Source organism: Rana temporaria, chromosome 8, assembly GCF_905171775.1.
Source record: "Rana temporaria chromosome 8, aRanTem1.1, whole genome shotgun sequence".
Classification (NCBI taxonomy): domain Eukaryota; kingdom Metazoa; phylum Chordata; class Amphibia; order Anura; family Ranidae; genus Rana; species Rana temporaria.
Window position 1 is genome coordinate 47,665,179 of NC_053496.1, and position 144,179 is coordinate 47,809,357.

General features: G+C 43.7%; 1 protein-coding gene across 2 annotated transcripts; it reads left to right on the forward strand.

Moving 5' to 3' along the window:
• The first annotated feature begins 785 nt into the window (after nt 1-785).
• Nucleotides 786-105,279, forward strand: LOC120946904 (transient receptor potential cation channel subfamily V member 5-like). Of its 2 annotated transcripts, none has more exons than XM_040361727.1 (16): nt 786-1,076; nt 62,299-62,648; nt 66,074-66,171; nt 69,369-69,491; nt 74,515-74,652; nt 76,308-76,406; nt 77,990-78,162; nt 85,297-85,443; nt 89,420-89,632; nt 93,472-93,558; nt 94,886-94,962; nt 96,232-96,397; nt 98,618-98,684; nt 99,877-100,145; nt 101,764-101,870; nt 104,386-105,279. In XM_040361727.1, exons 2-16 carry the CDS (start codon nt 62,581-62,583, stop codon nt 105,044-105,046), a joined length of 2,493 nt encoding a protein of 830 aa, XP_040217661.1. In that variant the 5' UTR covers nt 786-1,076; nt 62,299-62,580; the 3' UTR covers nt 105,047-105,279. The 2 variants fall into 2 exon arrangements, with proteins under 2 accessions (XP_040217661.1, XP_040217660.1); XM_040361726.1 differs by lacking the exon at nt 786-1,076 and adding an exon at nt 55,569-55,808.
• The last annotated feature ends 38,900 nt before the right edge of the window (nt 105,280-144,179 follow it).

Below are 144,179 nucleotides of genomic sequence, written 5' to 3' on the forward strand. Positions count from 1 at the left end.
CGCATTCGGATTCGGCCACTAGCGGTGCGGTATTAACCCCTGCTAGTGGCCGATAAAGGGTTAATACCGAGGCGCATTGCGGGCGGTATTAACCCTTTATCGGCCACTAGCAGGGGTTAATACCGCACCGCTAGCGGCCGAATCCGGCGGTATAGCGCCGCCATTTTTAGCGGCGCTATACCGCCACCGCGGCTCCCACCCCAGTGTGAAAGGGGCCTTACACTGAATATCACACCATGAGATAAAAAACTGCATTGTTTAATGAGATACAAACCTTACATTTTGATGAAATAACTCATGCTTTATTTTAGTAGCATTCTTTTTTTGTAACTTCCAAATTTTTGGGGGGGAAAAAACGCTATGAGCTTTTTTTTTATCTCAGATTTAAAAAAAATACCTCTTTGTGAATTGAGCCTGTAGTCATTCTGGAATTAGAGGACATGCCAAAGATCAAGGACCTGGTTCATTTCTGAAGAAGTTGCCTTAAGCCTAGGTTCACACTGCTGCGAATTCAAAATCGCGGTAAAATGCGCGATTTTACCGCGATTTCGCGGCCGCGATTTTGCCGCGATTTGCCGCGATTTCGGCCGCAATTTAATGTAAATCGCGGCCCGAAATCGCAAAAAGTAGTACAGGAACTACTTTTTGAAATCGCAGATGCGGCGTCGCACTGATTAGGACAGTGCCGTTGCCGACAATTGCCGCCGATTTGAGATGCGATTTGACATGTCAAATCGCATCTCAAATCGTTCCAAATCGTACCCAGTGTGAACCAGGGCTGAATCCTGATTTTCTTTAAATGCTATGAAGCTTTTACATAAAGATATTGGGGTTGATTTACTAGAACTGCAGAGTTGCAAAATCTGGTACAGCTGTGCATGGTAGCCAATCAGCTTCTAACTTCAGCTTGTTCAATTAAGCTTTAACAAAATTATGGAAGCCGATTGGTTTCAAATTAACCCCACTGTCTTCAGTCTATGTGTAGCAAGACTTTCATATGATGACCTTCAGCAGCAATTAATCATGTTTTATATTGAGCATTTACCAAAGGTGATGAAACTGAGCCAATTATAAAGGTATGAAATTGGGCTGTGAAACTCCTCACTGCACAAAATGGTATCCTTCATTTTATTGATTACATAAAAGGAGGATGGTGTTTGTTATGGGGTCTTTATGCAGCTCTTGGAAATATATTTATATAATATATTTCCATTTTAAAATGTGCTTTATGCAGGTTATAAGTATAGCTTTTTATGGTTTTAGGCTCATTTTCAATAAACTATTTTTATATGTAACCTGATGAGTGTTTTAAGAATCCTAAGTGCCATCTGCTGACTTTTAAATCCCATGAGGGTACACTCACTGGGCCACTTTATTGGGTACACCTGGCTGGTAACGGGTTGGACCCCTTTTTGCCTTCAGAACTGCCTTCATTCTTCATGGAATAGATTCAACGTGGTGTTGGAAACATTCCTCAGAGATTTTGGTCCATATTGACATGGTAGTATCACGCAGTTGCTGCAGATTTGTTCCACCACATCTCAAGGGCACTCTATTGGATGAGATCTGGTGACTGTGGAGGCCATTGGAGTCATGTGACCTCATTGTCATGTTCAAGAAACCAGTGGTGAGATGATTGGAGCTTTGTGACATGGTGCATTATCCTGCTGGAAGGAGCCATGAGAAGATGGGTACATTGTAGTCATAAAGGGATGGACATGGTCAGCAACAATACTCAGGTAGGCCGTGGCTTTTAACAAAGCTCAGTAGGTGCTAAGAGGGCCAAAGTGTGCCAAGAAAATATCCCCCATACCAGCAGCGACTGGCACTCAAAATATTTGGGGGGGCGCAAACAAATGGAAAAAATTTAATTGCAGCCTCACTGTGCCCAATGAATTGCCGCCACTGTGCCCATCAAACGCAGCCACTGTGCCATAAAATTGTCGCCACTGTGCCATGCCATCAAATGCAGCCACTGTGGCCATCAATTGTCACCACTGTGCCATGCCAAACGCAGCCACTGTGCCCATCAATTGTCGCCACTGTGCCATGCCAAATGCAGCCACTGTGACCACCAGTTTGCCCCTAAAATGCCGCCAGATTGCCACCCCCGCCTGACACTTGCCTTTCTCGATCAGCCATCCTCGGATCCTCCTCCACGATCCCTCGATGTAGTCCTGCCCTCGATGTCGCTTCAGCCAATCAGGTTACCAGTAACCAGATCCGGTGAACTATTTGGAAGCCGATTACAGCCCTCAGGCTGTAATCGGAAAGCCTATGAGAGCCACAGCCAACCAACTTCTGTTATTCAGATGGCCGGCGCTCGCCAGGGGGCCGGCCATCTGAATAGTGGGCGGCGACAATACATAGATTCATGCAATGCATGAATCTATGTATTGTTTTTCAGTGGCAGTGCAGGAGCGAGAGGGGGGCGGCACTCCTGTGCCCTCTATGGACACACCACCACTGCCCCACACCATTACACCACCATCAGCCTGAACCATTGATACAAGGCAGGATGGATCCATGCTTTCATGTTGTTTAAGCCAAATTCTGACCCTTAACATCTGATTGTCACAGCTGAAATCGAGGCTCATCAGACCAGGCAATGTTTTTCCAATCTTCTATTGGCCAATTTTGGTGAGCCTGTGCAAATTGTAGCCTCAGTTTCCTGTTCTTAGCTGACAGGAGGGGTAACAGGTGTGGTCTTCTGTAGCCCATCTGCTTCAAGGTTTGATGTGTTGTGCATTCAGAAATGGTATTCTGCATACCTTGGTTGTAACGAGTGGTTATTTAATTTACTGTTGCCTTTCTATAATCTCGAACCAGTCTGCACCAAAAACCATGCCACGTTCAAAGTCGCTTAAATCCAGTGGCGGGCCGTCCATTGGGGCACCTGGGCGCCGCCCCCTCTCTCCATGCCACCCCCTATATGCAATGGATAGATTCATGCACAGCATGAATCTATCTGCAGCCACCCCTATTCATGTGTCTGGCCTCTTTCAGGGCATCGGGCGAATGAATAACAGCAGCCAGGTTTTTTTTGTTTTTTTTTTAAGCACCTGATTAGAGCCAAAGGCTCTATTTTGAAGCCTATTAGAATAGGCTTCAAAATAGGGTGAGCTTGGGTCGCAGAGAATGCACTCCGATTCCTCCCAGGTATGTTACAACAGCGAATGAATATTCAATATTGAAACACTGATCCTCAATCTGGCCAATCGGAAGTGGGTTTAAGACCCGTTTTCCAATTGGCTGAAAAGAGAAGATTCCCAATTGGCCACAGAGGAGGAGGGAGGAAACGGAGGCCGCCACGAGGACCTGTGGAGAGCAAGAGAATGGGAGGCCGCTGCCGAGCAGATGAAGCCACTGGTGATGGGGTAAGTGCGACCGACCTGGGGGTTGGCATAATATTTGTTACCCATCCAAAAAAAATTCTGATGCTTGGTTTAAACTTCAGCAAGTTGTCTTCACCACGTCTAGATGCCCAAATGCATTTTTTCTGCCATGTGATTGGCTGATTAGAAATGTGCGTTACCAAGCAATTGAACAGGTGTACCTAATAAAGTGGCCGGTGAGTGTATATATGCAATGGGGTTGAGGTGGAGGTATTCATGAATGTAAAAACGTAACAAATATCATTTTTTGGAGTAACATGAAAGACCCACAAAACAAGTTATTTATTTATCTATACAGTGCATTCTGCAAAAAGTAACATGACATTGGTTTTAACCAATTCTCAAAAATGGTGGGCTATACATACGCCTCTAAGCAATTCAATGCACTGCAGTATACATCAGTGCACATCAATGCAACATCAAATAAATAGCAGAAAACACACTTTGTGTATCTTCTAAAAAATGCTAGTTGACTGGTTGTCATGCTGACCTTCCTTAGCTTAAAGGGGTTGTAATGGTTTGTTTTATGAGTTTGATGTCAGATGTGACCAAAACATGTCATTCCAGTCCCTGCTCCTGGAATGTTCATAAATCATGGACATATATTGGTTGAAGTTTAACTTTATCTTAAGTACAGTTGTCCTTAAAGGGGTTGTAAAGGTACATTTTTTTTATTTTTTTTCCCTAAATAGCCTCCTTTACCTTAGTGCAGTCCTCCTTCACTTACCTCATCCTTCCATTTTGCTTTTAAATGTCCTTATTTCTTCTGAGAAATCCTCACTTCCTGTTCTTCTGTCTGTAACTCCACACAGTAATGTGAGGCTTTCTACCTGGTGTGGAGTGCCGTGCTCGCCCCCTCCCTTGGACTACAGGAGAGTCAGGACCATCTCTACGTTGCAGATAGAGAAAGGAGTTGTGTGTTAGTGGGCGTCCTGACTCTCCTGTAGTCCAAGGGAGGGGGGGAGCACGACACTCAATACCAGGGAGAAAGCCTTGAATTACTGTGTGGAGCTACAGACAGAAGAACAGGAAGTGAGGATTTCTCAGACAAAATAAGGACATTTAAAAGCAAAATCAAAGGATGAGGTAAGTGAAGGAGGACTGCACTAAGGTAAAGGAAGCTATTTAGGGAAAAAAAATTGTACCTTTACAACCCCTTTAATTTAACCCCCCCCCCCCCATGCAGCCCACCAGTATAACACGTACCTTCCTCCCCATTCCTACATTCTTCACTGTACAGTCCTGCCTGGTGCTCCAAAGCCTTTGCAAGGAAAATCCAAAGAAAGGCAGGAATGGGCACTGGATATGGATCTTTTAGCTTAGTAGAAACAGGGTAACTTTGATGGAGCCAAATGGCCAATGGCTTTGGGCTTGGTAGCTCTCGCCAAAGCGGGGGTCTCCCACGGACAGGGGTCACCCAAACTGAAAAGTTTACATGTAGGTGAACCAGAAGGAGTTCTAAACAAATCTTATGTAGCGCTACCCCCTCAGGAGCCGCTGGTTAGATTTGGGATCGGCATAATTATGTTACCTCTGTGATGTGTCTAGGGATGATGATGATGGTGAGGAGCAATACCAGAATGTCCAGATAGCAGGGTGACATTTTCTGTGCTTTATTACTGGTCCAACATGACCAACAGTCAAACTGAGGTAGATAGAAGTAGGTTGGTGAAATGGAGAACTTGCAGATTCAGGCCTATGGATAAACAGAAGCAATGATGCTTCCAATAGCAACTCTTACTCCGTTGCCATTTCAGCCGAAGTGGGTAAAGTGCCCCTAGACAGGTCCCTCTTACAGGCCTGGCAGCCAGAGCGTCACTTAGAACTTCTGGGAAGGAACAAGTCTCTGCCACCGACTTGGCTCTGTTAGAATTAGGATTAGTGATGAGACTTCTGCCACAGACCTAATACCCGAGAACATAGATGATAGAGCGGATCCTCCCAGTCATTACTTTGCCTGAATCTCCCTCAGGTAGACTTCGTATCTTTGGGGTCACGACTCACGACTGACAGTTTGCAGCATACAACCTGTCAGTGTCCGGTCACCCAGATCCCCGATGCTTCGTCTAAGCCCTGTTGGATCACCTGCCTCCGGGTTCACCTCAGACCGACTCCCCACCGAACAGCACAACTCGCTTGGTATCTTCTTAATAAGAGGTAGGGAACCCAGTAGGTCACTGGGGCCCCTTTTCAGTATCAGTTGCTCTGGGCCATGAGGGCCCAGAGTCAGGAACTCCGCGTAGCACGTGCGCCCCGGCCTGGTAGGCCATATCGCCGGGGCCCGTGATGTGCGCACACCCTGAAGGTGGGTGCCGCACCTGGAACCAGGAACGGGTGAAGACCCCACAAAATGGTGTCTGCCACAGAAATACCCTCCCCCCAGCATGCCCCGCGAGGGAAAAACTCCTCCTCATCCGCCTGGACACCTCTGGTGCCACCTGCTATCCAAAGATGGAGAAACATCCTTGGAACACATAATGACACCACAGGACAGCCGAGGGCTGGCAGCAGCCCAATTTACCAGATCAATATGAATGAGAGCAAGTAACTCTCTCATTCCCCAACTAAATTTGACATAGCACCTGTACTGAAAAGTACACAGGCGTTACACTTAAAAGGCCACAAGGACCTCTGACCGATGCTGGCGATGCAACCAGGCTAGGGGCACACTGTTCCATATATATTGGACCTGCCCCCTGATTGTCCCGTTCTGGACTCAGACACAAGAGCTCCTGTCCCACCTCCTGGAGGCGCCCATACCCCTCTCCCCTCTGGGCCTCTCCCAACCTCACATAGCTAAACCCTACAAGAAGCTGCTTAGACACATTCTCACAGCTGCGAGGTGCTTGATAGCACTCCAGTGGAAGAAACCGCTGCCCCCATCCCAAGAGGCCCTCTATGCTAGGGTCAAGGATGTAGAACTTATGGAAAAGATGACAGCTAGGATCCGGGACAGGTTGGATGATCACGACCTTGTTCTTTGAGAGGTGGCATGTTAAGGAGGACCCGCCGTGAGCCGACGACCAGGTCACCGAGGTACATCACCATCCCGCTCTTCTAGTCTGCCTCCCCCCCCCCCCCCCCCCTCTTTCCTTTTTTTTTTTTTTTCTTTTTCCCTTTCCTTTCTCTTTTTTCTCTTTTCTCTTTTCCCTCTCTTCCCTCCCTCCTCCTCCTTTTCTTCTTTCCTTCTTCTTTGATTTCCAGTTGTTCTAAAGGTTACTGAACGTACGAATAATTATGAATCCACTGTGTAAGCACTTCAAGCTGGAATTTTGTACCTCTTTTTTCTTTTTGTGTGTCTCTACACTTGAAATGTAGCTATATTTTGTACTGACCTTTTACGAAAATAAAAAAAATTGTTATTTGAAAAAAATAAAAGGCCACAAGGATTTTAATGATTCTGTAGTAGACAAAAGGAAAAACAGAAGGAAGCTATCGCGTTTTGGCAGTGTCCTTGATTGTGATAAAATTAAATACTTTTATATCACTACAATGAATCTATATAGGAAATAATCATTTATCAGACATTGAGAGAGGGTTACCTTGTCATTTAAACCTGCTGCAACTGGCAAGTGGACCTTTTGATTCTTGCTGGTCTATTCCAGTAATTTTAGGTTTACTTAGCCTTCAGGCTACCTTGTTAACTAGTTTAACCTGACAGATATTGGGCAATCCTTCGTTTTTTTTTTTTTTCTGTGAGTAAAAGTTTTGCAAAAAAAAAGTTGGTTTCATGTAACTAAATTTAAAGACTGCTGGATTCAAAAACTCTTATGCCCCATACACAAGATCGGAAATTCCGACAGCAAAAGTCCGATGTAAGCTTTTGAACGAAAATTCAGACCGTGTGTATGCTCCATTGGACTTTTGCTGTCGGAATTTCCGCCAACAAAAGATTGAGAGCTGGTTCTCAAATTTTCTGATGGAAAAAATTTCTATTGGAAAATCCGATCGTCTGTAGCAATTCCAACACACAAAATTCCGACGCATGCTCGGAAGTATTGAACTTAATTTTCTCAGCTTGTCGTAGTGTTGTATGTCACCGCGTTCAGAGAACTTTTGTGTGACCGTATGCAAGCCAAGCTTGAGAGGAATTCCGCCGGACAATCTGATCGTGTGTACGTGGCATTAGTCTTAGAAATCCATAAAACAGTAAAGGCGTAAAATGCATCTAAATCCTAATTCTCCTTTCTACCCCTACAGTGTCTTGAAAAAGTATTCATACTCCTTGAAATTTTCCACATTTGTCATGTTACAACCAAAAACGTAAATTGAATTTATTGGAATTTTATGTGATAGACCAACACAAAGTGGCACATAATTGTGAAGTGAAAGGAAAATGATAAATGGTTTTCGTTTTTTTTTACAAATAAATATCTGAAAAATGTGGCATGCATTTGTATTCAGTAGGGTTGCACCGATACTAGTATTGGTGCCGATACTGAGTATTTGCACAAGTATCGGTACTCGTGCAATCGATACTTTCACACTCGATTTTTTGAGCTGTCAGTAGGTCTTCCCTGTTGATAGCTGAAGCATTAAAGAAGTCCGGAAATTGGAACTGTCAAAAAAAAAGCAACTGGCAATGTTTATTAACAACATTGCTAAGCTGAAAACACAAAAATAAAAATAAACTGTTTCTTTTTGTATCTTTCTGTTTCTTCATCTGCAGATCAAAAGGGATGAACAAATGTTCCTCTGTTTAACCCCTTAATTTACTCTAATCAGCCTTAATTAACTTCCTATTCTTCTCCATTTAATTATTATTTTCCTGTCTTTTTTTTCTCGTTTGTTTTATAAACAATAAACATAAAAAAAACTTTGCTTTGTTAGTTAATATTTTTACACATATATTAACATATATTTACACATTTCAGCCTGAAAAAGCGTGAAAAAAGAAAAATGTATTTAATTTGTAAATAACTTTTCAATGCTTTGTACCATTGCTGACAGCTTAATTGAAAACAAAACAGTTGTATTAGGTATCGATAATTGGTATCAGCAAGTACTAAAAAAGTATCGGTACTCGTAAAAAACAAATGGTATCAGTGCATCCCTAGTATTCAACCCCATTTACTCTGATACCCCTGAGGCCTCGTACACACCACCGGATCTATCCGCTGGGATTTATCCACAGATCAGTTCCAGCGGATAGAAACCTGGAGGTGTGTACGGCCCAGCGGATATTTATCCGCGGATATTTTTCCGGCCGATGGATTTCCAGCGTATAAAAATTTCTTAGCATGCTAAGAAATCTATCCGCTGGAATCCTGTCCAGCGGATTGATCCGGTGGTCTGTACAGACTCACCGGATCAATCTGTCCGATCCCCTCCCTCGCATGCGTCGTAATGATTTGACGCATGCGTGGAAGTCTTTACCTTCCAGCGTCGCGCACGTCGCCGCATCATCATCGCGGCGACGGCGTGACACGTCACCGCGGATGGATTCCGCACGGATTTCGATCTGATGGTTAGTACAACCATCAGATCAAAATCTGCCAGAGGATTTATCCGCTAGAACGGTCCGGCAGACCGTTTCCAGCGGATAATCCTCTCGTGTGTACGGGGCCTAACTAAAATCTAATGGAACCAATTGTCTTCAGAAGTCACCTAATTAGTAAATAGAGTCCACCTGTGTGTAATTTAATCTCAGTATAAATACAGCTGTTCTGTGAAGCCCCTTAGAGGTTTGTTAGAAAACCTTAGTGAACAAACCGCATTATGAAGGCCAAGGAACACACCAGACAGGACCGGGATAAAGTTGTGGAAAAGATTAAAGCAGGGTCAGGTTATAAAAAAAAAAAAAAAAATATCCTAAGCTTTGAACATCTCACAGAGCACTGTTCAATCATCTGAAAATGGAAGGAGTATGGCACAACTGCAAACTTACCGAGACATGGCCGTCCACCTTAACTGACAGGATGGGCAAGGAGAGCACTATTCAGAGAAGCCGCCAAGAGGTCCATGGTAACTCTGGAGGAGCTGCAGAGATCCACAGCTCAGGTGGGAGAATCTTTCCTCAAGACAGCTATTAGTTGTGCTCTCCACAAATCTGTCCTTTATGGAAGAGTGGCAAGAAGAAAGCCATTTTTGAAAGAAAGCCATAAGAAGTCCTGTTTGCAGGTTGTGAGAAGCCATGTGGGGGACACAGAAAACATGTGGAAGAAGGTACTCTGGTCAGATGAGACCAAAATTGAACTTTATGGCCTAAAAGCAAAATGCTATGTGTGGCGGAAAACTATCGGCAAAACTGCCGCTCCAGGTGAGTGCACTCAGCAATCAGTGTCCTCTCAGAAGCGTGGGTGCAGGCAATGCACGAAGCGAAGACTGGAGAAAAAGACTGGACAGCCACACTTCCACGAATTTCTTAAAACGTTGCTTTTAATAGTAAAAAATGGAAACAGCACTACAAGTCACAGCAGGCAGTGGGGTGGATAGCTGACGAGTTTCGCGCTGGGGTATCGGTGCTTAGTCATACCTCATATGACTAATCGCTGATACCCCAGCGCGAAACGCGTCAGATATCCACCCCACTGCCTGCTGTGACTTGTAGTGCTGTTTCCATTTTTTACTATTCTAAGCAACATTTTAAGAAATTCGTGGAAGTGCGGCTGTCCAGTCTTTTTCTCCAGTCTTCTAATCAGACTATCCCCATCGTGAAACATGGTGGTTGCAGCATCATGATGTGGGGATTCATTTCTTCAGCAGGGACAGGGAATCTGGTCAGAGTTGATGGTAAAATGTATGGAGCCAACTATAGGGCATTCTTAGAAGAAAACCTGTTAGAGTCTTCAAAAGACTTGAGACTTCATGTCCAGCAGGACAATGACCCCAAACATACAGCCAGAGCTACAATGGAATGGTTTAGATCAAAGCATATTTGTGTGTTAGAATGGCCCAGTCAAAGACCAGACCCAAACAGGGGCGGACTGATCATTCGGGCACTCGGGCACTGCCCGAGGGCCCCATGCCACTAGGGGGCCCCATCAGGGTTGCCAGCCTCAGTAAAACCAGGGACAGTATTTCAAAAATCTGTGTTTTTTACATCTGTCACTGAAATGTCCGTTACCAACATCCTTTTGGTCTAAAAATCCCAAGATTATAGCTGCCCCGCCTCTCCAGTACCTTTTCTGTGTGTGTGTATATATACTGTGTGTGCATACTGTATGTGTGTATACTGTGTGGCCCCATAATCTCCTATTGCCTGGGGGCCCCATAATCTCCTATTGCCCGGAGGCCGCATAATCTCCTATTGCCCGGGGGGCCCCATGAGTTGTCAGTCCGCCCCTGGACCTAAATCCAATTGAGAATCTGTCGCAAGACTTGAAAATTGCTGTTCACAGACACTCTCCATCCAATCTGACAGAGCTTGAGCTATTTTGCCAAGAAGAATGGGCAAAAATATCACTCTCCAGATGTGCAAATGCACGCCACACTTTTCACATATTTATTTGTAAAAAAAAAATTAAACTGTTTATCATTTTTCTTCCACTTAACAATAATGTGCCACTTTGTGTTGGTCTAGCACATAAAATCTATTTACGTTTTTGGTTGTAACATGACAACATTTGGAAAATTTCAAGGGGTCTGAAAACTCTTTCAAGGCACTGTATTTAACTTGACATATGATGCCCAATGACCACATCAGAAATGATGGCCCGACTAGGTAAAACTCTAATACCCTTGATCAGTTTGTCAGCAAGTGGGTCACGATATGCGGAGCGGGTGGATGACAGGTCTGTGTGCGCTCTGCATATGCAGAGAGGACACGGGCACAGCCCACTCTACCCTATGGGCCCTCCGATCCACCCAGTTGGAAGGGAGTGAAGCCCCTTCTGTGTGTTTTTTTTTTTTTTTTTCGGTTCGCATCAAAAGGTGAATGGAGGGTCCGACTGGGTCGTACCAATTGTGTGAAAAGGGCTGCACCTGTGGCTTTCCTGCAGGTTAGCTGCACTTTGCCATAGACTTCTATTATATCCTGCTGGTGTAGTGCACTTTCAAAAAGTGCATCAAACCTGCCGGTAATAACAGAAGTCTATGGCTCAGGTAATCTGCATAGAATGCATTAAGGTGAAAGCACTTTTACCTTTATAACCCCTTCAAAGGCTCAGAAACCCTTTGCAGGTGTTATGACTTAGTTAGCTGATTAGAGTGGGACACTTTGAGCCTAGAATATTGCACCTTTTCACAATATTCTAATTTTCTGAGATTGTGGATTTGGGGTTATGAGCTGTAAGCCATAATCATCACAATTATGAAAAATCACGGCTTGAACTCTCTTGCTTTGCATGTAATGAGTCTATTGCATATATTAGTTTCACTTTTTAAGTTGCATTAGTGAAATAAATGAACTTTTGCACGATATTCAAATTTTTTGAGTTTCACCTGTCCCTACACAGGGCTGGTGCTAGTTTATTTTGTGCCCTAGAAAAGATCAGCTACTTGCACCCCCCTTCAAAAAAATAAATAAAATACACACTGAATTCCCTTCTCCTCCTCCTATCTTCTTCAGGCCTACCAATCGCACAGCCTGGACGCCCTATGGTGATGGTCATGTCAGGTGACCCCCCCCCCCTTATGGTGCTGGTCATGTCAGATGAGCCTCCATTGTGATGGCATCAGGTGCAGGATTTAGAAGTAATTCTTGGTGTGACCTGGCGGTTGCAGTGGCTGGCAGCAAGGACAGAAGAGCTCCAATTTGCTGACCTGACATTGTCAGCTCTGGCCGCTCACATACAGCCTTCTGATTTCATGTGCCTATAGAGGAGGGGGGAACAAGTCCTCCTTGACTGGCATAAAGCCTCCACACTGCCTGGCATCCCGGCTCCATGACTGGAAGAGAAGGCCAGGCCTGTCAACCCCTGAAATTGGCTAAAACCCTCCCTTGGCGCAACTGGTATAGTGGGTATTGTGGACCCCAATAACTTGTTGGAGGGTACAATATCCTGTCACACCACAGTAAATTATGTAAATGAATAGTTACCTTGAGTGGTATGGATCCCGTAGGATGACAGAGAAACTAATATGACTCTTTACTTCATACCTCCCAACTTTTCAACTTCAGAATGAGGGACAAATGAGCATACCCCCCAAACGAAGTTGTTGGGGGGGGGGGGTCCGCAGATCAAAGTTGTTGAGCGGGGGGCGCGGATCAAAGTTGTTGAGCGGGGGGGAATTCCGTAGATCAAAGTTGTTGAGCGGGGGAGGGGTTTGTTGCCAATCGCGGGACATACCGTGAATCGCGGTAATCGCGCGGGGGGGTACAGCGCGAAATCGCTGGAAAATTGCACTGCTCGCGGAATCGCGGGACATTCCCGCGAAATCCGGGACGGTTGAGAGGTATGCTTTACTTGGTAGGATAAAGCAAAAAAAACAAAGGTAAAACAGTAAAAGACTGCTTGCAGAGCCCTGCAAGAGTCAGAAACAGAAATGACAAATTAATACATGTTAAATTATAATGGCTATGCAGACCTGCACACAGCAAGGGGATTTCCTCAAAAAGGCATCCACATTGAAGCACCTCCTTGCCAAGCCTCACCCAGTTCTCACTTTTAACAATACTCACAGTGTAATAGAACCGATTACTCGATCAATGAGTATGGAAATGGATATCCACAGTCTGCAACAACTACATAGGCAGTCTTTAAATAGTATACCTAACTAACGTGGTTTGGTTGATCAGACCAAATCTCAGTTCAAATTATCCCAAAAGTCTGGGGTAAATTGTAATCCAACAGGGTAACAAATAAAACTGGTGGGAAAGTCCCAAATAGACAAACTACAAGGGCTAATGTGAACGATCCACCCTTCAATAACACAGTCAATAGGTCCTGGGCAGGTGCCAGTTTCACCCAACCAGTTCAGGCCTTGTCCTTCCGAAACACTCCGTCCGCGATCTCCGATCACAGTCTTTCAAGATGACAGCCTCCGGTTCTCAGACAGGTCACAGGGGTACTGGAAGCCCATCCGATCACTCCATCAGCGGTTCTCTCTCCTCCTCAATGGCGCTCTGCCCGGGCGTAGATAGGCCGCAATTCGAGCCTAGACTTCCGGGAAGACACCTCACACAGGTGTCCTCCTGAGTTGAAGAGGCAGTCCAGAGAGAGCGCGCCAAACATGTTCTCTCCCTTAAATTACCTCTCCCAGCAGGCTGTGCAGGGAGCAAAGCATTCTGGGATTGTACAGTTGCTCTCTGGGTAACGTAGTCTATAACAAGCAAGGGCAAATGGAGTCTCTTTTCTCCCTGTACTCAATTTCCCAGCATTCTCTGCGGTACCAGGACAAAAAGTAAGCAGCAGGTGGTTATAACACAATTCGGCCACAGGAGGGAGCTGAGATCCTTCTTGATCAAAAGATGGTAGTCTTTTATATCACATAAAAGGGTGATATCCCGTTACATTATATATATATATATATATATATATATATATATATATATATATATATATATATATATATATATAATGTATGTAGCGCCCCCCTACTTTTGGTACGGGCGCTACACTAAAATTAGTGGGGAATGAGAGGCTTAATCACTCCCATTCACGAATTATGGAATTTAGGCTGCCAATTCCAGAATGGTCCTGTAGGTCAGTCTGCGCGCAGGGGGTGCGTTGACACCCCTGGGCGGCAGTTGGCGCTAGAGGGGTTCTGGGGAATCCACCTTTTTTTTTTTCAGCAGCCAATCTGGAGGATTTTTCCCTCGTTGGGCATGCTGGGAAGGGAAATATATCTGTCGAGGACGTTTTTGGCGGGTCGTTCTTGCGGGGCCCGCGTTCCAGGTGCGGTACCCACCTTCAGGGTGCGCGCATCCATGGGCCCTGCCACCGCGTCCTGCCATGCCGAGGTCAAGCACCATGCACCTTAATTAAAGAGGGACCCCAGCGTCTTGCTGGGTTCCAAACTGTTGCTGGAGGGATCCCAAGCTAGGAGCTGTGCGGTGGGAATTGGCTCGGGAGAACCTAGAACCAGAGGTTGTCCAGAGGGCCTAGACGAACCACCGGGGATCCGGTCACCGCACCGTATGACAGGTATGCTCAGACTGTCAGTGGGTGACATTGATTGAACTAACTGGGAGGATCTACTCAACCTGACTTTTCTAAATCCTAAATTGTCCAGCCTGTGGCAGAGGCCTGCATCCTCCCAGTGACCTTTTTGCAAGTGGCGCTCCGGTTGCCAGGCCTGAGATAACTGCCTGTTCGGGGGCACTTTACCCACCCTGATCGGGTGGCGATGAATTGTTTTGCATCATTGCTGAGAGCAGGCTTGCTCTCTCCTAACATCCAGAGGCCTGATACTAAAGTTCCTCTACTCTCATCAGCTTTTTTTCCTGTCATGTGCCTTTTGATGTTGGCCAGTTTGGAATAAAGCTTTGAAACTGAATTTGTGTCTGGACATTGGCTTTTCTCCCACACTCACAGAAGTCACCACTAGACCAAGTCAAGAAGGTAACTTAGAAAGCTGTATGTATGTGTATATATATATATATATATATATATATATATATATATATATATATATATATATATATATATATATATATACTGGACTGGGACAAAAATTTGGCCCTGGACTTCATCCAGACTGGCCCACTTTGACAGGTCTCTCCCCTGGCTGCCGGACAACTCCCGCACCCCCCCCCCCCCCGCCCGGCCACCCAAGCCCCCTCTCCCCCTTCACTAGCCGTTCTACTTTATTAGAGTAGAATGGCTGGTACTGGTACTCTTATAGGCAGTACCAGTGGGGAAGCTAGACATTATTTCACCCGGGGCAAAGAATCAGTTCGGTGCCCCCCCTTATTGGACAGGATTAGGCAAAAGTGAGAAACTTCCAGGCCATAGCTGTTGAGTCAGCTGTCTGTCCCCTCCCCCATGCTCCTCTGTCGTCATCCCTGTTCCTCTGGTCCTCCCCCTGCTTCTTTGTTCCCCCCAGGTGAGCGCTGCGGGAAGGGAGAGACAGAGGAGCAGAGGGGGGCAGCGGTCCGCTGTCACTGATGCCGGCCCACTGAGCCATCGGCCACCGGGAAACTCCCTGTAGTCCCAATGGCCAGTCCATCCCTGTGTGTGTGTGTGTGTGTGTATATATATATATATATATATATATATATATATATATATATATATATTTTACGAAGGGCAAATCCACTTTGTACTACAAGTTCAAACTACAAGTACAAAGTGCTCTTGAAACTGAAAGTACACTTGGAAGTGCAGTCGCTGTAGAGCTGTGGGGGACATGCAAAGAAAATAAAAAACAGCATTTTAGCTTGCACATGATTGGATGATAAAATCAGCAGAGCTTCCCCTCATTTCAGATCTACCCCTCAGATTTACAGCGACTGTACTTCCAGGTGCAATTTCAAGTGCACTTTGAACTGGTAGTTTACACTTGTAATGAAAAGTGGATTTACCTTTCGAAAATAACCCCCCCCAGTATATGTGTATACATTCTGTTATGTATTTCTTTTCTTTTCTGGCATTTAGCTTTAATATTAGATATTTATAATGCTGAATAAAGGTAAAATGGGGTAAAAGGAAAACGGTTATATAAAAGTTCACACAGTTTATGATAACAAGGCGTCAGTGCTAACAAAATGTGAATGACAACCAGCAAGACGAGATAAAATGCTTGATCATTGTTTTGGCATCAGATCAGCATAAACAACTTAATATCTCACCCACGCTTATTGTCAACTGAATACCTGACCCATCTGGTTCAGAAAAGAGCAGCTGATCTATTTGCGTGCTTAACACACAGCCTCTGGCCACATTCACTATATGAAAGCGTGAAATGTTTATATTAAGTTGTTCTTAAGAGAAGTTGTGTTTCAGAGGAAACTATTTGGTAGATTCATTTGTTGTCGGAACATTTCCTGAACAACGTGTCCATGGTTTCAGGGCATGGCTGTATACACAGGGCCCTACACCCTCCAAAAGGTGTCTGGTACAACTACATGCCACGTCCATAAACCATAAATGAGACCTAAAAAAGAATTCTAAATACACTATTCTACAATTATACTAAATACAAATTCTAATACAGTGCAAAAATAAAGTGCAAACACTGCTCACAATAGATACCAATCTATAACATATACAGTAAATTACATGGTGTAAATGTATAATAAAACAAGTCCATCGAAATTTAAAAAATATGAAAATTTGAAAAAAGAATATGTATTATAAGTGATAATCATTTAAGTTCATCAATGCAGAAAAATGGTGACACTCCGTGATATCTCAGTATGTTGATCCTCCACCAGTTGTACTAAACAAACTCACAAACTCACAAACTCACCAGATAGAATGGCTGGTAAGATTATAAACCAGCAGCTGTGCCTTTACGCAATAAATGCTTTAATCCAAAAAGCTGTTTAAACTGCACGCTGTCCTCTCCAGATCTTGTGCCACGACCCACATATGTATACAATGGAAGAAGGAGGCTCCAATAGCGTGATTTAAAGTTTTTCTTAAAAAAAAAAAAAAAAAAGGATTTATTAAAACATTAAAAAAATTCATTCACATTTCATAAGTGTCAGACTAGGGATTGAATGCATCTGTGTATTTCAAATAATCTCCGGCTGCTATGTTCTAACGTGAGCCGCGAGTACGATCGTGGATAGCGTGTTGACGTCAGAGGCCTTTCCCCCCCATCTACACGTTTCGTCTGATGTCTCCGCTCCATTTTATGTATGGGTGAGCCGTCCTTAAATTTATCGCCAACCTGCACAACATATTTAATATTATCAATCTTTAAAAAACTGCAGTGTTAACCAAAACAATGTATCATAACACAAATATCACACTCTAAGAGTCGGTTCACACTAGGGTGACACGACTTCCAGCGCGACTTTCAGAGGCGACTCCGACACGACTTGAACATGAACCACAGGGCGATCTGGGGCGATTTACAACACAACTTGAAGTCGTCTCCAGGACAGGAGACTTTCCAGTGGCCAATAAAACAACAATCAGCTCTGGGAGAGGGAGGGGGGCAGGAGAGGTTTGCCTGAGAAATGTATGTTATCTTCCTGGAAAGTCGCTTCAGTTTAGACAGAGATCAGACTTGGAGGCGACTTCCATTGAAATCAATGGGTACAAATCGCCTACAAGTCGGATTGAAGTAGTACAGGAACCTTTTCTGAAGACGGATCGCCTTGAGTCGTGTGTATTAACACCGCTCCCATTCACTTCCATTGTTTTTCTCTACAGCGCGAATTGGGACGACTTGAGGCGACATGAAGTCGGATCGCAAGTCGCCCCAGTGTGAACCGACTCTTACTGCAACAACATATGAAGCTAAATTCACCTAGTGTTATACAAGCCAATTATGCAACTGATAATGTCTCTTAAATGGTCATGCGTATTACTAAAGGGTAACTCTAGACTTCCATTAAAAGTCACAAAATATGTCAACCTATTGCTGCAAACTCAATTAATATAAATAACTCTACCCTCATGAAGTGAACCTATGTTGTATAATTAAGCAATACTCAACCACTGAAAATACATGGTAGTAAAGTATTTAGGATTCTTTTTGGGTCTCATTTATGATTATCTTCTTCGCTATAGGGATAGACACTTATTTAGAGGGGTGACTTAGGTTTTTTGGATCAGCACTGCTTTCCTTTTTCTTTTGCAACTTCAGTTTTTGGTTCACCAAAAATCAGGGCAGCTGCGATCTACAGTTTTATTATATACCTATATCTCAGTTGCCATTAATAACCTTTGGCACTGTGTTTGTTTTTTTTGTTGTAACCTTTTAGGTTATAAAATACCAGAGAGGAGGGAGTCCATTTCACAACAGGGGACACTACCCAGCCAATCAATACAGGGGAGGGTGGAATCACCCACAGAAATACAGGACTCGGGAAAAAGAGCCTGCAGAATATGGGACAGAGAACAGGAACCCACCGAGAGTAGAAAGCATGTTGACGTCATAATTTTCTGCATTGATTTACTTTATGATTATCACTTATAATATATATTTTTTATATTTTAACATTTTTTGTTTACTATGGACTTGTTATATATATTTTATTATATATTTACACTATGTGTTATATATTGGTATTTATTGTGCGCACTATTTGCGCTATATTTTTGCACTGTATTGCATTACCATATTTGGGATTCTTTTTAGATCTCATGTATGGTTATCTTCTTCACTATAGGGATAGAAACTTATTTAGAGGGGTGACTTATAGTTGTTTTTTTTTTTTTTTTTAATCAGCGCTGCTTTCTTTTTTCTTTTGAAAACCAAACTAGATAGAGACACAGATAGAAAATCAATATATAAAGATGGCCATACACTGCTAGAATTTCATTTGAATATTTGCTCAAAATTCTGGAAAATTTGAGTATTTGATGTCAATGCATCATGATGCAATTGCAATACAAGTCATGTTGTAATTTAAGAAGGATTTTTAAATTAAAGGGGGATATGATCTGATATGATGAGAAAGCCGTTACTATGATTAGGGAAACTTTAATGTCATGGGGACCTGTGATGTGATGGGAAAACCTCCAGTGTGAAAGGGGAACCTCTGATGAGATGGGGGAACCTCTGAGGCGATGGGGATAACTCTGATAGAAAGGGGGGACCTCTGATGAGACAAGAGAACCTCTGATGTGAATGGGGAATCTCTTATGTGATTAGGGGACCTCTGATGTGATGGAGGAATCTCTAATGTGATGAGGGGGGGGGGGCTGTGATTTGAAAGAAGAAACCCCTGATGTGAAAGGGAAACTTCTGGTGTGATGGGGGAACCTCTGATGTGATTTGGAAACCTAATGTGATGGGGGATCCACTGATGTGATGGGGGATCCTCTGATGTAAAAGAGAAATCTCTGATGTGATTAGGTGACCTCTAATGTGATGAAGGGACCTGTGATTTGAAAGGGAAACCTCTGATGTGAAGAGGGAATTTCTAATATGATGGAAGAACTTCTGATGTTAATCACGGGACCTCTGATTTATGGGGGACCTGTAATGTGAAAGGAGAACCTTTTGATGTGATGGGGAAACCTCTGTTCTGAATAGAGAACCTTTTGATGTGATTGGGTAACCTCTGATAAGATGGGGGAATCTTTGATGTCATGGGAGGAGTCAGTGGTGAATTGTGGATGGGGCCACTGGGGCAGTTGCTTGATGAGCAGAATTCTAAAAGTATTGCACCTATGGGATAGGGGGTTCAATACTTGCTTTACCACGGATGCTGGCAACCCAAAATACCACCAGGAAACTGTCAAATCTAACAGTCATTTATAGGCAGTGGAGGCTTCCCCCATCCCGCAGCACACCCCTTGCATTTGTGACTATGGTGCATATATGCTGGAATTTTACGCAGCTATAGACACTGTACTGTACTGTAATGGCGGTGATCAGCGACTTATATTGGGACTGTGATCGTGTGGTTGGCAATCTGGCACTAGCAGACACTGTATGGAAGGATTACTAACTGACACTGACATCACGAGTGACACTAATACAGTGATGAATGATAATACTGTACTAATGACACTGGCCGTAAAAGGGTTAACATCTAGGGGAAATTAAGGAGTTAACTGTTTGCCTAACACATGTAATGTGTGCTGCTTTTATTTTCTGATCTGGCTGTTTTTTCTCCCTGCTTTTCAGGGAGAAGAAACAGCCAGATCACTGTTGCCTGTATACCGAGTTCTGTGTTTTTGTAAACATAGAACGCTGTGTGCGATTGGACACAGCCAGTCAGCTGGCTACAGCCAAAATCATTGGCTAAAAGCAACTGATACACTTCTGCTGTGTCCAATCACAGCAGGAGTTAGGGGGGCATGCGCATGCATGCCACCGAACTTGGAAAAATCAGTCGACGTACAGGTATGTGATTATGCCTGCACCTGCCGCCCGATCGCAGTATATTGTGATTTGTGAGCGGTTGGCTGGTGGCCGGTGGTTTAAGCTGGCTACACACTGGCAGATTTTTGAACAAACATTCCTCTGAAAAATCTCATCAGTACATTCTCTAATACCAACAGAGACTTGACGAATGTCGTCTAAAAGTCCTTCAAAATTTTGTTTCAGTTTTGGTATGAATGGAATTCCCCGAACATTCACATTCAATCTCAGAAATGTGTTCCTTCAAAAATGTCCACTCTGCTCCTTTAAATTGTCTTTGTCACTAAGACCCCTTTCACACTGAGGAGTTTTTCAGGCGGTACAGCGCTAAAAATAGCGCTACTATACCGCCTGAAAAACTCCTGCACTGCCTACTCAATGTGAAAGCCCGAGGGCTTTCACACTGAGGCGATGCGCTGGCGGGAGAGAAAAAAATCTCCTGCCAGCAGCATCTTTGGAGTGGTGAGAGGAGCGGCGCGTATACCGCTCCTTCACCGCTCCTTCCCATTTAAAACAATGGGAAACCACGGCAATACCGCCCGCAATGCGCCTTTGCAGAGGCGCATTGCGGGCGGTATTAACCCTTTATCAGCCGCTAGCGGGGGTTAAGACCACACCGCTAGCGGCCAAATCCTGCGGCAAATCTGACGGTATAGCGCCGCAATTTTTAGCGGCACTATACCGCCATCGCGCCTCCCACCCCAGTGTGAAAGGGGCCTTAGGTCATAAAGGAACCTTGATTTGACTCCTCGACTCCACCAACCATTCAAATACGAATTGAAATGTTCTGAAAATTTAATTTTAACAAAGTAGGGCCAGCTTAAAGTTGCCCATACACCGACAGATTTTTGAATGAACAAAAAACAGTATATGTCTGTGACAAATCGGTATATTTCCAGTTGACAACAGTCTTGACAAATGTCATTCTAAAGTACTTCGGAATAACAGTGCTGTGAAAAAGTACCGTATTTATTATCTTCATATAGCGCGCAACCGGCATATAGCGCGCACCCCCAACCTAGAAGGTCCGGCGTCCGTCTGCGGCCTTGGTGGTGTCTTCTCCGCTTCTCCCGCGCTCTTTTTGAGCCGATCCCGCTTCCCGCGCTGTGTTTGAACGCCACCGCCGACATATACCGAGCGCAGGACACTCGGCACGCTCGGCCACGCTCGGCTCCTCTCGCATAAAGGCTAGGAGGCGGCACAGGACTGGCCGCGAGCGGAGCCGAGCCTGGCCGAGTGTACCCGAGTGTACTGCGCTCGGTATATGTCGGCGGCGGCGTTCAAACACAGTGCGGGAAGGGGGTATCGGCGTATATCGCGCACCCACGATTTTCCCCTTATTTTAAGGGGAAGAAAGTGCGCGGTATACGCCGATAAATACAGTATTTGCCCCTTCTCTGATTTTTTTTTTTTTTTTTTTTTTTTTGCATATCTGTCCCACTTAAATGACTCAGATCATCAAACAAATGTTACACAAAGATAACCTGAGTAAATACAAAATGCTGTTTTTAAATGAACCTAATAACTGGTTGTGCCACCATTGGTAGCAACTACTGCAATCAAGCATTTTGGCCCACTCTTCTTTGCAGAATTGTTTTAATTCTTCCACATTGGAGGATTTTCCAACATGAACGGCCTGTGTGAGGTCATGATACAGCATCTCAATTGGATTTAAGTCTGGGCTTTGACTTGGCCACTCCAAAACCTAAATTTTGCCTTGTTTGAACCATTTGGAGGTGGACTTGCTGTTGTGTTTCGGGTTAATTATCCTGCTGCATAACCCTGCATAAAGTGCACTTGAGGTTATGAACTGATGGCCAGACATTCTCTTTTAGGATTTTCAGGTAGAGCTCAGAATTCATGGTTCCATCAATTATGGTAAGTCATCCAGGCCCTGAAGCTGCAAAGCAGCCCCAGACCATCACGCTACCACCACCATGTCTGACTGTTGGTATGATATTCTTGTTATGCAAGGCTGTATTCGTTTTATGCCAGATGTAACGAGACGCACACCTTCCAAAATGTTAACAAGTCCATCAATTCAGTCCTTATTGTGATATTTTCCGTATGGATGGAAAATGGCTAAGACTGGAGAATGGGGGATGGGAAAAATACCTGTATACAATTACAATAGTCCATAAGCCAGGCAAAGCCTTTAGGGGGAAGTTGAGAGCAGACTCCTGGATATGTGAAAAGAAGAGAACAGGCGCCTCCAGGGTTAGAACTAATGGCATTTAATAAGTAACAGGTGCAATTATCTACTTACAGCTTTAGACATGTGCAATTAGTTTAGTTTCGAATTCGTTTTTTTACGAAAATTCGGAAATTCGTTAATTACGAATTTTCGTATTAACAATTTTTTTTATTCCTGAATTTTTGGACTTCTGAAAATTTCGAATTTTAGCATTTTTTTTAACCACTTAAGACCCGGACCTTTAGGCAGCTAAAGGGCCCGGCCAGGTTTTGCGATTCGGCACTGCGTCGCTTTAACAAACAATTGCGCGGTCGTGCGACGTGGCTCCCAAACAAAATTGGCGTCCTTTTTTTCCCACAAATAGAGCTTTCTTTTGATGGTATTTGATCACCTCTGCGGTTTTTATTTTTTGTGCTATAAACAAAAATAGAGCGACAATTTTGAAAAAAATTCAATGTTTTTTACTTTTTGCTATAATAAATATCACCCAAAAAAAAAAATATATATATATAAAAATGTTTTTCCTCAGTTTAGGCCGATATGTATTCTTCTACCTATTTTTGGTAAAAAAAAAAATATGTGTTTACAACTGTAGGGGGGTGTGGCTGTAGGTGTGACATCATCGATTGTGTCCCTTAAATAAAAGGGATTACACGATCGATGACGCCGCCACAGTGAAGAACGGGGAAGCTGTGTTTACACACAACTCTCCCCGTTCTTCAGCTCCGGGGACCGATCGCTGGACTCCAGCGGCGATCAGGTCCGCGGGTCCTGCGGTCACGGAGCTTCGGACCGGGGGGGTGTTCGGCTCATCCCTAATCCTGAACACTGATCTTACCTGAGGCAGGTCTTCCTAGTGACAGGACAGTGACCACAGCTTCCTGTAATCGGAAGCGGTGATCACTGTCCTGTCACACACGGCCCCCCCCCCCCTACATTTAGAAGCACTCCCTAGGGCACACTTAACCCCTTCAGTGCCACCTAGTGGTTAACCCCTTGGTTAACCCCTTCTCTGCCAGTGTCATTTTCACTGTAATCAGTGCACTTTTATAGCACTGATCGCTGTAAAAATGAAAATGGTCCCAAAAATTTGTCAAAAGTGTCCAATATGTCCGCCATAAAGTTACAGTCAAGATAAAAATCTCAGATCTCTGCCATTACTAGTTAAAAAAAAAAATAATAATAATAAAAATGCCATAAAACTATCCCCTATTTTGTAGACGCTATAACTTTTGCGCAAACCCATTAATATACGCTTATTGCGATTTATTTTTATTTATTTTTTTTCTACCAAAAATATGTACAAGAATATGTATCGGCCTAAACTGAGCAAAAACATTTTTTTTATATATTTGTGGCGATATTTATTATAGCACAAAGTAAAAAATATAGATTTTTTTTCAAAATTGATGCTCTATTTTTGTTTATAGCACAAAAAAATAAAAACAGCAGAGGTGATCAAATACCACCAAAAAAATTTTGTTTGGGAGCCACGTCCCATGAGCGTGCAATTGTCAGTTAAAGCGACACAGTGCCGAGTCGCAAAAAGTGGCCTGGTCTTTGGCTAGCAAAATGGTCCGGGGCTTAAGTGGTAATAAATGAAATAATAATTTAAAAACTCCATCTTGGATTTACTCGGGTTATCTTTGTGTTATATTACCACTCTATAGCAAGCAAACCAGAGCCTTGATCAGCTCAACACATAAGGTTGTTCAATTGAGAAAACATAAAAAATAAAGAAAACAAAAGTAGAAAGAGCATAGAAAAAGGGAGAAAGAAGAAAGAAAGGGGGGGAGGGAAAGGGAGGGGAATGTCCTCTGCCTCTAGCCGCCGCCTAAAACCTGAGATAAACCCGAGACTCAATATCATATTGAGTAAACATAAAGGTACATAGTTTCATACAGGTTGAGACATAATATCGGCATATGCTGACGTATATTTAAAGGCGAACCAACCGGACCATATTTTCTGTGACAGATCGGATTTGTTCCTAAGAGAGTAAGTAAGATCCTCCATATAATAAATATGATCCACCGCCACCAGCCATTGGCGCAGAGTGGGAACGACCGTTTGCTTCCAGAATCGAGGAATAAGGGACTTTGCTGCATTCAGCAGATGTGGAGTTAGTGATTTTTTTATATGATCCGATTGGCTCGGCTGTACAGTGTAACAAGATTACCCAGGGGTCATTCGGGGTCTCAAAGCCCTGAATTTCCTTCATCCAATATAAAATAGTCAACCAAAATGGGCGAATACGCGGGCAGTACCACCATATATGCGCATGGGAAGCACTCTCGCCACAGCCACGCCAGCAGAGCGGGGATGTCAGAGGGAAAGTCTTGTGGAGCACCACTGGAGTAAAATGCCACCTAGTCAGCAGTTTATAATTAGAAAAAATTGCGTGTTACCGGCGCCAAGATAATATCAATATTCTAATTAAGTCTTGCTGCAATAAAAAGTGCAACCTCAAAAGGTTGGATTTAGTGTATTGCGCTAACTTATATAGTTAGCGCAATAGTGCAAATAGTGCCTACACCCTCACCGGATAAAATGGCCACTCACCAGATGGACCCAGAAGTCTGCCTTTGGTTGATATGGATAACCACTCCCTCTCTCTGGTTTATCAGCAATCACTCCCAATGCTTTGCCTGACTACTGGAACTTCCGGCCTGAAGTCCAAACTCCATTTTATTGGAAGTGAACTGGCCGCCATTTTAGTTACTGGCTATTATTCGCTGCCGCTGGTGCGAACCTATTTACGGCTGGATTAGCTCAGTGCCGGCTCTCAGGCACTTTTACATGTGAGTGGAATAACTATATGTTTTAATCATAATAAATTCTTTGATATACTACACCATGATAGTCTTTTATGTTACATGAGTGGATATAGAACAAGACTACAGCCAAAGCATTGGGAGTGATTGCTGATAAACCTGAGAGAGGGAGTGGTTATCCATATGAACCAAAGGCAGACTTCTGGGTCCATCTGGTGAGTGGCCATTTTATCCGGTGACGGTGTAGGCACTATTTGCAGTGAAGGTGGAAACATAGCTGGGCATCACTGCAAGAAATCCTCTATTTAGGACTTTCTTAGCACATATACATATATGTTTTTATTTTTCTTGCTATCCTGGGGCACATTCAAGCTGTGGATCTTTTTGGATTTATTTCACATTTTTTTGATGGATTGAGGAATTCATATGTTATAGTTTGGCACAGGGCACTGTACTGGTATTCATTGCACATTATTTGTTGATTGTTTGCACATTAACTAATAATCATAGACACATGTACATACTTTTTTTTTTTTGAGTAACAAGTTCACAGGATCAGTTGTGGTAAAAATGTTATATAAGTTAGCGCAAAGCAGTTTATAATTGACTTCAGCAATTTTAGATGATATAGAAGACGTATGAGCAAGAAGCAAAATGGTGTTTCTGAAGCTGAATTGGTAAGGGGAACATTATTGGTAAAAGAGATCTGTACTGGTGGGTAGGGGAGAACTGTGCTGGTGAAAGGGAGCTCTCTAATGGAGGGGGAGTTGTAGTGGGGGGGGGATCTGTACTGAAAGAAGCTTTACTGATGGGGGGAACTGTAATGGGGAAGGGTATCTGTACTGGGGAGAGATCTTTACTGGAGTGGAGATCTGTACTGGAAGAAGCTTCACTAATAGATGGGGGAGGGGCTGTACTGGTGGGGGGGTCTGTACTGGAAGAAGCTTTACTGATGGGGGAGCTGTACTGGGGGAAGGGGTTTGCACTGGGGAGAGATCTTTACTACAGGGGAGATGTGTACTGGATAAAGCAGCACAGATGGGGGAGCTGTACTGGGGAAGGGGGTCTATAATGGCGAGAGATCTTTACAGGAGGGGAGATCTGTACTGGAAGAAGCTTCACAGATGGGAGAGCTGTACTGGGGAAGGGGGTCTATAATAGGGGGAGATCTGTACTGGAAGAAGCTTCACAGATGGGAGAGCTGTACTGGGGAAGGGGGTCTGTAATGGGGAGAGATCTTTACAGGAGGGGAGATCTATACTGGAAGAAGCTTTACAGATGGGAGAGCTGTACTGGGGAAGGGGGTCTGTAATGGGGAGCGATCTTTACTGGAGGGGAGATCTGTACTGGAAGAAGCTTTACAGATGGGAGAGCTGTACTGGGGAAGGGGGTCTGCACTGGGGAGAGATCTTTACTGGAGGGAAGATCTGTACTGGAAGAAGCTTCACAGATGGGAGAGCTGTACTGGGGAAGGGGGTCTGTAATGGGGAGCGATCTATACTGGAGGGGAGATCTGTACTGGAAAAATCTTTACAGATGGGAGAGCTGTACTGGGGAAGGGGGTCTGTAATGGGGAGCGATCTTTACTGCGGGGGAGATCTGTGCTGTTGGAAGAGGATCTCTGCTAGTGGGGGAGGTGGTATTTTTCTCTAGGTGCCTAAGGCTGACTCACTTAGGAAACGGCCCTGACTTATAGAAACAGGATTATTATATCTAAAAATATTTTATAGGTAAAAATGATCTATCTAAAAAATGAAACGCTTCTCTAAAACATCTATTTACAGGGAATGATTTTCCAAAAAGATGAGAAAAACCTCTTGGGTCTAGTAACTCTAATTTTTGCTCACCAAATTTACCAAATCATTTAACCTGCACATAACCTTTTACAAAAAATGTCTAATGCCATGTACACACAATTCGGAATTTTCGACAAGAAAAGTTCGATGTGAGCTTTTGTCCGGAAATTCCGACCATGTGTAGGCCCCATCGGACATTTTCTATCGGAATTTCCGACAGCAAAAATTTGAGAGCTGATTCTCACATTTTCAGACGGGAAAAGTTCTTGTCTGAAATTCCGATCATCTGTATGCAATTCCGATGCACAAAAATCCTACGCATGCTCGGAATCATTGCACTTCATTTTCCTCGGCTCGTCGTAGTGTGGTACGTTACCGCGTTCTTGACGTTCGGAATTTCCGACAACATCTGTGTGACCGTGTGTATGCAACACAAGTTTGAGCCAACATTCCGTCGGAAAAAAAATCCACAGTTTTCTTGTCGGAAATTCCGATCGTGTGTACGCGGCATAAGCGTGCTGCTTGTGTTTTTTAAAACCTTTAAAAATATACCAGCACATTGCATCTAAAACCTTTCCAAAACTTTTGAACAGCCTGTGTAGTAAAGGCACCCTTAAAGGGATTGCATGTTTAATTACGTTCTGGAATGCACACATTTACCCAGAGCCTCCGGCAGTACTGACTTAGCACTGTACACAACAAGACTTGTAACTGTCACTGATTTCCTTTTCAACAAACATTTTTTTTGTTGGTGTTTTTTCATGTTTTATGGGGGAGGAAGGTGAATTAGAATATAGAGCTTACACTTTGCTAAGGGTCCAACCACACCCTTGGTCTACTGCAACGAGAGCAGAAATGCACCTCACATGGGTGTGGGAATGTGGTGTTATTCCTTCTCAATGGCACTCCAGTACTCTTTGCCACTCATTGAAATCTAGGCTGCAACATATAATTTTTCAGTCTGTTTAGGTGCATTGGGCAGCCTATTCAAAATAATGGGCTACTCTAACACAACGTGTTTATGCGCGACATCATGAGTGTTAACGTGAGTTTGTTCCCTAACGCAGCCCCCTTCCTTCTTTCATGTTAAATATATATTTATTAGACATGTGCGTTCCCGTTCCTAACAAATGGATTTTCGTACGAATTTGTTAGTTTTCGTACATTCGTATCAATTCGAACATCCGAAAAGCTGAAAGAACCAAACTACGAAAATTATGGGATTAGGAATAAGCAAAATAACAAACAAGCGAAAATACGAACGTACGATTGGACAATCTTACTAAAATACGAAACACCGAAAAAGCAAAAGAACGAAAATTACATCTATAACGAACGATTTGCATTCCGTATTTTAAATCCTTTATCTGTTCGTATTTTCATTCGTATGTTCGTATTTTCATTTGTGTGGTCTGTAAATCCATTTCTTTGTCTGTTCGTAAATTTGTGTACTTGTATCGTTCTTTCGAATGGGCACTGAGCAGTTTAGTTAGTGAGTGATTACTTAATATCTTAGCCAATCAGCTTATCTCTTTTGTGCTGAGTCACATTGTACAGTGTAAAGCCTCGTACACACGATCGGACTTCAAACAAACTTTTCCGTGGATTTTTGTCTGAAGGGAGTTGGCCGGACTTTTGAAACCGAAAAAGTTTGTCCGATGGAGCGTACACACGGTCGGATTTTTTGGAAAACGCTCATTTTGACGTTTGTTGGCAAAAAGTCCGCCCATGTGTACGGGGCTTAAGAGAAAGTATATCTTAATATGGATTAGCCGCGTGTTGCTATGTATTTACGAAAGTACAAAATTACGAATCCATTAAACGAAAATTATTATCTAACAAAATTACGAATTTCGAATCAACGAAAATAAATTAGACAAAATTACGAATCATTCAATATAAACGAAAATAAAACTGTTACGAAAATACGAACGGGCCCGAATAGGAAAACTTGCGTCTTACGAAAATACGAACGGGCCCGAATAGAAAAACTTGCGTCTTACGAAAATACGAACGGGTCCGAATAGGAAAACTTGCGTCTTACGAAATACGAACGGGTCCGAATAGGAAAACTTGCGTCTTACGAAATACGAACGGGTCCGAATAGGAAAACTTGAGTCTTACGAAATTACGAATCTTTACGAATCTACGGAACGAGACGAACGGAACAAAAAAATACGAACATTCTCGTTGTGCACATGTCTAATAATTATTATTATAATAATAATACAAAAATATATATATATATATATATATATATATATATATATATATATATATATATATATATGTGTGTATCATCCCTTTTACAGTAGCAAAGAAGGAGAATGGGTGTTGGGACCTTTTTAGATATACCCCTGTGTGCACAATAACATAGAAACATATACTAATAACATATAATACGTCTAAAAGAATGTTGTTTTTATTTTACACAATATAAAAAGCATATGTTGCTATTACTATAATACATTTACAAACAAATCCGTGCATAAAGTCTGTTAGAAGGGTCAACGGGTCTTGCGGATCATCCGTTACGTCAGGACCAGGAGAGTTAGGCACATTTGAGATTTTTTTTTATTTTTTTTTATTTTTTTCGATCATTGACCCTTTTCCTTCAATGGACACCTAGTATAGTATGCTACTTCCATTTTGCATGTGTTTTTAAATTGTCTGATTTATTAATCTCCATGTGCCTAACTGGTCCTGACTAAGTGGATTATCCACGAAATGCGTTGACTCTTCTAGCAGACCTTATGCACAGATTTTTTTTGTAATGTAATATAATGATAGCAACATATGCTTTTTATATTGTGTTAATTAAAGACACAATTCATTTTGACATATTGTATGTTATTAGTATCTGTTCCTATGTTATTGTGCACACAGAGTTATATCTAAAGTCCCAACTCCCATTCTCCTTCTCTGCCACAGACTTGTTCTTTAACAAGCCCTAGGCTTACAGTAATCCCTCCTAGACAGGTTCTCCTTCCCAAGGTCACGCTGCACACATGTGAAACCCAGAAACCAATTAACCTACCAGTATGTTTTTAACTTGATTTCTAAATTTGTAAATTGGTATGCTGAAACACACATGCATTGAGATATATTGGCTAGGTGAGTTAGGATGACATTCAAAATAAGTCTTGATTCATAAATTTACATCAGGGTGGTCAGTGGGTTTACATGCATGGCGTCAAAGAAGATTATTCAGATGAAAAGGCTGACCAATGACCAATTGGCTCTAAGGCTTGGTAACACTTCTAGCTAGATTCAGTATGAGCGCCGCATCTTTAAGGTGGCGTAGCGTATCGTATTTACGCTACGCCGCCGTAAGTTAGATAGGCAAGTACTGTATTCACAAAGTACTTGCCTCCTAACTTACGGCGGCGTAGCGTACATGTGGCCGGCGTAAGGATGGGGGGGTGTATTTTATGTTATTTACTCGTGATTGACGTTTTTTATGAACGGCGCATGTGCCGTCCGTGTACATATCCCAGTGTGCATTGCGCCAAAGTACGCCGCAAGGACGTATTGGTTTCGACGTGGACGTAAATTACGTCCAGCCCTATTCACGGACGACTTACGCAAACAACGTAAAATTTAAAAATTTCGATGCGGGAACGACGCCCATACTTAACATTGACTAGTCCAGCTATTTGATGGAATAACTTTACGCCTGAAAATGCCTTACGTAAACGGCGTATCTTTACTGCGACGGGCGCACGTACGTTCGTTAATAGGCGTATTTAGTGATTTACATATTCTACGCTGAACTCAATGGAAGCGCCACCTAGCTTCCATTAAAGTCTATTATTACAAGTCAGGTAGAAGTTCAGGTAGAAGTTCCCTTGAAGTAGTACAGGAGCCTTTTCTAAGGTCGGAGCAACTTCAGTAGTGCTAATTAAGACCACTCTCATTGACTAATAAGGGATTTCACATGTCACTCAACTTTGGGTCTCATAAGTCGGATCCCAAGTCGCGGCAGTTTGAACCGAGCCTAAAACTAGCATGGGCTGCATTTTTGGTAACGTAGTGCACTGCAATGCATAGTAGTGTGTGACCATGCGCACCAATGCACATAATGCAATGGTGTGAATGAGCACTGTTGTGAAAACTTGACTCTATTCTGGCTGTGGTACTACTTGGTAGTTTACTTTGTTTCCTGCAGGTGGTGTTGCCATCTCGTCCCTATGTTGGAATGCAGGAGAACCATGGTAATATTGAGTGTCCTTTCTCAGCAGAGGTACAGTGGGAGTGGTGACCCCGCTGTGCATGCTGGGGAGGGGTACTTAAGAGGCAGACGCCATTTTATGGGGTCCTTCGCCTCGTGGCCCTCCTGGCGCGAGGTGCGTGTGTGTGTGTGTGTGAGCCTGACTTCAGGGCCGCTTTGGCCCGGGGTCGCTTCGCTGTTGAGTAGGTCCAGCTATGCTGGCTGGGGCCTGCAATCCTAAGAGGGGATCCCAAGCTGTCTGTCCACAAGGGAGGAGGCTGTCTTAATGAAGGAATCCGAGGGAGGACCTGCCCTGGAGGAGACTGGCAAAGTGCTAGCTTCTCGGGTGAGGTCTGTGATCTAATTAAGGAAGGATCCACTATATTGAAAGCCCTGCAGTCTGCCGGTTCCGGCTTAAAGGCTCTTCTGCTGCACGGCTGGAGGTTCGGGACTTTGAAATCCTGTGGCAGAGGTTTCCTGGATGCATCCGAGTTCCTTCAAGGGTTTGTGACAGAGACCCAGTTCATTCCCAAAGGTCTGTGGCAGAGACCGTCTGGACATTAGTTTGTGCATCATCCCGGTTGCTAGGCCATGTGAGAGGGGACTATCTGGGTGAGCAATACCCACTTGATAGTTGAGAGTGGGGATTGATTGATTGAATATTTTGAGCATTCTGTACCGTGTGCCTGAACCTTCCCCATCCCCATATTCTTCTCCTCCCTTCTACTTTCTCTACAAGTTACCCTGCAGAAAAGAAATAAAACCCAACTGTTGAAGGTTTTGCATCTGTTTGGACATTTGCATTTATTATGGATTTCCCACCCCGACAACGAAGCTATAAAGGTAACGTGCAAACCCAAAATTTAACCAGCAGCTATATATTATATATATATATAATTTATTTAAAATCATAGCCACTTATTACCCCTTAGTTAACCCTAATTATTTTTGTAATACTTTATTTTTAATAGGGTTTAGAGAAAATCCAATCAAATATCAAAATACAGTGTAGATTTAAAAACGGCAATATGGTGGTGTTGGGTAAAGTGCCGACATTCTGTATTGTGTGATAAGGGCTATACCTGTTACCAGGGCTTTTGTATGTACTGACAAGTGGTGCTCGAGGGTCTACTGATGCTTGCTACTGGGAATCTATTTTTGCATGGTGGTCTATTGTTGCTGGAGAGGTCTATTGTTGTTGAGGGGGTGGGGGGCTTATGTTGCTGGAGGGGATTGTTCCTGGCTGCTGGAGAGTTTATTGATGTTGGCTGCTGGGAGATCTGTTGTTGCACCCGGGGGTCTATTGTTGCTGGAGGAATCTTTTGTTGCTGGGGGGATCCATGTTACTACTTTTCTTGTTACCATTAACAAATTCCATACAAATTACTAAGCACAGCAAAATGATACTTGGTTCTGTATTCTCAAAATGAGGCAGTGCTAGGAGGTGGGTAGGGGTGGAACTAAATACAGGGTAGATACGAGTATAACAACATAGTTAGTAAAGTGCCAACATTGTATACCATGTGACAAGGTTATCACTGTTACACATCGACAGCTGTATAACGCCATAGGGGTTTTAACCCTAATTATATTTTTATTAACTCCTTCTTCATACTTTTCTTTCTCGTTTTTCTTTTTACTTTGCATGCAAACATGTTAAATTTGAGTTTGTTCATTTGTGTTTATCTACCCAAATTTTTTTTTATTTTTTTTAAGCTACCAAAAAAGAGATATTATTCTAGTGCTTTTACTAAAAATAGACAAATTCCAGAATAAAATGTGCATGATAAGGTTAATGAAATTCTGCTTATTATACAGTTATGCTCATAAGTTTCTGTTGTGATTATGATTTAAAAAGAGTAAACACAGTTGATTGATAAGAAATGGCACCATGAGTGAAACAAAAGTTTTTGTGTTATCATCCATGATGGAAAAGGACCTGGGGGTCCTAGTAGATGATAGGCTCAGCAATGGAATGCAATGACAAGATGCTGTTAACAAAGAAAACAGAACATTGGCATGCATTAAAAAGGGGAATCAACTCCAGAGATAAAATTATAATTCTCCCACTCTACAAGACTCTGGTCCGGCCGCACCTGGAGTATGCTGTCCAGTTCTGGGCACCAGTCTTCAGGAAGGATGTACTGGAAATGGAGAAAGTACAAAGAAGGGCAACAAATCTAATAAAGGGTCTGGAGGATATTAGTTATGAGGAAAGGTTGCGAGCACAGAACTTATTCTCTCTAGAGAAGAGACGATTGAGAGGGGATATGATTTCAATTTACAGATGCCATACTAGTGACCCCACAATAGGGATAAAACTTTTTTGTGGAAGGGAGTTTACCAAGACACCTGGCCACTGATTAAAATTAGAAGAAAAGAGGTTTAACCTTAAACTACGTAGAGGGTTCTTTACTGTAAGGCCTTGTACTCACGACCGGATCTGTGCGCTGGAAACTGTCTGCCCGACAGTTTCCGGCGTACAAGGCTGATTTGTGTTTGGTTCCGCTGGCGTGTACACACCAGCGGACCAAATTACCGTCGTACCGGAACGCGTGCACGTAAACTACGTACGACGTCACTATAAAGGGGAAGACCAAACTTAATGGCGCCGCCCTCTGTTCCTCTTTTGCTAGTTACGGGTTTGCTCGTGTTAGTGAAGGTTTGGTTAGAGCTGATTCGCGCTTCTCGGTCTCCAGGCTTTGACAGCGTGTATTCACGGGTTCAGTGCGTGTGCTTGCGGTAACGTAGTTGTCATTCGGCTATAGGCTAGCAGGTTGTTTCTGCTTTAGCAGTTGCATCCTGTGCGCTCGTATCTGTTTGTCACGCGTTTGTCGCAGGTAGTGCTGGATTTGCGAGTGCTTTCTGTTTCAGTGTGTTCTTGACTGACCAGCCGGCCGGTTTGAAGCCATGATGGAGCAGCAGCGTCAATTTTCACGAGTTGGTGCTGTTTATGGGATGGCTGCTGGATATGTTCATTTGTCCAGTACTTTGGCCAGAAACAGGGGGCGGAGGCGTTTCTGGACCAAGAATTGGTTGCGCCAGCGTGACCAGTTCTCACATATGCCTCTGCTTAGGGAACTCCAGGAGAATAATCCTAATGACTTTAGGAATTTTCTCCGCATGACGGACCCCGTATTCAACAGTCTGCTGGAACTTCTGTCCCCCTATATCACGAGGCAGGACACTGTGATGCGCCAAGCCATCACGGCCGAGCAGAGGCTTATTGCCACGTTGCGGTACCTGGCGACTGGGAGGAGCCTGCAGGACCTCAAGTTCTCGACAGGCATCTCTCCGCAGGCGCTTGGGGTCATCATACCGGACACGTGTGCTGCCATCATCAAAGTTATGCATGAGGAGTATATTAAGGTAAGTTTCCTGGCTGTAATAATGTGGCCAACTAACTTTATTTTTATTTTCCCAGATATGCTGTGTGTTTAACTAACGTTACCTTTTCTCCCTATGCATGTTGATATCAGCTTTTACATGTTTTTTTCTTGACCTACCTGCATATTTGTCCCTTACCCAATATTAACCTGTCCAGCATGCTATCCTAGGGACAAACCCACCTTGCCATTTTTTAAAACAGGACTTTTTGTTTTTTGTGCCCCCCCCCCCCCCTTCAAACTTTTATTGTCCCCATCAGAGGGCTGTGGAGTCTCTTAATGAAGTGGCCCTATATATTTCATTTCCCAAATTCTCCATGCACATTTTTCTAATGCAATTTTAATACTGTGAACTGTCACAAGGATGCTTGTAGGATGTTTTTGTTACAAAGTACTAAATCTCTTTTTTTGTTTGTCCCCACAGCTACCCTCCACACCACAGGAATGGCAGTCTGTGGCTTCCCAATTTGCCCAGCGGTGGGATTTTCCAAACTGCGGTGGAGCAATAGATGGGAAACACGTCCGCATTGTGCCCCCACCCCGCTCGGGGTCCTACTATTATAATTACAAGGGTTATCATAGTATTGTGTTGATGGCGGTGGTGTCGGCACAGTATGAGTTTCTATATGTGGACGTGGGGAAGAACGGCCGGATGTCTGATGGGGGAGTGTTCGCACGGACTGATTTCTATGATCGTCTCCAAGCTGGTGGTCTGGCATTGCCACCAGATGAAGATAATGTGGAAGGACTTCCGTTTGTGTTCCTAGCGGACGAGGCTTTCGGGCTTGGTCCTCACCTCATGCGGCCTTTTCCCCAGAGGACCCTCACCTCAGAGAGGAGTGTGTTTAATTTTCGGTTGGCCAGGGCTCGGAGGGTAGTCGAGAATGCCTTTGGGATACTCACCAACCGGTTCCGCCTGTTCAGGACATCGATACATCTGGCGGAATATAAATTGGACACCGTTGTATTTGCCTGCTGCATTTTGCACAACTTTTTACGCAGGCACTCCCAGACGTACCTACCCGACATCGGTTCTGAGGCAAGACTACCCTCAGATCCCCTTCCCGGGCTGGACACTGGTCGCGCTGGCTTGGCCCCCCAATCAGCTCGTGAGGTACGCGACAAATATGTTGAGTACTTCATGGGTCGGGGGGCCATTGCTATGCCAGATCATATTTCTTTCTAATTCGGCCCCCAAAGAAAGGAATATTCTCAAAAATAATAAATAATTAGACCATTGGACTTTATACAGTTGTTTGTCATTAATGCTTTTTCTCTTTTTCTCTGTCTTCCTGGTTCTCTAACTAACTTCTTCAATTGTAATGCATAATTGATTTCTCCACTTTTAGTAACTAACCACATTTTGCACAGTATTCACTCATCTACAAACAGGGTATTGAGTCTAGAAATAAGAAGCAACTCCATTTGTAAATTTTGAGGTCAAGTATTTTAATTTTTGCTTGTTCATGACCCCAAAAATTATTTTATATTTTTTTCATTACTCCCTGCTTTTGTACTTAGGAGTCTACAAAATTTTTTTATTATTTTTTTTTTTTTCAGGTAATTCAACCAAAAATATTATGCAGATTATACATTTATTAACAAGTTCACATTTTTTTTTATCAAATATAGTTAGATTTATTGTTTACATATATATATATATATATATATATAGACTATTTTTGGTGGGGTGTTTACCGCCTTAATTTTTTTTTTTGGGCATATTTTTTATGCACAAAAAACAATAATTGTTTAACCATTTTTTTTGTTTTTGGTGTGTTTTTCAAAAAGTAAATTTTTAGGTGAGATTTTGGAGTCAAATCTCTACTTCACTAAATTCAGTGATTAGAGAGATTTATAATTCTATATATATATATTTTAAATTTTTTGGAGTTGTTTATTCTTTATGGTCTAAACTTTATAGTATCCCAAAATGTTCAACATGGTCAAAAAGTAACAAAATCCAATTCCAAAAATATAAAAACTCACAACAGCAGTCAGTCATGGTGTGCTTTCACACTGGAACACGCCAAAATTGGAAGATACACACATTCAGTGCAAACTCGCCAAATGTCATTGGTTCAACAGACAAATGGCCACATGTGCTATCTGACATCATGGGTGATCAATGTCTGTGTTCTGTGGGAGCAAACCCTTCCTCTCAACTACTTGAGGATGGAGGAGGGGGTTGGACCCACAAAGCACAGACATTAGATATTCTGTGATGGCAGATAGCACATGTTGGCACACTGTGTGTGTATCTTCAAATTTTGGCGTATTCATTATTAAAACTGTAAAAATGTTTGTGGGGGCGGGGGATGGGCGGGGGGTGTTTCAGTCTTTGACACGGCCCATCATGTCAATAATGTTTTTAAAATTAGATTCGATGACCATCATTCTTTGCCGCATATTGTCCATTTCCGTGCAGCATTCCAAAAGGACATTTGTTAAATTCTCTTCCATGACAACCATCCTTTCACGCATATTGTGCATTTCAGTGCTGCACTCCATTACCTGCTGAATAATTATAGCAGCACTTGCACGTGAAAATATTGGCACACCATCCTCCTCCCCTAAAAAAAAAAAAAAAAAATGGCATTTACAACATTATTTTTCGATGAGGCCTATCTACATATGTTTTTTTGAATCAAGCTAGGGTGACACTGACCTGATGGGCTTCTCCTTTCCACCTCTTCGACATCTTCTATCACTCCTCCTTCTTCCACCACCTCCCCATCATCTTCTATCACTCCTCCTTCTTCCACCACTTCCCCATCATCTTGGACTCCTCCTTCATCCATCAATCCACCTTCTTTCAATTCGCCAAATTGTTCTTCCGCCACTTGCCCTTCATCTGCTATAACTTCTAAGTCCAAAATTACTTCTTCCTCCTCTCTTCCTTCCTCCTTTCTTCCTTCCTCCTCTCCTTCCACATCCTCTTCTCCTTCCACATCCTCTTCTCCTTCCACATCCTCTTCTCCTTCCACATCCTCTTCTCCTTCCACATCCTCCTCCTCCTCCACATGTTGAGATGGCAGATTTTGGCCTTGTCTGGCCCTCTCTGCCTCCTCCAAATGCTGGCGACTTCTTTCCCCTGAAATAAACCAAAAAAAATGTAGACTCATCAGCACACAGATATTGGAGAGCATAAATCGCACACATTGCTTAGAAGATGCTTTCATTTAGTTACTTTTATCTTTCACCAAACCTACATTTTGCAATTACTTCTATATGGCAAGCTCTGATCCTGCCCCTTTTTAGCAAAGTGACACACATGGATGTCCCCCCTAAACTGTATTTCTGGGAGACCCTACCAAAACCCATTTTTGATTTGGGGAGACACAGGTGCTCTGCATTGCAGATGTGAAAACATCTGCTTTATTACCACTGTTTTTAGAATGAATCCTGTTTGCCTTTCCCATTCTCCTAATTTTATTTTCTAGAACTAGCTTTTACACAATGTTTACAAACAAAGTTTTTGGCCAGTGAGCCATGTCCAGGTGTGTTGTTCCTGGAATAACCGAGCCTTTGTGAGAAACTATGTGATGTTACGTTGTTTACTAAGAACACTATTTGTAAATATGTTGGTATTTAGGTCATAAAAAATAAATGACAACATGTCTTTAAAATTACAAGCAGGCCAAGGAGGCAGATGGTGAAATATACATGGCAACACATTATTGCAGACAATCACCCACCCCCCCCCCCAACCCCAATATATATTTACTTACTTTTACGCAGAATTTTAAGTATTTTCTTCATCTGATGTGGCTCCCTCAATTTTAAGTCTGACCATCGTTTCCTCAGCTGTTCCTTGGACCTGGTGATCCCAAACAGCCTCTGCATTCTCCTCGCCACCTTGTCCATAATATGTGCCTTTCGGCGGTTAGGGGTCTTGTATGGCCCTAATTCACCATCATAGTCCTTCTTTCGCATGATGTAAACTAACTCCACCATTTCCTGGAACCGCATATTAGTGGCTTTATATCTTCTTTGCCTTGATCGGGACGTCCCTGCCTCTGTCCCTTCACTTGTGGCATGAGAGCATCGTGCCCGCTCGTGTGACATCGCCATCTTTCCTTTCCCACAGAGATTATGGGCGTGGAAAAGATGAATTCTTACGCCATGGGCGGAGAAGAGGGCGGCGTTTAATACATACGCGGAGTGTAGAGAATGCAAACAACGTGTTTACGTCGGTTACGCGGAGAATCTTCGAGCGCATACAGAACATACACAGTTAACGCCATATTTCCTAAACTCATTGATTAGGGGCCTCGCAAAGGTGACGAGGGCGGGGTTTAATAAATACGCGGAGTGTTTAAAAGGTGCACGCCGTGATTACGCATCTTACGCGGTAATTAGGCGAGCGTGAGAAACGAGGAGCGAGAGACAGGAAGGTAAGGAAATTAAAAATGTGATCAGCAGAGGCCTTGAAAATGTAGACACATGGGATGGGGGTTTGGGCTGTTGGTTGCACCCTTTTTAAGCTATTCTGTCTATGGGGTACCACAATGTTATTTTGGTATCCAAATGCTTTTGGACACCTCACAAAATAGAGATGTGAACAATGCTGTACCTCATTGACAAGTTTTTGAATGGTGTATTCAGATCAGGCAAAGTATTGTTCAAGTGTTGGTTGTACAGAGGTCATTAGGAAGTGTCTTTTATGTCATCCATTGTCAGGGGCATGAGATTTACACATGAAAGAGTGCCTAGATGAATACTGTCATTTGTAAGCATTGTTTAGTTTTCTATATTAAAAATATTTACTGCAATGTTAACAATGGCTCTGCATCTAGCAAATCAATGTTTGGTACAAGCAATGCGGCCGAGCTGCCAATCATTGTTTAAACAAGAGAGACTGTGTTTGTAATTAGATATAGGTAATAAATTTGAAGACACATATTAGATCAAGGTCAACGCTGATCCTTTTGAATATTTATTTTTCTGTGGTTTATGTTTTTGGAATCTAGACTCAAAAAGAAATATAATTTTTCAAAAAATTCAATGGACCTCCTACAAACCAAGGAAACTATAGAGGCCTTACTCCAAAAATATCAGGAGACGCCCATCCTGTGGAATTCCAAACACGCATTATATTGTAATAAAGATGTACGAGCGGCAGCACTAGAAGAGCTAGCAAACTATATGCAAACTTGGGTGCCAGGATGCACTGCCAACATGGTGAAGGATAAACTTGCCAACCTCAGAAGCACATACAGGAGAGCATACAAAGCTAATAAAAGCAAAAAATCAGGAGCAGCAGCAAGACAAGCAAAGGAACCCAAACTGTGGTATTATAAACAGATGGCTTTTTTGCGGGACGAAATGGAAGGCAGGAAAACGATGTCGAGTCTTTCTTCCAACCTTTCCTCCATGCTACCTTCCAGCGGACCTTCCCCAGATGACCACAGCCCTGCAGAGTCGGAGGAAGAGGGCCTGGCTGACAGAGATGCAGATCTGCCACCCTTCGATGAGGAGGTATAGTAGTTTCCTCTATATTTCTTGCGTAAATAATTCTTGGTGGATTAATGATTAGATATTGTAAAAAAAAAGCCAAGCTGGGAAAAAGCAAAAAAAGGTGTTCAGACAAATAGGTGTCAGAGATGACAACTGCAGGGGTCAGAAGTAGAGTGTATTCAAGTAATAATGAACAGAAAATACTAAACGAAAAACATGAAAATGAGTGTGGTTTTATTTAGCGAAATTGTAAAAAATGTCCTTTTTTTTCCACACAGGAAGAAGAGATCAGCCAGGAGGTGGCAGATCCTCAGGTGTCTGTCAGCCAGGAGGAGGCCGGGGGCAGTGGCAGCCAGGAGGAGGCCGGGGTCAGTGGCAGCCAGGAGGAGGCCGGGGTCAGTGGCAGCCAGGAGGAGGCTGGGCCCAGTGGCCTGCAGCAGGTCCCCCCGGCCAGGAGAACCACCACCAGCCAGTCTTCTCCCCCCCAGGTGAGGCCATCAGGCCGAAGGAGGCAGTTGAGGCCTGTGGAGGAGGCAAGCCTCCGCATGATACAGGAGGCAAGCGCCATCATGAGGGCCCCCCTCAACCCCACAGAGGCCTTCAGTGCCTCATTGGCCCATGATTTAAATGAAGGGGAGGAGGACCAGAGAAGACTGGCAAAGGCCCTGATGAACCAGGTCCTTTGGTGGATGCAGAGGGGCCTGCTGACCCCAGAGACTGGGCTATGTGACCCGGCCCGGCTTGCGGAACACCATCCTCCTGCTGCCACATCGACCCCACCTGCAAGACCCCGTGTTAGATCCGCTGGAAGGCTGCCTGGAGGGAAGGCTGGAAAGAGGAGGAAACGTTGATTTTCTGCCTTCCATTTCCTTCCACATAAAGGACATCTTGTTTGTACTACCACAGTTTGGGTTCCTTTGTTTGTGTGCTGCTGCTTCATATTTTTGTGTTTGGCTCCTGAGGCTTGGAAGTTTATCCTTCACCATGTTGGAAATGCAAGTTTGCATATAGTTTGCTATCTATTCTAGTGCTGCCGTTCTTTTTATTTTTTGTGATGACATTTGCCTGAATAAAAGGCTTTTTGCTTTCATTTGAAAACATGTCTATTGTTTGTTATACTGTGGGGATTATTAGGCAGCAAACCTTTAATAAATATACAATGGGTAATTTACAAAGGACACACTCCTTGGGGGGGGGGGGACATTTGGTGTGCCAACATGGTTTAATATTCTCTAATGAAACACAAAAAAAAAAAAAAAAAAAACATGTAAAAAAAAACTATTTTAAATGGTGACATAACTAGAAACAACAAAAAAAAAAAGAAAATATGCACATTCCTTTACAAAAATGACTACTATAAATTATGGAGGACCACCAACCAAAACACACGTCTGGCATAGAAAACATTATTAAAGGATTACATCACAAGCAAGAAATGTGACATTTCAGTATGGGACAACTCTATTGAAATTGCATCAGCAAGAGAACGGGGTTATTCTAGCAAGAGAAGAATTAATAAAACGAGGCAAGAAAATGTGGTTTAGTGCGCCTTTTTAAGACATTGTTCTCTTGCTAGAATAAAAGGTTTGTAATGACGAATGTGCCATATCCCAAACAAACGCGAGTTTTACCTGAACGAGCGCTCCCGTCTCCTCATTTGGACTGAGCATGCGCGGGGTTTTTGTACGCTGCTTTTGTGTACAGACGACCGAACATGTCTGACGGACACGATTCCAGCAGACTGTTTTAAAGCAAGACCAGGAAACAGTTGTTCGTTGGAAAACGGTCTGGCCGACGATTGTTTGCTGGAATCCTGTACGTTGCTGCCTACACACGAACGAACATGTCCGCTGAAACTGGTCCGCGGACCAGTTTCAGCAGACATGTTTGGTCGTGAGTACGGGGCCTAAGAGTGGCAAGGATTCCCTTCCACAGGTGGTGGTCTCGATAGTTTCGAAAAACTGTTAGATAAGCACCTAAATGACCACAACATTCAGGGATATACAAGGTAATACTGACATATAATCATACACATAGGCTGGACTTGATGGCCTTGTGTCTTTTTTCAACCTTACCTACTATGTAACTTTATCATTCATATTCCCCTGAAAAATGGCCAAAAACATCATAAATTCTGCCAGGGTATGTAAACTTATGAGCATAACTGTATCTAAAACACACAAGTTTTCAAATCGCCTCATTCCCCATTGGCACCCCTATTGAGGAATAGTGCTTTCACCCCGGGCCTTGATCCAGTTGCTTTTCAATGGTGGACGAACAAGGGTCTGCTGCGCATAGCGGACCTTTGTGATAGAGGGAATGTTCTATCTGAGCAATCTATGCGGGAGAAGTATCAAATGCCATTAGTAGAATGTTACCGATATGTTCAGCTGCGTCACTTTGTACAAACTCTGGCCCACCAGAGTGACTTGGAGGTTCTTACTCCCATGGAGCATCTTTGCATTCGCTATGATAGCCTTAGGGGACATATTTCTGAGTTATATGCGATGCTGATGTTTTCATCAATCAAGTTGAATTACATGCTCCAGTGGGAGGAGGACCTGCAGGAAACCTTTGATCTTGATAGGTGGTACGAGCTGACGGAGACTGCTTCTAAGTCACTTATAAATACGTCCATAATAGAAGCTAACTATAAAGTGTTGCTTAGATGGTATATGGTGCCAGCCAGACTCGCTACCTTTGTTCATGGGGCCACCCCTAAGTGTTTCCGGGGATGTGGCCAGATTGGAACTATCTATCATATCTGGTGGACATGCCCAAAGGTCAGGAGATTCTGGATTAGGGTCTATAATTTTATTTACTCATTGACCCAGTTGAACATGGCTAAATCTGCGAAACAGGCTCTTTTGGGTGACAGGGTGGCGGAGGCCTCTAAGGCCAAAAAGACGATTGCTTACGTTTATTTTTATATCAGCTAAAATTACGATAGCTAGAAATTGGCGCTCCGCCTCCTTGCCATTTGAACAGCTTAAAAGGAAATTGTCATGGTTAATGTTAAATGAGAGACTGACGGCACTGGTTCAGGACAAACTGGAGATGTTTCATAAGGTTTGGGACCCATGGATTGCTTATTTAACTAACGATCTAAGATCACTGGAGACGTGAGTTACGGTTCTACCTGAATGATTTCTGGGTGCTGGTCGGTTGCTCTCTTATCTGTTCCCTCTCTTTTCTTCTATTCTTTTTCTTCTTTTCTTTTCTATTTCTGCCTTTTTCTTTTCATCTCTATCTTCCTTACAGAAGCTCTTCAACGCGGGTCCTCCCGTCTAAATAGTAATATTGGCAGCGGGATGGATTTGGGATTTCCAGATCCGGGACCCTTGACTGGCAGGTCTTGGGCCTCCTAAGGTTGTGTCATTGATTATTTATGCTGGAATGAACTTTGTGTTATGGAATTTTTCTTATGTTTCTTGTTACAATGTTGCTGCCAAACACTATATTGTGATGGAGACCTTTCTGGTGTTTGTTAACGCTTTACTAATCTGTGGTAATGCTTCTGTTTTGTTGTAATATTCTTTTTTCAATAAAAACTATTGGAGAATAAAACACACAAGTTTAAGTCTGTGAGGGTTCTCATTTATCCAGGCCATATCTAGTAGTAGTAGTTGGACACTAATTATTCTATAATGTTGAAGACATTTCTTAGCTGGAGAAGTGACTTGGTTGAGCTACAAAATGCCTTCAAAATTCCAGAGCAAGTCCAGCTGAATGCGACCCACTACTATTCGACACAACGATTCATGCAATACCTCCTCCAATGCAGTTTTCCATGGACCAACCCTACTGCTGGTTCCGTCCCTACTGCTGTAATTTCTTCACCTGGCACCATCCCATCTATTATATGTGCAGACGTGTGATCATCTTTCTCTGTTTGGCGGGAGGTGGGTGCTCACTTTGGCTATTTTGTCTTCAGTGCCAGAAGACCTTGTCCTGGCACTATGAGGGCAAGCATGTCAGACTGATTGCTGCGCCATGGCTCTTGTGTAGTTCACTCCATTGGGATCTAGTAGCTCAGCTACTACATCTAGAAAACTGGGTAGCATGACTGAGCTGCTTAAAATTTCTTGACTATCAACAAATGGTCAAATTCCACTGTAGCAAGAGACTAAAAAAGGTTGGTCAGTGCTGCAAAAGCATACATCGCACTGCACTGGAAATTAGGCACTCTTCCTCCAATTCGTTTAGGTTTGCCAAGGATGTAGAAATTACGATGATGGTGGAACATATAGCTAACTCTTATCAAAAGGAGGACCAATTTTGGAAAATGTTAGTTAGATTTTACAAGGTCAGATGACTACCATGCTCTCATGAAGGGTTCTTAGAATACAGTAGCATGGGAGGGGGCCATTCCTTAACTCACTCAGTGTTGGCCCAGTACAGGAAACTCCCATTCTCTTCCCTTTCTCCCTAGCCCCTGGACTCACTTTCAACCCCCACCCCACTGTCTTTCTCATTTTTGCTATCCTGCCCTTTTTCCTCTGGCCCTCTTTCTTGATCAACATTACATCCATAGTGAAACTAATCTTGATACCCCATTGCGCTTCATCCAGGAAACATTGGCCTTTCCCAACCCTCAGACATGAGTTAAAACGTGTCTACTGAAATGGAGCCACAGCTGTAATGATCTTTTCTCTTAGAATAGAAGGTAATATACTCAAGGCGTTATACTCCTGAAGGGACAGGTGCTGACCACTCCCACTAATAGACAGGAGCAACTGTATGATAAAATATATTTTACGGTGCCTTGAAAAAGTATTCGTACCCCTTGACATTTTCAACATTTTGTCATGTTTCAACAAAGAAATTATTTTATTGGGATTTTATGCTATAGACCAGAAAAAGAAAAGTGGCAAATAAGTGTGAAGAGGATGGAAAATTATAAATGTTTTTCATTTTTTTTTTTTTTTACAAATCAATATATGAAAAGTGTGGCGTGTATTTGCATTCACCCCCCTTTACCTAACTAAAATCTAGTGGAACCAATTGCCTTCAGAAGTCACCTAATTAGTAAATAGAGTCCACCTGTGTGTAATTGTATCTCAGTATAAGTACAGCTGTTCTGTAAAGTCCTCAGAGGTTTGTTAGAGAACCTTAGTGAACAAACAGCATCATGAGGGCCAAGGAACACACCACACAGGTCAGGGATAAAGTTGTGGAGAAGTTTAAAGCAGGGTTATGCTACAACAAAATATCCCAAGCTTTGAACATCTCACAGAGCACAACTGGAAACCTACCAAGACATGGCCGTCCACCTAAACTGACAAGCCAGGCAAGGAGAGCATTATTCAGAGAAGCAGCCAAGAGGTCCATGGTAACTCTGGAGGAGGTGCAGAGATCCACAGCTCAGTTGGGAGAGTCTGTCCACAGGAAAATTATTAGTCGTGCACTCCACAAATCTGGCCTTTATGGAAGAGTGGCAAGAAGAAAGCCATTGTTGAAAGGAAGCCATAAGAAGTCCAGTTTTCAGTTTGCGAGAAGCCATATGGGGGACACAGCAAACATGTGGAAGAAGGTTCTCTGGTCAGATGAGACCAAAATTGAACTTTTTGGCTAAAACGCAAAAAGCTACTGTATGTGTGTCGGAAAACTAACACTGCAAATTGCCCTGAACACACCATCTTCAGCAGGGACAGGGAAGCTGGTCAGAGGTGATAGGAAGACGGATGGAGACAAATACAGGGCAATCTTCAAAGAAAACCTGTTAGACTCTGCAAAAGACTTGAGACTGGGGTGGAGGTTCACCTTCCAACAGGACAATGACCCTAAACATACAGCCAGAGCTACAATGGAATGGTTTAGATCAAAGCACATTTATGTGTTAGAATGGCCCAGTCAACATTCAGATCTAAATCCAGTTGGGAATCTGTGGCAATGCTTAAATTGCTATTCACAGACGCTCTCCATCCAATCTGACAAAGCTTGAGCTATTTTGCCAAGAAGAATGGGCAACCATGTCACTCTAGATGTGCAAATGCACGCCACACTTTTCACATAAAAGTATTTATTTGTAAAATAAATTGAAAACCATTTATCATTTTCCATCCACTTCACAATTATGTGCCACTTTGTGCTGGTCTATCACATAAAATAAAATCCCAATAAAATACATTTACATGTTTGGTTGTAACATGACAAAATGTGGAACATTTTCAAGGGGTAAGCTACACTGTTAGTAGCTGCTGACTTTAAAAAAAAAAATGTGGGTGGAATCCCGCTTTAAGGCCTATTTACGCCTATGCAATCTGGTAACACACATTTGTTTTGAATGGCTCCCCATTGCACGAAAGCAGCCACTGTACTAACCATGCGGTTTCCCCTGCTGTGCTATTGTGTCCTGATTGGGGACGGCCGGCCTCCCTGCCAGAACACTCCGGTCAGTGCTCTCAGCCATTGGCTGAGAGCGCTAATAAGGAGCCAATCGGAAGTCCTTTTTTGGTCATGCCTCATCGACAGAAGCCAGCTGAGTGGCTAGCTTCTGTCAGATTGGCTGCATTACACATGGGCTGAATGTCAGATAGTTTCTATTGAACTGGCCGATCCCGCCCGACATTCGGCCCGTGTGTATTAAGCCTCGTACACACGGACGGACATCAAACAAACTTTCCCTTGGATTTTTGTCCGAAGGGAGTTGTCCGGTCACACCTATAGCATACACACGCTCTGACTTTTCTGCAAACTTTCCCAACATCACGTGGTTTTTCTGCTCTTTTCTGCTCTTTACCGCCACCCTTTGGTTAACTTCTGCTATTGTTGGTTGGTTTTAACATTGGTTCTGAGCATGCGTATTTGCACTTTGTACAAAAGTCCGATGGCTTGCTGTACACACGGTCAGACTAGGCACCATCAGACTTTTGTTGACGTAAAGTTTGTCGGTTTGCAGACCAAACTTTTTGTCCGATTGAAACCGATGGAGCATACACACGATCGAACAAATTTGAAAACTTGCAGATTTTAAAGTTTGTTGGCAAAAAGTCTGACCGTGTGTACGGGCCTTTAGGCTTAAGGACAGGATATTTTTCCTAGATTAGTAGCTGCAGCCACTGATCAGGCAGTCCCACTCTCAGAATACAGTGTCCTGTCAGGGGTTGATGCCTTCACCCCCTTTTGTTTGGATGGTGGGATCTATTTTCTTTCTTTTAGCCCACTGGACATGTATGGCCAGCTTAAAGAGTGAATTCCCTTTTACTTTGGTGACATTTTTGGAGACATTTCTTCTCACTTCCTGTTGTTGCTATTGGACAGGAACTGAAGGGAAATCTCCCTAATCAGACACAGATGGCAAAAAAAAACTGACAGGGGTTGTAACAATTTCCTACTCTACCCAAACAACTTTTTTCACAGTAACATTCACTGCTCAAACAAATTTAAGGAACACTTTAAAAACACATCACATCTCAATGGGGAAGAATATCATGCTGGATATCTATACTGATATGGGGTAAGGTGTTAGGAACAAAAGAATGGCACATCATTTGATGGAAATGAAAATTATCAACCTATAAAGGTCTGAATTCAAAGATACCCCAAAAATTAAAGTGAAAAAATTATGCAGCAGGCTAGTAAATTTTGCGCAACCTGGTGGCGTTGGATGGATCGCAACATAATGTTCCAGAGGTGTTCTATTGGATTTAGGTCAGGTGAGCATGGGGGCCATTGAATGGTATAAATTCTTTCATCCTCCAGGAACTGACTGCATGCTCTCGCCACATGAGGCAAGGCATTGTCCTGCACCAGGAGGAACCCAGGACCCACTGCACCATCTTAGGGTCTGACAATGGGTCCAAAGATTTCATCCCGATACTTAATAGCAGTCAGGATGTCATTGTCTAGCCTGTAGAGGTCTGTGCATCCTTCCATGGATATGCCTCCCCAGACCATCACTGACCCACCACCAAACCAGTCATGCTGAACGATGTTACAGGCTGCATAACCTTCTCCATGGCTTCTCCAGACCCTTTTGCGTCTGTCACATGTTTTCAGGATGAACGTGCTCTCATCTGTGAAAAGCACAGGGCGCTGGTTGCGGACCGGCCAATTCTGGTGTTAAGTGGCAAGTGCCAATCAAGCTCCATGGTGCCGGGAAGTGAGCTCAAGGCCCATTAGAGGACGTTGGGCCCTCAGGCCACCCCCATGAAGTCTGTTTCTGATTGTTTGGTCAGAGACATTCACACCAGTGGCCTGCTGGAGGTAATTTTGTAGGGCTCTGACAGTGCTCATCCTGTTCCTCCTCACAGAAAGGTCCTGCTAATGGGTTAAGGACCTTCTACGGCCCTGTCCAGCTCTCCTGCCTGTCTCCTGGAATCTCTTCAATGCTCTTGAGACTGTGCTTGGAGACACAGCAAACCTTCTGGCAATGGTATGTATTGATGTGCCATTCTGGAAGAGTTTGACTGCCTGTGCAACCTCTCTAGGGTCCAGGTATTGCCTCATGCTACCAGTAGTGACACTGACCCTAGCCAAATGCAAAACCAGTGAAAACTGTCAGAAAAGAGGAGTAGGGAAAAAAATATCAGTGGCCTCCACCTGTAAAACCATTCCTGTTTTGGAGGTTGTCTCATTGTTGCCCATCTAGTGCACCTGTTGTTAATCAGTTTCAGCTGCTATGGTGGTAATGAAATTAACAACCCCCTCTGCTATTTAACTGACTAGATCAATATCCCAGGAGTTAAACTGACATGATGCTATACTCTGATTATAAAGTGTTACTTGAATTGTTTGAGAAGTGTACAGTATATACAGTGGGTATAGAACAGAATATACAGTGGGTATAGAACAAAATCAACCCCCCCCTTAAAATAATCAAATTGTGTTGCTTTCCAGCCTGAAATGAAGACAGACACAGTTTTGTTGTTTCCAGTTGTATTTACTAGTGCAACTTACAACATCCAAGTAAAAGGATCACCCCTTGTGTCAGTATTTTGTGGGACCACCCTTTGCTTTAATTTAGTTTTTGGTCTGTTGGGATATGTCTCTACTGATGTTGCATATCTAGAGTTTGCAATATTTTCCTACTCTTCTTTGCAGAACTGCTCAAGTTCAATTACATTAGATGGTGATCATTTGTGGACTGCAGTCTTAAAGTCAATCCACAGATTTTTAATGGGGTTTAAGTCTGGGCTGTAACTAGGCCATGCAAGGGCATTTACATTTGTCTCCTTCAACCATTGTTGCTTTGGGTTATTAATATGTTGGAGGGTAAACCTTCTTCCCATTGACAACTTTCTAGCAGAGGGCAGCGATATTTTGCCCCATCCATTCTTCTTCTATCCTGACAAGTGCTCCAGTACCCGCTGCAGAGAAATATCCCCATAACAGAATATTACCACCTCCATGCTTTACTGTAGGAATGATGTTAATAAATAATTACATTTTAATTTCCTCTGATAATAACAACATCTTTTTCCATGTGGCCTCAGAATCTTCAAGGTGCATTTTAAGGTGGTCAAATGGGACTAAAATTTTATTATTTGGCTTTAATAATAATTAGTAAATACAGCTGAATTAAACAAAAATTGTGTCTGTCTTCATTTCAGGCTGCAAAGCAACAAAATTAAAGTGTGATTATTTTAAAAAGGGGAGTGTTTTTTTTTACTATACCCACTGTATGTGTGTGTGTGTGTGTGTGTGTGTGTGTGTGTGTGTGTGTGTACAGTGGAGATCGAAAGTTTGGGCACCCCAGGTAAAAATTTGTATTAACAACTTAAGGACCGCCTCCTGCACATATACGTCCTCTTCAAGTGCCCAGCCGTGACCGCGGGACCAGCGGACCCGATCGCCGCTGGAGTCCCACGATCGGTCCCCGGAGCTGAAGAACGGGGAGAGCTGTGTGTAAACACATCTTCCCCTTCACTGTGGCGCCGTCATCGATTGTGTGTTCCCTTATATAGGGAATCACAATCAATGACGTCACACCTACAGCCACCCCCCCCTACAGTTAGAAACACAGATGAGATCATATATAACCCCTTCAGCGCCCCCTAGTGGTTAACTCCCAAACTTTAATTGTCATTTTCACAGTAAACAATGCATTTTAAATGCATTTTTTGCTGTGAAAATGGCAATGGTTCCAAAAATGTGTCAAAATTGTCTGAAGTGTCCGCCATAATGTCGCAGTCACGAAAAAAATCGCTGATCGCCGCCATTAGTAGTAAAAAAAATAATAATAAAAATGCAATAAAACTATCCCCTATTTTGTAAACGCTATACATTTTGCGCAAACCAACCGATAAACGCTTATTGCGATTTTTTTTTTTTACCAAAAATAGGTAGAAGAATTCGTATCGGCCTAAACGGAGGAAAAAAACATTTTTTTAAATATTTTTGGGGGATATTTATTATAGCAAAAAGTAAAAAATATTGCATTTTTTTCTAAATTGTCGCTCTATTTTTGTTTATAGTGCAAAAAAACGCAGAGGTGATCAAATACCACCAAAATAAAGCTCTATTTGTGGGAAAAAAAGACGTCAATTTTGTTTGGGAGCCATGTCGCACGACCGCGCAATTGTCAGTTAAATCGACGCAGTGCCGAATCGCAAAAACTGGCCGGGTCCTTTAGCTGCCTAAAGGTCCGGCTCTTAAGTGGTTAATGTGCATAACGAAGCAAAGGTAAGATGAAGAAAAATCTCCAAAAGGCATCAAATTACAGATTAGACATTCTTATAATATGTCAAAAAAAGTTAGATTTTATTTCCAACATTTCTACCCAACATTTCACGGGTAGAAGGAAAAATGGATTCAATAAAATTTCAGCAAATTTTGGATGGTAACTTGATGCCATCTGTGAAAAAGCTGAAGTTAAAGAGAGGATGGCTTCTACAAATGGATAATGATCCTAAACACACCTCAAAATCCACGGGGGATTACATCAAGAGGCGTAAACTGAAGGTTTTGCCATGGCCTTCACAATCTCCTGACCTCAACATAATTGAAAATCTATGGATAGACCTTAAAAGAGCAGTGCGTGACAGACAGCCCAGAAATCTCAAAGAACTAGAAGACTTGTGTAAGGAAGAATGGGCAAAGATACCTCAAACAAGAATTGAAAGACTCTTGGCTGGCTACAAAAAGCGTTTACAAGCTGTGATACTTGCCAAAAGGGGCAGTACAAGATATTGCCCAAACTTTTGCCAGACGCCATTTTTTTGTTTTCTGTAATTTTGAAAGTGTAAATGATGGAAATAAAATTTAACTTTTTTTGACATATTATAAGAATGTCTAATCTGTAATTTGATGCCTTTTGGAGATTTTTCCATCTTTCCTTGGCTTCGTTATGCACATTAATACAAATTTTTACCTGGGGTGCCCAAACTTTCGATCCCCACTGTATGTATATGTGTGTGTATATGTGTGTGTGTGTGTCAGTGGTGGCTGGTGCTCCAAAATTTTTGGGGGGGCGCAAACGGAAAAAAAAAATTGCAGCCTCACTGTGCCCATCACATGCAGCCACTGTGCCATCAATTGTCACCACTGTGCCATGCCATCAAACAGCAACTGTGCCATCAATTGTCACCACTGTGCCATGCCATCAAACGCAGCCACTGTGCCATCAATTGTCACCACTGTGCCATGCCATCAAACGCAGCCACTGTGCCATCAATTGTCACCACTGTGCCATGCCATCAAACGCAGTCACTGTGCCATCAATTGTCACCACTGTGCCATGCCATCAAACGCAGCCACTGTGCCCCTCAACTGTTGCCACTGTGCCAATTGTCACCACTGTGCCCTTTAATTGTCACCACTGTGCCCCATGATGCCACTGTGCCCATTGTCACCACTGTGCCCCATGATGCCACTGTGCCCATTGTCACCACTGTGCCCCATGATGCCACTGTGCCCATTGTCACCTCTGTGCCCTTTGTCACCACTGTGCCCCATGATGCCACTGTGCCAATTGTCACCTCTGTGCCCTTTGTCACCACTGTGCCCCATGATGTCACTGTGCCAATTGTCACCACTGTGCCCTTTAATTGTCACCACTGTGCCCCATGATGCCACTGTGCCCATTGTCACCACTGTGCCCCATGATGCCACTGTGCCCATTGTCACCACTGTGCCCCATGATGCCACTGTGCCCATTGTCACCTCTGTGCCCTTTGTCACCACTGTGCCCCATGATGCCACTGTGCTAATTGTCACCTCTGTGCCCTTTGTCACCACTGTGCCCCATGATTCCACTGTGCCAATTGTCACCTCTGTGCCCTTTGTCACCACTATGCCCCATGATGTCACTGTGCCCCTTTCCCTGTAAAAAGCACTTACCTGAGGATTCCATGTGCTCCCTCGATGTCTTCTGCCGCTGTGGTGAAGCTTCAGCCAATCAGGTTCCTGATAACCAGAATCCGGGAACCTGATTGGCTGAAACGGCCGTTTGTCTTATACAATGAGCGCAGATTGCCTGCGCTCAGAGTATAGACAGCTGAGACCCGGAGAAAAGCCTATCGGAGCCGCTGGCTTTGATAGGCAGTTCCCCTCAGCCAACCAGCTGCCGCTATTCGGGTAACCGGCGTCCCGCATCCGGTTATCTGAATAGACCAGGCAGCGCTGGCAACCAACAATAACATACATTTGTGCATTTATGCACGAATGTGTGTTATTTGCGAGAGGGCGTGGCGCTGCAGCGCCCTCTATAGACGGCCGCCAGAACTGCGGCTAAAATGTCAAAATAAGTTTTTTTTTAATTTTTTTTTTTTGTGACTGTGGGAGGGGGGGCGGCGCCCGTGCTTCCCTATGGACGGGCCGCCACTGGTGTGTGTGTGTGTGTGTATGTGTGTGTATATATATATATATATATATATATATATATATATATATATATATATAGTACAGACCAAAAGTTTGGACACACCTTCTCATTCAAAGAGTTTTTCTTTATTTTCATGACTATGAAAATTGTAGATTCACACTGAAGGCATCAAAACTATGAATTAACACATGTGGAATTATACATAACAAAAAAGTGTGAAACAACTGAAAATATATTTCATATTCTAGGTTCTTCAAAGTAGCCACCTTTTGCTTTGATTACTGCTTGGCACACTCTTGGCATTCTCTTGATGAGCTTCAAGAGGTAGTCACCTGGCGCAGCACCCCATCACTCTCCTTCTTGGTCAAATAGCCTTTACACAGCCTGGAGGTGTGTTTGGGGTCATTGTCCTGTTGAAAAATAAATGATGGTCCAACTAAACGCAAACCGGATGGAAAAGCATGCCGCTGCAAGATGCTGTGGTAGCCATGCTGGTTCAGTATGCCTTCAATTTTGATTAAATCCCCACCAGCAAAGCACCTTCACACCATCACACCTCCACCTCCATGCTTCACGGTGGGAACCAGGCATGTAGAGTCCATCCTTTTCTGCGTCGCACAAAGACACGGGGGTTGGAACCAAAGATCTCAAGTTTGGACTCATCAGACCAAAGCACAGATTTCCACTGGTCTAATGTCCATTCCTTGTGTTCTTTAGCCCAAACAAGTCTCTTCTGCTTGTTGCCTTTCTTTAGCAGTGGTTTCCTAGCAGATATTCTACCATGAAGGCCTGATTCACACAGTCTCCTCTTACCAGTTCTAGAGATGTGTCTGCTGCAAAAGGTGGCTACTTTGAAGAACCTAGAATATGAAATATATTTTCAGTTGTTTCACACTTTTTTGTTATGTATAATTCCACATGTGTTAATTCATAGTTTTGATGCCTTCAGTGGTGTGAATCTACAATTTTCATAGTCATGAAAATAAAGAAAACTCTTTGATTGAGAAGGTGTGTCCAAACTTTTGGTCTGTACTATCTATATTATTATTATTATTATTATTATTATTATTATTATACAGGATTTATATAGCGCCAACAGTTTGCGCAGCGCTTTACATCAGGGAAGACAGTACAGTCACAATAAAAATCAATACAGGAGGGATCAGAGGGCCCTGCTCGTTAGAGCTTACAATCTAGAAGGGAGGGTCAAGTGGAACAAATGGTAGTTAGCTGTGGGGGTTGATCAGATGGACTCAAATGAAAATACAGTTGTGTGGGAAGGGTAGGCTTCTCTGAAGAGGAGGGTTTTCAGGGATCCTCTAAAAGCTGATAGAGAAGGAGATAGATGGATAGATTGGGGTAAGGAGTTCCATAGGCTTGGAGAGGCTCTAGAAAAGTCCTGGAGACGAGCATGGGAGCAGGTGATGAGAGAGCTAGAGAGTAGGAGGTCTTGAGAAGAACGAAGAGAACGTACAGGTTGGTATTTAGAAACTAGGTCAGTGATGTAGCTGGGGGCAGAGTTGTGGATGGCTTTGTAGGTAATTGTTAGTATTTTGAATTTAATTTGTTGGGTGAGCCAGTGGAGGGATTGACAGAGGGGAGTAGCAGAGACAGAGCGGTTGGTAAGGTGGATTAGTCTGGCAGCAGCATTCATGATGGACTGAAGGGGGGATAGAGTATGCAGAGGTAAGCCAATGAGGAGGGAGTTGCAGTAATCGAGGCGAGAGATGACCAGGGAGTGAATTAAGAGTTTTGTGGTGTCATTGGTTAGAAAGGGGCGTATTTTGGAGATGTTGCGAAGGTTGAGGCGGCAAGATTTGGACAGTGATTGAACGTGAGGCTTAAAGGAGAGTTCAGAGTCCAGGACTACTCCTAGGACCTTGACATGTGAGGATGGGCTGATAGTTGTGCCATCAATTTTGACAGAGAGATCAGAGGAAGAGGCACATGGGGGGGGGGGGGGAATTATAAGTTCTGTTTTGGATAGGTTGAGTTTGAGGAAGTGGTGCGACATCCAAACTGATATATCTGATAGTAAATTAGTGATACGTGAGGAGAATGAAGAAGTGAGTTGAGGGGTAGAGAAATAGATTTGAGTGTCATCAGCGTAAAGATGGTATTGGAAGCCGTGGAAGGCTATCAGCTGACCCAGGGAGGAGGTGTAGATAGAAAATAGGAGAGGTCCAAGAACAGAACCTTGGGGGACCCCAACAGAGAATGGAAGAGGAGAGGAGGAAGTAGAGTTGTAAGCAACGCTGAAGGTGCGGTTGGATAAGTAGGTGGAGAACCAGCGAAGAGTACAGTCACGGAGACCAAAATTGTGGAGTTTTTATTTATATATATATATATATATATATATATATATATATATATATATATATATATATATATATATATATATATACACGTTTATTATTAATTATTTTAGGTAATTATATAGCGCCATCAGTTTACACAGCACTTCACATATATATTGTACACTCACATCAGTCCATATATATATTGTACTCTTTATTTTTATTTTTGATTTTTTGTTGTTGCACCACAACTGAGCAATAGACTAGTTCATCTTGGTCACCTATGGTGTGCATGTCCTCAGTGAATGGAGACACAAAGGGGTTAATAGATAGAAACCATTGATAAAGCAAGTAAGCTAATTAGTAAAGGGGAAGCCCTTTGTTTGAAGTTACCCACTCTAGGGTGTTGTGTTTGTGGTTACACTCGAACATGAACATTCTTCCCGAAGTAACTCGTCTGGCAGGTTTCAGTCTATTCTCTCTATAAGAAAAAATGCTTGAGGATAAACCGGGTCTGACAAAGTCATATTATACAGGGGACAAGTGACAAAAGTTACAGCAAAATTTATGCCAAAAACCTGGGGAAAAGGATTATATTTTAAAGTCGGGCACTCGCAGAAAAAAATTGAAAATGTTGACCTCTACCAAGACCAACAAGGTAGGTAATCTGTTTGTTTTTTTTGTTTTTTTTTTCTCTACGCTCCTTAGATGTCAGCATGTTTTGTGCCACATTAACGTTGTAAATGCTTGTTACATGTTTCAGATATACAGTGCCTTGAAAAAGTATTCATGCATTTTGTCATGTTACAACCAAAAACGTAAATGTATTTTATTGGGATTTTTTATGTGATAGACCAACACAAAGCGACACATAATTGTGAAGTGGAAGGAAAATGATAAATGGGTTTCATGTTTTTTTTTTTTTTTACAAATAAATATGTGAAAAGTGTGGCGTGAATTTGTATTCAGCCCTTCTGAGTCAATACTTTGTAGAACCTCCTTTCTCTGCAATCACAGCTGCAAGTCTTTTTGGGGATGTCTCTACCAGCTTTATACATCTAGAGAGTGACATTTTTTGCTCATTCTTCTTTGCAAAATTGCTCAAGCTCTGTCAGATTGGATGGAGAGCGTCTGTGAACAGAAATTTTCAAGTCTTCCCACGGGTTCCCAATTTGATTTAGATCTGGACTTTGGGCCATTCTAACACATGAATATGCTTTGATCTAAACCATAGCATTGTAGCTCTGGCTGTATGTTTAGGGTCGTTGTCCTGCTGGAAGGTGAACCTCCGCCCAGTCTCAAGTCTTTTGCAGAAAACAGGTTTCCTGCCCTGTATTTGGCTCCATCCATCTTCACATCAACTCTGACCAGCTTTCCTGTCCCTGCTGAAGAAAAGCATCCCACAACATGATGCTGCCACCACCATTTAGGTTTGTTGTAACATGACAAAATGTGGAAAATGTCAAGGGGTATGAATACTTTTTCAAGGCAACGTAACTGCCATTGTCATCATTTAACTACAAAAAAAATAAAAAATAATAATTTTAAGTTTGTTGAAATGGAGGTCCCAGATCGACAAATGATCTGCTAATTATTAACAAGTAATATACTGTAAGGCTAATATGACTTTTAACATACTTGAGTTTACTGATTTCCCAGAGCCAATCCACAAACTATTTACTAACTATTTACATTCAATAACTTTTTATTAGGTACGATTAGGATTACAATCCACAAAAAGGAAAACTTTAAGCATTCTAGGAAAACTTTCAGGTATTACAATGTATACATTTATGATGCACAGTCATCCAAATAACATAAGTACATAACAATACCTGTTATCAGGCAAAATCTAAAAAGAACAGACGTATTTAGCAACTGTATTTCCCGAAGTCGTAAAACAACCCATTTTGAAAATGGAAGTGGAAGCAAAAGGGAAGAAAGTAGCATAGATTGGGAATAAAGAAAGGCAGAAATGTAGGACCTGACTGTCTTTATCTATACTCAACCCAGCTGCACATTAAGTGGATAGAGCGATGTGCATATATTGGATCCTAGGGCTCCCAAACTTTTTTATAATTGCTTTCTGGTGTCATTCAGAATACTATCTACCTTTTTTGTGGGTTATTTTCTAAGAGATTCTTTTGCTTGGCTTGAGACAGGGAAAGTGAAGCTTTTTCCCATGATTTTGCTATAGTTATCTTAGCCAAGAAAATGATAAAAAAGATCAGTATCTTGTGGGGGATTAGGAGGGATGGATGTGGAGTATTCTCAACAGGCTCATTAATTATAGTGTTTTAAAGAGATTTTTATTGATTTGATATTGATTGTATTGGTATTCCAGCGACCCTTCTCAGCAAAGCAAAAATCAATTTCCAGAATCTTAGGACATTCCCACCAAATATGATACATGGTGCCCTGGAGATCACATTCCCTGAAACAGAAAGGGGAGGAATTTGGGTACAGTTTTGGGAGGCGATAGGGGCCAGGTACCATCCCATTAGTAGTTTAATATTGGCTTCCATCAAAAATACATTCAAGATTCCCCTGAAAGAGCTGCAATACCACCCATGTCATTGATCTAACCCAGAGGTCACTATTCTACTGCACCCTATTTGAGAGTTTATTAGGAGTATCAAGTAATAGCCCCTAAGTTTTAGACCTCCCCTTTAACCCATTTCCTGGGTACACTGTTTATTCATACAGTATATGACGCAGTACTTTGGAACAATCAAGCCAAAGAGAATGTATATAACGTGGGATTTGGTTAAAATAAAGAGACATTTCAAATTTGGCAGTGCCGCAACGTAAAACATCCTTTAGCCCTGGTTCACATTGATGACATGTCAAATCGCATACCAAATCGTCAACAATTGCTAGCAATGGCACAGTCCGAAACAGTGCGACGCCGCACCGATACCCAAAAGCAGTTTCTGTGCTACTATTGGCAATTTCAGGGGGCGATTTCCATTGGCATCTGTGCAGCAACCCACACAGATGTCTCTGAAATCGCCTCCGAAGTCGGGACTGACATGCAGGAAAAAAATTGTGTGTGTTCAGCTGAACGCACACGATTTCATTCCCGCTTTCAGTGTGAACCTGGGCTCAGGAGCAAAATAGTGACCTACCTTTTTTAATCCTATGTCTAACTACCAATTAAAAATGTTTGTGTCCATACCAGGTGGAAACATGGGATTATTAAAAAGGTGTGCTAATGAATAAAATGAAGGGGTAAGACATACAAACTATTTAATCGCTAAAGCCTGTTGTCGGCTGACATCACAGAGTTGTTCCAGGCTCAGGAAAAATTGCAACCATATGGTCATTATCCGCCCACATGCCTGAACCGTAACCCAGCTCAGCCTCTCGGCGAGCCGCTGAGAGCCTGAGCCGGCCACTCCCGTCCCCTTCACAGCTCAGCACTCCAGTGAGCGCACGGGGGTGGCAGAGCAGAGAGCTCTTCCTGAGCTCTCTGCTCAGGGTGCTCTGAAAACTGATCATTCAGCAGTGTTTGACCTCTCAGTTCTCGATCTTAGACCCAGCGGACAAATGCAGCATCGGGTTGAACGAAAAAAACGCTCAGGTCGGAGCCGCTGTACTAACAATCCGATGTTGGCACAGCGATCTCCCCTGCTGCACTATTGTGTTCTGACAGGGGGAAACTCAAGACATCTTGTGAGCTGCTAACTTCCTGTGTTCAGTATACTGTTATCATTTACACTGTTCCCGGGTATGCAAAAATTGGAGTATGGCTTCATTTAAAAGGCATAGTAATAAATAGCAACGTACCATCATCCAAATTACTCAAGCAAGACAGGAAGGAGTGGGAACAAGGGAATAGTGGCTGAGACTAACCCTGTAGCGTCTCCACCCAAAAAATTACTGGACTACCGGTATCTCGGTACTGGTGATAACAGAATACAATATAATATAAAAGGAATTTGTTTATTATAAATAAAAAACAAATATACAGTTAACATTATTAAAAAGAAAAAAAAAACAGATGCTCAGGGATCACTAAAGAGACATCTGTGGTTTTCGATTGATAGATTGGTTCTCCTGAGGAAGCGGGTAACTGCAAAACTAGTCGAGACCCCGACCAATCTGAAGAACAAATAATACAGTAAGGACATGTAAACATAATAATTCAAAAATAACTACAGCGAATAATATATAAGTACAACCAGGTAGCTTACCCGATGAAAGAAAAATAGTGTGTGAGCCGTGGTCGCCATAAAAGATCCTCTGCGGCGGACAAGGGGGATATGGGTGGATTCCTGTGATGTGAGGTATAACAGGTAAAAAAAAAAAGTAAAACATATAGTACAAGGCAACCATAGAGAGGGAATCTTTGTGAACTACAGAACACCTTAACCTATGTTATGGAAAAGAGGTGAGGGGTGCATGTTCTGTAGTCCTCCTTTCTGGGTAACACTGCTGCTCCACTAGTACAGTGAGTGAGTGTTGTCGCCCTAGGACAGGACGTGTGTTACTGGCAGGATCACCGTATGAAGATAAAGGAAAGAGGCTTGAAAAAAAAAACAAATGCAGTCACCAAATCTAACAATTGGTATGCTGCATTACATTACATTTTAGTCCTTGGGATTAGTAATGCGGTAGTAAGGAGCAAAGGACTGCCTCAAGTTGAACTTGCTCTCTGTTTGTACATTGCTATATGTGTCAGCCATAGTTCAAATCGGATAGTTTAGAGAAGGGTTTACTCAACCAGGATTCCATAGAACCTTCAGGTTCCTCCAGAGCTTAATGGGGGTTCCTTGAGCAATGAGCAACTTCTACATCCCAGATACGTTCCAACTGACACCATTGAACTTAGCTATCTGTAAGGGGGTAATTGTTACCAATGACCACAAATGTAAGGAGTATTCCTCCCACTGACCATTACACCCTTGTATCATGAGTTTTATATGTGTGTGTATGTGTTTTTATTTATATAATACACAGTCCTGATCAAAAGTTTAAGACCACTTGAAAAATGGCAAAAAATCATATTTTACATTGTTGGATCTTAACAAGGTTCCAAGTAGAGCTTCAACATGCAACAAGAAGAAATGAGAGTGAGACAAAACATTTTTTGAGCATTCAATTTAATGAAAACAACGAATAAACTGAAACAGGCTGTTTTTCAGCTGATCAAAAGTTTAGGACCACACCTCCAAAAAAAACTAAACAACCCCCCCCAAAAAACAGAAATCCAACTTCCAAACATGATCTCAGTAATGAGTAGCTCCGCCGTTATTGTTAATCACTTCAAAAATTCCAGCCTAGTGCATTATCCCACAGTATTAATTTACTAAGAAGCTGTCATAGAACGTGCTCACAAACGTGTAAATTGTATACGCTCATCGTCCATAGCTCAACAGTTCTAGACACAGTGCACTCCAGAGTTCGAGGGGACCCTACTGGGGCCCAAACTGGCTGGCACATTTCCAAGGTAGTATCTTCTTCAGAGCCAAACCATATATGAGATATGTAAATGGCCTACACCTATAGCAAGGGTATTATTTATCTTTAGTCTGAGCTGCACAGTTTATTTTTATTTACAGACATCCCTTAGTGCCGGTTCACACAGGGGCGGCACGACTTTGGGGGCGACTCGGCAAGGCGATCTCAAGCCGACTTGAGAGGCGCCTTGAAAAATTACTTCTGTATTGAAGTCAATGCAGGTCGCCTCGAGTCGCCCCCAAAAGTCATACAAGAACCTTTTTCTAAGTCGGAGTGACTTGCGTCGATCCTATTAGAACGGTTCTATTGAATAGAGTGGAGCGCGACTTGCTAGGAGGCTGAGTCGCCCCTTTGTGAACCGGCACTTATCTGCAGAGGCAGTTTTATGGTAACGGTGAACTATGCCTTAAATTCTGGACTCTGGGTAATGTTGGTGGTCAGGCTGGGGGGGGGGGGCCCAGGCCTAAAGCTGTGTAAGGGGCCCCAGAATTTCTGATGGCTGCCCTAAACCTGGTCATAAATTATTATTTTTTCGGGCTTGTAAAAAACGACGTTTTAATTTTTTTTTATTTAAAACGATCGTGTGTGGACTTCAGAGCATTTTTCGGGTTCTGAAAAAAGACAAAAAAAAATTCCAACATGCTCCATTTTTTAACGACGTTTTAAACAATGTCGTTTTTCGGGTTGTAAAAAATTATCGTGTGTGGGCTTAAACGACGTGAAAAACCTGCGCATGCTCAGAAGCAAGTTATGAGACGGGAGCGCTCATTCTGGTAAAACTACCGTTCGTAATGGAGTAAGCACATTCATCACGCTGTAACAGACAGAAAAGCGTGAATCGTCTTTTACTAACACGAAATCAGCTACAGCAGCCCCAAGGGTGGCGCCATCCGCATGGAACTTCCCCTTTATAGTGCCATTGTACGTCACCGCGCTTTGCTAGAGCATTTTTTTTTTTAACGATCGTGTGTGGGCAACGCCGTTTTAATGATGAAGTTGGAAAAAACTTTGTTTTTTCTAGAGGCTGAAAAATTGTGTTTTTTACAAGCCGAAAAATGAACGTGTGTACGCAGCATTAGACTTTTCTACAAACATTCCTACAAAAATGTTCATTTATTGACTGCCACTAGAATTTTGTACAGACCTGCTATTTGAATGGAATCCAAGGTGTAATTCAACAAGTTTCATTACAGTATGCAGGATTTTTCCCAAACGAAAACCACATTTACAGAATTTTGTTTGATCATGCTCCAAGTTTTTTCATCATTAGAATTGAAAATGACCTCTGAATTTACTCCAATAACCATTAGAAAATCAAACCAAGTGTCAAAACTTTTTCAAATTCAAATGTTGTGTGACCAGCTGTAGGGACCACCCTATCAAAGATGTGTTGACATAGTGTGGTTTCCACATGTATTTACAAAGGTATGAAACTAAAACCTCTGTTTTTAACCTAGGGAGTTGAAAAAAGATTAGTTGGGTTTTATTTATTTATTTATTTTGCTAACCAGCTTGAACACATCCTGGGGACTCCCTTTGTATTGCCACTTCCATGTGTACCTTTCCCTTGAGTGGCTGCCATTGTTGCTTTGTTAATTGCTTACTACATTAAATGGGAAGCATTGTTGTTACATTGTCTTGTTTTCTCAGCCTTTAGTAATTGTCCTGATTTTCTAACCCAACAGGTGACTCTCTACATATATTAAAGGAATCCAAAGAAAGGCCTGAGAGCCAAGAAGACCAACATTAATTCATGAAGTCTCCAGGAATTCGACCACTGTACATTTGTAATTGGAAACCCTTCCCACAGCCTACAGGATGAGAGAAGAGATGGTGTAAGGTGCCCATTGTCTCCACGGTGGACTGTTTGTCCAGGAGTGGCTGAAATCTCTTTATAGGGTGGAACTCCTTGTCAATGCATCCAACTGTTCAAAGATTTAAAAGGATTTTGTGGCTTGAGAGTTAAGATGGTCCTATGTTGGAAAGCGAGGCAGGAGGAAACCACATGTGAGATCAGTTTACGGCAACTAAAAAGGTATTTTATTTTTAATTCAATTAACTTAAAGTAGAGTTTCCATGAAAAAAAATGTTTTCATTATTGTGCTCATTAGACCTAAAATAGAAAAAAAAATGTTTTACTCACCTGGAAATGCCTGTTGCTATGTGGTCCCACGAAATCTGCCTTCGGAATCACCTCCCTCGGCTCCTCAGCACGCTAATGCTCCTGGGAAATGTGTGTTATAATTTCCCAGGATGCAGTGCGCTACCCCTAGCGCTGGAATCGTGGGACTTCTAAACAGGAAGTGCCGCGATTCTGTCTTTTTACACTGTTACATTACGTTGTTGTTGTTGGTTGCCATCACAACGGCGGGCACGTCAGACGGCGCCGCCCATTGTGATGGCAACCCGAGTGCTTGACAGCGCGACGCTGCTATTGCAATGCGCATGCGCGAGAATGGGGTGGGACGGACGTCCCATTATTACTCCCCATCATAGACTTCCAGGAAGTAAGTGCTTGTTGCCCACAAGCAAAATGACAACGGTCTGGATGGATTTTTATAAACGATCTTTTCTGAATAACTATGCAGAACCACGGCGGATTTTAAAATAGTAAGTGACCGGATTTATATCATAAAAACGCATGATGAAAGGACATACATTTAAAAAATGCTAATTGTGGTTGGAACCCCGCTTTAACGTAAGATTCCATCCACCTCATCATTAGAAAAACTTCTAGGATACATTTCTTACCCTTTATTCTAGAAATCCAAGTTGCTTGGCTGTCATGTTGACTCTCAAAAGCTGCCTGACACAACCATTTCTGCTACCTCCCCCCTAAACCATTAAAAAGCATGTACAATCTCTGCTATACTGTGCCCCATAAACACTCTGGATGCCACCTCATTTTTGCTGCCCTCTTTTGGCTTCCAGGATGCTGGCACAGTGGTGCTGTATGGCTATGCTTCTTTTGCTGTCAGCAAGCTGGCGGAAGGTCCTCACAGCTTAATGGCTTCTAGGGTACATGCAGTTGGGCCATACAGCATCAATGATTGGTATGGTGCAGATGGCCACCTGCACCATACTAACCAAGCACAACCTTTGCAAATTAAGCATTTGCAGCCCACATAACTTTGATTATACAGAGCAGGAGCTGATCTGCAGGTACCGCAGACTTTGTCTGCCGGCACCCCTGCACCCCTGCCAAACATTCATTACACAGGCAAAACAGCCGTCTGCCTGTAAACAAGGTAGATTGCCGTTTTGTCAGTACAGAAGGCATGGATATCACCAAAAGAAAGCTCCATTTGTGGGAATAAAGGACAAATTGTATGTGGGTACAGCGTCGCACAACCACGTCAGTTAAAGTAGGGCAGTGCCGTATTGCAAAAAATGGCCTGGTCGTGAAGGGGGAGTAAGGCTTCTGGAAAGTGCTTAATAAAATGCCCACTTATGCAATACTTTTGGTACAGCCCTTGTAAAAGTACAGTTTAAAGGCAGGATAGGCCTACCTGGAGAGATGAGCTTCCAGAGGTTGCCTAAAGCTAAACTGGTGCATTATACCTTTCAAAGGATCTGAGCATATGAATTCTCCCATGATTTAGCCATCTGTTGAGTCTGTATTTCTCCCACACGAGTGGAGTTGAATCACGGCTAAATAAGAGTACCTTTCATTATACAGACTTTGTGGTGCTTGGTTTCCCATTTGAGGTATTTTCTTATTTTATTTGTGTGGTTATTTATTATGCACTAAATGTCCAAGTTACAGTATATGTATATTTGTGTTGGCTCCAACTTTTTATTTATTTTTAAATGGTTTGTTAGGAGATTTTTTCACTTGTAAAAGGGACAGCTCTACTCACTTTTTTATGGTTTTGCTCCATTTGTGTGTGTGTGTGTGTGTGTGTGTGTGTGTGTGTGTGTGTGTGTATGTGTATATATATATGTATATATATGTATATATATATATATATATATATGTATATATATATATATATATATATATGTATATATATATATATATATATATATATATATATATATATATAGCGCTACCCCCGAAGGAGCCGCTGATTAGTTTGGGATCGGCTTACTGAGTTACCTTCTTGGCTTGGTCTAGGAGTGACATCCGTGAGTGTAGATGAAGAGCAAGTGTCCGGACACAGAATGAGTTTTCAATCCTTTATTCCAAGGCCCAACATGGCCAACATCAACATGGCACACAATAGAGAAAGGTTGATGAGCGTAGAGAAACTTTAGTATCAGGCCTTGGATATGAAAAAGAGCAAGCCTGCTCTTAGCAATAGTGTAACTCAATTCTTCGCCACCCCTATCAGGGTGGGTAAAGTGCCCCCAGACAGGCGACTATCACATGCCTGGCAGCCGGAGCACCACTTAAAGATCACTGGGAGGAACAGACCTCTACCACCGGCCTGACTCAGAGCCTCTGCCACAGGCTTTGTCAATTTGAGATATGCGGCGTGGTGACCGGATCCCTGATGGTTCGTCTAGGCCTCCTGGACAACCTCTAGTTCTGGGTTCTCCTTGAGCCGATCCCCCATCGCACAGCTCCCTGCTTAGGATCCTTACAGCAGAAGGTTGGGACCCTCTCAATATTAGGTTGAGGCTCTGCATGGTGCACAACCTCAGTGAAGCAGGCCACGGTGGCGGGGCCCATGGATGCGCGTACCCTGAAAGTGAATACTGCACCTGAAAATAATGGCGGTTGCCACAGATATATCCCCCCCAGCATGCCCAACGAGTGTAGAACTCCTCTGATTGGCTGCTGGGGAAGGTGGGTCTGTGAGAACCCCTCTAGCGCCACCTGCCGCCCGGGGGTGATAACGCACCCCCGGAGCGCAGACTGACCTACAGGACAGATTCCGAAATTGTCAACAACCCAAATTTCCACAAATTATGAATAGGAGTAAACTAATCCTCCCATTCCTCACTAATTTTAGCGTAACGCCCATACTAAAAGTAAGGGGGCGCTACATATATATACATACTGGTATAAGGTATGTCGTTGTGTTTTACGTCACCGCGTTGGGTTCGATCGGTTTTTGAACTGATGGTGTGTAGGCACATCAGACCATCACTCAGCTTCATCAGTGAACCGACGAAACTGAACTTCAGTCCGTTTTCATCAGTTTGGACTGATCGTGTGTACAGGGCCTTAGTCTTTCATTTAAAACTTTCTACAACTCACAGATCACAATAAAGTATCATGAGTTCTGATTAAAATATTTTTAAGCAGTGTTTCGCCAAGACCTGAAAATTATTATAAGGGTTCATCCAGGGAAAACAAAGGTTGAAAGACTAAAATGTCTAAATTATGATAACCCAATAAAAACAATTATCTGCTTCTACAGTATGTACATTTCCTTACTTTTCATTGTACTTATGAGTTTTCTGCAACCATAGGTATCTTGTGCACACAAATAACACAATCTCTTCTCACAGGATTCAGGAGCTGCCCCTCCTTAGGTATGCATATAGGAATCAGACAAGGGCTCTGAAGAAGCTGTTGACTTTGAAGACCACTGACCCATTAATAAGAGGTAAGTACTCTATTCTGGTTATTTGGTAAGACCACAAAAGGAGCCATGGCAATCTACAAAAGCTATCTACATAGCTAGTTGTATCTTTTATCTGCTTAGTGTGATCACATTCGTGACAAAGGGTTTCTAAGGCTAAGTTTACACTAGCCCATTCTCTGAAAAGTAAACTGCTTTTTTTACCGAATAGCAACTTTATATGGCACTAATGCACCACAACCACCAGCCAAGCATTTATCTCACGGTTGCAACGTGGCTCCATTGACTTGAATAGTCTAGTTTAAGAGGCCTTACCATCTGCCAACTTGACATGCTGCATTAATGCTATGGCATGTAAACCGCTCCCTTTGGCTGTATTGTAGGCTTTAGGTGGGCAGTTAAATCATGGCTCAACCACTTGTTTTCACCTTTTCCCGGCCACCCATGTAAAAGAGGCCTAAGTGTGTGATTTAGGTTGCAACACCTTCTATGCTGCTCTTTGTGCAGTCTTTGACCTATGCATATTTTAATTCAGTTAGAAAATTGCAGGAATACAAATTAAATGAAAAACGTTCACTATTTCACCTATTTCTTGGGTACATTTTATCATGGGAAAACACTGGTAAATTGATCTGCAGCAGAAGTAGTTCTCATAATTCTTTAGGCCCCTGGCACTTGGAGCATCCCCAGGACTAGCCCTTGGGACCTTTTGTTAAGAGAAGTACTTACATACTGTAACAAGGGTTACAAGGGATATGTCTCACTCATTACACTCATTTAACTCATTCCTAGACCTAGTTCCTCCCCGAAGTTATGTAGCCCCTTCATCAAGCCTTGCTTTTTCTCGTTTGCACAGATGTAAACAAGGCCTTAGGTGCCCTGACCCAATAATATCTGCATGCCCCTGGAAACCAACTGGCAGAAATTTCTGGTTGGAGTTACTTGTTCCAGACAGAAGCCATTAGTGTTGGAGTTGGGTTGCATTACGTTTCTGAAATATATCTCTCTATGTTTTTGCAGAGTCCAGCTTACTAGTAGAGAAGGTCTGGACCGAAATAATGCAAAATTGGGTATAACTTTTTTATTAACATAAATAGATTGTTAAAATTTCACATGTTGGTGGAGTAACTCTTTATCTGGAGTAACTCTTTATCTTTAGTAACTGTTCTTCTTTTTCATTGCAGGTAAATTATTGGATTCCAAACAGAAGCAACTTGACATTGTTGATTTCTTAAAGAAGAAGGAGGCAGGCTGTCTGACATCCACCGAAGGCTACAGTATACTTCTGGAGATGACACCATTGACAAGAACAATGTCTTGTCATTGGTGACTCTAGTCAATGGTGTCATCTCCATAAACATTCAGTAGCCTTCTATGGATGTTGGGCAACCTGCACTCCTCCTTCATCAAGAACTCAATAGGGGAATATTGCTTCTGCTTGGAATGCTTACCAATGAAAAAGAAGAAGAGTTATTATAGAGGAATTTACTCTACCAACAATTTTTAATATCTTATGCAAATTAATAAGAAGAGTTATTCCCGCTTTTGCATTACTTTGGGTGCATCCCTTGTATAAAGATTGGGTTATCTGGTTGCTTTAGACAATACATTCCAATCAGATTCCAACTGTAGTTCAGGTCTGAAAATCGGGGATGGGTCCTAATTCTGCTTTGAACCGCAAACAATTTTCTTTTAGCAATGTCTGCATATATACTGTATGTTCCAATTTTTTTTTTATATTTTTGGAAGTGAAAATGTCCTTTGAAACAAGGTCAGAAACATAGCAACTGACAAAATACTAGCTGCCTGAGCATCATGATACCCATTTTTTTTTTTTTTTTTGGTTAAGGCCTCATGCACACTAGGGCCCAGATTCTCAAAGACTTACGACGGCGTATCTCCAGATACGCCGCCTTATTTATGCACCTGATTCATAGAATCAGTTACGCATTGATTTGGCCAAGATACGAGTGTTGTATCTTGGGGTGCATATTTACGCTTGCCGCTAGGTGGCGCTTCCGTTGATTTCCGCGTCTAATATGTAAATGAGCAAGATACGCCGATTCACGAACGTACGTGCGCCCGTCGCAATTAGTTAAGCCGTTTACGTAAGACATACGCCGGCGTAAAGATAAAGCTGGTCTCTAGGTGGCGCAGCCCATGCAAGGTATGGACGTCGGAACAAGCGTGTATTTTTACGTCGTTTACGTAAGTCGTACGTGAATGGGGCTGTGAGTAGGTTACGTTCAAGTCACAGGCATTGAGCCGGCGTATCTTTGGGCGTAAATACGACGTGATACTGAGCATGCGCGCGCATGCGCCGTTCATTCAGCCATGCATCTACATGGGGTCACGCTTAATTTAAATACAACATGCCGACGACCTGCCTACTTTGAATTCCGCACGCTTACGCCGGCCGATTTACGCTACGCCGCCGTAACTTAGGACGCAAGTGCTTTGTGAATACAGCACTTGCCTCTCTAAGTTGCGGCGGCGTAGCGTAAATAAGATACGCTACGCCCGCACAACGTTATGCCGCCCTACGTGAATCTAGGCCTAGATGTTTTTAATGTTGCTCTTTGGGGTGTCTAGCTTTTTTTTTACCCATGCACACATAGGCCTTTAAAGGAGTCTAGAGGGAGGGGCATTTAAAGGAAGAGGAGGACACAGAGAACAGCCTGGGAGGATCAGTGCGGCTGGAGGGACACATGGAAGCACTGATAGCTGCAGGAGGGAGAGGGGGAGAAGCGGCGGTCATGCAGGGAAATCGGAGCTTACAGCTGTTCCTCCCACTGCACTGATCTTCCCTGGCTGTGAACCAAGGGACAATCGTCCATGTGTGCAGTGTGGATCACAGTGACCCCACCCCCCCTCAGAGGCCCGTGTGCAGTGCACACCCTGCACACTTGGATGATACACCACTGGCTGCTGGGCAAGGAACTTGGCAGTGGCTGCCCCTCTATTTCTCTCATGGCAGGTTTACCACCCACTGTATACGTTATTACTTTGACGTTAAATACCAGGGTTATGGCTGCAGCTAGCTGCCATAACCCTGGTATTTTTTTAAACAGTGAGCGATCCGGCGTCTGATAAAAGTGGCCACAGGATCAATTTTATAGGGAGCGGGAAAGATGCCCCGCTGCTTTACGGAAGAAGCTCAGTTGCATTTTATGACAATAAGGCTATGATACTCTGTCTCACAATGATGGACTTTCTACTAGGTGCTGTTGGAGAGACTGCGCTACATCTTGCTGTGTTCCATGACAACTTGGAGTCTGTGAAGATTCTGCTGGAACATACACCAGAGCTCGTCAACCAGCCCATGACATCTGACCTCTACAAAGGTAATTAAAGGAACCATTACTGGTGCATTTAAGTCAGAAATTTAAAGTGGTTGTAAGCCTCAGACATAAAATATGAACAAAGATAACCCTCTATAGTGTGTACTTGTCTCAATTAAGAGCACTAAGTGACATTTCTGCCTGTTGACCTGTTCCTCTGCTATCAGCATGAGTCACTTCTGACAAGTTTTCTTGACACCAGGAGAAGAAAGGTGACAGGGGAGGGACTTCCAACTGATTGACAGCCTCAGCTCTGTTCCTGTGTGCAGGAGGTGTGTCCCTTCCCTCCAATCAGCTTGCAGAGCTTTCATCACTGAGCTCTGCAGAGTGTGACTTCAGCTCTCTGCCCCCTTTTTTTTCTGACCGCTCAGCTTTATAATTTTTGGGCTTTTGAAGGACTGCAGAGAATAGAAGACTGCAGATAAACAGGTACGTACAGTTGTATGCAAAAGTTTTGGAACCCCTGACAATTTCCATGATTGTCATTTATAAATATTTGGGTGTTTGGATCAGCAATTTCATCTATCAAATAACTGAAGGTTTGTTTTATTAACAGATAATGCGCAATATGCATCAAAACGAAATTAGACAGATGCATAAATTTGGGCACCCTTGTCATTTTGTTGATTTGAATATCTGTAACTACTTAGAACTGATTAATTGGAACACACAATTGGTTTGGTGAGCTCACAGTTCTTATTAGGGCCAGAAGTGGCAGGCCACATAAAATATTGATGAGGCTAAGCGAAGGATGGTGAGAACGGTCAAAAACAGCTCATGGACCACCTCCAAAGACCTACAACTTGCTGCAGATGGTGTCACTCTTCATCCTTCAACAATTCAGCACTTTGCACAGGGAGAATCTGTATAGGAGAGTGATGCGAAAGAAGCCTTTTCTGCACACATGTCACAAACTGAGTCGCTTGAGGTATGCAAACGCACATTTGGACATGTCAGCTTCATTTTTAAATAAGGTGCTGTGGACTGATGAAACAAAGATTGAGTTATTTGGTCATAACAAGGGTTATGCATGGCAGCAAAAGAACACAGCACTCAAAGAAAAACACTTGCTACCCGAAGTAAAATTTGGTGAAGTTACCATCATGTTTTGGGGCTGTGTGGCCAGTGCCGGTACTGCGTCGGAGGAGGCAAACGAGGACCACTGATGGGTCTTCGATCTCAGCTAAGTAATTCATAATGAACTAGTGTGCTATGCATACTAGATCATTATGTGTTTGTCTTGCAGAGTGAATTATTTATTTATTTATTTTTTCCAAGAGGGTTTACTTCCTCTTTAAGGGGGTTTTTATGGTAATTTTTACATTTGTGCATGTAAAAATAACAAAAAGATAGTACTGTATTGATGAGGATTGCAGAAGTGGCTATTGACATTGACCCTGAAGCCCTTGTGACATTTTGAACCAAAAGGAGCTGACACCGGACATACAGGAGGACCTTTCAGGATCACTGTGGTTGCTTGTCACAGGTCCCCTTTTAGGACTTTTCAGGATCGTCATGGTTGCTAGTGACAGACTCCTCTTTGCAGGCTATATAGAGAATGTGTTTATTGTGATAATCATTATTAGTGCTGCTACAACTCTTGTTTTTTTGTTTCTTTTTTTTTCTTTTTACGAACTATTACACCAACTCTTTCAGCACTCGGCAATGGAAAGGGTGGGAAAGCTTAGAATTTATATTGAGGCTCTGAGATCTGAGATGCTGAAAAAAATGGATAGCTACTAAGGACAGAGGGGTCAGTTAGCATATTAATAAACATTAATTCCCTGCATTGCTTTGCCCAACTATTTCCTGAGTCCTGACAACTCTTCACAAACTCAACACTGGTCCCTCCCTAGTAGTGGACTGACTATACTTGTGGGCCCAATTGGTACTCATGTTGAGACTGGGGTGCTATTTTGTGTTTCTCTTCTTAAGGTCCCCAGCAATTTCCTTCTTGTAGATATAAAGGTGTGGAGTTCAGGATAGTGGAGTATTAGCACAGTAAGGAGACAAGTACTGATTTTAGGTAGTTTTTAGACCCCTGTATAAGTTCCAAGGCCTTTTTTTTTTTAATGTAAACTACTTCATATAGGCCTCCCTCATGGATCTTTCACCTTAGTGGGGGTATGCCAAGAAGCTGCAGTACTCTGAAAGAGAGAAAACATGAGAGTGGGTATTGTACCCAACTACCCATGTGTGATTGAAGTCCATAGTCCATTATTCCATTACCAATGAAGGGGGATTTTTGTGACCCCCCAAACGCATTGGGTGTAGTTTTGCTTTTGTTGCTGCCAAATGAAAGATGTTGTACTCGGTTTAGTTCTTCTATAGGGTCACTGTTTTGTGGTGAGCTGCTGAACCCAAGCCATCGGGCTCGAGTAATGACTGTCCACCTGTTGTCCACTGTTCATAGATTTTTAATGTTCTCTGCAGGGATGTTTCCCCGGTGGGCCGATGGCTCAGTGGGCCGGTGGCTCAGTGGTCCGGCTTCAGTGACAGCGGACCACCACCCCCCTCTGCTCCTCTGTCTCTCCCTTCCCGCAGCGCTCACCTCCTCTCCCTGCCCACAGCGCTCACCTGTGGGGAACAAAGAAGCAGGGGGGACAACAGAGGAGCAGGGGGGAGGGGACAGACTGCTGACTCAACAGCTATGGCTTGGGAGTTTCTCACTTCTGCCTAATCTTGTTCCATAAGGGGGGGCACCAAACTGATTCTTTGCCCCGGGTGAAATAATGTCTAGCTTCCCCACTGGTACTGCCTATAAGAGTACCAGCCGTTCTACTCTAATAAAGTAAAAGGGCTAGTGAAAAGTAAAAGGGCTAGAGGGGGTTTGGGTGGCCGGGGGGGGGGGGGGGGCGGGAGTTGTCTAGCCGCCATGGGAGAGACCTGTCAAAGTCGGCCAGTCTGGATGAAGTCCAGGGACACATTTTTGTCCCAGTCCAGCCCTGGTTCTCTGTATACCTATTAAGGAGGTTTCTCCTTACCTCCTGTCCCAGTGACGACCTGTCACTCAAGGTATCATCAACATAGAATTTTGAGGAGAAAGCTCCATAACATGGACACTAATAAAAGTCTGATGGAAAAAAAATGCCTTTAGACTGCAGGATTTTTACATGCAAGATAGCTAAGGCAAATCTGCGATCATGGGAGTAATAAAAGGTTGGTCCACCCAAAAGCGATTTTTATTTTGACAGTTGGTGGGCTTAGTCAGAAACGGACTTCTTACATATCCTAAATACTCCAGCAGGAAGACCTCCCTGTCATTATTTTACAATTAGATTAACATCCACCTGGGAGTTTCAGGCGTTCCTGTCTACCTTTGTGAACTAATGATCTATGCCTGTTGCAAGAGTAAAGAACAGTTCCAAAAAGAAGCAGACCTCATCATTCCAGTGGTTTATAGCTGGGGAACATAAAGTGAATATGGACACTGGCTCAGACATGAGACTGGTAGTGGTTGGGAGAAGGAACTGAGACAGTAATGGATCTCCTTTCTGGATCATGGGCTGAGAATATCTGTGGCCTTAGTGTTTAGGTCAGGAGGGTGGGTAGTCACCTTTTGACAGACCTGGCCTAGGACCACTGAAATGGGCCCCCCATTAACTCTGTTATACACTATTTGTGTAGTCCCTTTGCTAGAGGTCTTCTAGCCATATACAGAGCCCAGGGAAGGTTTTCAATCTACCTGTCCGTGATTTAGGCACCATTTACACCTGAGCGTATCGATTTACTGGCGTCTTTTGGGCATTTAAGCCTTTTTTGCTGATTTCTTAAGCTTTTTACAGCGTTTTACAGCTTCAGGTGTTTTTGTTTAGCCAATAGAAAGCACTAGGTTGAGGAGAGGGAGAGGAAATTGGGGGTGGAGAGCTGCTATTTGAGTGTTTTACAAGCATTTCACTGGCAAGTGTATTACAAGCGGTTTTCTGCTCAATTCAGGCATTTCTATTGAAGTCTATGGGGCCAAAAAAGGATTATAATCTGCCAAAAAGAAGCTCATGTACTTTTTTGAGCTTCAGGCATTTTGTTTCAGGTGACAGAATGCTCATATGTGAACAGGAGCCATTGAAATAAATGGGAATTTGCTTGTTGGGCGTTTTGGAGCTTCAGAGCTGAGCGTTTTACAAGCTGAAAAACGCTCAGGTGTGAATGGGGCCTTAGACATACTTTAAAGACAGATGGTGTCCTTGGGACAAAACGCGTAGGGAGGGCCCCACTGTTGCTACTACTTCCATCTAAATTACACACCCTTCCATACATATCCGGGATTTTTTTTCGACCATCATGTCCTGTGAGACGAGCGGGTAACCAGCTATCTTTGTCTGTGGTATACTCCATTCGTCTGCCATTTGGTCACTCTTGCTACAGCCATTGGAGACACATACAGGATTGCCCAGGTTCCATCATGGTTTTACCACACAAAGCTCTGTTTGACCCATCTGAACGTAGGTTCTCCTGGGTTCAAACTCTCTGGTAAGCCGCTTACCTATCGGTGGTGGTTTCTCTTCACGTTAATTCATTTCAACGCTCCTTCAACTCTAGCACCTCTTTGAAATTATCACCAGGCTTTTGGAATTCACCAATATTATTGCTGGACTATTCTATAGTCAGATTTGTATTTTTACACTATTCGTGTTTTTCACATATGGACATTTATTTATATTTATATTTATGTATTTATGTGGACATTTTCACTTCACTTTTATTGTCATATTTGTAATTTGAAGTTTTATCTAACTTTTATTAGCGCTACACTACAGCAAGGTTTCCAAACAACATTTTGCTATTGGGCCCCATGAACTGTACTTAATGCTCTGTACCTAGTATATTTCTGGAACAGGAAGTGTGAAAAATCAGACATCAAAAAAGCCAAATTTTTACTCATCCCTAGTCTCTCCAAACCATGTAAAAAAAGGGTAGGCTGACGTTTCCCTACAAGGAAATCCTCAAAACACTCACTGACAGGTCTGTAGAATGTGATATCAGTCCTTTTGTGTTCACAGCTTTCCCCTTTCTTTTGTCTTGGCAGATCAGACAGCGCTGCACATTTCTGTCATGCGTCAGAATCTGGCAGTTACGCAAGAGCTGATACGGAATGGTGCCAACGTGTCCATGCCACGGGCAGTTGGAACGTACTTCCGACTCAAATCCAACTCCTTCTATTATGGTGAGTTAATGTATACATTCCTGTCTTCTGCACGTATTGACCAGCACACTATGGATCATCAACTACGTCCCAATATTTATTGAAGAATAGACATGTGCACTGCCAAAAAAATCTTTTTTTTCGTTTGTTATTTTCGTTTTTTTTATTTTTTCGGATATTCGGAAATTCGAGAAATTCAAAAAAAATATGTTTTTCGTTTTTGTTTCATTCCTTTTTTTAATTTTTTTGTAAATTCGAAAATTCGGGAAAATCGAAAAATATTATTTTCCGTTTTATAAATTTTTTTGCTTTTTTCGAAAATTCGTAAATTCGGGAAATTCGAAAATTTGGAAATTCGGCTTTCCGAAAAAGCAAAAAACGGAAAAAACGAAATTTCCGAAAAAAACGAATGAAACGAAAATGAAAAAAACTAATTTTCGGAAATTCTAAAAATTCGGAAAATTCGGAAATGAAAAAATTCGAAAGTACGAACATTTTTTAATTCTAAAATTCGGGATTTCGGAATTTCTAAAATTCTAACATTAAAATCGAAAATTCCACAATTTCGAAGATTCCACAATTTCGAAAATTCAAAAATTGAAAATTTCGAAAGTAAAAAATTCGAAAATTCGAAATTTCAAAATTCGAAAATTCGAAATTTCAAAATTCGAAAATGAACTATTGGAAAATTCGAAATTCCGATAATTCGAAAATGAACTATTGGAAAATTCGAAATTCCGATAATTCGAAAGTTGAAAAATTCTAAATTTGAAAAATCGAAAAATTCGAAATTGAAAAATTCGAAATTTCGAAAATGAAAAATTCGAAATTGAAAAATTCGAAAAATAAAATAATCGAAAATTCGAAATTTTGAAATTCGAAAATTAAAAAATTCGAAAAATAAAAAATTTGAATATTCGAAATTCAAAAAATAAAAAATGAAAAAGTCGAAATTTCGAAAATTCGGAATTTCGAAAATTAAGAAAAACATTTTTTTTTTCGAATTTCCGAAAATCCGAATTTCTGGAAATACGAAATATGAACATTCGGAAATACGAAAATTCGGAAATTAAAAATTCGGAATTTCGGAAATTAAAAATTCGGACATTCGTATTTTCGGAAATTCGAGATTTTTGGAAGTCCGAAAATTCGGAAATAAAAAATTTGTTAATCCGAAAATTCGCAATTAACGAATTTACGAATTTTCGTTAAAAAATTATTAATTAGAAACTAAACGAATTGCACATGTCTATTGAAGAATGATCACATCACAGAAGACCTAGTGCAAAGTTTCGGAGCTGTGCAGGACCCCTTCGTCAGGCATGTGATGTAACTTAGGGATGTACTCACTTTTGTTGCCAGTGGTTTAGACATTAATGGCTGTGTGTTGAGTTATTTTGAGGGGACAGCAAATGTACACTGTTATACAAGCTGTACACTCACTACTTTACATTGTAGCAAAGTGTCATTTCTTCAGTGTTGTCACATGGAGAGATATAATAAAATATTTACAAAAATGTGAGGGGTGTACTCACTTTTGTGAGATACTGTATTATAGATAATGTTAAAAATTATATTTAAAACGTATGTTTGTGGTTGGGATTACATCTACTGTAATAAACCCAGTAATATTATAAAGAATCGGAAGTAAAGAGTTCTTTATTTTTATGCGACAGGAGAACACATTCTTTCCTTTGCTGCCTGTGTGGGGAATGCAGAGCTGGTTCGATTATTACTGCAACATGGAGCCGATGCAGAGGCCAAGGATTCCCACGGTGAGGTTTAACACTCTTCTGTACAAACTATGTCATTCATTTTACATCTTTCTGTTCTTAGTTCTTTAAGCACTTGAGTCTCATGTTGTGTTTAGAAGGGCAGTAGAAATCAGAGCTGGAACCAGCACCCCAGCTGAACCAGCAGCATTCTCAGGAGCTGAAGTGGTCAGCCCTTGAGATTTTGATCTTGCTACAATGCGCTCCACAATTTAAGACTTGGGCAGAGCTGTTACAGGGTCTCCTTTCAGCAGCAGATCCCTGCTATAGGGATCTATTGCTGGCTAACTGCAGCTGCATAGGGTGGTCTAGATTAGGTCTCTAATTACCAGACTGCCCATGAAGAAAGAAAAGTGTAAAAAATGGGTTGAGGTCCTAAATGTATGTGTATGTGTATGTGTATATATATGTACTACCCCCAAAGAAGCTTCTGCTTTGTTTTGGGTGGCATGTTACCTCTATATCCCCGCTGTCTAGGGTACTAGATGAGAGCTGCAGTATAGTTAATGTCCACACGATAGGTCTTTCTGTGCTTTTATTACCCAGCCGGGTAAAAACGATAAACAGTAGAAAGGTGAAGGGATAGCAAAATAGAAGACGGCAAATTCAGGTGTAACTGGATGGGGAAACAGTCCTGCTTCCTATGACAACTTTTACTTTGCCACTCCAGCCGGAGTGGGTACAGTGCACCTGGACAGGCCTCTCTCACCAGCCTGGCAGCCAGAGTATCATTCGGATGGATAGGATAAAGTCTCGGCCACAGACCCTCCTGGATTGGAGACAATTGTGGTCCAAAATCCTTCTTGACTGGATTTAGCACCCAGTTCTCCTTCACATAGCTTTTGGTTTAATCAGGAACTCATAGGCGACCCATGTCCAGCCTCTCAGAACCAAAGTGTCCTACGAAGAATAGACGGGCCTCTCCTGAAACGCCAGCTTCGTGCTCGTTATCTCCCAGACAGGTTACTCATCGGTCAGCTTCCTCCAATTGGACGGACAGCCCCGGACCACTTGGCGAAATAGGGACCCAGTCAACTCACTGGATCCACAATCTAGATGAATGCGGACCGGACCAACGTGGTCCTGGAGCCAGGAGTACTGCAACACACACACGCATACACCCCGGCCAGGAGGGCCACACACGGGGGTTGGTGAGACGACTGCCCAGCACAAGGGCGGGAACACAGCGACCCGGAACCAATGGCGTCAGCTGTTTAAATACCCCTTCCCAGCATGTACAGCGAGGCAACCAACCCTCCTGATTGGCTGCTGGGAAGAGATATCCAACTATACTTGAACCCACTGCTGCCACCTGTCGGCCTGGGGTGGAACTCGGTACCCCAGACAACGACAGTATGCACAAACAGTACAGCCAAACTGAAGCAGAAGCCCCAAATTTAACCAAATAAAAGGTTCAGAGCAAACTACCTCTCTGAACTCCCTCTACATTTACCATAGCACTGGCTCTGAAAATAGCCAGGCACTATATATATATATATATATATATATATATATATATATATATATAAAATTGTACCACTTATTACCTGATTTTAGTTCTCTGATTTTTCTCTCTCTTCCTGCAGGGAACACCATTCTCCATATTTTGGCCTTACAGCCCAACAAAATGTCAGCCTGTCAGATGTATGACCTCATCCTGGGCCATCACAAGGAGAAGTTTGGGCCCGGTTTAGAGGAGATCACCAACAATGATGGGCTTACACCGCTGAAGATGGCGGCAGTAGAAGGTAACACAGTGGTATGTATACGGAACGGAAGGATTTATCCTCCATATTAGAGACATTCATTGTTATTGTATTAAGGGGTCATAATGACAATGGGTCAAAATGGCCAATTGGATCTATGATCATTGGTCTGCAGCAAGATATAACTCTGATGGGAGGGGAATGTAGAGCTGGGAAGAAGTATGGAGAACCTCAGTTATAAGACAAATTGAGACTGAGAGCACATTCAGTGGTGGCCTCTTTACACTTGACTTCATTGGGCATGGATACACCATTTGAAGTTGGAGGAAAAGAGGTTACTCTGTCACTGTAAAAAGAGTTTTTACTACTGAAATAAAAAATGTTAGTTATACAATTTTGGTATTTTAAGGATTTATCCAATTGTCATTGGTTAAAAGAAAGGACCTATTTTGGTCTCTGTTAAATCTGACCTTGAGCGTTTTTTAATTTCCTGGCTGGAGGACATTTAACACCATCTATCCCTTTCCTACCCAGCCTGGCAGTCCCTGGCCCGCCTCCTTTATTAATAAAATTTTAGTTCTTTCAATAATAAAGGTCCAGCATCACGTATGGGCGTTACCTAGAGGAGTCTGCATGCAAATACAGCCTATAAATTCCCACTCCCTCAGACTGATATCCACCCATCATAGCGTTTTGATATTTGCATAACACCTCCTACTGCTTGCATCAGGGATGGGGCTCTTGACAGTAGTAGTCTGGCAGAGTGGTGTGATATTTTCAGGAAGCATCCTGCCAGCCATGATCTGCCCACCAGTGCCTGGACATGGTCATCCAGCACCCAGGGCAAAGATGCCAAACTGCACCCACCCTTCCCTTAGGGTTAAGGTCAGGATGGCTCCATCCCTGCAATAAACCACTGTGTCCAGGGCAGCCATTTTTTTACAGAATTATACTTGCCTAGGTGAATGCAGCATTGGTCCAATAATGCATCTGTCCCCCAGCACCTCTACACTGAGAACTGAGCGATCGAAAACCACCAATCGCTTGGTTCTCACAGTTTCCTGAGCAAAGAGCTGCTGACTTTCGGTCACAGGCTCTCAGTGGTTCACTGAGAGGCTGAGCCGAGTGTCAGTTCAGGGATCTGGAGGATCCAGACTCCATTGTCGTGATGACACGGACCCTGGACCGACTTTTGTGACGTCAGCAGAGAGTGGACTTCAGCCCGCTGTCTGCTGAAAACGGGTCACAGGAGTGCAAAATTAACTGTCAAATCAGCATTCATGTTCAACCGTAGTGACGAGAACCAGTGGCGGCTGGTGAAGTTTTAGGATGGGGGGGCGCAAGACCCCGTCCTTCCACATTTGGCCCCTCCCACTTCACATAAGCCACACCCCTTATATAATCCACCCACTCCGTCCCCTGTATTCCACTTGCTTCCACTCATAGTGTCAGGAGTATACAGCTCAGCATCACAGCACAGAGTATACAGCCCCAGCATCACAAATCATGGTATATAGCTCAGCCTTACAGATCGGTGCAAACAAAGTAAAAAATTACACTGTTAGTAATGAAGGACTCGAAATGGGAAGGAGATTACAAGAGACTGCGGACATACTGCACAAGATTACCAGAGACTGTGGACATACTGCACAAGATTACAAGAGACTGCGGACATACTGCACAAGATTACCAGAGACTGCGGACATACTGCACAAGATTACCAGAGACTGTCGACATACTGCACAAGATTACAAGAGACTGCGGACATACTGCACGAGATTACCAGAGACTGCACAAGATTATCAGAGATTACCATACTGCACAAAATTACCAGAGACTGCAAACATACTGCACAAGATTACCAGAGACTGCGGACATACTGCATTACTTGTCCTGCGACTTGGGACTTCAAAGTTGCATGACAAGTCGTACCCCATGATTTGCAATGAGAACTGTTCATATCTGTGCGACTTCAAGTCACAGCAACTTCAAAGTAGTGCCTGCATTCCTTTGGTCCCACTTTGATGCAACTTGAGGTCCATAGACCTCCAGAATACACAGGCATTGCTTTAAGTCACATCAAAATTACGGTAGAATTGTGCAACTTTCAGACTGCGTTAGCCTGAAAGTCTCAAGATTCTGCCACAATTTTTTGCTGCGATTTTGCAGCGACAATGCCTATGTATTCTGGAGGTCTATGGACCTCAAGTCACATCAAAGTGGGACAAAAGTAATGCAGGGACAGTTCTCATTGGAAATCATTGGGTCCGACTTATCCTGCAACTTTCCAGTCCCAAGTCGCAGGACAATTTGCAAGCGGGAGGTGGTTTGGTGTTGACGGCCGATATTTTCCCCGCACATTAAGTATAAAAAAAGTTTTTTTTTAATAACTGTGGGGGTGGTGTTGACGGCCGCTATTTGTGCTGTAATCAATTTTTACATAGAAAAGAAATGTTGGTAATAAGTGGGTAAATGAAGTATAAAAAAAGTTTTTTATAATAGCTGGGGGGGGGGGGGGCTTGACGCCCGCTATTTGTGCAGTAATTCTTATGTATTAAAGAGATTTTGTTAATAAGCGGGGTGGGGGGGGGATGGAGTGCTAAATTAAATTAAATATAAAAAATAAACTGTTAATAATATTAAATATAAAACAAAAACATTGATTAAAGTGGTGGTGCCTGGCGTTATTTTCGCTTAATATTAAATATTAAAACAACAAAATTGGATTAAGCGGGGTTGGGGGGGGGGAGGGTGCCGAATAGTACATATATAAAAAAAATCAATGAGCCGGGTTTGTATTGGCTTTGCTGGCCACCGATTATTAGAAAGAAAACACAAGAAAACTTGTAATAAGCGGGGGGGGGGGGGGGGGTTGCTGTTTTGCCGGCCGCCGAACATTACATAAAAAAATAACATCCATGTATAAGCAGGTGGGGTGGTGTTCTGGCCGCCGATGCTGTTGCTGCTGCAGTGTTGTAATACAGTTAGGGTGAGTGGAAGAGGAAGACATAGCTCAGCTTACCCGTTCCAGCGGGACGCACTGAGCTCCAGAGTGCCGACGTCACTTCATGTTTTTCGAGTGACGTCGGAACTAGCACAAGGACGTGCGGGTGCACACAGAAAGTGTATGCACCCGCTCGGCGATAACACCAATGTCCAGCGCGCCGGAAACAGTGGCGCGCTGGGAAGCGCCACAAAAGCATATTTTTGCTGCAAATGTAGCGCCACGTCTGCAATCCCGTGATTGCACAGACGTGGCGCTATTCCAACTGCACTGCGTCCGGCGTGCGGACACAGTGCACATAAGGACCTTTTTTGGGATTTTTTTTTTCTTAAAGGGACAGTTTTAAAAAAATATATATATTTTTTTTTTCTTTTACTGACTGGGGGAGGGGGGGCGGCGCCCGGGCGCCCCATATGGACGGGCCGCCACTGACGAGAACATTTTGAAGGGGCAGAACAAAAAAAGTCCTCTAAATTCCTAACAGTGAATGGGTTTTTGTGAATGTACATAAAATAAAATAAGTAAATTTAAAACAAAAAAAGTAAATCTAAAGAGTATATTTCATAGAGTTTATTTCTATCTTTCGCTACATCAGGTGTCTCCAAATTTTCTAAACAAAGAGCTAGTTTACTATATTTCAGACAATAGGGGGCTGACTCTGGCCAGTGGGAGTAGAAAATGCCAAAGCTATTTTGAAGAAGATAGCATGGAGCGCTGACCTTCCAGTTCTTTAACGCACATTACATGTTATTCTTTAATCTGAAGGCATGAATGGAAACTGCTGTATAATTTTTGCAGCCTAGCACTTCCATGGTACAGGCACAGTCTGTAGTAGAGTTCCGCTATGCAGCTGGCTCCCTACTGCTAGATGGGTAGACCATACAGCCACCAATCCACCCCTCTGACAAAACCTTTATTACAGGCCATTTTTACCTCTCTCTCTCCATCACCAGAAGCTTAACATGAATGTTACACCTTGTTGCCCGTTCTTGACCAGTGTAGATCAGATGTTACCATCCTTCTATGTCTGCTCGACCACTGTACTTGGCTAACCCCTTAATATTAATTCCAATTAATGAGACCACACCTGGAATGAAGTACAAATGGCCATAGCAGGCTAATAGTCCTCCAACCGTAAAAAAACACCAGCTCGGAGACAACCGCCACTACCCGCAGTGCTACCACTACCGAATTCCAGTTAACCTATTTAACTGGAATATACCAGAGGGGATCATACCACCGATGAGTCCCCCACACTTCCATCTCCAAAGTTTTTTCTTACACCAATAAAAGACCAACCACCGACCACTCGATCAACTGATTAGGTTCCATGACTTCTCCCGCAACTCTTGCACCTGCAATGGAAGAAAAACAGACAAACAACACAGGGAGGGTGGGTGGCTTGTCACCTGTCCCTACACTGAATGCCTGGGAGACCCCTCCTCCCTCTTAAATAAACTACCTCTGCCCCTCCTCATCCTGTTACGCTTGACCAATCCCAACTTTTCCCCTTTCCACATACACTTCCTTAACCCTATAGTTGCCAACCCTTATCACCCGGCTATGCTGACCTTTTGCTATCCTTTTCATTTAATTTCACTCGCTCCAGGCCTTACTCTATACACTGTAGGATTTCACTTTACTTACATTCACAATGGGCCAGATTCTCGTACCTGCGGCGCAGCGTAACATAACCCGTTTACGTTACACCGCCGCAAGTTTTCAGTCTAAGTGCCCGATCCACAAAGCACTTACCTGTAAACTTGCGGCGGTGTATCGTAGACACGTCCGGCGCAAGGCGGCCCAATTCAAGTGGGGCGGGTACCATTTAAATTAGGCGCGCTCCCGCGCCGGACGTACTGCGCATGCTCCGTTCGCAAATTTCCTGACGTGCACGAAATTACGACACGCCGACGTGTTGAGAATCGCGACGTGCGTAACGTACTTACGCCAGGAAAACAAAAAAATTCAAAAGCGACGCGGGAAAGACGGGCATACTTTAACATGGTGGAGTAATTTTACACCATGTTAAAGTACCCCTATCTTTGCGACGGGAATCTAAAACTTGCGACTACGTAACGATGGGAAAAACCTTCGTGGATCGCCGTAACTGCTAATTTGCATAGCCGACGCTGGTTTGCGACGCAAACTCCCCCCAGCGGCCGGCCTAGAATTGCATCCTAGGATCCGACGGTGTAATTCAATTACACCTGTCGGATCTTAGGGCTAGCTATGCGTAACTGATTCTATGAATCCGCCGCATAGTTAGAACGGCCCTAAAACAGAGATATGATGGCGTATCAGGAGATACGCCGTCATATCTCTTTTGTGAATCTGGCCCAGAAATCCCAAACAATTCACTTAATCAGCAATCCCATCTAAGCATGGTGATACAGCTTTAACTTCTAGAAAAACTCCCAATGCAGTATCTTTAGGGCTGTGCTGTGGTGTCTCATACCTTTCAGTTTCTGTAAGTTTCAATCTACTCGTGGTTTGCAAACTCTAGTCCTGATTCAGGGTCCCGCCAAAGGGAGACCCACTTCAGTTCAACATTGCATTTCTCTGTGTATGGTCCCTTTCCATCCCATGACCAAACTTCAAGAAGAAGAGCCTTTGGGACCCACCCCTTCCTGCCTAAGTATCCCATCTACGGGGCGCTTCACCGGCCAAAACCGGCAGACACACCACAGCACACTAACCCCACATGTACCATACAGTAACTTACGTATACATGACATATTGATACAATTGGCACCTATCTTCATGGTGATCAGTATATTCTGACAGCGGAAAAGCCTCCTCTGTCAGAATACAATGTCTCAGCATGGAGGATTCCTCTACCCATCTCGGTTGTGTGGATGGAGGAATCCTTTAGTTTTGGTTCAATGAGTCAGCATGGTCTCTCCCAGATTATGCCCACTGTCCTGCCCCTAATTATGAGGGAACTTCCGTGGCATGATCCCCTTAGTTAATACCTTTTATGTTTTTGCACATGCTCAGTAACAGAAAGCTGAACCTGTTCAATGTAAATGGCAGCATCTTTTCCCTGCATGGGCAGCCCAGGTGCAGTGTACAGCCTCCCATACATATGAATGGCTGTGCCCTGCTGTGCTTTGTACATCGCAAAGGTATCATAACACAAGTTCAGCATTTGGGCTAGTGCAAAAAATAGAAACTTTTAAATGTTTTTTTTTTCGCATACACCTATGTGCTGTACTTATTTTTACCATAAACACTGGCATTTATGCAGAATGGGCTAAGCCACTGATGTGCAAGGAGCCTAAGGGTGATGTCGTGATCTCAGGATACAGCGCAGGACACTGCATTATTGGGACAGAGCACCCTGTGCCTGATGCTAAAATATAAAAAAAAAACATATAAATTATCAATTTTTAAACAACCTTTAAAAAAAAATCCTTTGAGTGATCTGACTATAGTAAATTTAAGGTATTGATTGTAAATTATCACCTTGTAAAACAACCCGTTTAGTTTAAAATAGAAATGAAAGGCAAAACTTTTTTTGTATAGATATAAAAAATATTTTAAATACGTTTTTTTCCCATTTATATAAGTGATTACATTGCCCTCTGTTCTCAGCAGCATAACAGCTAGGGGGAGGAGAAGCAACAGTGCACTGAGCTTCCCAGTGAATGCCAGTGTCAGGGACAAGTCTTATTATTGGAGCAGAGCATTTAAATGATTCTTGTATATTTCTGTGCACTTTTATGAATATATTTTTTCTATTGTTAATAAAATTAGCACTTACGTGAGTTTTTTTTAAATATATGTTTACTCTCCAACATTTCTTCTGCCTTAAAAGTCCTAAGGGGCAACTGCCTGTGTACTAGTTGCACATTTTTCTCTATTATTATTGGAGCACAGCATACTGAGTTCCCAGCATAGCTAGAGAACTGATCATGGTGATGGTCTCCTGCTTAGTGTGGTCAGTTTTTAATAGAAAAGCAAGGGGACTAGCAGGAACACTAGGGAATTCACACAAAGGGAGCAATACAAAGAGAACAGGATACTTTCTCATACAAGTACATGATACAGCAGGCACATATTACGAATATGAAGTGTTGGGGTAACAAACGCTTTAAGAATGGGTGGCTACATTTTGTACACTCAGTGCTTTCTGCATTGTTAATTTTGAATAAGTCTGACTTTGTATTGGTCTCCTTAGATGTTCCAGCACATTGTACAGAAGAGACGACAACTGCAGTGGACATTTGGCCCCATTAGCTGCTATCTTTATGACCTGACAGAGATCGATGTATGGGGGGATTCCAAGTCCGTACTGGATCTGGTGGTCTCTGCAAAAAAAAGAGAGGTGTGTATGGAAATATGTTTGCATTCATGAGTGATTCCTTTTTAATCGATGTAAAGTTGCTGTAAATGTATTTTTTAACTTTGAATTAGAACACCTTTCATGTTTTTCCTACTATTCAGGGGCTTTGTTAGAGACATCGGTCAGGGATTCTAGTATTCCCATACTCTACTTAAAGAAAGCATGCTTATTTCTGTCTTTGTTGCTTTTGAAAAACTCCCTTATGGAAGAGCCCTGGGGGCATCATAAAAAAAAAATACAAAATTCTGAGTTTCAAAGTCAGAATTCTGAGATTAAAAAGACAGAATTCTGTGTTTCAAAGTCAGAATTCTGAGTTTCAAAGTCAGAATTCTGAGTTTCAAAGTCAGAATTCTGAGTTTCAAAGTCAGAATTCTGAGTTTCAAAGTCAGAATTCTCAGTTTCAAAGTCAGAATTCTGAGTTTCAAAGTCAGAATTCTGAGTTTCAAAGTCAGAATTCTGAGTTTCAAAGTCAGAATTCTGAGTTTCTAAATATAGTAGTCTCTATTAGGAGGATTTTAGGAGCAATTAAGAATAATGTAGTAACACCCATAGACCATCATTCTGCAGACTTGTAATGATGGTCTATGGGTGTTAGTACATTATTGCTAATTGCTCCTAAAATCCTCCTAATAGAGACTACTATATTTAGAAACTCAGAATTCTGAGATTTAATCTCAGTTTAATCTCAGAATTCTGTCTTTTTAATCTCAGAATTCTGACTTTGAAACTCAGAATTTAGTATTTTTTTATGATGGCCCCAGGGCTCTTCCATATTCTTCCATACTCCCTTCACTTCCTGTCTGGTAAAAAAAAATCAGCAGGACAGAAAATCTGAGAAACTCCACATAGCAAAAAAAACTGACAAGGGTTCTAACCCTTCCTGACTCTATCCAAAACTAGGAAAATACAATTTATTTACTTACAACAAATCTTTGATTCTATCAGTCCAGTGATACTGTGGCCTATTGGAGGTTGGGACACTGACAAACAGAAAATGTTGTAAGCTAGCCCCTGCCCCCGTATAACCCCTCCTATACCCAGCATGTCTGTTTTGTGAGAAAAAAGTTCACAGGGCAAAAAAACACAGGGGGCCCTCAATGGGCTTTACGAAAGATCTTAAATATCTTCATCATTCAAATGCACATATTTGCCAGCACACCTCGGATCATCAAATACGTCCAAATCTTTATTGAAGAATGATCACACCAAAGAAAACATAGCACAATGCGGTGCAGGACCCCTTCATCAAGCATATGATGGCCATTGATGGACACAGGAATTTTGTAACAGTTGGGACTTCCAAAAGCAGTCCAACTGGGGGTGGGCAATAGCCACACAGAAGGCCAAAGGGAATTTGAGAACCAATGATGTTGCAGAGGAATCTGAAGGTCTAATGCCTAAATATAGGCTAGAGAAGTCCCTCCCCCCAAACAGGGGAACTGCCACATCATAAGGGATGGAGTAGGGTTTCGACTAAAAGAACAGAGAGTGGAGGTCCAATCCACAATTCCACCCAAAAAATTTAAACGGGTAGAATAAAATGCTACCAGACCAACAATTAGAAGTAGTCAACATTAATGGACCAAGTTCACAGAAAACGTGTCCCTAGAAGCGTGGACAACTAACAAGAGCAGGCCAGCTGGTCAACTGAAAAGGTCCAAGCCTAGCATTTCAAAATCCACACCACTGTTCACACCACTGCATTGCAGGCCATACTTTTTTGTGTGGTAAAGCACGTTAAAAAAAGGGAACGGTTCGATGCACCAAAATCGGTGCATGACAACTGCAGTAATCCCACCCAGGCCCACTGTACACCAGCTGCTGTGATGTAACAACGTGGCTGGTATGAATAGAATTAAGGAAAAAGAGGTTACATGAGCATACAGCCAAGTTTACAATGATTGGAAGAGCCCCCATGGCATAATATAAGAATGGATAGACCATGGCCCCTTGTAAATCTGTGTTAATTGCAAGTGACTCAAACCATAATCCCTCCAGTGGTGGATCGTTGAGGCTTTATGTTTGAAACAGAGATGGCAATAGGGACCAAGTCTGCGTTAGGGACTTAGAAGGGTCAGAGACAGACTCTGCAAAAAAATGGGGCCAGGGCACACTTATGTAGCGTCTGGTTACTTAAAAGTATCGGTGTTAATTAAACTCTGATCCAGTTAATGTGTTCAAAAAAGGGTCTCTGTTTCAGCTTGGCTGTGCTGTGGGCTCATTCTGTTGTTGCTGGGGTGCTCTTCCCACCCCAGGACGGTAGATGGCAGCAGTGGAGTCAAGGTTTGGGTGCTTTTCCCCAGCAGCCAATCAGGAGGGTTTGGCCTCGCTGTGCATGCTGGGGAAGGGCATTTATGAGGCAGACACCATTGGTTCTGGGTCTTCTTCTTCTCCTCGAGTGCGGCACCCACCTTTAGGGTGACTGCATCACGGCGCCCCAGCGTAATGGCCTACCAGGCCATGTTGGTCCGGAACATTTGAGCTGTGGCAGGGAGCCCAATGGTCGACTGGGTTCCCAATTCTGAAGATCCCAAGTGAGGTAGCTGTTCGGTGGGGAGTCCATCTGAGGAGAGACAATGAGAGGCTGGCGATCCAATAGGGTCTCGACAAACCACCCGGGATCAAGGTATCCGGACACTGAGAGGCTGGTCACCTGTCAGTTGGTACCTGAAAGCAACTTGAAGGAGATCCAGGCGGAATTCTAACAAGGAGGCTCATCTCCGTAACCACAATCAGGAAGGCATGTAGCAGAGGTCTCTCCCTGAGTCCATTCCAGAAGGGTCTGTGGCAGAGACTTTTCCCTAAAAAGTTTGAGCGATACTCTGGCTGCCAGGTCAGTGAGAGAGGTCTGTCCAGGTACACTAAGCCCACATAAGCAGGAGTGGCGCAGAAAGTGTTACAAGTGGGAGCAGGACTGTTTCCCTATGCTACGCCTGAATCTGCTGTTCTCCTTCTTCCTTCAACTCTATCCTTTCACCACAAGTTTTACTGTTTTTACCTGGCTGGGTAATAAAGAGCACAGCAAAAGACACCTGTTGCGGACATTCCATTACTACTGCCAGGGATTTTTTTCAGCGGGAACGCGGGGGAACGCAGTTCCGGCACCTCCTGGACTGCCTGTATGTAGTGGCAAGGGGTGCTGGGGTGTGCTGCAGGGTATTGATGTTCACTGCTGGGGATCTATTTATGCAGGGGGGGACTATTGTTGCTGGGTTGGTCTATTGTTGCTGGTGGGGGACCTATTGTTGCTGGGGGGTCTTATGTTGCTGGGGGAGTCAGTTGTTGCTGAAAGAGATCTACTGTTGGGGGAGGGGTCTATTGTTGATGGCAGCCAGAGAGTCTATTAATGCTGGCTGTACGGAAATCTGTTGATGCTTCTGGGAGTCTATTGTTGCTGACGGGATAATTCTGTTGTGGGTGGTCCATTGTTGTTAGGGGGATCTATTGTTGCTGGCTGCAGGGGATCTATTTTACTGCTTTTCTTGATATCATTACCAAATTCCATACAAATTACTTAGCACCACAAAATGATACTTGGTTCTATATTGTCTAAAAGGGGTGGTATTGGGAGATGGGTAGGGGGCGGAGAAAAGGGGTGGCTCAGAAAGGGGGAGTTCCTGCACCTATTGTCTGAGAAAAAAAGCCCTGACTACTGCTATATGCACCATACAACTTTTACTGTTTGCCAATGTCCTAACCTACTACAGGCAGCCGTATAACCTCAATGTTACTGAACTCCTGTGTCCCTCAATGAACAATGGAGAAAGACACTGCTATCCTTACATACACTTTAAATCTATCCTTCCTTCCTCCTGTACATAACTCCTTATCTAGGCTTTACAATTGTCCCTTCACTTTAAGCCTAATTAATTAAATTCCTCATTGTCTCTATTGTTGGTTCAGATTGTGAGAGTCATGATTTCAGGTCTTCTTGATTGAATTCTCTATATTTTCTTAGGCTCGTCGCATTTTGGATCTCTCCCCAGTCCAGGAATTGGTCAACAGAAAATGGCAGAGGTTTGGTTGGCCCTATTTCTGGACACTGGCCTTTATCTACGTCCTTTACATGATCATTGTCTCTCTTGCCTGTGCCAACCGACCCCTTAAACCAAGAACGGAGAACGCAACTAATCCAAGGGACATAATCTTACTGGTTAAAAAATCCCTAAATGTAAGAACATTAACAACATTTCTATTGGGGCATTGTTTTATTTATTTTTTGCACATGTTGAAATATGCATGTATTTGCTAGAAATTCCATTTAAAAGCAATTTTTTATGTTTTTTATCAAATCCGTTTATTTCAGGAAAACGTGCCAAAAGAAACTCTTAAAACAATATTATGCCCGTTGTTTTTAAAAATATATAAAAGTTGAGTAAATATGAAACATGTCAAACCTAAAAAAAGCATGCATCTGTGAGATTGCAAAAAAACAACTATATTCCGTAATATTCTCTATAGGAAATGCTTTAAAGGCCTTTACAGGTTATCAGTTTTGTGGTAACTGTTAAATATGGTCCTGGAATTTTAACTCTTACTCTGATGTTTACTGCGATATGTGGTGCCACATATATGATGTGTGTTTGAATTGGGTGTGTATGAGGGTGACAAGGGTTCTTTTAAATTACTTTTTTTTATTTATATTGTTATTTTTTTTAAAACACTTTTTTTTCTTCATTTAAATTTATCTTTTATTGCTTTAACAAAAATGGCCTCTTTCCCTCCACTTCAGCTAATCAAGCACATACCATGCCTTCTTGGCTACGGTAGCTAAGGAATGACCGCTATGAAGCCAGAAAATATGTAATATATGGCGCTTCTGAGATCATTTATCACAGAGGGGATGTTCCCCTATCTCCTTTTGCTCTGAAAGGTTGAGCAGTATATCACAGTCCTGGGATCCCTGAAGGAACAGGAGAACCTGGGAACCACTGTGGGCACTGGCATTGGTGTGAGGGGGTGAGGGGACCTGGGCAGATGGGTGAGGGGAGTCATACCATAGGATCCCTATGAAGGTAAACAGATGGCTAGAAGATTACTTTTACCTGAAAGCCAATTACTGGATCATGGCCGCTCCTGCTTTAACCCCTTGAATACCAAGATGTTTATAAACGTACCTTGATAGACAAAGAGGTAAACATATCCTAATTAATTTAAAAGAAAAAAAACTGCTGAATTGTGTTTTTGGCCCTGGGAATTATCAACAGTGTTGCAGTCCTTCAATGGCTGAATTTGGACAAAGCTCAACCCTCCTCCTGGCTCTTGCCTCCTCAACATTGTTGGCTTTCTGATCCTACCTACTATGTGGCCAGAGTACTGTCAAGGACATCACTACACCAGTCAGCCAATAGGCAAACAGGTTGGTGGCTCCTAGATGTTTGGAGACCGTTATTTGTATTGATCAGCTGAAGTCTATGGGTCTATTGCCAATAGTTCATAGAGTGCCTTGCTCCTGGCACTCTGATCCTATGAATTGTCACCCCTCTGGTTCTGTCCACTGTGTCACAGTCAAGTTTGGACATTCCCACTCCGATCAGTCAAAAATAAGGTGTGCCAGAGGGATCTTCCACCAGCTTTATAACTTTGTAACCTTCTTAATTAGTCAGGGGTCTCCAGGCAAAATGTTTGCTTTTCCAGGCTTGCTGATGATGATTCCCAACCTTACACTTAATGCATTGCTCTGCTTAGCCTTGGGCTTTTTATTGACAAATGGTCTTCTGTTGTTAAAAAAAAAATACTGTTTTAAGAATAGTTTCTCCATAGCTTCTGTGGATTTCTTTATGTAGATTTTTTGCTGACTCGTTCATTTATTGCAGGCATAGCAAGTCATATTGGTGTGCGGTGAGGGATAGTTTACATAAGCACAGTCTCAAAAAAATGAAAGGAACACTTTAAAAACATATCAGATCTCAACGGGCAAAAATTTCATGCTGGATATCTATACTGATATGGACTGGGTAATGTGTTAGGAATGAAAGGATGGCACATCATGTGATGGAAATGAAAATGAAAATACCTAATGGCAGTCAGGGTGCCATTGTGTAACCTGTAGAGGTCTCTGCGTCCTTCCATGGATATGCCTCTCCAGACCATTACTGACCCACCACCAAACCGGTCATGCAGAACGATTTTACAGACAGCACAAAGTTCTCTGTGGCTTCTCCAGACCCTTTCACGTCTGTCACATATGCTCAGGGTGAACCTGCTCTCATCTGTGAAAAGCATGGGGCACTAGTGGCAGACCTGTCAATTCTAGTGTTCAATGGAAAATGTCAATCGAGCTCCACAGTGTTCGGCAGTGAGCACAGAGCGCACTAGAGGATATCGGTCCCTCAGGCCACCCCTATGAAGTCTGTTTCTGATTGTTTGGTCAGAGACATTCACACCAGTGACCTGCTGGAGGTCATTTTGTAGGGCTCTGGCAGTGCTCATTCTGTTCCTCCTTGCACAAAGGAGCAGATACCGGTCCTGCTAATGGGTTAAGGACCTTCTACGGCTCTGTCCCACTCTCGTAGAGTAACTGCCCATCTCCTGGAATCTCCTCCATGCTCTTGAGACTGTGCTGGGAGACACGGAAAACCTTCTGCCAATTACACGTATTGATGTGCCATCCTGGAGGAGTTGGACTGCCTGTGCAACCTTTATAGGGTCCAAGTATCGCTTGGGGTGCTACCAGTAGTGACACTGACCCTAGCCAAATGCAAAACTAGTGAAAAACAGCCAGAAAAGATGAGTAGGGAAAAAAATGTCAGACACCTCCACCTGTAAAACCATTCCTGGTTTGGAGGTCGTCTCATTGTTGCCCATGTAGTGCGCCTGTTTTTAATTTCAATTAACAGCAAAGCAGCTGAAACTGATTAACAACCCCCTCTGTACACACCCCTCCCCCTCTGCTACTTAACTGACCAGATCAATATCCCAGGAGTTCTGATTCAAAGGTGTTCCTTTAATTTAATTGAGCAGTGTATTATACTCTTGCTTATGATGCTACTGGTCTCCAGCTGGTAGTTGCTACAAGAACCACTCACTTTTTGCCATCCCCAGGAACATGTTGTATATGATTTATTCTCCACTGTGTCTTTATGTGAACTTAAGCCACCATCTTGGTAGACACAGGCATTTCCTTCCTCATATCAGAACATCCAGCAAGGAAAGCAGTGAGCAGCAAAGTGGTGACAACAATAAACCTTATTTTGAATCTCCTGAGAGTAGCAATCAGAGGCAATAGTGCCTTAGATCTCAAACTGCAGACATACAGATATGAGGTGGTAGGCACAGTGCCTGGGTATACTCGCATACCAGGAAGTGTAATCATATGTTTCAGGAAGAATTAAAGACCAAAGGTAGACATTTCTGGGTACTGGATGGCAACGATTAACATTTGAAAGATGTCCCTTAGTCACAAATCATCACTTTTTGAAGAATGGAAAATCTGTAGTTTGGTAACAAAAATCCAAATTTACTCACTGTTTAAAACGTTCAATCAGTTCTACTTGAAAGCCCAACATGGGACTGGGCAATTCTGCCCTGCCAGTTACTCCTTCTGCCTCCCCTGAAGGTTCTCTGGTAGTATATTATAATTATTTATTTATTATAAAGTGAGTGCCATGTTAAACTTAGGACCGCTTTCTGCACCATACATATTGACTGTAGTGTTATGACACCCATGACATCCTCCCCTCACAACGTTTCCTCGGTCCTCCAGGAATGCGGAAACTCAGGCATCTTTTAACTCAGGAGACTGAGGGCATCTTGTGGTGGAGGTGAGGTACTGCAGAAGTCCTCCTTCAGCAGTGTTTCCTGGGTAATCTTAGCAACTCTATTGGGGGCACACAGAATCTGGTGCAGCTGTGCAAAGAAGCCAATCAGTCTATAGCTTTCATTATCATAGCGTAATTAAACAATCTCCCCACCCCCACAATGAATGCTTCCAATTCAAGCCTGTTCTATAGGAAAACTTGTTGCCCGCATTGCTTATTTACCATAATATTTTCTTCTTCATCTCACCAGGAATCCTACCTCACTTCTGAAGATCACCTACGTCTGGCAGGAGAGCTAATTAGTGTTATCGGAGCAATTGTTCTTTTATTTCTCAAGGTAAATGCAGAATTTAATTGGCTAACATCTGTCTTTGTATTAGATTTTCTCTAAATGTTATTATAGCTATAGATGAACAGCTGACTCTGGTGAATGGTGCGTAAAATAGCAGAGTGGAAATATCATTGGTATATCTGACTTTACAGTATAGCACAAGTGCAGTGAAGGGACCTTTTCTCCATAGGTAAGGTCTGTGACCAGTCTTGACAAATCTTTCCAATTGCGCTAATGATCAGTAATTCTAATACTTAGAAGGGGTCGTTTATGTTTTAGTGTTTGAATACTTAAAGTGTATATAAACCCTAATCACATGTGCTGCAAGCACGTGATACACTATATTACCAACAGTATTGGGACACCTGCCTTTACATGAACTTTAAAGGAGTTCTCTGACCTAAAAGTTTTAACCCCCGCTGTGCCCGGGCTGTAAAAAAATAGAAAATAAACTGTCACTTACCTGCCTACGATCCCCCGTTGTTCCGATATCGCCGTCCCGTTCTCCGGTCCCGGGCCCCTTCCGCTTCCTGTGTGTCGGTGACTCATAGTGCGCTCAGCCTATCAGCGGCCGCAGCAATGTCCCGTCGCGGCCACTGATAGGCTGAGCGCACTATGAGTCACCGACACACAGGAAGCGGAAGAGACCGGGACCGGAGAACGGGACGGCGATATCGGAACAACGGGGGATCGTAGGCAGGTAAGTGACAGTTTATTTTCTATTTTTTTACAGCGGGGGTTAAAACTTTTAGGTCAGAGAACTCCTTTAATTGCATCCCAGTCGTAGTCTGTAGGGTTCAGTATTGAGTTGGCCCACCCTTTGCAGCCATAACATTTTCAACTCTTCTGGGAAGGCTGTCCACAAGGTTTAGGAGTGTATCTATGGGAATATATAACCATTCTTCCAGAAGTGCATTTGATGTTGGAGAGAAGGCCTTGCTCACAGACGGTGCTCTTATTCATCCCAAAGGTGTTCTGTCGGGTTGCGTGCAGGCAAGTCAAGTTCCTCCTCCCCAAACTCGCTCATCCATGTCTTTATGGACCTTGCTTTGTGCACTGGTGCACAGTCATGTTGTAACAGGAAGGGGCCATCCCCAAACTGTTCCCACAAAGTTGGGACCATTAAAATGTCCAAAATGTGTTTTTTTCAAAATTGTCTGCACAACATATAGCGCAAAAAATTAAAACCGCAGATGTGATCAAATACCACCAAAAGAAAGCTCTATTTGGGGGATTTTTTTGTGGTAGACGCTGTGACAGTTGATGAAAAATGAATTGAAAAAGGAGTTCAAAATTATTCCATTAATTTTAAACATTTCTTGAAACTCTTTAGATTCCAGACCTGTTTCAGATAAGAGATCCAAGGTACTTCACACAAGCTGTTCAAGGTGGACCATTCACACTTATCATGTAAGAACCAAGGGGAAAGAAATGTATGTAAGTTGGCCTAAAGGTCCATCAGATCAGAAGATCTTCCTAAGCAAGATCTCTCCATAAACATGTATGATTGGTTGGACCAGCCATTCTGAACTAGGGTTCCTCCACAGGTTTATAGGGGTTTCTTGAGCTGTAAAAATGTGGCTCCACCACTTACATTTACCACTCCCTAATCACACGTGTAAAAAAGCCCTTAAAGTGGAATTCCAGTCAAAAATAAAAATTGCCCTTTGCTTTCCACATATTAAAGCGGGGGTTCACCCGAAAAAAATTTTTTAACATTAGATTGAGGCTAATTGTGGGAAGCACAATCTGGTGTTTTTTTAAAAATCAATGCAGTACATACCTTTTTAGAGATAGATGTTCTCCGCGGCTTCCGGGTATGATCTTCGGGACTGGGCGTTCCTATTTGATTGACAGGTTTCCGACCGTCGCATACATCGCGTCACGAGTTGCCGAAAGAAGCCGAACGTCGGTGCGGCTCTATACGGCGCCTGCGCACCGACGTTCGGCTACTTACGGCAACTCGTGACGCGCTGTATGCGACGGTCGGAAGCCTGTCAATCAAATAGGAACGCCCAGTCCCGCAGTCCATACCCGGAAGCGGCGGAGAACATCTATCTCTAAAAAAGGTATGTACTCGATTGTGCTTCCCACAATTAGCCTCAATCTAATGTTAAAAATGTGTTTTTTGGGTGAACCCCCGCTTTAAGTTTCACTTTTGTACTATGCAAATGTTTTATTAACTGTGGCTGTGTCTTTAATTGTTCTGCCAGTTTCCAGTTCCACTGTAGGGCTGACTTTATATTGCTATCATTGAATTTCAGTTCCAGTAAGCGTTATTGCTTGAACCCCATCTAATTACATGATGCAGCTGCAAGTCAGACGCTCCCTCCGCCCATCCATGAGGAAGGTCCAACAGTGAAACTGTGGACCAGTCCCTGCAGCCCCTCTCATCCTCCCAGCCTCACTTTGGCTAAAAAAGGCAGTGCTCTTCCACTGCCCCGGAGGCACGCTGCACCCCAGCGCCTGCACAGCAAAGGCTAAATATTTTTATTTAGACGGTTTTCTACAGATTAACTTTAGAAATAGCAATGTTGTGAGTGAGGGCTGTTTTGCTGTGCTTAGCCTTTCCAATTACTTTAAGTAACCTAAAGGTGCAGTTTTTTTTTTGTTGTTTCTTGGTTTTGATATTTATTTTGTGTATATGAGCAAAGCAGCTAAAATGGTATCTGCCAACAGAATCGCCTTCCCTTGTTTGGTGCTTGCGACCCTGGTTCTCCGACTGACAGACACGGATGGAGAGGTGGTGCCGATGTGCATATTACTTGTGCTGGGCTGGTGCTACATCATGTATTTTGCACGTGGATTTCAAATGCTTGGACCTTTTACCATCATGATCCATAAAGTAAGTTGACTTGAGAATGCGGCAGTAAGCTTTGGGCTGGACATGTACAACCTGATAGGACCAATCAATGTGAATGGCTTGATGTAGAAATGTTGCATTGTGAATTGGCTACAGTAAACGTTGGAAAGGTTCTTGTCAAAGCAAATTGTTCCCAGTTCTGTTGAGCTTTCTTTTGCAACACATCCATCAAATGAACTGAAAGGAAAAACAAGTTGGTCCTGATGAGCAAGTTTAAAAACAAAAAACATTTTAATGAGGAAAAACCCAAGGTCCATATCTCACATGCTAACATACACACACTAGGGCCAATCTAGACAGGAGCCTATTAACTTCTCTGGCGGTATGAATATGTCAGATTTTAGGTGCTAAAAGCGGTACCATTATTTTGCATGGAAATTTGGCGTTTTATATTGTAGGCCTGTAATTCTTAGGAATAACTCACTTAAATCTGTCCAAACAAGAGTCTAGTAGACATCCCGGGTATGATAAAGTTTTGAAACACAAAATCATAAATTATAATATAATAAATAACTATAAATAATTATAACAAATAATAATATAATAATAAAAATTAATCAATAATGTAATCAAATCAAAAACACTGAAATTTGCTCAGTTGCAGAATTGTCGCTGTCATTACTTTTAGTGTCTGAATACAAATTTCCCCACAAATCACTATCGCTCAATTCTGCAAGTGATTCTAATTTATTATCGCTGTTTTCTAGCTGTCTAAAACCACTTTTGACATAAAGGGACACTTTTTGGTTGCTATGGACAATCTCCAGTTTCCAAGCAGAAAAAAAACATCTTTATTATATAAAAGTGCATGCAGGACACTGGACAGGCCACTAGGGGCAAAGGGGGTGTGTAATTATTTTATACAGTACAGGCATACCCCGCTTTAAGTACACTCACTTTACATACACTCGCGAGTAAGGATATACCCCCGTGAGTGTATGTAAAGTGGCTCTCAAGCTAAAGCTGCAGCTGAGTAATCCGTGCACGGATAGTTCAGATTCCCCGCTACTTGGAAACACACTCCCTGACCGCCCCACTACAGTCCCCGACACCCCCACTATAGCCCCTGACACCCCCACCACAGCCCCTAACGCCCCAGAAGTGAAAAAAGGTATTGCTTCACTTTAAGTACATTTTCGTTTTACATACATGCTCTGGTCCCATTGTGTACTTAAAAGTGGGGTATGCCTGTACTGTAATCTGTAATATTACAGTATACTGTATGTATTGTGTGTTTTTACTTTTTTGAATTTGGCGCCGAACTCTGCCCCCGTGCGTCGCAACGTCGCAGGGAAAGGAGCTCGGCACTCGGGCACTGTGTGAATCAAGCGGAGGAGCTCGCTCACACAGCAGGGACACATTGCAGGATCCAGGGACAAGGTAAGTAACTTTGCCTGGATCCTGCAATGCGATCCCGGGTCTGTCTCGGGGTTACCGCTTATGGTACTGAAATTCCACCCCGAGCCAGACTCGGGAATACCGCTAGGCAGGTTAACCTACCAAAATGTCTTTGGAGTATGGGAGGTAACAGGAGTACCCAAAGAAAACCCATGCAAGCATGGGAAGAATCTGTGAACTCCTTGCAGATAGCGTCTTGGCTGGGATTCACACCGAGGAGCACTGCTGCAATGCAGTTTTACATTTTGAAAGAATATCTACCATGCACCCTAGCAGTGAACATAGCAGAGTTAAGACCTGTGTTAATGGATGTTGGGCTTTGGTTAATGGTATTGGTTTGTGATGCTTCTGAGATCAATCAGAATTTATGGACAGGTGCACTTGATCTATGACCACCATCTAACCTGCATTTTGTCTGCTTCAAGAAAGTTTTTTCATTCCTAATTGACTTGTATAGGAATGCAAAATCCATCTGACGCAAAAAGAAACCTGTCAACACAGGCCCTCACAATAGGGATTAGATTACCCATGACTGTAGGACTCTGTGGATGCTGTTACACTCAGGAGTTGAGAAACATGGGACATGTATTATATACTTTAGGTTAGGCCATTGACAAGGTAGCAACTATTAGACCTTAAGGTGTTTACTTTTTAGGCAGTTCTTTAATTTCCTCCTTACGTAAAGCAAAGAAACTTGTCAAAAGCCACACAATTAGGTATGGAGACAAATAATATCTGACCTTGATAATTGTCTGAGGTCTAATATTGTGAGTGTATGAGATCTAACTGTTTCGGTTTCTGCAGATGATATTTGGAGACTTGCTACGGTTTTGCTGGCTGATGGCTGTGGTCATTTTTGGATATGCAACTAGTAAGTAAAGAATTCTGAAGATAAATTATAACTATACAGTATATTTTAAAACTTAAATAATCTGTAGACTCAAAAATTGTATTACAGTGATGGCGAACCTTGGCACCCCAGATGTTTTGGAACTACATTTCCCATGATGCTAATGCACTCTGTGGTGTAGTTGAGCATCATGGGAAATGTAGTTCCAAAACATCTGGGGTGCCAAGGTTCGCCATCACTGTTGTATTATATGGGTGGAGTCTGGTGAGTTTGTACCTGGCTTCTCATATGTCTTAGATATTACAAGTGTGAGATCTCCCTGCTATAATCTTGCTCCTGTTTGCCTGGGAGTTTTGGGTGCTTCTGCCTACATTTGTGTCCTAATTCCTCTTGTTACATTTTCCATGATATAAAATAAATAAAAACTCCAACAGGGATTGTATGAGTCCTCGTAATGGGCCCAGCAGGTGTGAAGACCTGGGAACCCAATGCAGAGATCTCACCTAACCCTAACCCAGGAATCCCCAAGAGACTACCATGTGATTGAACTTTCCAGAATTTAGCAAATACTGAAATGTTTTGTTCCAACTTTCCCTATAATTAACATTTTTTTTATTTTTAATTGTGACCTGAGAAATTCAGTTTTATAGCCACAAATTGCTATAACAGCCCAATTCTCCCCATTACACTTTTGTTGGTTATATGATGATCCCGGATACTGTTGCTGGTGATGATGGAACACCCTCCTTGCCACACGACAATCCTGCTGTAAACAAAAAAAGTGCCAGTATTAAGTCATTTCTCAAGGTCAAGCCTGTCTTGGAAGTTTGGAAGAATTTATGAAACGGGAAAGGGTTACACAGCACAGATGAACAATCCTGCTAACCTTCAATAGAGCTGTATGTGCTGATCTTGGCAGGGATTGCAAAGAGGCCAGATTAAAGCAGAATTGAATTGTAATGCGGTCAAACCAACATTTGCCATAATGTACAATCAGCTCCCCATATCCGCTCCTGCCCCAGTAGAGCTGTTATCCTCCTGTTCTTCCAGGCTGGTTCTTGCGACTGCTGCAGCCCTTGTTCCCACAATGTGACTCCCATGCATCAGAATGCACATTGGCCTGTATTTTCAAACAGTTTTTAGGGTTCTTCTTCTGTATTAAAATGTAACTAATCATGTTTATCAATCTCTGTTTGTGTCTTCCTTCTGCCAGCATTTTATGTCATCTTCCAGACAGAAGACCCCAACCAGTTTGGGTGGTTTTACGACTACCTCATGACTATTTTCAGTACCTTTGAGTTTTTTCTCAACGTCATCAACGCCCCCACCAACTATGATGTGGACCTTCCATTTATTTTCCACGTTATATATTTTTCCTTCACCATCCTCGCCAACCTCCTGATGCTGAATCTGCTGATCGCCATGATGGGAGACACTCATTGGAGGGTGGCACAGGAAAGGGATGAGCTGTGGAGAGCTCAGGTAGCACAAGGGTTGATAACTAAAGATTAATTGTATTATTATTCAGGATTTATGTAGCGTCAACAGTTTGCGTAGCACTTTACAATCTAAATGGGCACAGTCCAATTACAATACAGTCCAATACAGAAGGAATAGGAAGGCTCTGCTCATGGAGCTTACAATCTAAAGAGAGAGGCAGGTGGTACAAAAGGTAATAGCCACAGGGAATGATCTGATGTAGGGGACTTAAAGTGGAGGTTCACCCAAAAAATCATTTTTTAACATTAGATTGAGGCTAATTACTGGAGGCAGAATCGGGTGTTTTGTTTAAAATCAATGCAATACTTACCGTTTTAGAGATAGATGTTCTCCGCCGCTTCCGGGTATGGGCTGCAGAACTGGGCGTTCCTATTTGATTGACAGCCTTCCGACCGTCGCATACAGCGCGTCACCAGTTTCCGAAAGTAGCCGAACGTCGGTGCGCAGGCGCCGTATAGAGCCACACCGACGTTCGGCAACTCGTGACACGCTGTATGCCACCGTCGGAAGGCTGTCAATCAAATAGGAACGCCCAGTCCCGAAGACCATACCCGGAAGCAGCGGAGAACATCTATCTCTAAAACGGTAAGTACTGCATTGATTTAAAAAAAAACACCCGATTCTGCCTCCAGTAATTGGCCTCAATCTAATGTTAAAAAATTTTTTTGGGGTGAACCCCCGCTTAAAGTATAGTTTTTAGGTGAAGGCCTGATAGGCTTCCCTGAATAAATTGTTTTTTAAGGATCGACCAAAGGTGGATAAGGCAGGAGCTGACCGGACATACTGGGTTAGGGTGTTTAAGAGGGGAAGAGAGGTTCTGGACAAGCCCTGGAGGTGAGCACGGGAGGAGGTAACAAAGGAGCTAGAGAACAGGAGGTCTTGGAAGGAGCAGAGAGGGCGATTTGAGCGATATCTCAAGATGAGGTCAGTGATGTATTTGGGGTGCAGTGTTGTGGATATCTTTGTACGTTGTGGTTAGTATTTTGAATTGTGTATGTTGCGCTACAGTGAAGGGATTGGCAGCAGTCACGGATCGGTTAGTAAGGTGTATAAGTCTAACAGCAGCATTCATAATAGACTGAAGGGGGGATAGCCCTTGTAAACGTAGGCAAGTGAGGGAGTTGCAGTAGTCAAAGTGGGCAGGGCTGATCTGCCATATAGGCTCATTATGCAAGCCGCTTAGGGCACCGCAAAGCTGCAGAGGGCCCCCCAAATTACTAGAGGCCCCGCCTGGTGAGAAGTCATTTTCAATTTAATGTAAGATGTCATTTCCGACAGCAGAACACCACCCCCTTCCCTGCTTCTCAACTTTAGTCTTTAATGTGACATGTCACTGTCGGCAGCGCCCCCCACCGCTTCTCAACTTTAATTGACATGTCATTTTGCTTAGGGCCCCAGGGAGGTCAGGATCGGTACTGAAAGTGGGATATAATAACCGAGAAGGGAATAAGTTGTGGTGTCCTTTGTCAGGAAGGGCCGAATTTTGGAAATGTTGGGGAGTTAAGGCAGCAAGACTGAGTTGATGAATTGAAGTGTATTGTACAAGTTAATTCACTGTCATAGTAAAGATATACATGCATCTCATCTCTCTTTTTATCAGGTTGCCGCAACCGCAGTAATGTTGGAGAGAAAGCTCCCACGATTCCTCTGGCCTCGAGCAGGTATTTGTGGCACAGAATATGGCTTAGGAGACCACTGGTACTTACGGTGAGTTGAATTGCTGTAGTTGGCTTTTTTCCTTTTAACTCTGATTTGCAGACAGCTCCAGGATTTATTTGAACCCTTTTATTGCTACCGATGTACCTCATACGGCAGTGGTAGTGGGTGGGTTGTAAACAAATAATAGTATCAGCGCAGGGTGGGAGTATGATTGAGGGGGGTCTAGCAGTACCAGTGTAGGGTGGCTGGAAGACGGGGGAGGGTGGTAGGGCAGCAGTATCAGCGCAGGGTGGCTGAAGGATGGGGAAGGGGACGGTAAATGTGTATTTTTCTGAGTCCGTACCAATCACAAACTCTGTCCATTCATAACTGTGTTTACTATGCTTCAGTTTATGAATGGACAGGAAGCTTTTTACAGAGCTATTCCTGTCCATTCATTCTGTGTAGCTGAGACTGCAGAGGAGGAGGATTAGGGCTGTGTCCTCAGTTTCATTCTCTGTTTCAAAGTGGACCTCCGATATCTATAAAAAGCCACCCTCCCCACGGGGGTTCCTAAATTGTTAAAAATAATATTGTAAAGAAAAATAAATAAAATAACAAAAATAAGGAAGCTACTGATACCAGTACTACAGGGGTCACAAAGGTCATAATTACGACCACGCCCTGGAGTTCCACTACCGGGCTCGGAGGGAAGGGCCCCGACCGTGGGGTGGGGGGCCTTCATGGTTTCCTGCATTGGGACCCTGAAGGTTCTAGTTATGCCACTGCAGCCCAATCTCAATCCAGTGATGTGCATAAGAGCAACGGCTCTCTCAGCTCTCACCCTCCTCATAGGGCAGATTGATAGCAGTGGAAACCATTGGCTCCCGCTCCTGTCAATCAAATCCTATGATGAGGGAGCGGGAGACATGGCCGAGCCCCACTGTCTGTGTAAATAGATGCAGACAGGGTGGCTCGGGAGCAAGTTCACAAGAGTGCCCCCATAGAAAGCATCTTTCTGTGGGGGCACTTAACAGAGGGAGGAGCCAGGAGCGCAAGAAGGGGACTTGAGAAGAGGAAGACCAGGGCTGCTCTGTGCAAAACCCTGCACAGAGCAGGTAAGTATAACCTGTTTATTTTTTTAATAAAAAGAAAATGGAACCTTTAAAATCATTTTATTATTAAACAAAAAGGAAAACATCCACATACAAATGCATGTTGAGCATTTTATTGCAACTTTGCAACTTCACTTTACTGTCCGTGACATTTGACATACTATCATAATCTTTGGCGCACAACACCATGTGCAAACTTAAATTCTAGTGCAAGGACAAGTACACATCTTTTACTTAAACGATCTCCTCTTCTCCATCACTCTCCTTCGGATCACCACAAAGTTGGGACCACTTCCCTACATATACTAAGTTCACAACCCTAGGCTTCTATTACTGAGTCACAAGACCCACATTTGAGGGTCAGGGGGGCAAGGTGCTTCCGTCAGTATACCAGTATCTTCCTAATGTCCCTTCTATAGCTTTGCCCAGCCAGGCACACTCCAAGATGTCATGCCCATTCCCAGGCCTGTATAGGGCCCTTTAGCTCAGCTCAGTACAGGCCCACATCTTGCAGCTCTGAGGTGTACTGTTCACATACTCTGAACTCTCTGGGCCCCTCCCACAGCTGGCATTTATATAGGTACTAACTCCCCCATTACATCACTACAGGAGGGGTTGCTCTAAAATGGTAGCTAACACTTGCTTAACTCCCCTTACCATGCCATATTGTCAACAGAGCCAACATAAACATAACCTCAATCAGGGCTGGTGCAAGGATTTTTGACACCATAATCATGGGTGCTCAACCTGTGGCTCTCCAGCTGTTGCAGAACTTAAAGTCCCATCATGCCTCTGCCTTTGGGAGTCATGCTTGTAACAGTCAGTAGCTTGCAATGCCTCATGGGAATTGTAGTTCTGAAACAGCTGGAGAGCCACAGGTTGAGCACCCATGCCATAGATGAAGCCTCATTTTGCCGCCCCCCTTGGTTCCATTAAATGCAGCCTCACCAGTGCAGCCTCACCAGCGCCCATCAAATGCAGCCTACCAGCGCCCATCAAATGCAGCTTCACCAGTGCCCATCAAATGCAACCTCACCAGCGCCCATCAATGAATGTTTGATTGCTACCATTCATTCGGGACACAGACACAGTTCTCCACCATAGCTCAGCCTCTGACACTATGTGCGAATGGGGGGCCTGACTCCCTGCTGATGGTAAGACTAGTATCTTGCTGCAGAGAGAAGAGTGTAGGAACACCAGTGGCTGGGTGCCCTAGGCCTAGTTGTAGCACCAGCCCTGACCTCAATACACCAGTAATAAATTGTTTGATAGGTATGGGTAGCTAAATGCCACTAGTAACCATACTCACAGATGTTCTACATTTTCATACTTGTAGACAAGTGCACTTTACACCATCTTCTTTTGGATAAAGGGGGTCAGTAATTGCATAAAGAGAATTATTGCAAAATGAAAACAAAACACAAATCTCAAAAGACAAAACACTCTAACCTAATCTTCTGGTATTACAGGGTGGTGGTAAGAAAGGACCTTAGTCAGCAGAAGATCCGTCGTTATGTTGAAGCTTTCCAAGGACAAGAAGAAAACAGTAACTCGCACAAGAAAACCTCAAATGACTTAAAAGAAGACCAAGCCGTAAGGTCAGATCTGCCCAAATTGATGGTGACCGAGGCAAATGAATCACAAAGTGATCCATTAAAAACTTCTCAAACACCAAGTGGGTTGCTACATGAGGGCGCAACCAGTACCCAAAGTGCTTCACATATGGCTCATTTGGACATACCACAAGTATGTGTGGAACCATCTAGGCCTGGGCTTCAGTCTTTAGAACAGGAAGTGACAATGTTTAGAAAGGCCAATGGACATGGCCGGAAGATCTTAAGGTCAATTCCCTTACAACAATTACAAGTAGAAACCTCTCAAGCCATCCACAGTGCCGAGGACAAAGCCAGGACACAAAGTTCTTCAGATATTACTTGTTTGGACATACCACAAGTATACAGGGAACCATCTAGGTACAGGCTTCTGTCTTTAGAACAGGAAGCGCCAGTGGTCAAGAAGAACAGTGGACGTGGCTGGGAAATGTTAAGGTCAATACCCCTACAAAGACTACAAGCACAAACCTCTCAAACCGTCCACATTGACGACGAGGAGGAAATACACCATGTCTGATATTTACATTTAATTTGTGAAATTTAAGAGATACTTTAACTCTAAGAAATATTAATAATTTCCTGGGGTGAGAGCCCCACTATGGAAAAAGAACAGATGTTTCTTCTCAAAAAACCTCAACTCAGTGAGTTGATTACTTGATTTACACTTTTAACTGAAAAACTCATGTCAAGCTTCTGCCAGTATTATAGTCATACATAAGTAGAGGATGTGGACATTGAAAACTTTGAAGGACATGCTGAAATGTGTCATTGTACGAGAAGTTACCTTGTTTTATAGTCTGATGTTTTTTAACTGCCATAAATGCTGTGAAGTGTAATGACATTTTCCTATGTAGCAGGACTTTTTAAGATGAACTTTAACAGTGATTACCATGTTTTATGTTGGGTGCCCTTTGTACAACCCCCACATGGATGGTTACTTGTAATGTTTATCCTCTTGGATGTCCCACTACCAGAGCTTGTAAGTACTGGGACATAGGATATATAAATGAAATTTATAACAGATGAGACATTTATGTGATATCATATTATTGTAAGGTATTGGCCGTTCAGCAATTTGCAACCCCCTGATGGATCCAAGGTGTTGCGACTCCCAAGTCCCCTTTGTTTGCCCCCAAGACCTCTCTTTGAACACAGTTACCAGGATGCCTAAAAAAATGTGAGCACACCCAATACTCTCTGTTTTACAGTATTGATTAAAAAATGTTGAGAGTTGTATTCGTAATAATAATTTGTTGTATTTTCATTATGATATAGTGCAATACTAAATACACCACCTCATCCTGAAGAAGCAGCGCCCACCACAAAATGCGTTAATGGTGACTCTGGAGAGGACTCCTTGACATACATTATCAGATACATTTATCTATTATTTTGTGACAATTAACAGCTGGCAGGTGTTTAGTCCAGGTTTTAAGGGCAGTGGTTTATGTACTCATCTTCTTTAGGTGTCTTTTATACTTTGCATATGTTATTTTAATGGATATAATAAATTATGTTTTTCTAATCTTGTCAGCCTCATGTTGTACCCCTAAAAGTCCAACTTCATGGAGCATGTTGTTTCTCTGTTCTTTCCATGTAAATATCTTCTTCAATTTGTCTTTTATAAAATCACTAACATTATTTGCAAAATACATAAAAGATTATTTTTTTTATCTGCAATTTTTAACCACCTCAATTGACTATACAAAAACATTCTTGGGGGGCACACCCTAAAATGTGTTTTCATTTAGACCCCTTTCACACCGAGGGTGTTTTGCAGGCGCTATAGCGTTAAAAATAGCGTCTGCAATCTGCCCTTAAACAGCTGCTCTATTCACTCCAGTGTGAAAGCCCTCAGGCTTTCACACTGGAGCGGTGCACTGGCAGGGCGTCAGAAAAAGTCCTGCCAGCAGCTTCTTTGGAGCGCATTAGGAGCGGTGAACTCACTGCTCTTAATGCGCTGCTGCCCATTGAAATCTGTAGCAGCGCATTGCTGGCAGTTTTAACCCTTTCTTGGCCACTAGTGGGGCTTAAAAGCGCCCCGCTAGCGGCCGAAATGCACTGAAAATCCAACGGTAAAATAGCTGCTAATTTACCGCTGACGCTCGGGGCGGCATAGTGTGAAAGCAATCTTCACCACTTAAGGACCGCCTCCTGCACATATACGTCGGCAGAATGGCACGGCTGGGCACATGCACGTACAGCTACGTGCTGTGCCATTGTCCAGTTGCGGGCGCGCGCCCGCGACCCGGTCCGAAGCTCCGGGACCGCGGGACCCACAGACCCGATCGCCGCTGGAGTCTTGCTATCGGTCCCCGGAGCTGAAGAACGGGGAGAGCCGTGTGTAACACGGCTTTCCCCTTCTTCACTGTGGCGGCGTCATCAGTCGTGTGATCCCTTTTATAGGGATACATAATCGATGACGTCACACCTACAGCCACACCCCCCTACAGTTGTAAACACACTTCAGGTCACACATAACCACAGGGGGCGCTGATGGGGTTAACTCCCAAACTGCAACTGTAATTTTCACAATAAACAATGAATTTTAAATGCATATTTTGCTGTGAAAATGACAAGTCCCAAATACTATTTTTTATAAAAATGCAATAAAATTATCCCCTATTTTGTAAACGCTATAACCAACCGATAAACGCTTATTGCAATATTTTTTTTTTACCAAAAATAGGTAGAAGAATACTTATCGGCCTAAACTGAGGAAAAAAAATGATTTTTTTATATATTTTTGGGGGATATTTATTATAGCAAAAAGTAAAAAATATTGAATTTTTTTCCAAATTGTCGCTCTTTTTTTGTTTATAGCGCAAAAAATAAAAACCGCAGAGGTGATCAAATACCACCAAAAGAAAGCTCTATTTGTGGGGAAAAAAGGACGCCAATTTTGTTTGGGAGCCACGTCGCACGACCGCGCAATTGTCTGTTAAAGCATCGCAGTGGCGAATCGCAAAACCTGGCCGGGTCCTTTAGCTGGATTTTGGTCCGGGTCTTAAGTGGTTAAGATGGTGCTACTATAAGACCAACAAGCAGTACAAAATAGATTACAGCACACACATACAACAATGACATTTATCCTGCAAGGCTATTTAAAGGTGCAAGGTGCTTCCGTCAGTATACCAGTATCTTCCTAATGTCCCTTGTATAGCTTTGCCCGGCCAGGCACACTCCAAGATGTCATGCTCATTCCCAGGCCTGTATAGGACCCTTTAGCTCAGCTCAGTACAGGCTCACATCTTGCAGCTCTGAGGTGTACTGTTCACATACCCTGAACTCTCTGGGCCCCTCCCACAGCTGGCATTTATATAGGTACTAACTCCCCCATTACATCACTACAGGAGGGGTTGCTCCAAAATGGTAGCTAACACTTGCTTAACTCCCCTTACCATGCCATATTGTCAACAGAGCCAACATAAACATAACCTCAATCAGGGCTGGTGCAAGGATTTTTGACACCATAGATGAAGCCTCATTTTGCCGCCCCCCTTGGCTCCATTAAATGCAGCCTCACCAGTGCCCATCAGTGCAGCCTCACCAGAGCCCATCAAATGCAGCCTACCAGCGCCCATCAAATGCAGCTTCACCAGTGCCCATCAAATGCAACCTCACCAGCGCCCATCAATGAATGTTTGATTGCTACCATTCATTCGGGACACAGACACAGTTCTCCGCCATAGCTCAGCCTCTGACACTATGTGTGAATGGGGGGCCGACTCCCTGCTGATGGTGAGACCTAGTTGCTTGCTGCAGAGAGAAGAGAGTAGGAACACCAGTGGCTGGGTGCCCTAGGCCTAGTTGTAGCACCAGCCCTGACCTCAATACACCAGTAATAAATTAGGTATGGGTAGCTAAATGCCACTAGTAACCATACTCACAGATGTTCTACATTTTCATACTTGTAGACAAGTGCACTTTACACCATCTTCTTTTGGATAAAGAGGGTCAGTAATTGCATAAAGAGAAAAACAAAAGACAAAACACTCTAACCTAATCTTCTGGTATTACAGGGTGGTGGTAAGAAAGGACCTTAGTCAGCAGAAGATCCGTCGTTATGTTGAAGCTTTCCAAGGACAAGAAGAAAACAGTAACTCGCACAAGAAAACCTCAAATGACTTGAAAGAAGACCAAGCCGTAAGGTCAGATCTGCCCAAATTGATGGTGAGCGAGGCAAATGAATCACAAAGTGATCCATTAAAAACTTCTCAAACACCAAGTGGGTTGCTACATGAGGGCGCAACCAGTACCCAAAGTGCTTCACATATGGCTCATTTGGACATACCACAAGTATGTGTGGAACCATCTAGGCCTGGGCTTCAGTCTTTAGAACAGGAAGTGACAATGTTTAGAAAGGCCAATGGACACGGCTGGAAGATCTTAAGGTCAATTCCCTTACAACAATTACAAGTAGAAACCTCTCAAGCCATCCACAGTGACGAGGACAAAGCCAGGACACAAAGTTCTTCAGATATTACTTGTTTGGACATACCACAAGTATACAGGGAACCATCTATGTACAGGCTTCTGTCTTTAGGACAGGAAGCGCCAGTGGTCAAGAAGAACAGTGGACGTGGCTGGGAAATCTTAAGGTCAATACCCCTACAAAGACTACAAGCACAAACCTCTCAAACCGTCCACATTGACGACGAGGGGGAAATACACCATGTCTGATATTTACATTTAATTTGTGAAATTTAAGAGATACTTTAACTCTAAGAAATATTAATAATTTCCTGGGGTAAGAGCCCCACTATGGAAAAAGAACAGATGTTTCTTCTCAAAAAACCTCAACTCAGTGAGTTGATTACTTGATTTACACTTTTAACTGAAAAACTCATGTCAAGCTTCTGCCAGTATTATAGTCATACATAAGTAGAGGATGTGGACATTGAAAACTTTGAAGGACATGCCGAAATTAAGAAATGTGTCATTGTATGAGAAGTTACCTTGTTTTATATTCTGATGTTTTTTAACTGCCATAAATGCTATGAAGTGTAATGACATTTTCCTATGTGTATGCTTATATGTAGCAGGACTTTTTAAGATGAACTTTAACAGTAATTACCATGTTTTATGTTGGGTGCCCTTTGTACAACCCCCGCATGGATGGTTACTTGTATTTCACTCCTGTACTCTGAGTCATAGGTACAAACATGAGGAAAAGGCCTCTGAAAACCCCATCTACGCTCGCACCGACACCAGACCTTGCTGGCCCTCTGAAAGTGATCGCTTTTCAGAGGGCAGGTGAAAGGCAGATAGGAGACATAGAAGTGCGACTGCAGAAAAATTACCCCGTGGTCCATGGCGTTTGGCGACGTGTCACCATCCCTTGTAAACACTTCCCTACCCGCCCATTGTCATATGACGTCCACAGATGGGATCTTCCATCGTGGGTGGACGTCATATGACGTCCTGGGCTTCCCGGCCTGCCTGGGGGTGCACGGCATCGCTCGGGACCCAGTGCCCGGCGGGCGCCATGTCCGCCGGGCACCCGCGATTGCCCACGATGACGGCAGGACCGTGGATCTGTGTGTGTAAACACACACAGATCCACGGGCCCTGTCAGGTGAGGAGACGGATGTGTGTTCCTCTGTAGTGGGAAGACACATCGGTGTCGTCTTGTTGTGGGTGGCCTCCCCCCTACAGTTAAAATCAGTCACTAGGGAAGATATTTTTTCCCCCTGGTGTTAACCCCTTCCCTGGCAGTGTAATTTTCAGAGTAATCAGTGGAGTTTTGTATGAGTAATGTGGCTGTATCAATGTGAATGGTGCCAAAAGTGATGTTGGAGTAATGTGTGTAGTTTTGGTGTGAAAAGGTGTAATTGTTGTTAATTTTGTGTGAAAATAGGAGAGTTGCCCACAGGGAGGCTTGAACCCAAAAAGAAGGCTATGGAAGGTAAGCACACTACCACTGAGCTATAAGCTCTATGGGTATGTGTAGTGGATCTCCGGGTAATCATAAGATTCATCTGACGGGTGAATTCACTAAGCAACAGATCTAACATTAACAAGAACATACAAAGCCATTTACAAGTCGTCCCTGAGCTTCTATCACCAATCTTCTCTCCAAATATCATCCGTTAAACCTCTTTGCTCCTCCTCCTCCCAAGACCACCTCCCCCCGCTGCTGCTGCTCTCTAGCTCCCTTGTCTCATCTTCTCCCATGCTTGCCTCCAGGACTTCTCCATAGCCTCTCCTATCCTCTGCAACTACCTACCCCAATCTGTACAGCCATCTCTCTCCTACTCTCTCCACTTTCTTTTAGACCATCATCCCTGACTGAAAACTCATTTCTTCGGGGAGGCCTATCCTGCCTTCAACTATTATCTCAATCTTCTCTTTATCCCATCAGTTCATCCCTCAGTTACTACCTTTTCTTCCACCAGTCCCTCCCTAATCGATGGTAAGCTCCCAGGAGGAGCAGGGCCCTCTTAACCCTCTTGCTTGTATTGAATTGTATTGTTTCAGTATCATCTCCCTTTATATTGCAAAGTGATGCGCAAAACTGTTGGCGCTATAGAAATCCTGTATAATGATAATAATAAGTTGCTATGGGTAAAGTTCTGCTTTAACCACTTGCCGCCCGCCGTATAGCAAAATGACAGCGGCAAAGTGGTTCTTATCCTGTCCGGACATCATATGACGTGATCAGGATAACAGAGACCGCGAGGAGGCGCAGTGGGGCCATCGGAGGTGAGGTCTGTCACTCCGATCGTGGTATGGAGCCTCTGACAAAGGCTTCTTACCACATGATCAGCTGTGACCAATCACAGCTGATCATCCCGTGAACCAGGAAGTGGCAGTTAACGGCTTTCCTCGGTTTAGGCTGACAGGGAGAGCTGATCTGCGGCTCTCCCTGTTAGAGAGGGGGGGGGTCTGTGCTGATAATCAGCACATTGATTATCAGCACAGCCCCCATCAAAAGGTGCCCATCAGCTGGCAATCAGTGCCCATTGCCAGCCTGTCCCCCTCTATAAACGCCTTTCAGTGCCCCTAAAACTGCCAATCAGTGCCAACAACAGTGCCATTTAGCAGGAAGGGGGTGAAAGTGCCTGGTATTGATATGGCTAAGCTTAGTTGGGAATAGGCTGAACTTCCACTGTCAGTATGACATGTGAACAAGGCCTTAAAGGAGTTGTGAATAAAAAAAATGTTTTTTTTCTAAAATGACTGTTTACAGGGTATAGAGACATAATAGTTAACTGATTCCTTTTAAAAACGATTAAAAATAGATAAAAATCAATCATATAATGTACCTGTAGTTTCTAGTTTCGTTTTTGCATGTTTCCTGCTTCTCTGCTGTACAGAGCCACAGAGCCAATACAGGGCAGTGATGGTTTGGAAAACTAAACTGATTGGTGCTGTGGGGTTTTAGACGCACAGTAATCACACCTCCTTGATTAGTGACCACAGAGAGAAAGCTCCCAGCACTGTGGTTATCGGGAAACAGACAACCAGGAAGTGTGGAGATCAAAGAAGAATTACAGCAACTTGAGAGCAAAAACCAACAATGAGGACATGAAAACAGCACTGCATTAAGGAAAAGGAAGCTATTAAGATAAAAAAAAAAATCCTTTACAAACCCTTTAAACGTCTATAGGGATAGAAATCCAAAAAATGCAGCGCTGAGAAATAACTGGTGAAAAGACAGTGATGTCTATGTTAAACACACATAAGTGTAAACAAAAAAATGTGAGTCCATAATATGTACATTAATCTTAAAATTAAAAATAATGATGAATAATGTGGTGAAGACACTATAGACCTAGGTCTAAATGACTGTAAAGATATGAGTCCATAAAAGGTGAACGTGAAATCAAAAGTTGAGATGATCAATCAAATGACAGTGATGAGACACCCACGGTGATTCTAAATAAACTGGAATGTTGGTGATAACGCCCGCCACCAGGAGGGGAGGCTTACCAGATGCGATGGACCCAAGTGAGCTTATGCCCAAAGGGTCAGTAAAGCTTTGTAAATGGTATGGATGAAAGGATATAGCGGAACACACCAAAACATACGACCAGCAAATAACGGTGAAGTCTTCGCTTAGTGGCAGGTGGAAGGGATAACCTCAGCTGGGAGATGGCTCATGGGAATTGGAGAGCTTGCCCAAAGTATGTGGAGGAAAACGAAAGGCACATAGCGTGATACCGTAAAAACGGGAAAGTTTAATGCCGGTTAAAAACACTTACAGTTTTGTAGATAAAAAAGGACATCAATGTTGTAAAGTGCATGGCAGCAGTAGAGTCCCGACGCGTTTCGCTACAACTAGCATCGTCTATAGGGATAAAAAGTGGGATTTCACTCCTGTACTCTGAGTCATAAGTACAAACATGAGGAAAAGGCCTCTGGAAACCCCATCTACGCTCGCACCGACACCAGACCTTGCTGGCCCTCTGAAAGTGATCGCTTTTCAGAGGGCAGGTGAAAGGCAGATAGGAGACATAGAAGTGTGACTGCAGAAAAATTACCCCGTGGTCCATGGCGTATGCCCCCCCCCTTCTTTTTTTTTTTTGTCGACGTGTCACCATCACTTGTAAACACTTCCCTACCCGCCCATTGTCATATGACGTCCACAGATGGGATCTTCCATCGTGGGTGGACGTCATATGACGTCCTGGGCTTCCCGGCCTGCCTGGGGGGTGCACGGCATCGCTCGGGACCCAGTGGCCGGCGGGCGCCATGTCCGCCGGGCACCCGCGATTGCCCACGATGACGGCAGGACCGTGGATCTGTGTGTGTAAACACACACAGATCCACGGGCCCTGTCAGGTGAGGAGACGGATGTGTGTTCCTCTGTAGTGGGAAGACACATCGATGTCGTCTTGTTGTGGGTGGCCTCCCCCCTACAGTTAAAATCAGTCACTAGGGAAGATATTTTTTCCCCCTGGTGTTAACCCCTTCCCTGGCAGTGGCATTTTCAGAGTAATCAGTGCAGTTTTGTATGAGTAATGTGGCTGTATCAATGTGAATGGTGGCAAAAGTGATGTTGGAGTAATGTGTGTAGTTTTGGTGTGAAAAGGTGTAATTGTTGTTAATTTTGTGTGAAAATTGGAGAGCTGCCCAGGGGGAGGCTTGAACCCAAAATGAAGTGTATGGAAGGCAGGAACGCTACCTCTGAGCTATAAGCTCTATGTGTATGTATAGCATATCTCTGGGTAATCAAAAGATACATTTGACCGTTGAAATCCCTAAGCAACAGATCTAACATTAACAACAACATACAAAGCCATTTACAAGTCGTCCCTGAGCTTAGATCACCAATCTTCTCTCCAAATATCATCCGTTAAACCTCTTTGCTCCTCCTCCTCCTCCCAAGACCACCTCCCCCCGCTGCTGCTGCTGCTGCTCTCTAGCTCCCTTGTCTCATCTTCTCCCATGCTTGCCTCCAGGACTTCTCCATAGCCTCTCCTATGCTCTGCAACTCCCTACCCCAATCTGTACAGCCATCTCTCTCCTACTCTCAGAGCCAATACAGGGCAGTGATGGTTTGGAAAACGAAACTGATTGACACTGTGAGGTTTTAGACACACAGTAATCACACCTCCTTGATTAGTGACCACAGAGAGAAAGCTCCCAGCACTGTGGTTATCAGGAAACAGACAACCAGGAAGTGTGGAGATCAAAGAAGAATTACAGCAACTTGAGAGCAAAAACCAACAATGAGGACATGAAAACAGCACTGCATTAAGGAAAGGGAAGCTATTAAGATAAAAAAAAAAATCCTTTACAAACCCTTTAAACGTCTATAGGGATAAAAAGTGGGATTTCACTCCTGTACTCTGAGTCATAGGTACAAACATGAGGAAAAGGCCTCTGAAACCCCCATCTACGCTCGCACCGACACCAGACCTTGCTGGCCCTCTGAAAAGTGATCGCTCTTCAGAGGGCAGGTGAAAGGCAGATAGGAGACATAGAAGTGCGACTGCAGAAAAATTACCCCGTGGTCCATGGCGTATGCCCCCCCCTTTTTTTTTTTTTGTCGACTTGTCACCACCCCTTGTAATCACTTCCCTACCCGCCCATTGTCATATGACGTCCACAGATGGGATCTTCCATCGTGGGTGGACGTCATATGACGTCCTGGGCTTCCCGGTCTGCCTGGGGGGTGCACGGCATCGCTCGGGACCCAGTGGCCGGCGGGCGCCATGTCCGCCGGGCACCCGCGATTGCCCACGATGACGGCAGGACCGTGGATCTGTGTGTGTAAACACACACAGATCCACGGGCCCTGTCAGGTGAGGAGACGGATGTGTGTTCCTCTGTAGTGGGAAGACACATCGGTGTCGTCTTGTTGTGGGTGGCCTCCCCCCTACAGTTAAAATCAGTCACTAGGGAAGATATTTTTTCCCCCTGGTGTTAACCCCTTCCCTGGCAGTGTAATTTTCAGAGTAATCAGTGCAGTTTTGTATGAGTAATGTGGCTGTATCAATGTGAATGGTGGCAAAAGTGATGTTGGAGTAATGTGTGTAGTTTTGGTGTGAAAAGGTGTAATTGTTGTTAATTTTGTGTGAAAATAGGAGAGCTGCCCACGGGGAGGCTTGAACCCAAAATGTAGGCAATGGAAGGCAGGCACACTACCACTGAGCTATATGCTCTATGGGTATGAATTGCAGATCTCCGGGTAATCATAAGATACATTTGACCGTTGAAATCACTAAGCAACAGATCTAACATTGACAAGAACATACAAAGCCATTTACAAGTCATCCCTGAGCTTCTATCACCAATCTTCCCTCCAAATATCATCCGTTAAACCTCTTTGCTCCTCCTCCTCCCAAGACCACCTCCCCCCGCTGCTGCTGCTCTCTAGCTCCCTTGTCTCATCTTCTCCCATGCTTGCCTCCAGGACTTCTCCATAGCCTCTCCTATCCTCTGCAACTACCTACCCCAATCTGTACAGCCATCTCTCCTACTCTCTCCACTTTCTTTTAGACCATCATCCCTGACTCAAAACTCATTTCTTCAGGGAGGCCTACAGGTCATTCTCAAAAAATTTGCATATTGTGATAAAGTTCATTATTTTCTGTAATGTACTGATGAACATTAGACTTTCATATATTTTAGATTCATTACACACAACTGAAGTAGTTCAAGCCTTTTATTGTTTTAATATTGATGATTTTGGCATACAGCTCATGAAAACCCAAAATTCCTATCTCAAAAAATTAGCATATTTCATCCGACCAATAAAAGAAAAATGTTTTTAATAAAAAAAAAGTCAACCTTCAAATAATTATGTTCAGTTATGCACTCAATACTTGGTCGGGGATCCTTTTGCAGAAATGACTGCTTCAATGCGGCGTGGCATGGAGGCAATCAGCCTGTGGCACTGCTGAGGTGTTATGGAGGCCCAGGATGCTTCGGTAGCGGTCTTAAGCTCATCCAGAGTGTTGGGTCTTGCGTCTCTCAACTTTCTCTTCCCAATATCCCACAGATTCTCTATGGGGTTCAGGTCAGGAGAGTTGGCAGGCCAATTGAGCACAGTAATACCATGGTCAGTAAACCATTTACCAGTGGTTTTGGCACTGTGAGCAGGTGCCAGGTCGTGCTGAAAAATGAAATCTTCATCTCCATAAAGCTTTTCAGCAGATGGAAGCATGAAGTGCTCCAAAATCTCCTGATAGCTAGCTGCATTCACCCTGCCCTTGATAAAACACAGTGGACCAACACCAGCAGCTGACATGGCACCCCAGACCATCACTGACTGTGGGTACTTGACACTGGACTTCAGGCATTTTGGCATTTCCCTCTCCCCAGTCTTCCTCCAGACTCTGGCACCTTGATTACCGAATGACATGCAACATTTGCTTTCATCCGAAAAAAGTACTTTGGACCACTGAGCAACAGTCCAGTGTTGCTTCTCTGTAGCCCAGGCGCTTCTGCCGCTGTTTCTGGTTCAAAAGTGGCTTGACCTGGGGAATGCGGCACCTGTAGCCCATTTCCTGCACACGCCTGTACACGTTGGCTCTGGATGTTTCTACTCCAGACTCAGTCCACTGCTTCCGCAGGTCCCCCAAGGTCTGGAATCGGTCCTTCTCCACAATCTTCCTCAGGGTCCGGTCACCTCTTCTCGTTGTGCAGCGTTTTCTGCCACACTTTTTCCTTCCCACAGACTTCCCACTGAGGTGCCTTGATACAGCACTCTGGGAACAGCCTATTCGTTCAGAAATTTCTTTCTGTGTCTTACCCTCTTGCTTGAGGGTGTCAATGATGGCCTTCTGGACAGCAGTCAGGTCGTCAGTCTTACCCATGATTGCGGTTTGGAGTAATGAACCAGGCTGGGAGTTTTTATAAAGCCTCAGGAATCTTTTGCAGGTGTTTAGAGTTAATTAGTTGATTCAGATGATTAGGTTAAGAGCTCGTTTAGAGAACCTTTTCATGATATGCTAATTTTTTGAGATAGGAATTTTGGGTTTTCATGAGCTGTATGCCAAAATCATCAATATTAAAACAATAAAAGGCTTGAACTACTTCAGTTGTGTGTAATGCATCTAAAATATATGAAAGTCTAATGTTTATCAGTACATTACAGAAAATAATGAACTTTATCACAATATGCTAATTTTTTGAGAATGACCTGTATACTGCCTTCAACTAATAACTCAATCTTCTCTTTCTCCCATCAGTTCATCCCTCAGTTACTACCTTTTCTTCCACCAGTCCCTCCCTAATCGATGGTAAGCTCCCAGGAGGAGCAGGGCCCTCTTAACCCTCTTGCTTGTATTGAATTGTATTGTTTCTGTATCATCTCCCTTTATATTGCAAAGCGATGCGCAAAACTGTATAGAAATCCTGTATAATGATAATAATAAGTTGCTATGGCTAAAGTTCTGCTTTAACCACTTGCTGCCCGCAGTATAGCAAAATGACAGCGGCAAAGTGGTTGTTATCCTGTCCGGACGTCATATGATGTGATCAGGATAACAGAGACCGCGAGGAGGCGCAGTGGGGCCGTCGGAGGTGAGGTGTGTCACTCCGATCGTGGTATGGAGCCTCTGACAAAGGCTTCTTACCACATGATCAGCTGTGACCAATCACAGCTGATCATCCCGTGAACCAGGAAGTGGCAGTTAACGGCTTTCCTCGGTTTAGGCTGACAGGGAGAGCTGATCTGCGGCTCTCCCTGTTAGAGAGGTTGGGGGGGGGGGTCTGTGCTGATAATCAGCACATTGATTATTAGCACAGCCCCCATCAAAAGGTGCCCATCAGCTGGCAATCAGTGCCCATCGCCAGCCTGTCCCCCTCTATAAACGCCTGTCAGTGCCCCTAAAACTGCCAATCAGTGCCAACAACAGTGCCATTTAGCAGGAAGGGTGTGAAAGTGCCTGGTATTGATGTGGCTACGCTTAGTTGGGAATAGGCTGAACTTCCACTGTCAGTATGACATGTGAACAAGGCCTTAAAGGAGTTGTGAATAAAAAAAAGTTTTTTTCTGAAATGACTGTTTACAGGGTATAGAGACATAATAGTTAACTGATTCCTTTTAAAAACGATTAAAAATAGATAAAAATCAATCATATAATGTACCTGTAGTTTCTAGTTTCGTTTTTGCATGTTTTCTGCTTCTCTGCTGTACAGAGCCACAGAGCCAATACAGGGCAGTGATGGTTTGGAAAACGAAACTGATTAGTGCTGTGGGGTTTTAGACACACAGTAATCACACCTCCTTGATTAGTGACCACAGAGAGAAATCTCCCAGTACTGTGGTTATCAGGAAACAGACAACCAGGAAGTGTGGAGATCAAAGAAAAATTACAGCAACTTGAGAGCAAAAAACAACAATGAGGACATGAAAACAGCACTGCATTAAGGAAAAGGAAGCTATTAAGATAAAAAAATAAAAAAATTCCTTTACAAACCCTTTAAACGTCTATAGGGATAAAAAGTGGGATTTTACTCCTGTACTCTGAGTCATAGGTACAAACATGAGGAAAAGGCCTCTGAAAACCCCATCTACGCTCGCACCGACACCAGACCTTGCTGGTCCTCTGAAAGTGATCGCTCTTCAGAGGGCAGGTGAAAGGCAGATAGGAGACATAGAAGTGCGACTGCAGAAAAATTACCCCGTGGTCCATGGCGTATGCCCCCCCCTTTTTTTTTTTTGTCGACGTGTCACCATCCCTTGTAAACACTTCCCTACCCACCCATTGTCATATGACGTCCACAGATGGGATCTTCCATCGTGGGTGGACGTCATATGACGTCCTGGGCTTCCCGGCCTGCCTGGGGGGTGCACGGCATCGCTCGGGACCCAGTGGCCGGCGGGCGCCATGTCCGCCGGGCACCCGCGATTGCCCACGATGACGGCAGGACCGTGGATCTGTGTGTGTAAACACACACAGATCCACGGGCCCTGTCAGGTGAGGAGACGGATGTGTGTTCCTCTGTAGTGGGAAGACACATCGATGTCGTCTTGTTGTGGGTGGCCTCCCCCCTACAGTTAAAATCAGTCACTAGGGAAGATATTTTTTCCCCCTGGTGTTAACCCCTTCCCTGGCAGTGGCATTTTCAGAGTAATCAGTGCAGTTTTGTATGAGTAATGTGGCTGTATGAATGTGAATGGTGGCAAAAGTGATGTTGGAGTAATGTGTGTAGTTTTGGTGTGAAAAGGTGTAATTGTTGTTAATTTTGTGTGAAAATAGGAGAGCTGCCCAGGGGGAGGCTTGAACCCAAAATGAAGAGTATGGAAGGCAGGAACGCTACCACTGAGCTATAAGCTCTATGTGTATGTATAGCATATCTCTGGGTAATCAAAAGATATATTTGACCGTTGAAATCCCTAAGCAACAGATCTAACATTAACAACAACATACAAAGCCATTTACAAGTCGTCCCTGAGCTTAGATCACCAATCTTCTCTCCAAATATCATCCGTTAAACCTCTTTGCTCCTCCTCCTCCTCCCAAGACCACCTCCCCCCGCTGCTGCTGCTGCTCTCTAGCTCCCTTGTCTCATCTTCTCCCATGCTTGCCTCCAGGACTTCTCCATAGCCTCTCCTATGCTCTGCAACTCCCTACCCCAATCTGTACAGCCATCTCTCTCCTACTCTCAGAGCCAATACAGGGCAGTGATGGTTTGGAAAACGAAACTGATTGACACTGTGAGGTTTTAGACGCACAGTAATCACACCTCCTTGATTAGTGACCACAGAGAGAAAGCTCCCAGCACTGTGGTTATCAGGAAACAGACAACCAGGAAGTGTGGAGATCAAAGAAGAATTACAGCAACTTGAGAGCAAAAACCAACAATGAGGACATGAAAACAGCACTGCATTAAGGAAAGGGAAGCTATTAAGATAAAAAAAAAATCCTTTACAAACCCTTTAAACGTCTATAGGGATAAAAAGTGGGATTTCACTCCTGTACTCTGAGTCATAGGTACAAACATGAGGAAAAGGCCTCTGAAAACCCCATCTACGCTCGCACCGACACCAGACCTTGCTGGCCCTCTGAAAAGTGATCGCTCTTCAGAGGGCAGGTGAAAGGCAGATAGGAGACATAGAAGTGCGACTGCAGAAAAATTACCCCGTGGTCCATGGCGTATCCCCCCTCCTTTTTTTTTTTTTGTCGACGTGTCACCACCCCTTGTAATCACTTCCCTACCCGCCCATTGTCATATGACGTCCACAGATGGGATCTTCCATCGTGGGTGGACGTCATATGACGTCCTGGGCTTCCCGGTCTGCCTGGGGGGTGCACGGCATCGCTCGGGACCCAGTGGCCGGCGGGCGCCATGTCCGCCGGGCACCCGCGATTGCCCACGATGACGGCAGGACCGTGGATCTGTGTGTGTAAACACACACAGATCCACGGGCCCTGTCAGGTGAGGAGACGAATGTGTGTTCCTCTGTAGTGGGAAGACACATCGGTGTCGTCTTGTTGTGGGTGGCCTCCCCCCTACAGTTAAAATCAGTCACTAGGGAAGATATTTAACCCCTTCCCTGGCAGTGTAATTTTCAGAGTAATCAGTGCAGTTTTGTATGAGTAATGTGGCTGTATCAATGTGAATGGTGGCAAAAGTGATGTTGGAGTAATGTGTGTAGTTTTGGTGTGAAAAGGTGTAATTGTTGTTAATTTTGTGTGAAAATAGGAGAGCTGCCCACGGGCAGGCTTGAACCCAAAAAGAAGGCTATGGAAAGCAGGAACACTACCTCTGAGCTATAAGCTCAATGCACATGTAGAGCAGATCTCCGGGTCATCATAAGATACATTTGACTGTTGAAATCACTATGCAACAGATCTAACCTTAACAAGAACATACAAAGCCATTTACAAGTCGTCCCTGAGCTTCTATCACCAATCTTCTCTACAAATATCATCTTCCGTTAAACCTCTTTGCTCCTCCTCCTCCCAAGACCACCTCCCCCCGCTGCTGCTGCTGCTCTCTAGCTCCCTTGTCTCATCTTCTCCCATGCTTGCCTCCAGGACTTCTCCATAGCCTCTCCTATCCTCTGGAACTCTCTACCCCAATCTGTACAGCCATCTCTCCTACTCTCTCCACTTTCTTTTAGGCCATCATCCCTGACTGAAAACTCATTTCTTCGGGGGGAGCCCTATCCTGCCTTCAACTAATAACTCAATCTTCTATTTCTCACATCAGTTCATCCCTCAGTTACTACCTTTTCTTCCACCAGTCCCTCCCTAATCGATGGTAAGCTCCCAGGAGGAGCAGGGCCCTCTTAACCCTCTTGCTTGTATTGAATTGTATTGTTTCTGTATCATCTCCCTTTATATTGCAAAGCGATGCGCAAAACTGTTGGCGCTATAGAAATCCTGTATAATGATAATAATAAGTTGCTATGGCTAAAGTTCTGCTTTAACCACTTGCTGCCCGCAGTATAGCAAAATGACAGCGGCAAAGTGGTTGTTATCCTGTCCGGACGTCATATGATGTGATCAGGATAACAGAGACAGCGAGGGGGCGCAGTGGGGCCATCGGAGGTGAGGTGTGTCACTCCGATCGTGGTATGGAGCCTCTGACAGAGGCTTCTTACCACATGATCAGCTGTGACCATTCACAGCTGATCATCCCGTGAACCAGGAAGTGGCAGATAACGGCTTTCCTCGGTTTAGGCTGACAGGGAGAGCTGATCTGCGGCTCTCCCTGTTAGAGAGGGGGGGGGTCTGTGCTGATAATCAGCACATTGATTATCAGCACAGCCCCCATCAAAAGGTGCCCATCAGCTGGCAATCAGTGCCCATCGCCAGCCTGTCCCCCTCTATAAACGCCTGTCAGTGCCCCTAAAACTGCCAATCAGTGCCAACAACAGTGCCATTTAGCAGGAAGGGGGTGAAAGTGCCTGGTATTGAAGTGGCTAAGCTTAGTTGGGAATAGGCTGAACTTCCACTGTCAGTATGACATGTGAACAAGGCCTTAAAGGAGTTGTGAATAAAAAAATGTTTTTTTCTGAAATGACTGTTTACAGGGTATAGAGACATAATAGTTAACTGATTCCTTTTAAAAACGATTAAAAATAGATAAAAAAACAATCATATAATGTACCTGTAGTTTCTAGTTTCGTTTTTGCATGTTTCCTGCTTCTCTGCTGTACAGAGCCACAGAGCCAATACAGGGCAGTGATGGTTTGTAAAACGAAACTGATTGGTGCTGTGAGGTTTTAGACACACAGTAATCACACCTCCTTGATTAGTGACCACAGAGAGAAAGCTCCCAGAACTGTGGTTATCAGGAAACAGACAACCAGGAAGTGTGGAGATCAAAGAAGAATTACAGCAACTTGAGAGCAAAAACCAACAATGAGGACATGAAAACAGCACTGCATTAAGGAAAAGGAAGCTATTGAGATTAAAAAAAAATCCTTTACAAACCCTTTAAACGTCTATAGGGATAAAAAGTGGGATTTCACTCCTGTACTCTGAGTCATAGGTACAAACATGAGGAAAAGGCCTCTGAAACCCCCATCTACGCTCGCACCGACACCAGACCTTGCTGGTCCTCTGAAAAGTGATCGCTCTTCAGAGGGCAGGTGAAAGGCAGATAGGAGACATAGAAGTGCGACTGCAGAAAAATTACCCCGTGGTCCATGGCGTATGCCCCCCCCCTTTTTTTTTTTTTTCGACGTGTCACCATCACTTGTAACCACACACAGATCCACGGGCCCTGTCAGGTGAGGAGACGGATGTGTGTTCCTCTGTAGTGGGAAGACACATCGATGTCGTCTTGTTGTGGGTGGCCTCCCCCCTACAGTTAAAATCAGTCACTAGGGAAGATATTTAACCCCCTGGTGTTAACCCCTTCCCTGGCAGTGGCATTTTCAGAGTAATCAGTGGAGTTTTGTATGAGTAATGTGGCTGTATGAATGTGAATGGTGGCAAAAGTGATGTTGGAGTAATGTGTGTAGTTTTGGTGTGAAAAGGTGTAATTGTTGTTAATTTTGTGTGAAAATAGGAGAGCTGCCCACAGGGAGGCTTGAACCCAAAATGAAGAGTATGGAAGGCAGGAACGCTACCACTGAGCTATAAGCTCTATGTGTATGTATAGCATATCTCTGGGTAATCAAAAGATATATTTGACCGTTGAAATCCCTAAGCAACAGATCTAACATTAACAACAACATACAAAGCCATTTACAAGTCGTCCCTGAGCTTAGATCACCAATCTTCTCTCCAAATATCATCCGTTAAACCTCTTTGCTCCTCCTCCTCCTCCCAAGACCACCTCCCCCCGCTGCTGCTGCTGCTCTCTAGCTCCCTTGTCTCATCTTCTCCCATGCTTGCCTCCAGGACTTCTCCATAGCCTCTCCTATGCTCTGCAACTCCCTACCCCAATCTGTACAGCCATCTCTCTCCTACTCTCAGAGCCAATACAGGGCAGTGATGGTTTGGAAAACGAAACTGATTGACACTGTGAGGTTTTAGACGCACAGTAATCACACCTCCTTGATTAGTGACCACAGAGAGAAAGCTCCCAGCACTGTGGTTATCAGGAAACAGACAACCAGGAAGTGTGGAGATCAAAGAAGAATTACAGCAACTTGAGAGCAAAAACCAACAATGAGGACATGAAAACAGCACTGCATTAAGGAAAGGGAAGCTATTAAGATAAAAAAAAAATCCTTTACAAACCCTTTAAACGTCTATAGGGATAAAAAGTGGGATTTCACTCCTGTACTCTGAGTCATAGGTACAAACATGAGGAAAAGGCCTCTGAAAACCCCATCTACGCTCGCACCGACACCAGACCTTGCTGGCCCTCTGAAAAGTGATCGCTCTTCAGAGGGCAGGTGAAAGGCAGATAGGAGACATAGAAGTGCGACTGCAGAAAAATTACCCCGTGGTCCATGGCGTATCCCCCCTCCTTTTTTTTTTTTTGTCGACGTGTCACCACCCCTTGTAATCACTTCCCTACCCGCCCATTGTCATATGACGTCCACAGATGGGATCTTCCATCGTGGGTGGACGTCATATGACGTCCTGGGCTTCCCGGTCTGCCTGGGGGGTGCACGGCATCGCTCGGGACCCAGTGGCCGGCGGGCGCCATGTCCGCCGGGCACCCGCGATTGCCCACGATGACGGCAGGACCGTGGATCTGTGTGTGTAAACACACACAGATCCACGGGCCCTGTCAGGTGAGGAGACGAATGTGTGTTCCTCTGTAGTGGGAAGACACATCGGTGTCGTCTTGTTGTGGGTGGCCTCCCCCCTACAGTTAAAATCAGTCACTAGGGAAGATATTTAACCCCTTCCCTGGCAGTGTAATTTTCAGAGTAATCAGTGCAGTTTTGTATGAGTAATGTGGCTGTATCAATGTGAATGGTGGCAAAAGTGATGTTGGAGTAATGTGTGTAGTTTTGGTGTGAAAAGGTGTAATTGTTGTTAATTTTGTGTGAAAATAGGAGAGCTGCCCACGGGCAGGCTTGAACCCAAAAAGAAGGCTATGGAAAGCAGGAACACTACCTCTGAGCTATAAGCTCAATGCACATGTAGAGCAGATCTCCGGGTCATCATAAGATACATTTGACTGTTGAAATCACTATGCAACAGATCTAACCTTAACAAGAACATACAAAGCCATTTACAAGTCGTCCCTGAGCTTCTATCACCAATCTTCTCTACAAATATCATCTTCCGTTAAACCTCTTTGCTCCTCCTCCTCCCAAGACCACCTCCCCCCGCTGCTGCTGCTGCTCTCTAGCTCCCTTGTCTCATCTTCTCCCATGCTTGCCTCCAGGACTTCTCCATAGCCTCTCCTATCCTCTGGAACTCTCTACCCCAATCTGTACAGCCATCTCTCCTACTCTCTCCACTTTCTTTTAGGCCATCATCCCTGACTGAAAACTCATTTCTTCGGGGGGAGCCCTATCCTGCCTTCAACTAATAACTCAATCTTCTATTTCTCACATCAGTTCATCCCTCAGTTACTACCTTTTCTTCCACCAGTCCCTCCCTAATCGATGGTAAGCTCCCAGGAGGAGCAGGGCCCTCTTAACCCTCTTGCTTGTATTGAATTGTATTGTTTCTGTATCATCTCCCTTTATATTGCAAAGCGATGCGCAAAACTGTTGGCGCTATAGAAATCCTGTATAATGATAATAATAAGTTGCTATGGCTAAAGTTCTGCTTTAACCACTTGCTGCCCGCAGTATAGCAAAATGACAGCGGCAAAGTGGTTGTTATCCTGTCCGGACGTCATATGATGTGATCAGGATAACAGAGACAGCGAGGGGGCGCAGTGGGGCCATCGGAGGTGAGGTGTGTCACTCCGATCGTGGTATGGAGCCTCTGACAGAGGCTTCTTACCACATGATCAGCTGTGACCATTCACAGCTGATCATCCCGTGAACCAGGAAGTGGCAGATAACGGCTTTCCTCGGTTTAGGCTGACAGGGAGAGCTGATCTGCGGCTCTCCCTGTTAGAGAGGGGGGGGGTCTGTGCTGATAATCAGCACATTGATTATCAGCACAGCCCCCATCAAAAGGTGCCCATCAGCTGGCAATCAGTGCCCATCGCCAGCCTGTCCCCCTCTATAAACGCCTGTCAGTGCCCCTAAAACTGCCAATCAGTGCCAACAACAGTGCCATTTAGCAGGAAGGGGGTGAAAGTGCCTGGTATTGAAGTGGCTAAGCTTAGTTGGGAATAGGCTGAACTTCCACTGTCAGTATGACATGTGAACAAGGCCTTAAAGGAGTTGTGAATAAAAAAATGTTTTTTTCTGAAATGACTGTTTACAGGGTATAGAGACATAATAGTTAACTGATTCCTTTTAAAAACGATTAAAAATAGATAAAAAAACAATCATATAATGTACCTGTAGTTTCTAGTTTCGTTTTTGCATGTTTCCTGCTTCTCTGCTGTACAGAGCCACAGAGCCAATACAGGGCAGTGATGGTTTGTAAAACGAAACTGATTGGTGCTGTGAGGTTTTAGACACACAGTAATCACACCTCCTTGATTAGTGACCACAGAGAGAAAGCTCCCAGAACTGTGGTTATCAGGAAACAGACAACCAGGAAGTGTGGAGATCAAAGAAGAATTACAGCAACTTGAGAGCAAAAACCAACAATGAGGACATGAAAACAGCACTGCATTAAGGAAAAGGAAGCTATTGAGATTAAAAAAAAATCCTTTACAAACCCTTTAAACGTCTATAGGGATAAAAAGTGGGATTTCACTCCTGTACTCTGAGTCATAGGTACAAACATGAGGAAAAGGCCTCTGAAACCCCCATCTACGCTCGCACCGACACCAGACCTTGCTGGTCCTCTGAAAAGTGATCGCTCTTCAGAGGGCAGGTGAAAGGCAGATAGGAGACATAGAAGTGCGACTGCAGAAAAATTACCCCGTGGTCCATGGCGTATGCCCCCCCCCTTTTTTTTTTTTTTCGACGTGTCACCATCACTTGTAACCACACACAGATCCACGGGCCCTGTCAGGTGAGGAGACGGATGTGTGTTCCTCTGTAGTGGGAAGACACATCGGTGTCGTCTTGTTGTGGGTGGCCTCCCCCCTACAGTTAAAATCAGTCACTAGGGAAGATATTTAACCCCCTGGTGTTAACCCCTTCCCTGGCAGTGTAATTTTGAGAGTAATCAGTGGAGTTTTGTATGAGTAATGTGGCTGTATGAATGTGAATGGTGGCAAAAGTGATGTTGGAGTAATGTGTGTAGTTTTGGTGTGAAAAGGTGTAATTGTTGTTAATTTTGTGTGAAAATAGGAGAGCTGCCCACAGGGAGGCTTGAACCCAAAATGAAGGCAATGGAAGGCAGGCACACTACCACTGAGCTATATGCTCTATGGGTATGAATGGCAGATCTCCGGGTAATCATAAGATACATTTGACTGTTGAAATCACTAAGCAACAGATCTAACATTGACAAGAACATACAAAGCCATTTACAAGTCATCCCTGAGCTTCTATCACCAATCTTCCCTCCAAATATCATCCATTAAACCTCTTTGCTCCTCCTCCTCCCATGACCACCTCCCCCCGCTGCTGCTCTCTAGCTCCCTTGTCTCATCTTCTCCCATGCTTGCCTCCAGGACTTCTCCATAGCCTCTCCTATCCTCTGCAACTCCCTACCCCAATCTGTCCAGCCATCTCTCTCCTACTCTCTCCACTTTCTTTTAGACCATCATCCCTGACTCAAAACTCATTTCTTCAGGGAGGCCTATCCTGCCTTCAACTAATAACTCAATCTTCTCTTTCTCCCATCAGTTCATCCCTCAGTTATTACCTTTTCTTCCACCAGTCCCTCCCTAATCGATGGTAAGCTCCCAGGAGGGGCAGGGCCCTCTTAACCCTCTTGCTTGTATTGAATTGTATTGTTTCTGTATCATCTCCCTTTATATTGCAAAGCGATGCGCAAAACTGTTGGCGCTATAAAAAAATCCTGTATAATGATAATAATAAGTTGCTATGGCTAAAGTTCTGCTTTAACCACTTGCTGCCCGCCGTATAGCAAAATGACAGCGGCAAAGTGGTTGTTATCCTGTCCGGACGTCATATGACGTGATCAGGATAATAGAGACCGCGAAGGGGCGCAGTGGGGCCATTGGAGGTGAGGTGTGTCACTCCGATCGTGGTATGGAGCCTCTGACAAAGGCTTCTTACCACATGATCAGCTGTGACCAATCACAGCTGATCATCCCGTGAACCAGGAAGTGGCAGATAACGGCTTTCCTCGGTTTAGGCTGACAGGGAGAGCTGATCTGCGGCTCTCCCTGTTAGAGAGGGGGGGGCCCGGGGAGGGTCTGTGCTGATAATCAGCACATTGATTATCAACACAGCCCCCATCAAAAGGTGCCCATCAGCTGGCAATCAGTGCCCATCGCCAGCCTGTCCCCCTCTATAAACGCCTGTCAGTGCCCCTAAAACTGCCAATCAGTGCCAACAACAGTGCCATTTAGCAGGAAGGGTGTGAAAGTGCCTGGTATTGAAGTGGCTAAGCTTAGTTGGGAATAGGCTGAACTTCCACTGTCAGTATGACATGTGAACAAGGCCTTAAAGGAGTTGTGAATAAAAAAATGTTTTTTTGCTGAAATGACTGTTTACAGGGTATAGAGACATAATAGTTAACTGATTCCTTTTAAAAACGATTAAAAATAGATAAAAATCAATCACAATGTACCTGTAGTTTCTAGTTTCGTTTTTGCATGTTTCCTGCTTCTCTGCTGTACAGAGCCACAGAGCCAATACAGGGCAGTGATGGTTTGGAAAACGAAACTGATTGATGCTGTGAGGTTTTAGACGCACAGTAATCACACCTCCTTGATTAGTGACCACAGAAAGAAAGCTCCCAGCACTGTGGTTATCGGGAAACAGACAACCAGGAAGTGTGGAGATCAAAGAAGAATTACAGCAACTTGAGATCAAAAAACAACAATGAGGACATGAAAACAGCACTGCATTAAGGAAAGGGAAGCTATTAAGATAAAAAAAAAAATCCTTTACAAACCCTTTAAACGTCTATAGGGATAAAAAGTGGGATTTCACTCCTGTACTCTGAGTCATAGGTACAAACATGAGGAAAAGGCCTCTGAAAACCCCATCTACGCTCGCACCAAGGGCGGATCCAGAGTCTAGTCTCGGGAGGGGCACTGCCAGAAAATAAGGTGTTGCTTACAGAACTCAATTAGGTGTCCGCTGCAATGTTGCAGTACCGCTAAAAAATCAATGATCGCCGCCATTACTAGTAAAAAATATTTAAATATAAATGCGATAAATCTATCCCATAGTTTGTAGACGATTGTCAGGGACTGCAGACATGGTACAAGAGATGGTCAGAGAATGCAGACATGGTACAAGAGATTGTCAGGGACTGCAGACGTAGTACAAGAGATGGTCAGAGACTGCTGGCATGGTACAAGGGATGGTCAGAGACTGAACACATGGTATAAGAGATGGTCAGAGACTGCAGGCATGGTACAAGGGATGGTCAGAGACTGCAGACATGGTATAAGAGATAATCAGAGACTGCAGGCATGGTACAAGGGATGGTCAGAGACTGAACACATGGTACAAGAGATCAATGCAGCCTCATCAGTGCCCACCATTGCAGCCTCACTGTGCATATGAACGCAGCCCCACCTTTGTGTATAAATTCAGTCCCACTTTTGTATATTAATGCAGTCCCACTTTTGTATATCAATGCAGACCCACTTTTGTATATCAATGCAGCCCCACTTTTGTATATCAATGCAGCCCCACTTTTGTATATCAATGCAGCCCCACTTTTGTATATCAATGCAGCCCCACTTTTGTATATCAATGCAGCCCCACTTTTGTATATCAATGCAGCCCCACTTGTGTATATCAATGCAGCCCAACTTGTGTATATCAATGCAGCCCAACTTGTGTATATCAATGCAGCCCCACTTGTGTATATCAATGCAGCCCCACTTGTGTCTATGAATGCAGCCCCACTTGTGTCTATGAATGCAGTCCCACTTTTGTAATTGAATGCAGTCCCACTTTTGTAATTGAATGCAGTCCCACTTTTGTCTATGAATGCAGCCCCACTTTTGTCTATTAATGCAGCCACACTGTGCATGGCACTCACCATGGCATTGCCTCGATCACACACAACAGGTATCTCCTCTCCCGACGTGTGTCATGGAACAAACAGGAGCTGTAGGTCTGTGTTCGGCTCTAGCAAAGTCCCCCCCTAGACGGGTTTTGTGATAGACAAAACACTGATTCAATCAGTGTTCCATCTCCATCTACTATGACACGAGCAGGTCTAGCACAGGCAGCACAGCCGAACACAGACCCAAATCTCACACACAGCCAGAGATGCCCGATGTCATACACGCAGGAGAGAGGGGAGCGCTGCAGTCAGCTACAGCTCAAAGCAGCCTCAGGACAGGCAGCCTACCAGCCCTGGTGATGAGAGAGGGAGAGAGAGTGAGAGACTCGGCAGCGGGAGCTGCAGGCACCGCAAAGCAGTTTAAAAGCCAATGTGACATGATTGCCTCGGGGGGGGGGGGAGCAATTGCCATGTTGCCCCCCCCTGGATCCGCCGTTGCCACAAAGCAGTTTAAAAAAAAAATGTAAAAAAAAAAAAAAAAAATTTTTTTTTTTTTTTTTTTTTTAAAGCCAATGTGACATGATTGCCTCGGGGGGGGGGGGGGCAATTGCCCTGTTGCCCCCCCCCTGGATCCGCCGTTGGCTCGCACCGACACCAGACCTTGCTGGTCCTCTGAAAAGTGATCGCTCTTCAGAGGGCAGGTGAAAGGCAGATAGGAGACATAGAAGTGCGACTGCAGAAAAATTACCCCGTGGTCCATGGCGTATGCCCCCCCTTTTTTTTTTTGTCGACGTGTCACCATCCCTTGTAAACACTTCCCTACCCGCCCATTGTCATATGACGTCCACAGATGGGATCTTCCATCGTGGGTGGACGTCATATGACGTCCTGGGCTTCCCGGCCTGCCTGGGGGGTGCACGGCATCGCTCGGGACCCAGTGGCCGGCGGGCGCCATGTCCGCCGGGCACCCGCGATTGCCCACGATGACGGCAGGACCGTGGATCTGTGTGTGTGTAAACACACACAGATCCACGGGCCCTGTCAGGTGAGGAGACGGATGTGTGTTCCTCTGTAGTGGGAAGACACATCGGTGTCGTCTTGTTGTGGGTGGCCTCCCCCCTACAGTTAAAATCAGTCACTAGGGAAGATATTTAACCCCCTGGTGTTAACCCCTTCCCTGGCAGTGTAATTTTGAGAGTAATTAGTGCAGTTTTGTATGAGTAATGTGGCTGTATAAATGTAAATGGTGGCAAAAGTGATGTTGGAGTAATGTGTGTAGTTTTGGTGTGAAAAGGTGTAATTGTTGTTAATTTTGTGTGAAAATAGGAGAGCTGCCCACAGGGAGGCTTGAACCCCAAAAGAAGGCTATGGAAGGCAGGCTCACTACCACTGAACTATATGCTCTATGGGTATGAATGGCAGATCTCCGGGTAATCATAAGATACATTTGAACGTTGAAATCACTAAGCAACAGATCTAACATTGACAAGAACATACAAAGCCATTTACAAGTCATCCCTGAGCTTCTATCACCAATCTTCCCTCCAAATATCATCCGTTAAACCTCTTTGCTCCTCCTCCTCCCAAGACCACCTCCCCCCGCTGCTGCTGCTGCTCTCTAGCTCCCTTGTCTCATCTTCTCCCATGCTTGCCTCCAGGACTTCTCCATAGCCTCTCCTATCCTCTGCAACTACCTACCCCAATCTGTACAGCCATCTCTCCTACTCTCTCCACTTTCTTTTAGACCATCATCCCTGACTCAAAACTCATTTCTTCAGGGAGGCCTATACTGCCTTCAACTAATAACTCAATCTTCTCTTTCTCCCATCAGTTCATCCCTCAGTTATTACCTTTTCTTCCACCAGTCCCTCCCTAATCGATGGTAAGCTCCCAGGAGGAGCAGGGCCCTCCTAACCCTCTTGCTTGTATTGAATTGTATTGTTTCTGTATCATCTCCCTTTATATTGCAAAGCGATGCGCAAAACTGTTGGCGCTATAGAAACCCTGTATAATGATAATAATAAGTTGCTATGGCTAAAGTTCTGCTTTAACCACTTGCTGCCCGCAGTATAGCAAAATGACAGCGGCAAAGTGGTTGTTATCCTGTCCGGACGTCATATGATGTGATCAGGATAACAGAGACAGCGAGGGGGCGCAGTGGGGCCATCGGAGGTGAGGTGGCCCTTCCGATCGTGGTATGGAGCCTCTGACAGAGGCTTCTTACCACATGATCAGCTGTGACCAATCACAGCTGATCATCCCGTGAACCAGGAAGTGGCAGTTAACGGCTTTCCTCGGTTTAGGCTGACAGGGAGAGCTGATCTGCGGCTCTCCCTGTTAGAGAGGGGGTGGCCCGGGGAGGGTCTGTGCTGATAATCAGCACATTGATTATCAACACAGCCCCCATCAAAAGGTGCCCATCAGCTGGCAATCAGTGCCCATCGCCAGCCTGTCGACCTCTATAAACGCCAATCAGTGCCAACAACAGTGCCATTTAGCAGGAAGGGGGTGAAAGTGCCTGGTATTGATGTGGCTAAGCTTAGTTGGGAATAGGCTGAACTTCCACTGTCAGTATGACATGTGAACAAGGCCTTAAAGGAGTTGTGAATAAAAAAATGTTTTTTGCTGAAATGACTGTTTACAGGGTATAGAGACATAATAGTTAACTGATTCCTTTTAAAAACGATTAAAAATAGATAAAAATCAATCATATAATGTACCTGTAGTTTCTAGTTTCGTTTTTGCATGTTTCCTGCTTCTCTGCTGTACAGAGCCACAGAGCCAATACATGGCAGTGATGGTTTGGAAAACGAAACTGATTGGTGCTGTGGGGTTTTAGACACACAGTAATCACACCTCCTTGATTAGTGACCACAGAAAGAAAGCTCCCAGCACTGTGGTTATCAGGAAACAGACAACCAGGAAGTGTGGAGATCAAAGAAGAATTACAGCAACTTGAGAGCAAAAACCAACAATGAGGACATGAAAACAGCACTGCACTTCTTTGTACCCCCGCACCGGATCCCTCGCTCCTGAGGCCTATGCTCCCTCCTTGATCCACGGACTCAATTGCCGCAGACGACAACGCGGTCGAGTACAGCGGGGACAGCAGACAAGTTAATCTGCCAGTCCACTCCCCTCTGTACCGCATCGATCGACGGGGGGGACCCAGGACGAATGTCTGACAGGAGACTGGTGGAGACACACGGTTGATAAGCCTGAGGCCCTCTGATGTACTTCATAATCAGACTGTGAGGGGAAACGTCGCCATCTTGTGGTCTAAGAATATATTGTCACAGGAATAGTTCTAATGTGATATAGACTGCATGGATTCAGATTTGCCCTTTTTTCTAATTAATTCATCCCCTGGAGCCTGAAACTCGGAGTGAGGTCATCCGTTCACTTGCACCGGTGAAACGCTGCCTCAAGAGGGACACCCGAAAAGTATTTCTGATCGGCGACCGGGAAAAGAGCCCGATCTTACCACCATAAGCCCACAGACACCCCTTGAGGTCTATACAAGGAGGTAACGCCGCCATCTCGCGGCCTGCATACTTCATAATAATATAAAAATAATATAAACACTTTTCTGTGGCGAAAACTACTGAAATTAACCACTTTTCTCTCATAATCCGCCTCAGTGACTTAAACTCAGTGTGTGGTGACTTGTGACCATTATCCTGCGGAATTACTGCGAGGATCTGATAGAGTATAGATGGATTTTATCCCCAGGTCACCGTGACATCTTGAAACATACATAATCCACTGTATCACACTATTTGGAGTTCTTATTATATTTATTTCTTCTCTAAACTGAGGTAATTCTTTGTACACTGGCTACCTGACTGCAATAATAGTCTAATCACAGTAGTCAGAGGTTGGTTACCAACTGGATACGGTGCCACTGGCGTAGGAAGGGGGGGGGGGCAGGGGGTGCTGTTGCCCCGGGCGAACCATTTAGGGGGGCGACTTTCCGTGCCTCCTCCTAATTTTAATTTCCCGTGTCACCGGATGTTCCGAGCGGCCAGCGTGTAATGTCCAGCGCCCTGTGATTGGGCATATGGGGGTCATGTGAGGAGTGGGGCTGGAAGTCCCGCCTCCGCACATGACCGCCATACGTCCAATCGCAGAGCGCCGGGAAAGTCTGAAAATGGCGGCGGCCGGCGGGAGACGTCAGGCACGGAAAGCCGCCGGCGCCGTCTTCCCCTCCGCTCTGGTGCTCTGCGGTACGGCGCTGCCACTGTGTGGAGGGGAGTTGCAGCATGGAGCGGGCTGCGGGTGGATGGTGCTGGCGGCCGGCGGGGAAGAGAGTCGGAACTCCGTCGGAAGCAGTTCTGCATATCCAGTGCTGGGGTCCTGTCCGTCCTGGAGGAGTCTCTGGAGAAGAGCAGACACAGGTAAGGAGGACTCAGAGGATGGACTTCTACTGTAGGAGTTAGGTGGGTCAGTGTCAGTGCAGGGGTCAGTGTCAGTGTAGGGGTCAGTGTCAGTGCAGGGGTCAGTGTCAGTGCAGGGGTCAGTGTCAGTGCAGGGGTCAGTGTCAGTGTAGGGGTCAGGTCAGTGTCAGTGCAGGGGTCAGTGTCAGTGCAGGGGTCAGTGTCAGTGCAGGTGTCAGTGCAGGGGTCAGTGTAGGGGTCAGGTCAGTGTAGGGGTCAGGTCAGTGTAGGGGTCAGTGTCAGTGCAGGTGTCAGTGCAGGGGTCAGTGCAGGGGTCAGTGTCAGTGCAGGGGTCAGGTCAGTGTCAGTGTAGGGGTCAGTGTCAGTGTAGGTGTCAGTGCAGGGGTCAGTGTCAGTGCAGGGGTCAGTGTCAGTGCAGGGGTCAGTGTCAGTGCAGGTGTCAGTGCAGGGGTCAGTGTAGGGGTCAGGTCAGTGTAGGGGTCAGTGTCAGTGTAGGGGTCAGTGTCAGTGCAGGTGTCAGTGCAGGGGTCAGTGTCAGTGCAGGGGTCAAGGTCAGTGCAGGGGTCAGGTCAGTGCAGGGGTCAGTGTCAGTGCAGGGGTCAGTGTAGGGGTCAGGTCAGTGTCAGTGTAGGGGTCAGTGTCAGTGTAGGGGTCAGTGTCAGTGCAGGTGTCAGTGTAGGGGTCAGTGTCAGTGTAGGGGTCAGTGTCAGTGCAGGGGTCAGTGTCAGTGCAGGGGTCAGTGTAGGGGTCAGGTCAGTGTCAGTGTAGGGGTCAGTGTAGGTGTCAGTGCAGGGGTCAGTGTCAGTGTAGGTGTCAGTGCAGGGGTCAGTGTCAGTGTAGGAGTCAGTGTCAGTGCAGGTGTCAGTGCAGGTGTCAGTGCAGGTGTCAGTGTAGGGGTCAGTGTAGGTGTCAGTGTAGGGGTCAGGTCAGTGTCAGTGTAAGGGTCAGGTCAGTGTCAGTGTAGGGGTCAGGTCAGTGTCAGTGTAGGGGTCAGTGTCAGTGTAGGTGTCAGTGTAGGGGTCAGTGTCAGTGTAGGGGTCGGGGTCAGTGTAGGGGTCAGTGTAGGGGTCAGTGTAGGTGTCAGTGTAGGTGTCAGTGTAGGTGTCAGGTCAGTGTCAGTGTAGGTGTTTTAAAAAAAAAAGCTCCAAAATATTTAAGTCCCCCCACGTTTATGCACATAAAACGTGGATGTTTATATAAGGGGGGGGGAGGAATTTTTTTTTCGCCCCGGGCGCCCATAACTCTGGTTACGCCACTGTACGGTGCCCAGGGTCTGTGTTATACATTGTAGGATTGTCCTATGATTATCCCTGCTATGGAAACTTACTGAGGTGTTCCTACACACCGTCCGATGTTAGTCGACGAAAGCTGCAAACCTATCCGCTAATATGACACCTGCATGATACGTAATTTGAGGCATTTTTATGATGCTGGTCTTTTTACAATACTTACTGTAAAGGCTCAAAACTGGGTTTGGACTGATCACATAATTAACACCCACTGAATGATGATGGTTATAGGACTGTTACACCTATAGGAGCTGATATAGGAGTGAACTGTTGATTCTAAAATATAGTGCAACTTAACTCCTGCTGATACGAATTCATTATAGCACTTCTTATATATGAAGGGGAAACAGTGCAAAAAAAAAAATAAGAACTCAATTATCAAAGAGTGTCTTTTTGATATGGGCACCCCTCCTCATACATGCCCTCAGGTGTCTGTGGTGGATCCTAAGTTTAATGAACAATTCTCGTCTCATGTGATGCCCTCCTCATCACCTCCTCCCTTAGGTTCAACTACAACTACAGCTTTATTTTCATCTGTAGTAAGGGAGGGAATAATACCTGCAATGGCTGATCACGAGATTCCTATGGTGCCTCCCTCACATGACCCTATACAAGTGACTGCTAACGCTGAAAATGCCCCGGAAGTTTCTTTCAATGTTGCTGATCTCTATAACAGGATCTCTGAAATGCTGGAAAGGGGTTTAGCTCATACGGCCGAGAAAATTACTAAAGATATTAGGGCAGACTTCCAATGTCTTGGCAACAGGATTGATTCTGTGGAACATAAATTGGACACTAACGTTTCAAAAACTGAACAACATGATGACCATATCCATTTCCTGCAAGAACAACTGGAGGCCGCTCAGGCTAAGATTGATGATTTGGAAAACCGGTCAAGAAGAGAAAACTTCAGGGTTAGGGGTCTTCCTGAGTCCATTATGGACGTTCATTCAGCAATACGAGACATTATGAGAATCCTCCTTCCATCTATGCCTGATATAAAATTGGAAATTGATAGGGCTCATAGATCATTGGGTCCACTAAGAAGAGATGGTTTGCCCAGGGATGTGGTGGTCAAGCCTCATTATTTCTCCACCAAGGAGGACATTATGAAACGGTTCAGACAACAGGAGAATCTTCAATACCAAGGTACTAAAACACAAATATTTTCTGACATTTCACCATATACCATTCAGAGAAGAAGAGCGATGAAACCGTTATTGTCTGCCCTCATTAACAAGGACATCAAGTATAAATGGGCTTTCCCCTTCGCCTTAAAATTCAATTATAATGGTAGAAACCATGTAATACATAGTTTCCAAGAGGGTGAACGACTTCTGTTTGATCTGAAAATTATATCTCTTGAACCTGCCATGGACACTACTCTACCTCAACTTTCATCTGCCAAGAGGACCACACCTACTAGTCCGACTCAGAATCCATGGAACAAGGTCAAATACAGGAAAATTGGTGGTGACCAAGTCCCCTGAATATTGAATAGACTTACCCAGGACGTATCTCTTATTCTTTAATTCAGATGAATTTTATCCCAGATGCTTTTTTTTAAAAAAAGAATCCGGGATTGCATACCTAGTTGAATGCCGTTTTTCTTTAGATTTTTCTCCTTTTTTTTTGGTCATCCTCTGATTCAAATGCCTTTTTTCTTGAAATTGTTTTAAGATGTAATTTTTGATCTGTCGACAACTGACGACGGTGAGGTATTGAACCTCAACTTGCCTCTTGTGTCGACACTTTGTCGACCCAATGGGTAAGAATATAGTCCTTTTCTGGGACTATGCTAAAATTTCTTGTTTGAATGAGGGAAGGAGAATCATTCTCTTCCCCCATTCTGGGTCACGAATTGACCTTGCACGATCTAATAGTTTGTTGTGCAATATGTTTTTTTGTTTTTTTATTTTTATCTCTTCTTTCCATTTCTTTTTCTTTCTTCTTCATATTCTCTTCATCTCTTCAGCCTGCCTGCCATTGTTCGTATTTACGGGACTACTGATGATATCCATACGGTCCTGCCTGTCCTTGGATATTGACGAGACTTATGGCTGGATCGAATGATGTATCTAAACCCCTTAGTGTTGTTACTCACAACACTCAGGGGTTGAATTCTCCTATTAAGAGGCGCAAAGCCTTTCAAGTATACAAGTCTCTCCGTGTAGATGTGGTTTTCCTTCAAGAAACCCACTTTCCTAAACGATACAACCCCTCCTTTTTGCATGCCCACTTTCCATTATTTTACCTAGCTAAAGCAGAAAACAAAACTAAGGGTGTGGCCATTTTGTTTTCTAGGTATTGTAATTTTAACCTGATTAAAGAATTTGGAGACCCGGAAGGTAGGTTTCTTTTGTTACAAGGTACCCTTGATGGAAGACTGTACACATTTATTTCTTATTATGCACCTAACAGAGGTCAGAAAAAGTTTTTCTCACAGATGCTTGATACCCTCCGACCATTTATGGAGGGGATCATTCTTATGGGTGGGGACTCTAACCTAGCTTTTGACACGGGATTGGATAAGTCCAAACCTTCTGTCAATGGAATCATCAGACCAACTAAAATTAGTTTGCAAGTAGCACGCATTCTACATCAGTCTAGATTAACTGACATCTGGAGGGAGTTGAACAGCAAAACTAAAGACTATACTCACTATTCTAACCCTCACCATTCTTATTCTCGTATAGATCATATATTGATCTCTAACCATCACGTCCCGGCAGCCATTAAGTCTCATATAGTTGATGTTCCTTGGTCAGATCACTCGATGGTTCTTTTGTCACTGAGGAGAGAGGACACTTCTCCTAAAGTGTCTCATTGGACACTAAATAGGTCTATTTTGAAGGATCCTGTCCTAATGAAGGATATTGAGCAATCTCTTCTAGAATACTTTGAGCATAATGATACAGAAGATGTATCCCCTGAAACTTTGTGGGCTGCCCACAAGGCTTCTATCAGGGGCAAAATTATACAAGTGGCCGCTAACCTCAAGAAACAAAGGAACCTGGACATAAGGAGACTGGAAAACAACTATTTAGACCAAACATAAATCTGATCCTCTTAACTTTCCTACTCAGGCACTTGATGCAGCTAGATCTGCCCTGAACTTGGTACTTACAACTAAAGCAGAGGAAGACATGAAATGGACTGGTGCTAAATTCTATAAATTTAAAGATAAAATAGGCCCAATGCTAGCTCATAAATTGTCACCTAGATTTCAATCACGGACTCTCCCTAAAATAAGGATGATTGATGGTTCTTTCACTCTGAATCCTAGGAAGATAATGGAGGCCTTTCATGACTTTTTTTTCTAAGCTTTATGCATCCACTGATGATTTTTCTTCAGAGGGAACGGATGATTTTCTGGACAATTTGAATCTTCCTCAATTGACTGAAATACATAGAGAGGTGATGGAGTCTCCCATATCAGCTGAGGAAGTATCGTTAGTGATTAAAAACCTAAAATTAGATAAAGCCCCGGGCCCTGATGGGTTTTCGAGTTCATATTACAAAACATATTCGAGCATTTTGACACCCTACATGGTTAGATTTTTCAACCACATGACCGGTGGAGTTCCCATAGATAGGCAACTCAATTTGGCTTATATATCGGTTATCCCTAAGCCAGAAAAGGATCATAGCCTGGTGGAAAACTATAGACCAATATCTCTTATTAATAACGATCTTAAGATACTCACTAAGATAATGGCCAATAGGTTGTCTTCTTTCATTGGCCAGTATGTTAGTAAAGATCAAGTAGGCTTCGTCGCTGGAAGGCAAGGTCCAGATCAGGTTAGGAGGGCTGTAGATCTGATTTCTATATTGAACTCGGGATGGACTGGTGATATTAATCAAAGGGGTATGCTTCTTTCTATAGATCTTCAGAAAGCATTTGACTCAGTATCATGGCCATTTATGTTCGGAGTGATGAAACGTTGGGGGTTTGGCACAAAATTTCTGGGAGTCTTATCTGCACTTTACTCTTGCCCTAAAGCTAATATACGCTTTCAGGGTATTTTTTCGGAATCTATTGAGATCCATAGGGGTACTAGGCAGGGATGCCCTTTATCTCCCCTGATATTTGCAATAGCAATGGAATCCCTGGCTATAGCTATTTGTGAAAACTCAAATATCAGGGGAGTAAGATGTGCCAAAATGGAGCATAAATGTGCCTTATTTGCAGATGACCTTTTACTGTTTTTGACCGCTCCAGATACATCCCTACCGGAAATATATTCTCTTTTAGACAAATTCTCTATGGTTTTAGGTCTAACTGTGAATATGGCCAAGTCTAGGGCCCTCAATGTTTCTCTCTCTGAATCCACGGTTTCTCTACTGAAGAAAAATTATGGATTCAAATGGGACACCTCTTATATCAAATACCTGGGTATCTATTTGACCCCCAACATCCAGAATTTATATTTGGCCAATTATCCCCCTATGTATAGAAAACTTGAGAAAGATTTGAAAGACTGGGGTACTCAGAATATAGGTTGGATTGGTAGAATTAACTCGGTTAAGATGACTCTTCTCCCTAGGCTTTTGTATCTTTTTAGATCATTACCCATACCGATAATAAAAAGTCATCTAAAATCCTTTCAAGGAAAAATTACCAAGTTTATTTGGAACAATAAGGGTCCACGCCTTCCATCTCGTACTCTCTATAACTTGCCTGAACAGGGTGGTCTGGGGGTACCCAACTTATTATGGTACTATCAATCAGCGAGATTGGCACAGTTATCGGAAATTTTTCTTAAACATGAACGCCCTGACTGGATAGATATAGAAGAGCAGGCGACCCCGAATCTAACGATAGAGGAGTTAATGTGGAGTCCTACCAAGAATAGGCCTTCTATATTATCTCCGACTCTATCTCAAACTTTAGTTTTATGGGATTCACTTAAAAACAATCCCTCTCTAATTTCTAAAGGCAGGCCTTTATCGAGTGTTTTTCTAGACCCACTCTTTGTTGCTAAAATTGATATAGATTCTTTCAAATGGTGGCATGATAAAGGGTTGTATCGTATAGGACGCTTCTTTTCACGCTCGGGTCCCCTTCCTGAGCAACACTTCATTGACAAGCTAGGTCTTCCTGTCTCAGAGAAACTAAGATTTTCTCAACTATATGTCTATGCACGAAGCCTATGGGATAGTGACTCGATCTCTGGACTATTGACACCTTATGAAAGTAAATGTGATCAGGGTTTGATCAGGAAGGGGAATATTTCAATCATATATCAATCGCTTGCTAATAATTGCACCAAATTACCTCATATGCTGGCCTGGGAAAGGGAACTTAATAACAAATGGGATTTATCTGACTGGTGTAGTAACTATACTAGATCCATTAAAGGATATGTGAATATATCCCTTGTAGAGGCTAACGTAAAAATGTATACTAGGTGGTATTTAGTTCCCGTTAAACTGGCTTCCATGTATCCGTCAACTTCGCCCCTATGCTTCAGAGGTTGCCAGGGATTGGGGTCTATGATACATATATGGTGGGAATGTCCCAAAATACGGGGATACTGGAATAAGGTGTTTAACATAATAAGACGAGTCACAGGCTGTAACTTGCATCAATCCCCCACTATTGCTTTACTTAACGGGATGTTACCCCAGACCTCCAAGGTTACTAGAAAACTCATCCTATATATTCTGACAGGTGCCAGGATCACACTCGCAGCTGCATGGAAAAAGACTAATGTTTCCATCCGGTATATGAAACAAAAGGTTACATGGATTATGGAACAAGAAAAGAGGGTCTGTTCCATGTTGGATATGTCTACTCTTTTCCATGAAATATGGGAACCTTGGATGAAATTTATGGGAATATCTTTTCCCCTGTGAAGGCTTTGATGACATCTGTATCTTAAGGACGATGATGTTCGTTGGCAGGCAGGCTGCCATATCTTTTTATTTTTTATTTTTTCCCTTTTTTTTTTTTCCCTCTCCTGATCTTCTTCGTACTTTCTTTTTTACTCCTCTTTATGTTTTCTGTCTTTTTTTTCTTCCTTTCTTTGATTTTTCTTTGATTATATCTCGTTGTTTTATCTATGAGGATAGAATCCTTACTATTTCTCATTCTCAGTGTGTTATGTTTTGAAAAAAAAAAAAAAATTTTTAGTTTTTGCCTATGTTTAGGTTATTAAAGGATTCCACCAAACTTTTGGGGATATTAGGTTTGATAAGGGTTGTGAGAATATATATTTACAGATACCGGTGGGTTTTAGCAGGGCCGCCATCAGGGGGGTACAGGCATTACACCTGTAAGGGGCCCGGAGGTCCCCAGGGGCCCGGATGGCAACCCCCTTTAAAAAAAAAAAAAAAAAATTTTTTTTTTAGAGGTCCGGAGGTCCCCAGGGGCCTGGAGGCCCCGGATGGCAACCCCCCTTTTTTTATTTATTTTTTATAAAAAAATATTTTATTTATATATTTTTCTTTTATTTTTTAATAAAGGGCCATTTTTTTTTTTTTTTAGAGGTCCGGAGGTCCCCATATATATATAATATTATTATTATTATTATTATTATTAAAGGGCCCAGAGGTCCCGGATGGCAACCCCCCTTTTTTTGTAATTTCTTTATATATATATATATATATATATATATATATATATATACATACACACACACACAAACATTTATATATATTATTAAAGGGCCCAGAGGTCCCCAGATAGCAACCCCCTTTTTAAAAAAAATATATATTTTTTTTATATATCTTTTTTATTTTTATTAAAGGGCCCAGAGGTCCCCAGATGGCTACCCCCTTTTTTTATATATTTTTTTCTTTATTTCTTCTTTTTTGTGTAAAGGGCCCCCCCGCGTCTCAATCCGCGGCAGCCCCCACCCCCCGCTTCTCAATTTCAGGCGGCAGCACCCCCCCCCCCGGTTCTCTGCTCCAGGGGGCCCGTGCCTGAAGCTGTGTAAGGGGCCCCATAATTCCTGATGGCGGCCCTGGGTTTTAGTGATAATTATTGGAGGGAGGGAGGGAGGGAGGGAGGATTGAAGGGTTTGCTCGACCTCTTGGACACAGACAGTTCCCGTTGGGGGTGTCGGAGAGGTTGTTATTCTCCAGAAATCTTATCCTTTATTCGTTCCATGAAATTTGGTCTAGTACACACATGGGGTTTTTTCTTATATATAATTTATTGTGTGGCAACGATAGACCTAGGAATTCTATAGCATATTGAAATATCCTTTTATTTAATTATAAATTATTAGTTAAACCTAATTTATCTTCTTTGCTTATGCAAACTGCTTTACTCTCACCGTATGGTGATGAGCATATGGAATGGCTAGATAAGATGGACAGTTACTACGACAGGAATGTCTAATATGAAAAGTAATGCACTTGATTTATTATTTTCTGTATATTATTGACTTGTATACTGCTGTTATAGTACAAATGTATGTACTTTTATTGAAAATAAACTTAAATTTGAATGAAAAAAAAGAAAACAGCACTGCATTAAGGAAAAGGAAGCTATTAAGATAAAAAAAAAATCCTTTACAAACCCTTTAAACGTCTATAGCAGACCTGGGCAAACTACGGCCCGCGGGCCGTATACGGCCCGGCGGACCTTTTAATCCGGCCCCCCCGCCGCTGCCGCCGAAATCGCCGCCGCCACGTTAGTCACCGCGGCGGGGAACATTATAGACAGCGTTCGTTGGAACAGCTGTTTTCCCCGCCGCACATAGACACTCCCCCTTGGACGGATCTGTCCAATCGCGAGCAAGGGGGAGTCGCATAGACACTCCCCCTTGCTCGCGATTGGACAGATCCGTCCAAGGGGGAGTGTCTACAGGGCAAGGGAGGGCTCTCGCCCCCCCCCTAGAAACCAGTGCCAATGTCATGATTGAATGAAATGAATGAAATTAGAGCTAGCTCCACTGACAGACGGGGGCGATCGGGGGAGAATTACAGTGCAGACAGCTCACGGCTCTCCTCTCCCTGTCACAGCGCCGCTGCAGAGTTCTCTGGTAAATAGAGCCGTGGCGCTGTGACAGTGAGAGGAGAGACGTGAGGTGTCTGCACTGTATATCTCCCCCGATCGCCCCCCCCCCCCTCCCTGTCAGCGGGACGGCCCCCCCTGAAATCTAACAGCGGATGGCCGGTGAGTGCCGTGGATGGGTGAGAGCTAGCAGGCCAGGCTGTGGGCAGCTGGGTGGGCTGGTGAGGGAGCGAGTGACATAGTGTGCGGGCGAGTGACAGCTAAAAGTGCGGGCGGCTCCGCTGACGGGTGTCAGGTGAGAGAACTTGTGGGCTGGGCGGATTGGCTTGGTGAGTGTCTATGCCTGAGCGAGTGCTGGCCAATCAGCGAGCTGTTAAGCGGGAGGGAGCAGAGAGATTACATCATCTCTCACTGCCCGCCCAGCAGCCCCCTTCCTCTCTGTGTAGGCACCGCGGGAATTTAGAGAGTTTAAATAATTTCTCTGCTGCCTGACATTGCTGACAACCCTGGTCCTGACTCTGGGACACAGCAAGGGACAATTGGAGCAGGCAAGTGACAGTCCGGACCGCAACATGTGACAGGCGATGTGACAATCCACAATGTGTGACAGGCAACGTGGCAAGTGACAATCCACAACATGTGACAGGCGACGTGGCAAGTGACAATCCGCAACGTGGCAAGTGGTAAACATGTGACAGGCGATGTGGCAAGTGACAATCCACAACATGTGACAGGCAACGTGGCAAGTGATAAACATGTGACAGGCGATGTGACAATCCACAATGTGTGACAGGCAACGTGGCAAGTGACAATCCACAACATGTGACAGGCGACGTGGCAAGTGACAATCCGCAACGTGGCAAGTGGTAAACATGTGACAGGCGATGTGGCAAGTGACAATCCACAACATGTGACAGGCAACGTGGCAAGTGATAAACATGTGACAGGCGATGTGGCGAGTGACAATCCACAATGTGCGACAGGCGCTGTGGCA

What these genes read in the sequence shown, in the direction of transcription:
- LOC120946904 (XM_040361727.1), top strand. Translation starts at nt 62,581, where the DNA reads ATGGTCCTATGTTGGAAAGCGAGGCAGGAGGAAACCACATGTGAGATC. An exon ending in TCTCTGCAAAAAAAAGAGAG is followed by an intron (nt 85,444 to 89,419) that starts GTGTGTATGGAA and finishes ATATTTTCTTAG; the next exon opens with GCTCGTCGCATTTTGGATCT. An exon ending in GGAGACCACTGGTACTTACG is followed by an intron (nt 101,871 to 104,385) that starts GTGAGTTGAATT and finishes CTGGTATTACAG; the next exon opens with GGTGGTGGTAAGAAAGGACC.